Below are 114,618 nucleotides of genomic sequence, written 5' to 3'. Positions count from 1 at the left end.
TCATCTGACGTTTCTGACGTCATCACTCTCTTGTACGTTTTGATTGTTGACGTCGTTCCCGCGTCATTGTCTCTCCTCGTTTGTTAGTATTGCTGAATCGATCTCAAGTCATCATTACAATTATAATATTTGTTAGTGTACATAGAGTGAGTTAGATTATTATGTAGTCTCAACATATAATGCGTTCTGTGATATAAGTGTTATTTAGTATCTATATCATTGCATGTAAATCATAAATTTTAAAATATAAATCTTTGTCCATTTTTGTACAAAATGAAGTATTATATGAAACAACAATGTCTTCTTTTTTCCTATATCCATATTCTAGATTATAACAGGTCTACCTCATTTGCTCTGCCTCCTTGTAAGCTAGGTATGCCATGGCATAGACCTTCACCTGAGACAGAAATTCGAAACTTAGTCATTGTAAATAAGATTAAAGTCATATGCTGTCCCATGTACTAGGCTGTTGCTGAAATTGAGGTTTTATACAGTATATGGGAAGGGAAGTAATAAAAAGTATTTATCAACTCCTCCAGACGTCGGTTCAGGTGTGCTGAAATGTTACATATACATGTATGAAATTTTTATCATTAATTTGTACTACAATACTTTTTATTTGTTATTTGTGTTGTGAATGGATGAAAGTTCAATAAATAATGTGGCTTCTATAACTTTTCCCAAAAAAGACTTCTTTCACGCCATCATTGGCTATTCTGTGGAATTTTGATTTCGCTTATTGGGTCTTGCTTGACTAATGATCGAGAGAAAAGTTTTGTCAATGACGGAAAATCTCAGAAGAAAATGTAACGTGTAGATTAACCTAGAGACATTCCGATGTAGCATTGATAAAGACGACCCCGTCACGATTTCATATCGTATATGCAAAACTGTAAGAGTTATCCCCCTTTAACTAGAATGGAATCAATCATCGATAATATACTTTTACTAAATGAATAGCTTTGAAATTAAATATTTCAGAAAAAAAAAAAAAAATCAAAAAATGAAAGAACCCCTGGATAAGTTGCTTATTCTGTGAAAGTGTAAGACTTGGTGAATGCAATGCCATAAAGTCAAATGCTGAAAATCATTTCACTGCGTGTCGTCTTCTTTTTTAACAAATTGAAATTCGTCAGCTATTATTCTATACTTATTACAATAAAATCTGTTTTCCTGGTCCATAAAGCTAACATTCCGACCGTCATTATCCAGTACTGTTGGACATGTTTAAGTCCCTCTTGTGTATGACCTGTGAAAATCCTGACGTACGTTATCCAAACTATGTGTACAATTGTCATCTTCTGGCATAGCTCAGACGGAATTTAAAATCTTTAAAAGAGATTCTCTCTCCTGTTTTTAGATATCCTGTAATGGACTCTATAAATTATCACAACAATATGAATACAGCATTTAATAGTTAATTTATTTGTTAATAAAAACTTATGATATAAAAAGTATTTCGCCTGCGAAATACACAACATGCCAATATATAAAAAATTAAATATAGAAACGATATATCTGATGCATTAAACTCTCGTATTTTAGTCGGGGGAATCATTTAAATCTTAATGTACTGCATATTCATTGTTATTCATATAGGACACATCCATTACACCTGAAGACAAATTTGGAGAAAGGTATTCCAGGAATGTCCTAGGTACATTGTAGTCTTTGATTATTCTTGTTTTTATTCTTAGCTAACCTCTTGTTACACACTTAGTGTGGCGGGGAAGAGCTAAGAAATCTTAGAGTCTCCGACAATATATTGTACAAGAAAGTTCTGCATAAATTCATCTGGTACCCGGATGTTATAGTTTGAGTTAAGTTGGCCTTGACAATGTACATCAATCCTAAATATCAAGGACACTTCAGAAGACAAGTGACAATATCTATTCTAGACTATGAATGGACTGACAAAACACAAAGAAAGAATGTTAAAAAACGATAAATGATCACACAGATAATGAAGAGCCTAATGATAACTTAGACTGCATCGTACATCTTAAAATTTTAAATTTAGGAAGCGATTAAGGAAAATCGAAATCGATCGAAAGAATTGTCAAAATCTAGATCGGAGGTGCACTAGCTCCATCATTAAATAAATTTTGTATTTTTCCTGTATTTGGTTTAATCAGAATGCCATCAAGGACAGGTGTCGATACTGAGCCGTGCCAATATAACGAATTAAAACAGGACCTGTAGGTTACACGAGTATACATGAACTATTGGACGGATTTGAATGCGAAAATAAGGTTCCATATTAACATGGATATAACATTATAATTTCTTATTACATGTACCATTAACAGATTGACACAGTAACAAATATAGTATGATATTATAAAGGACCTACTGATGTTAACAAAACTAATGAAATGAGGTTGATCAACAGTGTTACAACCTCTACATACTCAATAATTCCACAGGACTTCCCTCACACCTTCGATGTACCTGGCTCATTTTTAAACAAAACTTTTTCCTTTGATTCTGTGGGTTTTGAGGTAAGTGAGTCGGTCTTTTTTGTGCTAGATAATTCATCCTCCTCTACCTCGAAATCTTTGTAGGGTTGGGAAGTCGGAGAAGTCGGAGAGCGCACCTCGATGCTCTGATAGCCAGTGTTGGTAAAACCTTGTTTGTAGTATTTTTGGGTCACCGGGTAGTTGCTAGTCGCGTTCCATTTCTTCATTTCCGGGAACGGGTCTTTGAGGAAAAGGCGCCATCTGTATTGTCTATAAATGAAAATGCCAATGACTGCCACCAGCACCAACAGAGCCAGGATACCAAGAGTGAGACCAACAATCAGCGCAATGTTTCCTGCTCCTGGTCCGTAAAGCTCTTCAGCTGGAGGGGGAGAAACAATAGTTAGCACGTGAGGGAAACTGTTAAGGTGTGTGGTTAGCATATCTGATTGATAGAGACAAAACTTACTAAGCTAGTTATCTACCTTGATTTGTTTATCTTAGAAAAACGTTTTAATGTATGCATGTATATAGGTGAAATGTTTCAGGTTTCAGCAAAATATCGTCAACGGTGTGTCATATGTCACGTTTACTGAAAAGTACAGGGAATCTCCGGTATGGTAAACGTGATGTTTTGGTTATCTTCAGTGAAGATTGATTTACACAAATGTTATAGTGACCCACAATATAAAAAAGACCTCAGTGGGGCCTCTAATCTCCTTATTTGTTACCAATGTATCCAGGAGTTCTATCATTTCAATAATAACTTACTAGTGCACGCGTTCTCGTCAGACCCGTCCCCACACTCCTTGTAGTGATTACACCTGAGGTCAGAGTTCACACAGAAGCCATTACTACAGGCGTACTCCGTTGAGGAGCAGGATCCTGGGGATAATGGAAAAAGAAATGTGTCAATACAAAACCATTCAGAGCACCAGCCATTTTTTTCAAGATAAACATTGAAACCGTTTTGTTATGAATTCCCATTTTTTTGTCTAAAATCGGAACACCTCAGGATACATGCATCTCTATGAACGTTATGCCTACTGTACCAATAATGTATCATTTTCATCATGATTTTGGTGGCTGTCTGAAAAATGTAGAATTTTACCATTATACACTTCCGAAAGTATGATCGCGAAACCCATCAGGACAGCACTGGAGTCCGTCACGAATTCAATGGTCATTTGGCTTCCGGTGGAGACCAGGTTGCTAGGTATTGTGGAACCACACAAAGGTTCTGAGTTGAGAACTGTAGCCGACACTGAATTTCCATCGTAAACATTGACATAGTCTAGACACGTACCACTAGACTTCGTCTCCAGGTCGAACCGACTGTGAGAGAAAACGATTACAAACTATAGACCAGAAAAATCTGGAGAAATTCAAAATCAACGAACTAGTTCATGTATTACTCGGAAATTAACTACAACGAACAAATAAACAACGGTATGTTACTGTAGGCTTTCTCTACTGTCCACATGGTTTCGGTTCAAAAATATTCTATATTTATGTCGCTGATGCAATCTTTGGAAAGAAATTGTAATATTGCAGAATTAAATACTCGGTACGTAACATCAACGAATGAAAGCAGACACAAATAAAACCTAGTAATAACAAAATACAAGTTTATACGGGAAACATACAGAAATTATTTTTTATATAAAACTCATCCTAAATCACATACGGAATTATAGAAGATCAAAGAGAACAAATTAAACGTTCTGTTCGGGAAAATCCATACCTAAAAACAGCAAGTAGGTTATAGCGACCGTCGGATACACTGGCGGTGAAAACACAGTTCATATCATTACTGTAGACCAGGGCAGAACTCGACTCCACCATCCTGGATTTCGTCACAGTCACACCCATAGTGGTACAAGAAGCTGACATGTAATCTGCAAATTCAGAAATTATATCAAGATAGCTTGACAGCCAATGGGGCCGAGAATGAAACCAAGGGGCAGCAGAAGACCTGAAGAATATTATTATGTGACTAGTTTGTTGTAATAAAAGACAATATTTGACTGGTTGGTTGGTTGCAAAGACACAACAAAAGTTTCTAACAATAAACATGTGTTTGTTTATATTTACATCAATCGACAAAACCTACTTTCGGAAATAGGTTTTGGCAATATTATAAATAGAGATCGAAATGGTTAGTAGCACTTTTGGACATAAATTTAATGGACTACGTATGGTTTGGACCATCTTGACATAAAATTCATCAAATACAAGGCCTTTAGCCAAACTTTGAAAATCCAGTTTTTGTCATTTTCAATACGTCTTGGTCACACTATGAAAATACTTATTAAAACATACTGAAATTGGTCTGATATAAGGAAATTTAAAGTCAAATTTTGGATGATTTTCTCTTAGAAACTGTATAGTACATTCTTGAACAAATTCTATATCAAGAGAGAATATGCAAGTCTTTAGGATAAATGTTAAAAAATACACTCTCTGGTTTCTTAGTGTAAAATCATGCAAACACTCGACAAAATTAACGAAACGTTCACGAGTGCACATAATTTTATATAGTTATCTCCCTTTTATCGACATCTTCGGATGTCTGATTACTTAGGAGAGAGAAAAACAGTGTACACTGAACAAGAACATTTACTACATATTTCACACATATATCCGTGTGCAATATTTTTGTCCACAAGTCAACTTCACGGAAAAAATCCTTATGACATTTGTTACAGCATAGTGTGGGTAATAAATTAATTGGTAACATAGTCAACGACACACCTAGTCCCTTTCATGGGCATTCATAATTACTTGACCACGAAAGGGGCTGTGTGTAGTTGGCTGTGGTAACCTTTCTTTAAGGAAAGGGGAGATAATCAATATGTTTGTGATGATAATCTAAACGAAATGACTGATTTAACTAATGCACCTGAAACTATTCACTTTAAAATCTACAACTTACAGTTGTTTTCCAATTTTTCTGTACTGACCCCAGACCAGATTTTACCCAATATTTTATTGCTTTGTAACACTGGTTCTTGAGTTATCTCATTACCTAGGCTTTATGTTTCCAAATCATCTTGTTCCTGTCCTAGTATTTTGTGTTTAAATATTAATATTACATTTTGCTGATTTCTAGGCTAAAAATCCACAAGTCATTTTGTAGGAAAATAATCACGTCCTTTTACAATGGATTCTGACCGTTTGATAGCAATACTGAGTCAAGTGTTCCGGTACAGGGAAATTAGACAGAAAACAATGAAGGGTATAGAGGCAGATTTGGTGAATAACTTGGTTTGTTGAAGGTGTGAAATAGGCAGTAAGTCAACTTATTGCATAATGTCTCGTCACTCGGGACTAGCTCAGGTAAAAAAAAAACCCTTGTTACTCGAGAAAGCAAGCAACAATCTATACGTACTGAGTCAGGGTTCCCTGGTATCGAGACAACTCCGTCAGATACAGGTAGATTATAAGGGGGCTGATCATGACAAGATGGAGGTTTTTCACTTCCTCTTACTTTTTGTTCGCGGTGAGAAGTATGCAGTTAGTTATTGTATGATCCCTCATCACTCGAGCGGAAACCCTTGCTACTCGAAAACCACAGAATGATACATCACATATATCGTTATATATAGAAATGTTTAGAGTTAACAACGTGTCCCATTCCACAACACATAGCGGTTACTGGTCTTGTAACCGATCTGTCCTGAGAACTAGGCCAGATGTACAACCGCACACCTGTACAGATTATGGTATGTGCATGTGAGGGTGTTTAACATAGCAACGAAAAAGGAGAAAAATGTAGGACTTTCCTATTGATCTCTATCAGCGATAGTAATACAGAGAGGACAAAGCATTCTGTGACGGGTGTTTATAATTACCTATATCAAGTGCCAGGCCGACTGCGAGCCAAGTAAGCCCTACCAGCGACCGACATATTTCTTTCTTCACATCCATGTGAACACGTTAGATATTCACTGAGAATCCTTGAGCAACATTACTGTCGTCTCGTCTTCTCGGACGCCATGTATAAATCATTGACGATTTACGCTCATTGTTTACAAATGGCGGCCGCTCCTTGGCAACCTGCCACATTACCTGTCGTGTCATGACTCCAGACTGATCTAAAGGTGTGAACAATAAAGAAAGTTATAAACTGATATAAAATCACAAATGGTTGTGTGAATTGTCAAGTTCGCCGGGTACGCCTTGGTCTGTTTGGTACATTATCGATATACTGTCTGTTTAAGAAGAAATAATATATTTTTAGTGTTTATATGCGTAGGTAGGAGAATTAATGTCGCCGTGCTTTCGCAAGCTTGAATTTGACCTAGGTCTGATGTTAGATTGGTCAAAATAAGTTATTTCATTTAACATACATGTGTACTCATTTGAGATACAACAAATACAAGTACTTTTTCAAATTTTAAACAAACCTTTATTTTTTTAAAACAGTACTTTCCATATTAAATAATATATTATACACCCCTTTTTAAACAAGGATATCCATTTCAAACACTTTATATTTTGAATAACAATATCTCACTTTTTCTTTAAATGCTTTTCATTTCAAGCAAAACTTCACATTCTGAATAATTATGCAGATGTAAATATTATTCCGTACATTTGCCCGTGACTGTGCAATTTTATACAAGTATTTCATATCTCTCAATGCAGACAGAAATAGTGGACACAAGTTACTGGCAGCTGGCTATGTGTTTTATTGTAGAAGGTCATGGACATCAGAACCGGGGAACAACTGAGACACATTTTCAATAACGTAATGACGAATTCCATCTCACAGCAATCCGGAAACTACACCACCAAAAATAACAGAACAAAGCTTAAAACAGGGAAATCCGTGTTTATATCGCTGTCTTTAGAGTAACATGTTTATATTATAAAATTTATCTAACATTTTCCAGTTTGTTTTCAGTATGGTGACAACCATGTGTAAATCTGTTGAGTTACACGTGTATATTATAAAACAAGGAGCGCAAAAATAAAATGTCTTATGTCTCGTCTTATAAAAAAAAATCATAAATTGAAAATTCATCATCAGAGGAACTTAATGAACTCATGTGGGAATGGTTTCAACGGATGCGTGCACAGCACATTCCTGTCTCTGGACCAATGTTGTAGGAGAGAATTCTTACCTACGCACAAGAACTTTGAATCACTGACACTAACTTTAAGGCATCTAATGGATGGTTGCAGTGATTTCGGGAGAGACATATAATTTCATTTGCTAACATCTGTGGTGGAAGTGCTATTGTTTCTCCGGATGTGGTGTCAGAATGGAAAGACAAGCTGCCAGACATTATCTGTAGATATGATGCTTGTGACATTTATAATATGGACGAAACTGGCCTTTTCTTCCGGTCCTTACCTGACAAGTCATTATGTGTTCGAGGAGAGGAATGCAAGGAAGGGAAGAAGTCAGAAGGACAGAATCACATTCGTTCTGTGTTGTAACCTAGAAGGCAACTTTGAGAAGCCTCTTATCATTGGAAAGTCCTTAAATCCCCGTTGCTTCAAGAACATTAGGCCTGCTCAACTTCCTGTTACCTGGCGTACAAACAAGAAAGCTTGGATGACCGGTCAGTTATTCAGGGAACGGGTAACAGATTTGGACAGACGTATGAGGCTCGCTCGTCGCCACATCCTGTTATTCTTGGACAACGCCCTCTCTCATCCAAGTTTGAAGCTGACCAACATCAAGCTTGTTTTCTTTCCTGTCAACACGACTTCTGTTCTTCAGCCTCTGGATCAAGGCATTATTCAGACAGTGAAAGTTGTAAACTGTAAAAGGCTGTTCCGTTCTACCATCGCACGTCTAGGTGATGGAAATCATCCTCAGGAAGAGACCTTCGCGAAAGGAATAACTATTCTGGATGCTATACGATTTGTGAGTGGTGTTGTCAATGATGTAAAGAAGGAGACTATAGTGAAATGTTTTGCGAAAGGTGGTATCAGTGTTAGTGATGTTGCTGTTGTTGAGACAGACTGCGACACCCCTCAAATGTGTTGTATTGTGTAATATATTGACTGAAGGGGATTGTGTAATATATTGACTGAAGGAATATGTTTGTAAATTATGTGAAGATTTGAAAAAAAACCCATTAAATTCCTATTGAACTTAAAGTTGATTGTTTTCTTTTATTCATTGTTAACATTAATAAATATACATGTATATTACAATATAGATTAACACAGGTATATATACATAAATAATATTTTGTCAATTCACCAATTTTACCTGTTTAACATTCATTTAATAAATTTCAACATTTTATATACAGTTAATCAAACTTTAAGTTATTATTGTTGAATAATACACATGTAAATTACTTAATGATATATATATAGTCTTTATTTCAAACAGAGTTGCGGTTCTTGGCGGTCAATCTGATCCACCTCACTATTAAGACCACCTCGATATTAAGACCACTTTTGTCCAGGCCCCAAAGCGATCTTAATAGCGAAGTTTCACTGTATATAACTTTGAAAAATCATTTCATACCTTCTGATGCGATAATACAAAATATTTGACCTGAGGTGATGGACGTTAAAACACGTTATCATATGTAATTCTGGACGTAAAACACGTTATCATATGTAATACTGGACGTACAACACAGTATCATATGTAATACTGGACGTACAACACAGTATCATATGTAATACTGGACGGACAACACGTTATCATATGTAATACTGGACGTACAACACAGTATCATATGTAATACTGGACGTACAACACAGTATCATATGTAATGCTGGACGTACAGCACAGTATCATATGTAATGTTGGACGTACAACACAGTATCATATGTAATACTGGACGTACAACACAGTATCATATGTAATACTGGACGTACAACACATTATCATATGTAATACTGGACGTACAACACGTTATCATATGTAATACTGGACGTACAACACATTATCATATGTAATACTGGACGTACAACACATTATCATATGTAATACTGGACGTACAACACAGTATCATATGTAATACTGGACGTACAACACAGTATCATATGTAATACTGGACGTACAACACAGTATCATATGTAATACTGGACGTACAACACAGTATCATATGTAATACTGGACGTACAACACAGTATCATATGTAATACTGGACGTACAACACAGTATCATATGTAATACTGGACGTACAACACAGTATCATATGTAATACTGGACGTACAACACAGTATCATATGTAATAATGGACGTACAACACATTATCATATGTAATACTGGACGTACAACACAGTATCATATGTAATACTGGACGTACAACACAGTATCATATGTAATACTGGACGTACAACACAGTACCATATGTAATACTGGATGTAAAAGATGTATATAATATATGGTATATTTGATTCATAGTACACTGGTTTGTTGGCTGGGTTTGTCATCTTATGAACAATCAGGGTCATCTCCAAGAAGAAGCAGCATGGAGACGTTATCATTGAACAGTATACGAGAGGTTCGTCACAGGATATTCATTGTAATTGGAGTAGTGTCTTCCCCCAAGACACAACCATATCACAGAACGACTCAGCTCCCTTGAAGAACCACACACTGCCGGTAGAGGTTTTGGATACCAGTTAGTGTAATGATCAAATCTACTTTACACATAGTGTAATAATGACCATATACGCCAAAACGACACTCCAAAAAAAGAGCGGATGGTGTTTTATATCATTTCCTCGTTCTAATGCAGTGATAACTCATTTTTCTGTAAATTTCTCAATTTAGGACAGAAAACTTGGTCATTGAGTGAATGTTTGTAATATTCAACATAGAATTATGTAACAAATGTACCCACAAGAAAGGAGGTTATTTGAGAGGTTATCAACTCTGGTCTCCTCCACCACCTTACTCTGGTCACCTCCACCACCTTACTCTGGTCACCTCCACCACAATTCACTGGTCACCCTCATCACCGTACTCTGGTCACCTCCACCACCTTACACTGGTCACCTCCACCACCTTACTCTGGTCACCTCCACCACCTTACACTGGTCACCTCAACCACCTTACTCTGGTCACCTCCACCACCTAACACTGGTCACCTCAACCACTTTACTCTGGTCACTTCCACCACCTTACTCTGGTCACCTCCACAACCTTACTCTGGTCACCTCCACCACCTTACTCTGGTCACCTCCACCACCTTACTCTGGTCACCTCCACCACCTTACAGTGGTCACCTCCACCACCTTACAGTGGTCACCTCCACCACCTTACAGTGGTCACCTCCACCACCTTACATTGGTCACCTCCACCACCTTACTCTGGTCACCTCCACCACCTAACACTGGTCACCTCCACCACCTTACTCTGGTCACCTCCACCACCTTACATTGGTCACCTCCACCACCTTACACTGGTCACCTCCACCACCTTACATTGGTCACCTCCACCACCTTACAGTGGTCACCTCCACCACCTTACACTTGTCACCTCCACCACCTTACTCTGGTCACCTCCACCACCTTACTCTGGTCACCTCCACCACCTAACACTGGTCACCTCCACCACCTTACTCTGGTCACCTCCACCACCTTACATTGGTCACCTCCACCACCTTACACTGGTCACCTCCACCACCTTACATTGGTCACCTCCACCACCTTACAGTGGTCACCTCCACCACCTTACAGTGGTCACCTCCACCACCTTACATTGGTCACCTCCACCACCTTACAGTGGTCACCTCCACCACCTTACACTTGTCACCTCCACCACCTTACTCTGGTCACCTCCACCACCTTACTCTGGTCACCTCCACCACCTTACACTGGTCACCTCCACCACCTTACTCTGGTCACCTCCACCACCTTACTCTGGTCACCTCCACCACCTTACACTGGTCACCTCCACCACCTTACAGTGGTCACCTCCACCACCTTACATTGGTCACCTCCACCACCTTACACTGGTCACCTCCACCACCTTACACCTCCACCACCTTACACTGGTCACCTCCACCACCTTACAGTGGTCACCTCCACCACCTTACAGTGGTCACCTCCACCACCTTACAGGGTCACCTCCACCACCTTACAGTGGTCACCTCCACCACCTTACATTGGTCACCTCCACCACCTTACAGTGGTCACCTCCACCACCTTACACTGGTCACCTCCACCACCTTACTCTGGTCACCTCCACCACCTTACTCTGGTCACCTCCACCACCTTACACTTGTCACCTCCACCACCTTACTCTGGTCACCTCCACCACCTTACTCTGGTCACCTCCACCACCTAACACTGGTCACCTCCACCACTGTACTCTGGTCACCTGACTATATTTTTATTGATATTACCGCATTGAAAGGTTACTACCAACTCCTTTCTCTTTTTGATGATCATTTCCGAGAAAAGTAAAACAATTCACAGTACAATATCATCTGTAATGGTTTTAATGTTCAATGTTTTGAATTTTTTCTTTCTCATATAAATTTGCGTTTCGCCATTGATTTGCCCTGTCTGATATATTGTAGTTAACAGCGTTTGACTAAATATTCTTGTGCCTAATTATAGCCAGGCAGATACATCGTTATCAACATATACCTAATACAAGCAAGAGATTACAAAATCGACTACCATGAAATACACTAAGATATCAGACAGGCAGACGTCTGACGCGCAGCACTAGACAAATTATTATCTCTTCTGGTCACATGGTGTTTCAGAAAAAGTTACAATGTCAGATTCATTTCTGATCGCGGTCTTCATCACTAATGCTGTGGCCTCTTTGTACCTATTTCAATAGGTATTGCTTATGCACTGAGAGTATACTACTTTCCAATGTGCATTTACGCTGCAGACAATTTTTCGTTGTCTGTTGTCTTTTTGAGTCCTTGTGCTTTGACTTTTTGAGTCCTTGTGCTTTGACTTTTTGAGTCCTTGTGCTTTGACTTTTTGAGTCCTTGTGCTTTGACTTTTTGAGTCCTTGTGCTTTGACTTTTTGAGTCCTTGTGCTTTGACTTTTTGAGTCCTTGTGCTTTGACTTTTTGAGTCCTTGTGCTTTGACTTTTTGAGTCCTTGTGCTTTGACTTTTTGAGTCCTTGTGCTTTGACTTTTTGAGTCCTTGTGCTTTGACTTTTTGAGTCATTTTGATTTTACTGTAAATTTGTTATGGTTCTGGACAACAGTATTTGATCTGTAGACAACTGTATTATCTCTATAGACAACTGTAATGGCTCTGTAGACAGCTGTTTTATCTCTGTAGACCACTGTATTGACTCTGTAGACAACTGTATTGGCTCTGTAGACAACTGTATTAACTCTAAAGATAACTGTATTTACTCTACAGACAACTGTATTGGTTCTGTAGACAACTGTATTGACTCTGAAGACAACTGTATTGGTTCTGTAGACAACTGTATTGACTCTGAAGACAACTGTATTGGCTGTGTAGACAACTGTATTATATCTATAGACAACTGTATTAACTCTATAGACCAATGTATTCGCGCTGTAGTTAACTGTGTTGGCTACGTAGACAAAACTGGCTCTGTATACAACTGTATTGGTTCTGTAGACAACTGTATTGACTCTGTAGACAAATGTATTGGTTCTGTAGACAACTGTATTGACTCTGTAGACAACTGTATTATCTCTGTAGACCACCGTGTTAGCTCTGTAGACAACTGTATTGGCTCAGTAGACAACTGCATTAACTGTATAGACAACTGTATTGACTTTGAAGACAACTGTATTAACTTTGTAGACCACTGTAATGGCTCTGTAGACCACTGTATTATCTCTGTAAATCACTTTAATGGCTCTGTAGACCACTGTATTCGCCCTGTAGTTAACTGTGTTGGCTCCGTAGACAACTGTATTGGTTCTGTAGACAACTGTGTTTGCTCTGTAGACAACTTATTGGCTCTGTTGTCCATTGTTTTGGCTCTGCAGACAACTTTAATTGCTCTGTAGACCACTGTAGTACCACTGTAGGCCACTGTTTTGACTCTGTAGACTATATTAGTTCGGTTGATGGTTGTTGAAATATCTTGTTTTGGTATATTTCCTCACATAGGTGTTTCTTTTTGGCCCTTCTTTAGTAAAATTGCATCGCGCTATAAAGTCAGATTTCTGAAAGAAAAGACTTGTTTGTGTCAGGTATCAGTTGAATGTTTAAAAACACATTACCATATCATCATTACCTACATTTTTAAGAGGGTCAGCGTGCCATATTGTAATGGACACAAGGGTTGTTTATTATTCTGAAGTAGAATTCTCAACGTCCCGTAACAAAGACACACTGTAGGAAAGGACAACACCATGTACGCTCCCTTTACTTCTCTCCATGGGTGAATCTTTATGAACGTCAGATAACGATATAAAATTCGTGTAGCCTTGTTGTAAGGTATGGTGGTCAGGTTTCCTTTTCAATCCGTCAACTTATATGTTCATAGAAGTTAGATTTTAAGTTACTATTGTAAATGATAAAAGCTCTGTCAACGATGACCGCTTTCAAAGAAGATAGCTAAAGGAGTTTTACAGAGAAGTTTATTGACGTCAAGTTACATTATTTAACCGATTTACATGGAGGATATAAAGAAATCAATTGCGAGGATCGCATCTATTTGTTTATTTATTAATTCTTTCATTTTCACGGATAAGCAAAAGTCGCAAAAAATGGTACCCCAAAAATATCGTTAACAAGCGTTATATAGAGACTTCTCCAGGAGACACGGTACCTTGGTGTGACCGTTATATACAGACTTCTCAAGGAGATATGATACCTTGGTGTGACCGTTATATACAGACTTATCCAGGAGATACCTTGGTGTGATCGTTATATACAGACTTCTCCAGGAGATACGGTACCTTGGTGTGACCGTTATATACAGACTTCTCAAGGAGATATGGTACCTTGGTGTGACCGTTATATACAGACTTATCCAGGAGATACCTTGGTGTGATCGTTATATACAGACTTCTCCAGGAGATACGGTACCTTGGTGTGACCGTTATATACAGACTTATCCAGGAGATATGGTACCTTGGTGTGACCGTTATATACAGACTTATCAGGAGATACTTATCCAGGAGGTATGGTACTTTGGTGTGACCGTTATATATAGACTTATCCAGGAGATACCTTGGTGTGATCGTTATATACAGACTTCTCCAGGAGATACCTTGGTGTGATCGTTATATACAGACTTCTCCAGGAGATATGGTACCTTGGTGTGACCGTTATATACAGGTACCTTGTGTGACGTTATATACGTTATATATCGTTATATACAGACTTAGGAGGTCCATATACAGGAGATACCTTGGTGTGATCGTTATTATACAGACTTCTCCAGGAGATATTGTACCTTGGTGTGATCGTTATATACAGACTTCTCCAGGAGATATGGTACCTTGGTGTGACCGTTATATACAGACTTCTCCAGGAGATATGGTACTTGGTGTGTGATCGTTATATACAGACTTCTTCCAGGAGAGATATGGTACCTTGGTGTGATCGTTATATACAGACTTATCCAGGAGATACCTTGGTGTGACCGTTATATACAGAAAGATATGGTACCTTGGTGTGACCGTTATATACAGACTTCTCCAGGAGATATAGTACCTTGGTGTGACCGTTATATACAGACTTATCAAGGAGATATGGTACCTTGGTGTGATCGTTATATACAGACTTATCCAGGAGATACCTTGGTGTGATCGTTATATACAGACTTATCCAGGAGATACCTTGGTGTGATCGTTATATACAGACTTCTCCAGGAGGTATGGTACTTTGGTGTGACCGTTATATACAGACTTATCCAGGAGATACCTTGGTGTGATCGTTATATACAGACTTATCCAGGAGATACCTTGGTGTGATCGTTATATACAGACTTCTCCAGGAGATATGGTACCTTGGTGTGACCGTTATATACAGACTTATCCAGGAGATACCTTGGTGTGATCGTTATATACAGACTTATCCAGGAGATACCTTGGTGTGATCGTTATATACAGACTTCTCCAGGAGGTATGGTACTTTGGTGTGACCGTTATATACAGACTTCTCAAGGAGATATGGTACCTTGGTGTGATCGTTATATACAGACTTATCCAGGAGATACCTTGGTGTGACCGTTATATACAGACTTATCCAGGAGATATGGTACCTTGGTGTGACCGTTATATACAGACTTATCCAGGAGATATAGTACCTTGGTGTGATCGTTATATACAGACTTATTCAGGAGATACGGTACCTTGGTGTGACCGTTATATACAGACTTATCCAGGAGATATGGTACCTTGGTGTGATCGTTATATACAGACTTATCCAGGAGATACCTTGGTGTGATCGTTATATACAGACTTATCCAGGAGATACGGTACCTTGGTGTGACCGTTATATACAGACTTCTCAAGGAGATATGATACCTTGGTGTGACCGTTATATACAGACTTATCCAGGAGATACCTTGGTGTGATCGTTATATACAGACTTCTCCAGGAGATATGGTACCTTGGTGTGACCGTTATATACAGACTTCTCAAGGAGATATGGTACCTTGGTGTGACCGTTATATACAGACTTCTCCAGGAGATATGGTACCTTGGTGTGACCGTTATATACAGACTTATCCAGGAGATATGGTACTTTGGTGTGATCGTTATATACAGACTTATCCAGGAGATACGGTGCCTTGGTGTGACCGTTATATACAGACTTCTACAGGAGATACCTTGGTGTGACCGTTATATAGAGACTTCTCCAGGAGATACGGTACCTTGGTGTGACCGTTATATACAGACTTCTCCAGGAGATACGGTACCTTGGTGTGACCGTAATATACAGACTTATCCAGGAGATACTTTGGTGTGACCGTTATATAGAGACTTATCCAGGAGATACGGTACCTTGGTGTGACCGTTATTTAGAGACTTCTCCAGGAGATACGGTACCTTGGTCTGATGTTATATACAGACTTATCCAGGAGATATCTTGGTGTGACCGTTATATAGAGACTTCTCCAGGAGATACGGTACCTTGGTGTGACCGTTATATAGAGACTTATCCAGGAGATACTTTGGTGTGACCGTTATATAGAGACTTATCCAGGAGATACGGTACCTTGGTGTGACCGTTATTTAAAGACTTCTCCAGGAGATACGGTACCTTGGTCTGATGTTATATACAGACTTCTACAGGAGATACCTTGGTGTGACCGTTATATACAGACTTATCCAGGAGATATCTTGGTGTGACCGTTATATAGAGACTTCTCCAGGAGATACGGTACCTTGGTGTGACCGTTATATAGAGACTTCTCCAGGAGATACGGTACCTTGGTGTGACCGTTATATAGAGACTTCTCCAGGAGATACGGTACCTTGGTGTGACCGTTATATACAGACTTCTTCAGGAGATACCTTGGTGTGACCGTTATATACAGATTTATCCAGGAGATATGGTACCTTGGTGTGATCGTTATATACAGACTTCTCCAGGAGATACGGTACCTTGGTGTGACCGTTATATACAGACTTATCCAGGAGATATGATACTTTGGTGTGACCGTTATATACAGATTTAACTAGGGGATTTGCGATATCTTTGTAAGTTGGAAAACTTGTGCCTAGTCCTCATGTATCTATACACTTGGCCTTATGTTAGGGACTGTCAACTTCAGAATGAAAATTTTGATCAAACTTTTTGTCCTTTTGTAGAGATATACTTACCCGTATTCCGTGCAGTGTCTTCTTTTGTGTTTAACGATGTGTGCGACCAAGGGAAACACTCTACTTATCGATAACCTGGATTAAACTGTGGTACTCTGTGCTCTAATACAAAAGTTTACTTTGCCATTTAAAACAGCGTTAGCACGTGTACTGGTGGTAAATCATCAAATTCTACTTAAAAAAAAACACTTTAGAAATTGACAAACACGTCCTAGGTATGACAGACCTCGAAAGACTACAAATAAAGATAAAAGTTCTGTGTAGACGGGCAACACAAGTCCCATTCATTACTGTCAACTGCACAGAGAATAGTGCAACTTCAATGTTCGCGTAAGCCAGTGTACCACCCAACAAACGTTTGAACAATACGCGATACATTATACTCTTCTTCTACATTTGTACATAATTTACATAATATATTGTTAACAGGAAACACGGGTCAGGCATGCCTACCCTTTTTGAATTCAGGAGGCAAGGAACCACATCTAAATTTGAATGATGGTTTTCATTTATATTTAATGTGATCACAAAAAACCTAATCGTTGGTGATGGGATCAACATTCTCAGGTCTGTAGGTAAGTAGTTTGTTTACATTAATATAGATAGCATCCTCCCATAGAGAGCCTAGAGTTTGTCACATATCATTATCTTCTATAATTACAACGTTTAAAAATTCTTTTATACATGGACATCGATAGGGCCATACAATGCACTACATCACTTAATGTTTTTATCTGAAATCAGACACAGGAATCCCAGGAATTTCTAATGTTAAATGGCTGCAATCATATACCATTATCACAGTTTTTAATACGTAGAAATAATAAAAAGAAATTGTCAATTGACTAAGTCCACAAGAATTCCTCGCCATATCGCAATATATCTTGTATGTCTAGATGCTCCAAGGAAATGTTTACAGGTCCCTTCTCTAGATCTATCAAGTCTCCAAATTCCATCACAATAAAACCACACTGGTTCCACCAGAGAAATGTAGATCTTATAACAACAACACATTTCCACCTGAATATAAAGCCGACAGTGCCCTACTGACAGATTAACACCTGAACACTTAACCGTAAATCTAAATACATGTAATTCAATACATCATACATCTCGTAAAGTTATAATTTGACAGACGGGTTTCTAAAATGAACAATTTGAGTTTTCTGTTGCTTAATATAAAATACTACTTTGTGACATCACTTATCAAGTTGTATTATCTATCTTATCTGGTGCAGTTAATGCTGTACCAACTGTATACATGTACATGATAAAAGACACCTCAACGTCATAGACCTTGTCCCCTTTATGTAACCCTTTATATAGTCTATGTCAAGGTAATTCAGAAACGGATAGGATACTCAGGTCACTAGGCCTCCGTCGGATAGAATACTCAGATCACTAGGCCTTCGTCGGATAGGATACTCAGATCACTAGGCCTCCGTCGGATAGAATACTCAGATCACTAGGCCTTCGTCGGATAGGATACTCAGATCACTAGGCATCCGTCGGATAGAATACTCAGATCACTAGGCCTTCGTCGGATAGGATACTCAGATCACTAGGCATCCGTCGGATAGAATACTCAGATCACTAGGACTCCGTCGGATAGAATACTCAGATCACTAGGCATCCGTCGGATAATATACTCAGATCACTAGGACTCCGTCGGATAGAATACTCAGATCACTAGGACTCCGTCGGATAGGATACTCAGATCACTTGGCCTTCGTCAGATAGGATACTCAGGTCACTAGGCCTCCGTCGGATAGAATACTCAGATCACTAGGACTCCGTCGGATAGGATACTCAGATCACTTGGCCTTCGTCAGATAGGATACTCAGGTCACTAGGCCTCCGTCGGATAGGATACTCAGATCACTAGGCCTTCGTCGGATAGGATACTCAGATCACTAGGCCTTCGTCGGATAGGATACTCAGATCACTAGGCATCCGTCGGATAGGATACTCAGATCACTTGGCCTTCGTCGGATAGGATACTCAGATCACTAGGCCTCCGTCGGATAGGATACTCAGATCACTTGGCCTTCGTCGGATAGGATACTCAGGTCACTAGGCCTCCGTCGGATAGGATACTCAGATCACTTGGCCTTCGTCGGATAGGATACTCAGATCACTCAGATCACTTGGCCTTCGTCGGATAGGATACTCAGATCACTAGGCCTTCGTCGGATAGGATACTCAGATCACTAGGCCTTCGTCGGATAGGATACTCAGATCACTAGGAATCCGTCGGATAGGATACTCAGATCACTTGGCCTTCGTCGGATAGGATACTCAGATCACTAGGCCTTCGTCGGATAGGATACCCAGATCACTAGGCCTTTGTCGGATAGGATACTCAGGTCACTAGGCCTCCGTCGGATAGGATACTCAGATCACTAGGCCTTCGTCGGATAGGATACTCAGATCACTAGGCCTTCGTCGGATAGGATACTCAGATCACTAGGCATCCGTCGGATAGAATACTCAGATCACTAGGCCTTTGTCGGATAGGATACTCAGATCACTTGGCCTTCATCAGATAGGATACTCAGATCACTAGGCATCCGTCGGATAGGATACTCAGATCACTAGGCCTTCGTCGGATAGGATACTCAGATCACTAGGCATCCGTCGGATAGGATACTCAGATCACTAGGCCTCCGTCATATCGGATACTCAGATCACTAGGCATTCGTCGGATAGGATACTCAGATCACTAGGCCTTCGTCGGATAGGATACTCAGATCATTTGGCCTTCGTCGGATAGGATACTCAGATCACTAGGCCTTCGTCGGATAGGATACTCAGATCACTTGGCCTTCGTCAGATAGGATACTCAGATCACTAGGCCTTCGTCGGATAGAATACTCAGATCACTAGGCCTTCGTCGGCAACATTCAACAACAAATGAAATAGTTCAAACTGTACATGTTAGTGTACCACTAAGCTATAGATAACTGTAACGGATAGTTTTCACTTCATGTCATCGTCTGAAGTCGAATTTCAACATCCACGAGGAAATTATTAGATACAAGAGGTATTTCATTCAAATGCGTGTCAGTAGGAATAAAATGAAAATATACGGACGTATCCTCTTGGGTCCGTTTACGTATGCCCGCATGATAGTACAAAATGCGTACAGAATGAAGCACTTTGCCAGACCGACGGGGTTTTGGAAGGTAAATATTATAATCTACGTTTCAATTACTTTCATTCGCGGAATTGGACTTGACATGTATACAGTAAATTAAAACGTACATGTTACGTAACATATCACCATGTCATAGTACTAGCCAGCTATTTGTGTATTTTTTTCAGGGGTTTCATGCAATAGCTGTTCACAGGAAGGCCCAATAAAAGAATGGCATGCAATTACGTTGTTGTTATATTTGGCCTGTGACATGCAAGTCTATTTCTCGTTTCATCAGACTTGTGTCATACGATCCCTGTACATTGCATGTTATCTCCACTTTAATATATAAAGTACCCATGTAGACAGTGGATCAAATTTATCAACATTTCACACAAACTGGCCTTTTACAAGATTCGAAAATCTCTGTTTGATACTTTTAAACTGTGATAAATACCAGTAAAATACATAGTGAATCAAACTTGTAATATATTCGGTTGGAGGGTGTCGATCACCACAGGTGGGGTTTTCCTGACTGCATCTATATTTAGAGTGATTGTATCACGTTTAGAAATAGTTTTCAGAGGGATAAAAATGCTGAGAACATTTCAAATGAAAACTAATAATTCCGGTACGAAATTAATTGATATGTGTAAAAGATGATCACTATTTATAGGTAATAGTAAGCTACATAACGGCAAAGGTGTTAGAATGCACTTGTAAAGGAGTGGGCGTGGTATAGTATTAACTGTTCAGTACATATATGGTTAATTCTATCATCAGTTTCGAAATTTATGACTTTAATCAAATGTTCTCTGATGTCCAATCTCGATTGAATTTGTTGAGAAAGAATGGTTTGCTGTGGAATCTAAATCAGTCGGATTCGTTAAACTAAAGCAGACGAATATATTGGAACAGTTAATGAAGATAGATTAAAGAGAATAAGTGACAGGAAGACATCTTGAATGCTCATAACATTGGTGACAGATGTAGTGTTAATCAAGTTGTGTCAGTTTTTGTGATATAGTGTTGAATACAGCACGGGAGACAATGGGTGTTAAAAGTAACGGAAGATCAGATAAGAAAACGAAACTGAAAGTAAAGGCTTAAAAATAAATCCTTGTTTGATAAGAAGTGTGAAGATGCTCGTGCGACATTTAACAACAATAAATCAAAGTACAACAGAACATCAATTAACGAATGTGAAAATTATATGCAATCATGCACCATTTCACAAAGTGCGCATGACTTACACGTATCTGCTAAATTATAAAAAAAAATCAACTAAAACTAAAAATAGCGAACGTAGCTATATTACCATTGATTCACTGTTTATCGTTTTCAAAGAAATGATGATGATGATGATGATGATGATGATGATGAAATAACATTTGATGAATTGAAAAAAGTGTGTTAAGGAACTCAAAGCGTCTAAACATCTGGTATTGATAATATATTAAATGAATATATAAAATACTTTCCCGAGGAGGCACTTATAATTATATGTAAATTGCTTAACTGATATTTGATTCCGGAATAATCTCAAAGTCCTGGATCACAGGTAAAATAAACCCCCTGTATGAAGGCGACCCAGAGGATCCAGTGACATATCATTGATTAGCTGTCTCGGTAAGTTATTTACTACGATGGCCGACAAAATCCTAACAAAATGATAAGAATTTTCATATTTTGTACCAAATAAAAGTGTACCATTGTATAAAAAGATATGCTAATTCTAATCATTTCGTATCATGCGTTGTACAAAAAGATAATAGATCGGGTTGTAAAAAAGTCTTTACTTTCACATGTACATGTACTCATGAATATTACAAATAGATTTGAAAAGTGTAACGATATTTACATGTATTTTGAACAACAGGCTCACCTTGTACTCAAACACTGTATAATTTCTCGTTGCCAAGCACGATTCCGTATAGGTCATTCCACTATTGAGAATATTTGTACTTTATACGTTTATATCAATATCTTTGTCTAAAAATTAAATAAAAACTGTTTTCAACATTTGTTGAGCTAAGAAAAGCCTTTGGTACGATATGGAGAGTGGGACTATGAAAAAAAAATACAAAAAAAAAAAAATAAATAAAGAAAATCAAAGGAAAATGTCTCTGTATCATTATAACTATGTATGATAATATCAAATTACGTGTGGAGTGGAAGAGTACATTGTCATCTTTATTAGGGGTAAGGCAGGGCGGAAATTTATCCCCATTTTTATTCTCTATCTTCTCCAATGATATTGGAGACTTCTTCCTCTGGAACAGTAACAAACCAATTCCAGAATGAACTTAACATTTTGGTGGAACTGTTTGTCCTGCTTTATGCTGACGATACCATAATTCTGCTGTTTACAGAGAGTTTTGGAATTTTTTTATAGATATTGTAAAACGTGGAATCTTGAAGTTAATGTAAAAAAACAAAGGTTGTGAAATTTGTAAGCAAAAGTAAAAAAGTAGCCCTATTTTTAAAATAAACGGTAAAAAATTGAAGACGTGGACTTGTGTAACATTTAATCATAATGGTTATTTCTTTATTTGTAAGTGAAAGCCGTGTAAACAGTCCCAAAAGGCGATTCCCTCAGGTTATCGGAAAATTAAAACTCAACATTTTCCCTTTGACTTACAACACAGATTATTTAATACTGTAGCGAAGTCTATACATATATATATATATATATAAAGTTTGGTGTGGTATTCCTCAACCCTAAAATCCTTTTACAAAATTTCAGGTGAACTTGTTCGACAATTCTGACCCCTATAGTAAAATAGGCATCACTACAGTATTAAATAATCTGTGTTGTAAGTCAAAGGGAAAATGTTGAGTTTTAATTTTATATATATACATATATATGTAAGAATTTTAGGTAGGATAAATACTTCACCAAACTTTGTATATATACAATATTACATCAAACATTGTATATATACATATATGTGTAAGAATTTTAGGTAGGATAAATACTTCACCAAACTTTGTATATATACATATATATGTAAGAATTTTAGGGTTGAGAAATACCACACCAAACTTTGTATATATACATATATATGTAAGAATTTTAGGGTGGAGAAATACCACACCAAATTTTGTATATATACATATATATGTAAGAATTTTAGGGTTGAGAAATACCACACCAAACTTTGTATATATACATATATATGTAAGAATTTTAGGGTGGAGAAATACCACACCAAATTTTGTATATATACATGGGTGGAGAAATACCACACCAAACTTTGTATATATACATATATATGTAAGAATTTTAGGTTGAGAAATACCACACCAAACTTTGTGTATATATATATATGTAAGAATTGAATTGTGGAGAAATACGTCACCAAACTTTACGGTTTATGGTGAACTTGGCCGTTATCATACGGAAGAAGTCGTAAAACTAAGAATGATGAAATTTTACAGTTCACTAATTAGTAATGTGTCTTTACTAAGTAGTTTAGTATAAAGATTGATGTTCCAGTTGTATGTTAGTAATTTGTGTAAGTTCAAATGGATAGAATTTTTTAATTGATGTAGGACAAAGTGTCATTTTCCAGAACCGGTGTAGCTTTACTAAACACTACATTGCAATACTTTTTAACAAAATTAATAGATCAATTTATGCAAAAGTGGAAGTCCGATATTGAAAGTGCTTCTCGTGGTGAGTTTTATGGTAATTTTAAAATTTACATGTTGTAATATGAAATTTACAATCGAAACAGGAAGGTGGCACAATGTCCAATGACAAGACACAAAATGTTCACTTTGTTTTAACTCTATAGGGATAAATTTCACTGTTTATTCCAGTGTCAAGATGTGAGAATGATAGACTTGATATAGAAATGTCTACCATTTTATTATCGTAGTGTTTCTAATTTAGTTAAAATGTACACGATATTATCAAGTTGTCACAAAAAATTATTATATTCTCTTTGTCTTTTATTAAGCAATTTAATCAAACTATTATAATAAAAATTATGTAAACATTATGTAGTATTACTGTATACTTACCATCCATTGTGTCATTTTTCTGTGTTGATATAGTGTTACCATTCGTTAAGCAGTTTAATGTATCTGAGAAAATCAATTTAAATTGAAACTCGAAACTTGGATTCACCAGCAGAGTGGATCAGATAAATATGATAGACACTGTTGAAGGGAATGTGATTTTCCAATTTATTTCAATCCGTAATATTTCATATTAAAACAATGTTTACACAATTTAAAAACGATATCTTCCGTATAGGATGTTATTGTGTTGTAATGTATTGTAAATGAATTTTATCTGAAGACACATTTTAACTATTTATCATCAGATGACGACGGATACCATCAGGTATTGATTTTATAAAGACCAATAGTGATGGTAAGTCTGTCAGAAATGCGAATATATTATACAAAACTAACTTTACTGCTGAAAACCTACTAAAAGTGCTTCATAATTTAGTAACCAAACATTTTCAAAATTCATCCATATCTTATCATTTAAAAGGGATATTCGAAAAAAATATATGTGTGTGTGTGTGTGTGTGTATGGGAGCAATGTAGCAGGTCTGACACAATAATAATTCTTGGAATAATCGACTGCGCGGTCGAACGTAATCAACAAGTAACAAAAATAACCCGGTAACACTTCGAGACCCTGAGAACCAGGCCCCACTTGTATAAAACATCTCAACTTGAGATTTCCTCAAGCCCAGATTTCCCTCAGCTAATATCTCCTTGAAAATATCTTGTATGAAAATTCCTCAAGGAATTTCAAGACATCCTAGCCGAGGACTTCCTCCGGTTCCTTGAGAAAATTTTATACAAGCCGTTTTTGAGGAGATATCAGCTGAGGAAAATCTCGACTTGAGGAAATCTCAAGTTGAGATGTTTTATACAAGTGGGGCCAGATCATAGGAATGAGTAATGTGTCTTTCTAAATATATTATATAGCAACGATATTGTGAAACAAATATTCCAGGATTTTATAAGAAATTATATCCACAAGACATATTGCTGAACGTTTGTTACAGATTCCTTCAGAAAAAACATACTTGGTAGAAAACTTACTTAGTCAGAAAAATACATGAATTTGAATTGACCCAATTATTTAACGCCTTGTATTTACTTTTATAAACCAACACTGTACCCAGTTGTCTAGGATTCCGATGTTATAGTCAACTCTGGCGCGAGATATGCAGGCAACTTGACTTGCTCGTCCCCGATCATTGTTTATTCACTTCAGGTTTTACAGTTTATTGGTAAAAGAGTTAGATACCTAAGAATAGATATGCATGTACATTATAATACTATTATATCACATACTTAATATTAAGATATTAGGGAAAATTAACTTACATGGTACAAGACGAGAAGAAAGAGAAAGGCTGGCGAGCACTTGAGTACGCCTACAAAAGTTATAGGACAATTGTTATTTTAATAGTGCTGGACAATATCATTTTACAGGAGCTAATTGGCATAAGATGCATAATCACACAACATACATTAGGGTTTGTTGGACGTAACGATAAACTCGATTGTAAATATTTGCCAGATTCATTTTCAATTTTATAATTTGTGTATGTGTATGTTGTAAATGAAAATCTGAAAACAAAATATTGTTTAAACCAAATATTTGCAAGAAAACAAAGCTATTTTCTATTACCTACTGTTAGTAATTGTACGTGTTTGTAAGACTACGGACAGTTCCAACAATACAATTTAAGAAACTTTTAAACATAAATTTGCTTCAAATACCCGGATGTTTTGATGGATTTTCATTTTAGATATCACAGTGCATTATCATAATGATTTAGCGTCGCTTTGTCATATATCTTAACACGATCTGTTCTTCAAAAGTTCATGGCTACATAAAAATATATCACACTCCCTTTATTAACGATAAGTTTGTTTGTTAATGCAGCCTGACGAGAAATTTGTTTGTTGATGTCATACATGTACAACGTAATTTCGGACTAGGAGGTCATTGAATTCTCGTGTTCGGACTATCGGACGTACGGACTACATGGTAGTCATCATTGTAACTGAAGAAATGACAAACCCGCCCTAAGAAGTTGTCGCTAGTAGGCCAATATCTATTTTCTTCTTTTGGGAGAATTTCTACTGCAAATCTGTCTTACGTACCCCACTTATAGCCGTGTAACTAAATTCACTTGGAATTCCCACGAATATGTATGTCAAATATTGATCTGGATTTCACTGTCTCTAAATTAAACTTGGCTCAATGAAGATATCAGAAAAAACAACAGTTAGTGAGTCACAAGTCGCTCTTTGCTGTATTGTGTCTAATGTTATTATGAATGTCATCTTTGTAGTGAATATCACGTGCAGTGGAAACATATTCCAAAGATGGACGCGCGAAAGACATACGCTTGAGTGTCACTACATGTGCCACATCGAGAGCAGGATTTCACTTCTTCGTATGTGAAATGGTAATTAAGTGTCCGACAATACAGCGCTCATCCTATTTATAACTGAAATGTTAAAGGGAAACCTAATTCATATATGGTGCTTATTGTGGGTCCTCTTTCTGGTTTCATGTTGGGTGTACACACCCGTCGACAAATGTCAAGACATATATCTATTGATACATACACGTAGAAACAAAAACAATGATTACAACGTATATTTGAATACTTCGTAAATGACAAATAGTATTGATATCTTAATATTCAATTAATGAATTATCTAAACAATCTACATGTCCTTTCTTCAACTCGACCTGTGTTAATGTAACAACACCCCGATAAATATACCCTAAGGGCAAACTTCAGTATATGATGTACAGGTTCCAGAAGGGGACGAAGGACATAGACGTGGGTGTGACTTCTATATGTTCATCGTTAAAATCCATTTGCAAAACAAGAGAAACGTATAAGTTGTAAAGACTGAAAGTGTAATTTAGTAGCTTTGTGTTATTGATAAGGTTTGATTCTTACCTAACACAGGTAGTCATCTCTGTTTACAGGTAAAGACATCAAATAAGCAGATGAAACGAAATGTTTTTTTTTTCTTAAAATGAAATTGTTTCTCCTTTGCCAATAGTTATAGTCCATGCATGTGCTTCTTAAACACATTGAAATCTGAAATTATTTACATTACATAAGAATATATTTTCATATTCAACTGAGCATAAATGTAACCTCTAACTTCGTTGTTGAAAAAAGAGTAGAAATTTGAGATGATAGGGATGCACCTGTAGATTGCTTATCGCCATCAAACCGTTTATACGTCTGTAGAACATACTCAATAATGCAAGCTTCATTATGAATAAACGCATCGCTACATTCCTGTACACGTATATCAGGTTAAAATCGCAGCTGATATAAATGCTTTCATACTCTGTAACGTGCTCGATGTACCGCAAAACATATACATCATCCATACTGGAAGGTGGAAAGACGATAATTAGCAGGGCGACAGGACGATAATTATTGTTTTGTCGCGACGAAAAGACGATAATTAGCAGAGCGACAGGACAAATGATTATTGTTTTGTCGCGACGAAAAGACGGTAGTTCGCGGGGGTGCAAAGACGATGATTATCGTTCTGTCGGTGCGACAAAAAGAAATGACAGAAATCAGCTTCCATACTAATCAGTGACAGGAAACATCTATAAGTAGTATTTCTTTATGTTTGTCTTGGAGTTCAGAGTCAAAAGATGACAACATTTCTCTGATGGTATCGTCATCATCTAAAAAATATCCTCAAGCAGATCACGCGTGTTGTTATAAAATGGGTTTTATCTGGCTTACTGCATAACTACTTTCTAAAACTGGACTTAAAATTCTTACGATGACTGGTCAGACACAATTTTGTTCCCTCTGTCATATCAAATGTTTCCCATTAATTTGACATCAAGTGAACTTTAAAATATTTTATATTGAGGAGCTGTCATTTTTGGAATAGTGATATAGTTCACCGGTAACCTCCTTCTACCAAAATCAAGGATTGGTAAAACATTGATGGTTTTGTCAATAATGTCCCTTTCTCGAGCATCATCAACACCAACAAAAAAACCAGTCAAATCAAAACATCTTGCATTAAAATCACCTATGTAAACATCCGTCCAACATTGTCGTAAAGTTATGCAATCTTAAACAAATTTGAAACAAATCTGCTGTAACATCAATTTCTCCAGTAGAAGAATGACAAGTAACAAACACACAGTACAAATACATGATCTTCTGTGAAGTAACAAACACACAGTACAAATACACGATCTTCTGTAAAGTAACAAAGACACAGTACAAATACATGATCTTCTGTAGAGTAACAAACACACAGTATAAATACATGATCTTCTGTAAAGTAACAAACACACAGTACAAACACATGATCTTCTGTAGAGTAACAAACACACAGTACAAACACATGAACTTCTGTAAAGTAACAAACACAGTACAAATACATGATCTTCTGTAAAGTAACAAACACAGTACAAATACATGATCTTCTGTAAAGTAACAAACACAGTACAAATACATGATCTTCTGTAATGTAACAAACACAGTACAAATACATGATCTTCTGTAAAGTAACAAACACACAGTACAAATACATTATCTTCTGTAGAGTAACAAACACACAGAACAAATACATTATCTTCTGTGAAGTAACAAACACACAGTACAAATACATTATCTTCTGTGAAGTAACAAACACACAGTACAAATACATGAACTTCTGTAAAGTAACAAACTCACAGTACAAATACATGATCTTCTGTAGAGTAACAACACATACAGTACAAATACATGATATTCTGTAGAGTAACAAATACACAGTACAAATACATTATCTTCTGTGAAGTAACAAACACACAGTACAAATACATGAACTTCTGTAAAGTAACAAACTCACAGTACAAATACAATCTTCTGTAGAGTAACAACACATCTTCTGTAGAGTAACAGTACAAATACATGATATTCTGTAGAGTAACAAATACACAGTACAAATACATGATATTCTGTAGAGTAACAAATACACAGTACAAATACATGATCTTTTATAGAGTAACAAACACACAGTACAAATACATTATCTTCTGTGAAGTAACAAACACACAGTACAAATACATGATATTCTGTAGAGTAACAAACTCACAGTACAAATACATGATCTTCTGTAAAGTAACACAGTACAAATACACGATCTTCTGTAAAGTAACAAACACACAGTACAAATACATTATCTTCTGTGAAGTAACAAACACACAGTACAAATACATTATCTTTTGTAAAGTAACACAGTACAAATACATGATCTTCTGTAGAGTAACACTCATGATCTTCTGTAGAGTAACAAACTCACAGTACAAATACACGATCTTCTGTAGAGTAACAAACTCACAAAATACATGATATTCTGTAAAGTAACACAGTACAAATACATGATCTTCTGTAAAATAACACAGTACAAATACATGATCTTCTGTAGAGTAACAAACACACAGTACAAATACATGATCTTCTTTGAAGTAACAAACACACAGTACAAATACATGATCTTCTGTATAGTAACAAACACACAGTACAAATACATTATCTTCTGTAGAGTAACAAACACACAGAACAAATACATTATCTTCTGTGAAGTAACAAACACACAGTACAAATACATTATCTTCTGTGAAGTAACAAACACACAGTACAAATACATGAACTTCTGTAAAGTAACAAACTCACAGTACAAATACATGATCTTCTGTAGAGTAACAACACATACAGTACAAATACATGATATTCTGTAGAGTAACAAATACACAGTACAAATACATGATCTTCTGTAGAGTAACAACACACAGTACAAATACATGATATTCTGTAGAGTAACAAATACACAGTACAAATACATTATCTTCTGTGAAGTAACAAACACACAGTACAAATACATGATATTCTGTAGAGTAACAAACTCACAGTACAAATACATGATCTTCTGTAAAGTAACACAGTACAAATACACGATCTTCTGTAAAGTAACAAACACACAGTACAAATACATTATCTTCTGTAAAGTAACAAACACAGTACAAATACATGATCTTCTGTAAAGTAACAAACACAGTACAAATACATGATCTTCTGTAAAGTAACAAACACAGTACAAATACATGATCTTCTGTAAAGTAACAAACACAGTACAAATACATGATCTTCTGTAAAGTAACAAACACACAGTACAAATACATGATCTTCTGTATAGTAACAAACACACAGTACAAATACATTATCTTCTGTAGAGTAACAAACACACAGAACAAATACATTATCTTCTGTGAAGTAACAAACACACACTACAAATACATTATCTTCTGTGAAGTAACAAACACGCAGTACAAATACATGAACTTCTGTAAAGTAACAAACTCACAGTACAAATACATGATCTTCTGTAGAGTAACAACACATACAGTACAAATACATGATATTCACAAATACACAGTACAAATACATGATCTTCTGTAAAGTAACAAACACAGTACAAATACATGATCTTCTGTAACAAACACACAGTACAAATACATGATCTTCTGTAGAGTAACAAACACACAGTACAAATACATTATCTTCTGTGAAGTAACAAACACACAGTACAAATACATGATCTTCTGTAAGAGTAACAAACACACAGTACAAATACATGATCTTCTGTGAAGTAACAAACACACAGTACAAATACATGATATTCTGTAGAGTAACAAACTCACAGTACAAATACATGATCTTCTGTAAAGTAACACAGTACAAATACATGATCTTCTGTAGAGTAACAAACACACAGTACAAATACATGATCTTCTGTGAAGTAACAAACACACAGTACAAATACATGATCTTCTGTATAGTAACAAACACACAGTACAAATACATTATCTTCTGTAGAGTAACAAACACACAGAACAAATACATTATCTTCTGTGAAGTAACAAACACACAGTACAAATACATTATCTTCTGTGAAGTAACAAACACACAGTACAAATACATGAACTTCTGTAAAGTAACAAACTCACAGTACAAATACATGATCTTCTGTAGAGTAACAACACATACAGTACAAATACATGATATTCTGTAGAGTAACAAATACACAGTACAAATACATGATCTTCTGTAGAGTAACAACACACAGTACAAATACATGATATTCTGAAGAGTAACAAATACACAGTAAAAAAACATGATCTTTTATAGAGTAACAAACACACAGTACAAATACATTATCTTCTGTGAAGTAACAAACACACAGTACAAATACATGATATTCTGTAGAGTAACAAACTCACAGTACAAATACATGATCTTCTGTAAAGTAACACAGTACAAATACACGATCTTCTGTAAAGTAATAAACACACAGTACAAATACATTATCTTCTGTGAAGTAACAAACACACAGTACAAATACATTATCTTTTGTAAAGTAACACAGTACAAATACATGATCTTCTGTAGAGTAACACTCACAGTACAAATACACGATCTTCTGTAGAGTAACAAACTCACAGTACAAATACATGATATTCTGTAACGTAACACAGTACAAATACATGATCTTCTGTAAAGTAACACAGTACAAATACATGATCTTCTGTAGAGTAACAAACACACAGTACAAATACATGATCTTCTGTGAAGTAACAAACACACAGTACAAATACATGATCTTCTGTATAGTAACAAACACACAGTACAAATACATTATCTTCTGTAGAGTAACAAACTCACAGTACAAATACATGATCTTCTGTAGAGTAACAAATACTGTTCTGCCCTTGCCATTTTTTAGTAGTGTTCCACCTTCTGTCCCCTGAATACCTCGCGTTCCGCCCGACGTTGAGACGAATGTTGATATATTTGTCCGAGACAATTAAATGTGGCCCAGATCATGCGATCGTATTATTTTTCATATTTCCCAACCTTCTGTTGAATTAATGCATACGTAGTTTACGCATCTGCATGCACTTATTTTCAATTTTGAGTTTGTTTATGTGACACTCGTTAAGCAGTTTACCAGTTATTCACTGTAGCATAATGCAAAGTTTCATATGCTCGTATTTTAAAAGCTGTGCTAATTGACTCATACCGCTTTCAATCTTTCTAAGTAACTAAACGTGTGGTTTTAAGTGCATCTGCGTGTGCTCATATTTCTTTCATATTTCTGATATTTTTCAATGTGTACATTTTACTCAGAATCAAATAGTAATTTCCAATTTTCTATAATCTTATTAACTTTAATTAAGTGTCAATCAAATTAAAACATAAGTTTAATTAACTGTTTGTATCTCTTCCATCTTTTACTATATATAGATATACAAATATCAGCAGTATCCGGTACGACAATAAAGCCTGACAACTCTACAAATTTGTTGGTTATCATGTCGGAGTCAGCACAGTAAAAGACAGTATTACTACCACAACTAAGAATGGCCGAGACCAAGGACCAAGGTAGTCCTGCCATGCAAGGGGAACCAGGTAGCCCAACCGCTGAAGTTGATGAAGGAAAACGTTTAAGAGCCTTAACCGATCGGGCTGTCGAGCAGTTTGAAGAAAGGGTGTCATTTTATTCGCAAAAATGTGCAAAGCTGGCAAAAGAACTGGATGGTATTCTAAACAGAGACTTTTGCATAATATCTGATATAGAGGATACCATGAAACACATCCAGGAAGTGTATGCAAATTATGTGAAAGAATCCAACATCTTCATAGCTTATCTTGAAAGAGAGAGAACTGACGCAAGCATTAGGGAGATATCTTCCCACAACTTTATACGAAGCAACATAGAGTCAAAGGTGTCGTACACTCTAAAACATTTAGAAAATCTATTATCTCAACCAGAACCTAGCTTTCACAGAACAGAGAGTGTAAAGTCTTCAAATAGCAAGAGATCATCTTCTTCGTCAAAAATTGTACAGCGACGTATGAAGGTCGCAGCAAAAAGGGCACAGCTACATTTTGAACAGAAAGAAGCTGAGTTAAGAAAACAACAGGCTCTTCTTGAGGAGGAAGAAATTAAGTTACGAGCAGCATCAGAGAGAAAGAAGTCAGAGCTTCAAATTGACATAGACATTCTTGCTTATAAACCAAAATAAGATTTTATCAGAGACTCCTGGTAGTCAGCAATCTGTAAACGTTCAAGTTATGAGTCACAGCATGTTGAGCATTATGCTGCAGGTGAAAATGCCCCTCCAATAGACCAAAGTTCTGTGTCACAATATGTTGAGCATAGTCCTGTCAGCAAATGTAATCCTTCCCAAGGTCAAGGTCATGAGTTTCAGTATGCCAGGCACAATGCTGTCAGTCAATATAGCCCTTCTTAAGGTCAAGGTCATATGTCTCAGCGTGTTGAGCATGTCGGTTAATCTAGCCCCTCCCAAGGTCAAGGTTATGTGTATGGCACACAAAATTGTTGTAGATAAGTGTATTCTTTCCCCAGGTCAAGGTCACGAGTCTCAGCATTTTGAGCATAATGTTTGTAAATCTAGCCCTTCCCAAGGTCAAGGTCATGTGTATGCCACACAAAATGTTGTAGGTAAGTGTATCCCTCCCCAAAGTCGTGTGTCACACCATACGAGTTCCATGCAATTAGGCCAAGGTCACATATCACTTGATGCGAACCCTATAGTTAACGCTACATGTCTCGGTACAGGTTATTCACCAGTGAACATGTTCCTCCCGCCATGAATTCTGATGCACCTCCCTTCAAGCCTCAAGGGTTTCAATCACAATGCTTATATTTCAGCAGGTATCTGCTCAGAAAAGATTTGATAATGTCAAGGTTAACGCAATTTGATGACCTCCCTGAAAATTACATTTCTTGGAAAGCAAGTTTTTTCTGGTATCATGAGAGTGGTAGGTGCAAACCCGACGGAAGAACTCGAGCTTCTTGTTAAATGGCTCGGTCCGAAATCGTCGCGTCATGCTAAGAGCATTAAGGCCTCCATAGCCGGCGATCCAATTCGCGGTTGTTCTGAAATTTGGAACCGTTTAGACGAGAAATATGGTAGCCCTGAAGTTGTTGAATCGTCTTTAAAGAAAAGGCTCGATAACTTTCCGCGACTCGCGCAGAGGGATCATGAGAAACTGTATGATTTGGTCGATATAATCTATGAAATCCTAACGGTGAAAAAGAACAGCAAATTCAGTGGTGTCCTTTCTTACTTTGACTTATCGCTCGGTACGAATCGGGTGGTCTCGAAGTTACCGCTTAGACTACAGAATAAGTGGATGGACCGAGCAGCCGCTTATAAGAGATCTCATGATCAAGCCTATCCGCCGTTCGAGTACTTTGCCGCCTTTCTAAAAGAAATGTCGACAGTCATGAATGATCCAGGTTTAATCATAGCGGTACCAGAAAATAACACAAGAGTTTCGCGCCGTCCAAATAATAGTCGTTGTCAAGATGTCATAGTGAACAAAACTGAGTTGAGGTGTGAAGCTGGAACTAAAGTACTGACAGACTTAAAAGTGTATATTCTGCGCTGGTAACCCAAAGCATACGTTGAATGACTGTTGGACATTTAAAGAAAAATCCATGTCACAGCGTAGAGAGATTCTCGTTGAGCATAAAATATGTTACAGATGCTGCAATTCAAACGCACACATATCCAGGGACTGTCATGAGAATGTCAAGTGTAAGATTTGTCAGAGCAAACATCACCCCTCAGCACTCCACCCTAAGCACAAAGGTACTCAAACCGAAGTAAGAGGTAATCAGAGGCCCCAGCCACCTCATGGCGAGGAGAATTCGACATCCTTAAATAATAAAACAGGTAAAAGAAAACTCTCAGAGATCTGCCACAGCCCATTGCACTAAAATATGCGGAAAAGAGTTTGGTGGCCGTTCCTGTGCCAAAACTCTATTTGTAAAGCTTCATCCGGTTGGTGAACCAGAAAAGTCCATACCCGTATATGCCATTTTAGATGAGCAGAGCAACAGGAGTCTTGGTCGCTCAGATGTATTCGACTATTGGAAAATTCCTGAACAGAATTCCGAACCATACGCTATTGTATCATGTGCAGGAAAACAGCTCGTGACAGGCCGTCGTCTGTCTGGGTTTGCAGTGACATCTTATGATGGAAGCCACTCTTTGAACTTACCCACTATCATAGAGTGTGACCAGATCCCAAACAATAGAGAAGAAATTCCTCCACCACAGGTCAGCTCCTCATATCCGCATATGAATGGTGTTCAACTTCCCACAATTAGAGAAGATATTGGGGTTCAATTACTTATTGGACGAGACCTCCCAGAAGCATTCCATGTGACTGAACAACGAATCGGTGGAAGCGACGAACCATTTGCATAGAGGCTTAAATTGGGATGGGTGATTGTGGGTGAAGTCTGCTGTGGTAAAACACACCGGCCGAGCAATGTCAACGTTATGAAGACAAGGGTTCTCGTCGATGGAAGGACAACCATCTTCGATGAATGCACCAGCAAGATACACGTTAAGGACCCACCGGATCTGTGCAAGGACGTATTCTTACGAACCAGCAAGGATGAAAATTCCGGTCTGTCTATAGAGGATGGTAGATTTATGAAAATCATGGATGAGGAATTCACAAGACAACCTGACGGATCTTGGTCGGCGCCCCTTCCCTTTCGTGTACCTCGTTCCCGTTTACCAAATAACCAGCCTCTCGCTCTCAAGAGAGCTCGCATGCTAGACGCTAGTCTCAAGAAGAATCGCATGAAAAGAGACACACGGTAGCCTTCATGAAGGAAATCATAGACAGGGGTCATGCTGAGATCGCATCACCTATATCTATAGATGACGACAGAGAGAGGTGGTACCTCCCGTTGTTTGGGGTATATCACCCTAAAAAGTCTGGGAAGATACGCGGCGTTTTTGATTCCTCTGCCAAGTTTAAAGACGTATCCTTGAAGGAAGTCTTAATGAAGGGCCCTGATCTCACAAACAGCTTGCTCGGAGTTTTACTTCGCTTCCGGAAGGGTAAGGTAGCCGTAACAGCAGACATCCAACAGATGTTTTATTGTTTTTCAGTCACTCCTGAGCACAGAGACTTCCTCAGATTCTACTGGTATGAAGCAAACGATCCATCGCGTCCCATGATAGAGTATAGGATGACCAAGCATGTGTTTGGAAACTGCCCGTCCCCAGCGGTGGCAAGTTATGGACTGCGCAGGACAGCAAAGGAAGGTGAAGGCGACTGTGGAGCCGACGTTTTGGAATTCGTAGAGAACAACTTTTATGTGGATGATGGTCTGATCTCTCTATCCACCCCAGATGAAGCTGTTGATCTATTGAGCCGTACTCAGGCTGCATTGTCTAGTGCAGGTATTAGTCTTCATAAAATCAGTTCAAACTCACAGGATATCATCAACAGTTTCCCGTCAGATGATTTAGCACAGGATCTCAAGGATTTAGATCTAGGATCTGATTCTTCCCTCCCAACGCAGCTTAGGACTATGCTGGAACCTGGAACCCGATACCTTTTCCATCAAGGCGTCTATGGAATCCAAGCCCTACACTCGTAGAGGAGTGTTGTCAACCATAAATAGTCTGTACGATCCTGTAGATTTCTTGGCACCTGTAACTATACAAGGCAAAACACTTCTTCGCAAAATGGTTGAAGAAACAGTCGATTGGGGTGAACCTTTATCAGCAGATCAACATAGCGAATGGGAAGCTTGGGAAAAGTCACTACAGGAGCTGGGGAGCTTACAAATTCCTCGTAGAACTCCGATTTCTGAAGACGACATCACCAATAAGGTTCACATATATGCCGATGCGTCAGAGCGAGCTATAGCAGCAGTGGCATACCTCCAAACAATAGACGTCGAAGGGAATATTCACGTCAGCTTCTTGCTAGGAAAATCTAAAGTGGCTCCTAAACATGGACATTCCATCCCACGACTTGAGCTTTGTGCCGCCTTGCTGGCTGTTGAAATTGTCGAGATCCTTCAAGAACAGATCTATACACCTTCCGAGAACATGATATTCTACTCAGATAGCAAGGTTCTTCTTGGTTACCTGAAGAACCGCACCAGACGATTTTATGTTTATGTTGCTAACAGAGTTAGTAGGATACTGCGTTTCACGAAACCGGTGCAGTGGTTCTATGTTGAGTCTGAAAATAATCCATCAGACCAAGGAACACGATTCCTGTCCGCGTCCATGCTGAGAGATAGCAAATGGTTACTTGGAGCAACACAACTATCCAAACATCTTGAACTGCCAGACGATCGTTTTCCTTTAGCAGAACCTGAAGAGGATAAGGAAATCCGTCCTGAGGCCGTGGTCAAGAAGACGGAGCTGATTCCAGCTCCAGTTACTTACCTGTTTGACAAATTCTTTCGGTGGTCAAAGCTAGTCAAAGTGATATCCCTCGTGATGTAACTTCTGGCCCAACAACTCCTGGATCCATGAGTGCTGCATGACTCCACTTGGACATTCAATCCTCCCCACGCATCTCACTTTAGAGGCGCGTGGGAGCGGATGATCGGAGTCGCACGCCGTATACTCGATGCTATGTTTCTAGAGAACAAGGGAAAAGAGCTCACTCATGAAGTGCTCACTACTTTAATGGCCGAAGTATGTGCCATCTTAAATGCGCGCCCTCTCGTGCCTGTATCATCGGATCCAGAACAGCCGTTTGTCCTGTCTCCCTCGGTTCTGCTTACTCAAAAGACAGAAGATCAAATAGAGTCTTTTGCTCATCTCGACGCGAAGGATATGTACCGAGCACAGTGGAGACATGTCCAAGTCTTGGCTGAGAAGTTCTGGTCACAATGGAGAAGAGAGTACTTGTCGTTGTTACCGCCAAGAAGAAAATGGCAAGAGAAAGAACGTAATGTCAAAGTCGGAGACGTAGTGCTAATGAAAGATACGCAGAGTGCCAGAAACGACTGGATGTTGGGAGTCGTCACACGCGCAATTGCTAGCGAAGATGGCCTAGTGCGAAAGGTTGAGCTCCGCGTCCGACGCAATGGTAAATCTACCTCTTTCCAACGTCCAGTCACAGAACTTGCAGTACTAGTTTCAGACGAATAAACTTTTCAAATGCGAGATTCTAGTCAGAATATCAGTATTAACCATTTTTGCATCGTTAGATCAGTTAAGTTTGATTTTCTGAGGAGGAAGATCCTGTTTTTTCATATGTAGATATTTACTCCATAAGTAGTATAGTATGGGGGTTCTTGTACCTGCCTTTTGATCACGTGCACAACGTGATCGTTTTCGAGTTTGATGTTATAGTTATTCTTCAGATTGTTGTAGGGTGATATGTTTATATCAGGCGAGGAGTGTTCTGCCCTTGCCAGTTTTTAGTAGTGTTCCAACTACTGTTTAGTAAGTGCAGTAGAGTTATCTCCCCCTGAATACCTCGCGTTCCCTCCGACGTTGAGACGAATGTTGATATGTTTGTCCGAGACAATTAAATGTGGCCCATACTGTGTAAGTATTTGTTCAGATCATGCGATCGTATTATTTTTCATATTTCCCAACCTTCTGTTGAATTAATGCGTACGTAGTTTACGCATCTGCATGCACTTATTTTCAATTTTGAGTTTGTTTATGTGACACTCGTTAAGCAGTGTACCAGTTGACCTAGTTATTCACTGTAGCATAATGCAAAGTTCCATATGCTCGTATTTTAAAAGTTGTGCTAGTTGACTCATACCGCTTTCAATCTTTCTAAGTAACTAAACGTGTGGTTTTAAGTGCATCTGCGTGTGCTCATAATTCTTTCATATTTCTGATATTTTTTAATGTTTACATTTTACTCAGAATCAAATAATAATTTCCAATTTTCTAGAATCTTATTAACTTTAATTAAGTGTCAATCAAATTAAAACATAAGTTTAATGAACTGTTTGTATCTGTTCCAGCTTTTACTATATATAGATATATAAATATCAGCAGTATCCGGTACGACAATAAAGCCTGACAACTCTACAAATTTGTTGGTTATCATGTCGGGGTCAGCACAAATACAAAGTACAAATACATGATCTTCTGAAGAGTAACAACACACGGTACAAATACGTGATCGTCTGTAAAGTAACAAACACACAGTACAAATACATTATCTTCTGTAGAGTAACAAACACAGTACAAATATATGATCTTCTGTAAAGTAATACTCAAAGTACAAATACATGGCCTTCTGAAGAGTAACAAACACACAGTACAAATATATGATCTTTTGTAAAGTAACAAATACACAGTACAAATACATGAACTTCTGTAAAGTAACAAACACACAGTGCAAATACATGATCTTCTGTGAAGTAACAAACATAGTACAAATACATGATCTTCTGTATAGTAACAACACATAGTACAAATACATGATCTTCTGTATAGTAACAACACATAGTAGAAATACATGATCTTCTGTGAAGTAACAAAAACACAGTACAAATACATGATCTTCTATGAAGTAACAAACATAGTACAAATACATGATCTTCTGTATAGTAACAAACATACAGTACAAATACATGATCTTCTGTGAAGTAACAAACACACAGTACAAATACATGATCTTCTGTAAAGTAACAAACACACAGTACAAATACATGATATTCTGTAGAGTAACAAACACACAGTACAAATACATGATCTACTGTAAAGTAACAAACACACAGTACAAATACATGATATGCTGTAGAGTAACAAACACACAGTACAAATACATGATCTTCTGTAGAGTAAGAAACACACAGTACAAATACATGATCTTCTGTGAAGTAACAAACATAGTACAAATACATGATCTTCTGTATAGTAACAAACATACAGTACAAATACATGATCTTCTGTGAAGTAACAAACACACAGTACAAATACATGATCTTCTGTATAGTAACAAACACACAGTACAAATACATGATCTTTTATAGAGTAACAAACACACAGTATAAATACATGATCTTCTGTAGAGTAACAACACACAGTACAAATACATGATCTTCTGTGAAGTAACAAACATAGTACAAATACATGATCTTCTGTATAGTAACAAACACACAGTACAAATACATGATCTTCTGTGAAGTAACAAACACACAGTACAAATACATGATCTTCTGTATAGTAACAAACACACAGTACAAATACATGATCTTTTATAGAGTAACAAACACACAGTATAAATACATGATCTTCTGTAGAGTAACAACACACAATACAAATACATGATATTCTGTGAAGTAACAAACACACAGTACAAATACATGATCTTCTGTAAAGTAACAAACACACAGTACAAATACATGATCTTCTGTGAAGTAACAAACACACAGTACAAATACATGATCTACTGTGAAGTAACAAACACACAGTACAAATACATGATCTTCTGTGAAGTAACAAACACACAGTACAAATACATGATCTTTTATAGAGTAACAAACACACAGTACAAATACATGATCTTCTGTGAAGTAACAAACACACAGTACAAATACATGATCTTCTGTGAAGTAACAAACACACAGTACAAATACATGATCTTCTGTAAAGTAACAAACACAGTACAAATACATGATATTCTGTAAAGTAACGACACACAGTATAAATACACGATCTTCTGTAAAGTAACAAACACATAGTATAAATACATTATCTTCTGTAAAGTAACAAACACACAGTACAAATACATGATCTTCTGTATAGTAACAAACACAGTACAAATATATGATCTTCTGTGAAGTAACGACACACAGTACAAATACATGATCATCTGTGAAGTAACGACACACAGTATAAATACATGATCTTCTGTGAAGTAACAACACACGGTACAAATACATGATATTCTGTAGAGTAACAAACACACAGTACAAATACATGATCTTCTGTGAAGTAACAAACTCACAGTACAAATACATGATCTTTTGCACTAAATTTTATCTACAAATGGTCTTGTGCTGAATCATAAAAAAACAAGCGTTAATATTTTGTCTGGTGATTCTTTAGATAGGTTCTGGTCTGACAGACAGCACTGTCCTTGTTTGGAGACTCATAAATAGGACATCCTATCTGGATCACATTTTGGACACAACGACATTAGGTAGTGTTACTGTTACTGTTTGGGGATGATTTTCCCTAAACTGTAAGCTTCGCATGTATGGCCTTGCTAGAAATTTAAATGCGCAGAACTTTAATAAAATTCTTCGACCTCTAGTTGTCCAGCAGAGAGATACCCAACCATTGGCAGACCAGCCTATCCTAATGGACGGCGATGCCGAACCACACCTAGTGTAAACAAGACATGAACACTATTAGGCATGGGTCGCACAAAAATACTAAGCAATGGTAGAAAGACGGAGTGCAATGATTTAGAAATGGCAGAGGGATGAGACGACGGGTACAAGAATTGTACCAGAAGTATGGTGGCTATTCTCGATATCATTTACATTCCCAGCATGTCTTGTTAAGTAGTTACTCTTCTTGATCAAATGATCGTTTTGGAGATGTGATGACGTATCTGTTGATAAAAGACAGTCAAGTAAAACGTTTTTTCTAGATTTTGGGCACGCCTTTAAGGGCACGCAGCTTTAAAATGATACAGCACTTGTTACACAACAAGCTGAACGACAATGGATGGTCTCGTAGTTTTATTGGCAATTCGAGTGTAGATCTGACGCTGAGTCTTGTCCAGTTGAGCTCTCTCCCCCACCCAAAAACTCCCCTCCTTTTATCCCTATTCCCTTAGATCTCGTCATGGTAACGCCACGATCCAAAAGCCCATTGGTTGAATTTTATATCAGGGTGGACTTGTTTGTCAATAGTATAGACTAATAAGATTAGTAGATAGCAGTGTTGACCACTGTAAATACAGTTACAGCATGTAGGTGTGCATTTTCACATCCCGCCCACTAGATATTACGTATTGATAAAATTAATCCCACCAAGATTTCTCGACTTTTGTATCTGGGTTACACTAATATTAAAATCACATTTTGTAAAACAATTTCGGTTATGTAAATTTATTTTTGTAAATTTGTTTTTGTTTTTTTGTTTTTGTTTTACAAATGCCCCAGTTGAAAAGTGTAAAATCAAAACAGACTGAGATGGAAAACATTAATATATATCCAACTTATCCCAACACAGATTACACGTACAGATGTAGATTGCATAAGAAAAAGATATCTCGAACAGATCACAGGTAGATTGTGTAGCACGCTATATCTAACCGAAATGAGACGACCCTGGCTTAGACATTGCCCTAGTGGCAGTGCATTCACGATATAGCAAGTCTGGAATCGGATATACCAACTGTTTAGCTTCCTGAGGACACAAATGTTCATGGTGGGTAATCCTAGAGTTATCTCGGTAAGTGTAATATAAATCTGCCGTATACATGTCTACCGCTTACCGTCCTACTTTATAAACCCTTAACACAACAAAAGACAGTTAGTTAGCTTGTTTTCAAACAAGTTCATGGATCACCCAATTTCACTACAAACATCCACACAGGTGACACACTGAATCAGTCACGGCCATGGATTACAAGCTGGTGGTTATCTGTCTATGCGTGGTGATCGGGATGTGCGAGGGTGTCGAGCCCGAATACGCCCCTCCCGGGATGGGTATCAATGATACAGATACAGAATCCCTTAAAGGGTTTAGTGCCTTTTTTGGAAGCCCTACGGACTATTTTCTTTTTATGGATGAAGTGAAGACTGTTTCTATGTCTTACAGACTTGTCTGTGATAGAGTAACTGAGAAAGTCCTGCTTAACTTCCGCAGTGATAACCCTAATAGGTTCTTCGTCCTCGCTCCGGACCATGTTCTGATTTCATGTGAAAATGCAACAGAAACTGTTGTTAGCCTTGGGAATACGTCCACTACTCCAATGCCACTATTGTCTTCGAAGACGGACCAACCCACTGAGTTTGTCCAATCGGATACGGTCAAGTTACAGCTGTCTGGAGTCCTGCTTGGACGGTCAGATTTGGTCATTACCGTTCGTCGGTCAAGTCCGGAAAATGAATCCATCAGCGAAGATGACATTGCAGGCCAGTTGTCGTTCACATTTGTAATCAATCGAAAGGTGAAAGTTCTTGATCGAGTGGTACAGGTCGTCGTGTATTGTTTCCTCATCTTCATCACATTGGCGTTTGGTTGTAAACTGGACTTAAAAGTGGTCAAGGAATCCATCAAGAAACCAATAGCTGTATGCATTGGACTGGGATGTCAATACTTAGTCATGCCGCTAGTAAGTAGCTTCTCCAGTATGGGATGTTTAAGATGGGTGTAAATAGTACTGATTGTTCCTAAGATGGTATAGATAATACTAATTGTTCCTAAGATGGGTATATATAGTACTGATTGTTCCTAAGATGGTATAAATAGTACTGATTGTTCCTAAGATGGGTATTAATAGTACTGATTGTTCCTAAGATGGTATAGATAGTACTGATTGTTCCTAAGATGGGTATAAATAGTACTGATTGTTCCTCAGATGGTATAAATAATACTGATTGTTCCTAAGATGGTATAGATAGTACTGATTGTTCCTAAGATGGGTATAAATAGTACTGATTGTTCCTAAGATGGGTATAAATAGTACTGATTGTTCCTAAGATGGGTATAAATAGTACTGATTGTACCTAAGATGGGTATAAATAGTACTGATTGTACCTAAGATGGGTATAAATAGTACTGATTGTTCCTAAGATGGGTATAAATAGCACTAATTGTTCCTAAGATGGTATAAATAGACGCAAAGTCGGTTAGGGACACATTAGGCCACCGGAGTCGCCTACAAAATTCTATGTTACCATGCTTAGGTTAGGTGTTAGGTACAGGCGACTCAACCCCCACCCCCACCCCCCCCCCCCCCCCCCCCCCCCCCCCCCTCTCTCTCTCTCTCCTATCTTCCCCTTCCCTTCCTCTCACTACATACTTTCTCCCCTTCTACTCACTCCTATCTTTTCTCGTCCTTTGAAAGGCCTAAAGGCCATAATAGAGGACGTTAATCCCCTAATAATAATGATTATAAATAAACGTTTTTCTGATAGCCCCTCCTCGGCAGCTCCTTTTTGACATCTAGAAAATCTATGAATACTGTATTAGTCAAGTAATCTTATTGTTGACGATTTACACAGGTATAGACATGTTATATTACGAGACACTTTACATCGTTATGGGAAAGTACACATCCCTAATTGACTTACTAACCACATGCCGACACATACAAAAAGACCTACATCTGTGCATGTCTTGCCTAGTTTGTGTTCTACATTATATAGGCGCAACCTCTATCTGACATTAGGTATAATATTTCAATTATTTGTGCAATCGCGGTATCCCGTCGTCCTTTTGTCGACAGGCTCACCTAGATTGTATTTAAGTCTACATAATAGAGTGTCGTACTAATTTATGTAATATGGTGCACGGCATTACAATGTGATTTGTAAACGTAGCTCAAATGTATTTTCGCTGTGAATTATTTGTTACTGTTTTTACACTTTTTTTGTAAGCGTTGCTTATTTTCTCTAAGCGTAGTACATTTGCTGTAACCGTAACTTATTTTCTGTAAGCGTAGTACATTTGCTGTAACCGTAGCTTATTTCCTGGGAGCGTAGCACTTTTGCTGTGATCGTTATTTATTTCCTGGGAGCGTAGCACTTTTGCTGTAACCGTAGCTTATTTCCTGGGAGCGTAGCACTTTTGCCGTAAACGCCACAATTTTGCTTAAGGTGTAATCCTAAAACTCCAAGTGAAGCGCTACAAGCGCTTTACTATCCATATAAATGCAGTATTCTTGTTGTAGGCGTAGCAGATTTGCTCTTAGCGCAATATTACACTTTTCCTGTGAGATTGATAAGTTTGCTCTGTAAGCACTTTAGTTTTTATACGAGTGTTAAACTCAGATTTTAGCCCCATATATTTTTTCAGTTAGCTCAATTACTGTACTGTAAGCTCAGTACTTTTTCTATAACACATTTGCTGTAAAAGCTATTCTAAATGTACCTCATTTACACGTAATACAATTTCTTTATGTACCTCAATTACAGGTAACACAACTTCTAAATGTACCTTAATTACAGGTAACACAACTTCTAAATATACCTTAATTACAGGTAACACAACTTCTACATGTACCTTAATTAAAGATAAAACAACTTCTGAATGTACTGGTCACGTTACTTGTTGAAAAACAAAAATGGCGACAACTCCCAAACTTGACATGACTATCAGACAAACATTGGAAGTGTTGATGTCATAACACAATGTTTACCAACATATTGCTGACCTTGACTAGTACATGTTGATACGATATGCATGTGAAGTACTGACCCATTATAAACACACCATATATCGCTGACCAGGTAGAGCACGTTATATGGGTAATGTGTACATTACACTTTATACACGGGGATCATGTCACGTGTTTACAGAGTGTTTCTGTGATAAACACCAATATCTAACACGAACAAGAGGCATGAAAGTTTGTTTCGTTGATTTGTTTCCTTTATATGGGAGACTGTGGTATGTTTATGTAAACCTAACTGTAATCGTGCTCAACTGATGTCGACTTTCACATCGAAGTATATTGCTGAAGGCCCCCAACAGAACCCCCCATCCGGTCACATTATACTGCAAACGGGTAGACCAATCCTTACATTATTATAAACTACCATTTTTATAGATTCTGGTGTGTCTAAGTCAAGGGACAGAACCCAAAACTTTTCTCACATTACGAAAGTTCAACTAAACAACTTGATTCCAAACATAAAAGTCTTACTGTCATTTAATGGGGACAGCAGGGTCAATTCTTAAGCCCAATCAGCAAAAAAGCAGATATTTTTATACGCTGCTTTCACGCGGGCGGGCGGCCGCACATAGGTTTCCGTTAGATAACTTGAATAATTTTTTACAGATTAATTTGAAACGTCACATGAATGTTTATTACCATAAAAGCCAGGTCAACTTATATAACCAACATTTTTCGCCCATTATTTACAGAGTTATGGCCCTTGGTACATTTGAAAAATAGGTTTCCCCTCAATAACATGAGTAATTTTTCATTTATTAATTTGAAACTTCATAGAAATTCAGAAGATAATCTTGGAAATCAATCTTACAACCTAGAAACCAAAATTATCCACCTGAAATCCATCCAGTTATGGTTGCTCAACTTCGGACGGGCGTATTTTGTAACGCTTGTTTCTATAACATACCGGATATTTCCTCAGTGACATCAAAACCAATGTCTGATGAGAAAGTGGACGTTAATCAAATGCCATTTGATATAAAATACAATTAAGATAAAAATATATAATAAGCGTTGACATACCAGAAACTGCCTATAAAAGTAAACGACATCCAAATGATCTTTCCGTGAATCTGTCGTACGACGCTTAATTTGACTAATGTATCATTGAGATTACATGTTGATCTATCGAAAGTTGATCAAGCTACCATTGACGCGACAAAATTTGACTTTGATATATTCAGATAACTTTCCTTTTTCCTTTTGTCCTATCAACGACTTTTCTGTTGCCATTCCTTCGGAAAGCTGACTTAATGGCATTCAACCCCCACCTCCAACCCCAAACACACAATGAATATGACGTATGTGACTGGAGGTTTTGTTGAGTCAGATGACGTCATGTACTGATTCTTCTCTGGTTAATCAATTGTTGCATCGATTTCACGTAGATTGAACACTAAAAAGCGTTAAACGTTTTTATGTTGGTTAAAAACTTCCCGTATTCCTTGCCGAAGTTTGTATATTTATGTTAGATAATACGGTAGATACGTGCAAAAATCAAAACTTAAAACAGCTCGATCAGCAAATTATTGTACCTTGTCTGTTATATGATTATCTCCCCTTCCTTTTCAGCTGGGGTATGCCATCGCTAAACTTGTTGCGTCCGATCAACCCTCCGTGGCACTTGGAATATTTCTTGCTGGATGTTGTCCTGGAGGAGGAGCAAGCAATATATATTCTCACCTCCTTGATGGTGACCTGTCATTGTCAATCACCATGACCCTCGTCAGCACCATGACCGCAATAGGTATGTCACGTGGTTTTACCTGGTATATATATCACCATGGAAATAAATAATAGTATTAATAAACAATGTAAACATTTTCACTAGATAACTACTCAGCACGTGGCTTCCTGTTCTAGTGCAATATTGACCTTCGGAAATACACAAAACTATCACACACATTCGTCCTAGATGTTCAATTGATAACGGCTAATAATGAACACTTAGAAATGTACATTAAGAACATCTAAGAATTTCAGAACTCAAGCCTCAGTATGATTAGGGCTTTTTATAAAAATTAAATTTCTACATAACCAGGAATTTCCATAGAATTTAACCCTCTTCTATGACCAGGAATTTGTATTTTGAAATATGAACCTCAATATTACCCAGAAATTTTAACGGAATTCAAACTTCAATATGACTTGAATGTTTTCATTATATTACAGTCAAACCGCTATATAACTAGGATCATAGAATTCAAACTTCTCCTTGAACAAGAATATCCATCTTTATTACCAGAAATTTCAATTAGATATATGAAATTTGAGAAATAATGTGTCATTACATTAGACACACAGTCGGCATAATATCAGACACGGTGTCGACATTTTTCTCTCTTCGACGTCAAAAGTAAGAAAACAAATCCAGGGTCAAACAAATGACACATTCATTAGCCAGAAAGAAAACTTAGATATGTAACTTACGTCTATAAAATTAAAGTTTATATCTAGCTTAAAGGCCCAGTTGTTTCCTTTTCCGAAAACGGGCTCCTTCTTCTGGACAACTGTTGTTTTTCAATATCTTGTCTATATCTTGTAGGTTTCCTGCCACTGTGGATTTACACGTTAGGTCAAGAATTCCTTCAAGACGACGAGAAAAAGTTGAACGTGCCATTTTTCAACATCTTCACAACTCTCCTCCTCCTCATCATTCCACTTCTTGTTGGCATCGGCATACAGTTTAAACTTCCGAAGGTCAAGAGATTTATCCTCAAAGTCGTCACACCTGTAACCATAGTAGCCATTATTATTCTTCTCTCGGTTGGAATATATTCAAACTTGTTTATATTCAAACTCTTCAATCCTAAAGTGATTCTCGCGGGCTGTCTTTTACCGTATTTTGGTTATGTAATTGGAGGTATCATCGCATTTGTTCTGAGACAACCTTGGGTAAAAGTCAAGACAATTGCCATAGAAACAGGGATGCAGAATACAGGTCTAGCCTTCATCATTCTGCTGTTTGCGTTCCCCCCACCAGATGGACAACTAGCGGCAGTCGCTCCAGCTGCTTCTGCAGTGATGACGCCACTCCCTCTTTTTGTTATAACCATTATATTTGTTATATACAAAAAATGTAACCCAGAAAAATATCAGAAAGTTACACAGAAAGATGAAGAAACGAACGAGCCAGAACACGAAATCAACGGCAACATCACTCCAGAAGCACTTGAGAAAGCAAAAGAGTCGAACGTTTAGTTTCGCCATAGGAACCTAATTATATATATATATACATAGATATTTTTAATGGGGAATTTAAATCCAGCAGGGTTATATAATGGATGAAGGGCACATTTGTGTTGGTTGGGTAGGTTCTTAATTCAAGGTATTTTGATTAACTTGCTAGAAAAGTTATTTAAAGCAGATACAAGAAGACAGCACACAACATGGCACAACATTATATGGGAATAGCGCAGCGCAGCTGTGACGTCCTGATTTAACTGACGTCATAAGGTGGTGACAATAGCTTTAATTGGGGTGACGTCACAAAGTAGTGTCACAAGGTGAAGTCTATCTCTAAAGGGACGTATTTAAAGATAATGAAACTGCCACTTACTGGAGTGACTTCATATGATGGTGAAACTACCTCTAAAATAACAAGGTCGTAAAATTACTTCTGATTCAAATTTCTTAAAATTACATTTGATTGGAATGACGCCAAAACCTTGTAAAATTTTCTCTGTAGTGACGTTACTAGGTCGTGAAATGATCTCAATATTGACAGACGTCACAGGGTGTTGAAACTACCTCAAGAATGACGTCATTAGGTAATCACTTTCGATTTGAGTGACGTCACATGATCCTGAAATGATGATTGATGTCACAATAATCAAGAAGCTGGTGTGTGTTCTTTAAGGTTTTCCAGTTGGCTAGGTTACGAATTATCAAGTGAAAGAAGTATACGCAGTATGTGTAACGGTTCTTACGAAAAGAACGCTATAACTTAGAGCATATATACTCGGATTGAACAGTGGCAGATTCATACTGTATCATATAATTACTTAATATGTTATAAAAGATATTTAGCTTTCATATTCAGGACAGAAAAAACAATGAAATGTTTTAAAAAAGTATTTTTTTTATGTATATATTTTGTTTATTCTGCTCATTTGCTGTTGAATTATATAATTCGTCTTCTCGCTTTAGTTGATAATACTCGATAGGAGTGCATTGAGTCGGAGCGGGCGGGTTCAGGTGAGTTCGAGTGTAATTCAGAGGGGCTTGTCCAGGTGAGTTCGAGTGTGATATCAGAGGGGGCTTGTCCAGGTGAGTTCGAGTGTGATATCAGAGGGGGCTTGTCCAGGTAAGTTTGAGTGTGATATCAGAGGGGGCTTGTCCAGGTGAGTACGAGTGTGATATCGGAAGGAGCTTGTCCAGGTGAGTTCGAGTGTGATATCAGAAGGAGCTTGTCCAGGTAAGTTTGAGTGTGATATCAGAGGGGGCTTGTCCAGGTGAGTTTGAGTGTGATATCAGAGGGGGCTTGTCCAGGTGAGTACGAGTGTGATATCAGAGGGAGCTTGTCCAGGTGAGTTCGAGTGTGATATCAGAGGGAGCTTGTCCAGGTGTGTTCGGAGGGAATGTGTTCAGACAAGGTCGTGTGATATATCGAAGGGATCGGGTCGTGGTGAGATCGGGAGTGATATCTGACGAATGGTTCCAAGTAAGGTTGTGTTTGATATTTGAGAGGGCAAGTCCACGTGAGGTTTTGTGTGATATCTGTGAGGGATTGGTGTACATGAGGTCAGGTGAGATTCTGAGGAGCGAACCTGGGTAATGTTAGGTGTAATATACGATAGGCGGGTTAAGGTAAGGTCGGATGTGATATCTGACGGAATGATTTCAAGTGAGGTTGGGTTTGATATCTGAGACGGGTCCAGGTAATTTTGGCTGAGCCACCTGAGAGGCGGGACCAGGTGAGGTCGGCTGAGACACCTGAGAGGCGGGACCAGGTGAGGTCGGCTGAGACACCTGAGAGGCGGGTCCAGGTGAGGTCGGCTGAGACACCTGAGAGGCGAACCCAGGTGAGGTCGACTGAGACACCTGAGAGGCGAACCCAGGTGAGGTCGACTGAGACACCTGAGAGGCGAACCCAGGTGAGGTCGACTTTGATATGTGATATTTGAAGAAACCGACGAGTCGAGTTGGATGTCGCGTGAATATATGCAGCTATCATACAGTATATTTTGGTACTTTTTCATAACATGTTAACGTTATACCTTGATTTATGCAATCAAATAAAACTTTCAAAAACCGATTGTGTCATATTTATTTTGTCATATTCATTAATGTGCCTTATTATATGTCGTACACTGTAATTAGTCACAGCTTTTTCTGTTCAAAGTGGAATATCGGTATGATGGGAACGAAAAGACACGTTTTAAACAAAGCAATTTATCATCAGAAAAACATAGATATTCATTTGAACTGCTTTGAAATCTAGTTATAACTGAAAATTAGTACTGGCAGGGACAGTTTGTGTTTTCTGGGAAACTGAGAAACGGACCAATCAGTGTTGTCGTGAGTGTGTACTTATACAAGTTACGTCAGCCTCATTGCTCAGGATACACATCTTGATCATTGAAGTAGCCACTGGCTACTACCACATAAACTCTGTCTCAAAATGATCCTGGTTGTTCACGGGGTGTTAAACTCATGAAACAAATAAACTTCTTTATCACAGGTCAATATAGCGGCAGAAATTCACCGATTCAATGATATGTGGTGTGTTGTGTCTGCGTGGGTGAGTGAACCAGTACTTCTAAGCATTTCTCTCTCTCTTCGTCATATTTTTTTTCTATTTTTCATGAGATGTGGCATATCCTATCAATGTGATTCTGTCATACATTGGTGATACCGGCATTTTCCTTCAAATTTCAAGGCTAAGGTGATTTTATGAAAAGTAAAGATTTTGTTCTCTTTAGGACACACATTTTACTGCAGAACTAGAAGACAGAGTAAGAACTGAATGAGAATACAAATACTGTCTTTTTTAACTTTTATAAATCAAATGCCAGAGGGTTGTCAATTTTTAATAACAGTTCTGAATTTAAATTTAAAAATTCAAGACGGATCCAAGTGGAAATTTACCATCTGTAGAGATAAATATTGATTCTGTGAGTTTGACCATGATAACAAAATATGGTCCAAATAAAGATGATATTTCTGTCTAAGATATTGTAGCAGATACTATCGAGGAGTTTAGTAATAACAGATGCATCATCTGTGGGTATTTTTTATCTTGTTTTTAGTCCAGAGGTTGGTTATGATAAAACATACAAAAGTGTGAATAGCCCAAATGTTCGAGATAAAGTTTAAAATGTTATAAATTAATTTGACATTTTAGAGAATATCGTCCGAATTAAAGTAGATACACCTGGAGGAAAGTAGATTCTCTGAAACAATCTAGGTTAGACTTTTTCTCAATAAATAAAGGTTCATTGCCTTGTTTTAACTTCTTTCCTCATAGAACCCAACTACAAGTCAGGTCATTCATTCCTGAAAATAATTTTGAAATTTAATGCAATTAATAAGGGAAATGGTATCTGGGAGTTTTCTCTTCTTTTAAATTCAGAATATGCTAACTTAGTTAATGATACTATTACCGATACAAAAATACTATATAGTTTACCTGTTTATAATCACAATCAGATAAATTTTAAAGATGATGAAGATATACAGTTTAACATCGATGATCAATTATTTCTTGAAACTCTTTAATTGGAAATTAGAGGTAAAACAATGTCTTACTTTTCTCACAAAAACAGATATATTTGAGAGAAAATGACTTGATCGAGTCCATACAGTATTTAGAAACCCAGGAAAATATTGATGTATAATTGACATTGGTAGGAAAGCACTAGAAACTATTCGTCTTAATAAAAGAAATTATCATGAGATCAATTATTGATAACCAAGACAAAAGTTTAGAGAATATCGGATATAAAAAAACCCTATGTCAAGATAATTAAAACTGAAATGACATTGGCCTTGAAAAGTATCTTCATTTTGATGACGTACCCAAACTCACAGAGTCAGAATCAAAATCTCTAGAAAGTAAAATATCTCTCAAAGAAGCAAGCATGTTTTTGAAAAATATGAAAAATAATAAACGCCCAGTATCTGGTAGATTCACAATGAATTTTTTTTCATTTTTTTCCTGGAATAGAACTGGTAAATTTGTAGTAAGATCACTAAATTTTGACATTTTAAAATGTAAACTACCAGTAACTCAGCGTTAAGGAGTAATAAGATTCATTCCAAAACGTGATAAACCAAGACATTTCTTAAAACACTGGCGTCCAATATCATTCCTGAATATATCATCTAAAATAGCATCAGGGGTTATCTCACACAGAATGGTTCCTAATAAGAGCATTAGTTATGACCAGACTGGGTGTTTATCAGGAAGGTATATTGGGGAGAATACACGCTTGTTATATGATATTATGAAATTTTCTGAAGAAAGTACGGAAGCGTATTCTGGCCAGGTTGTGTTTTATTTTAACTCGAAATTTCGAGTTAGTAATCCGAAATTTTGGGATATTAACCCGAAATTTCGAGATAGAAACTAGAAATTTCGAGTTATGAAGTCGAAATTTCGAGTTGTTATCTCGAAATTTCGAGTTAGTAATCCGAAATTTCGAGTTGTTATCTCGAAATTTCGGGTTCGACTTACCAACTCAAAATTTTTAGTTGCTATCTCGAAATTTCGAGTTACTAACTCAAAATTTTGAGTTACTATCTCGAAATTTAGAGAGAAAATAAAACACAACGTGGCCGGAATACGCTTCCGTTAGAAACTGATATATCTTGGTGATTTTGACGATAGATTTTGGAAAAGCATTCGATATGAATTTTTATTATCTGCTGCTTTGACGATATTGTAAGATGGCTTAATAAGTTTAATAACATAACAATGTTTCATCTACAATTAAATCAAAGAGGGAACTTATCTGCACATTTCAAAATTAAAATATTTTGTCATCAAGGTGACCCAATTGCCCCCCCCCCCCCCCCCCACTCCTCTAACCCTTAACTTATATCTCTATTATATATGCAGAAATTATAGTTTTAAGTTTAAGGAAACAGTCATATTAAACAAATTAAGACATATACTTTTGAAACCCTAATATCTCAATATGCAGACGATACATTTCTTGTGCTAGATGGATCAGAGAAATCACTTCATGAAACTCTCATAACAGATTTGTAAATATCCGACGTCAAAATAAATGTTGATACAACTGAAATAATCTGGACTGTTAACAAGAAATACAGTAAAGGCCAAATGTTCCCGGGTTTAACCTGCTGTGGGACAGAGGAGATACATTTATTCTGCTTGGCATAGAATTTAACGTAAGTTTAAACAACTTTATCAAACTGTTAAAAAATTGTTTTATTGAAAAGTCTAATTTATTAACGGAAAAAGGAAATAAGCTCCTATTGATAAGATTTACATTATTACGTCATTACTGATAGCCCGGTTTTATCAATCAAATCAATCAATATATTTTATTTCAGTGTCACATATCACAGTACATAGTAATAAAAACAATATTGAACAGTTATTAATAAAAGTGATACCCAGCCGATATCGGCTTATGAGACACTATATAGTTAAGCATTAAAGTTATGGTTAAAACAATAAAAGTTACGATTATAATGTCCTGTATTGATAATTACATGTAGACCTAGTCAAAATATACTGATATTTCCTACACAAGTGAGCGCCGGTACTTAAGCATTAAAAAGACTGTTTTGGCTAATAAAAACTGAATATCCGGCATCTCCATTAACCTTACAAATTTTTCACACGAAGTTAATAAAGGAAAGTTTGGTAAAATGGCTGTAGCTTCATTAAATAGCGGATTAATATAAGCGTTTCAACACTTCCGTATCTAATTCATTTGATATGTTTTGATGGCAACTGTACACTGCTTATATAATGAATGAGGTGAATAAAGTTTGTATCAATCATTTATTTATATCCTTCCTGAAAATATCAAACTGACACAAATTTTGTTCGAGCTCATAGATTAATATCTGCAATTATTAAGTTTCTGTCAAACCCGTTACCAAATAGGAAACCAATTATTCGCCCTATTTTACCTCCACGTATAAAAATCTTCTTGCAAAATACTTGTGGATCCATCTGTTTTACAACGTTTTCATTCGAAATGATATGTTAATACTGGTAGAGTAAAATGGCAATTCTTGTTTGATGACAGACAATGGAATGAAATTTATACAATACCTTATAAAGTCACAAAAAATACTAAATTTCAATGGCTTCAATTTCGAATATCACACCATATTCTTACCACAAATTAAAAACTATTCAAAGTAGGTGTAGTTGCTAACTGACTGTTCCTTTTGCTTTTCACAGAAGGAAACTGTAAATCATTGGATGTGGGAATGCCAGGAGGTACAAAATCTGCTACAAAGTCTAGAAACACTCCTACATGCTCTTTATATACCCTTTTCAATCAACAAACAATCCTTCCTCTTCGGGTTTACGACAGAAGCCTTAATTTGAATGCTGATAATATGATAATAAACAATATATCTATAGAAACAAATGCCTTAACAAGTCTGTAAATGTCAACGCTTTGAATGTGAAAGATTACCACAAATTACAGATATATATGATAAATAATAATAATGAATTTTAGAAAGAAAAAATAGAATTTTCTGGAGTAAATGGAAAAAAGATTGTTCACCTTCATCCTAAAACGTTAACACCTGATTATCCTTGAAATTTTTCAAGTTAATAAAACAACCTCTCACAGCTCACATATCCAGCCTTTTCTTCTCATCTCTTATTTCCTCTAGGTTAGCAATGATTAAAAAAAAAATTACCCATTTTTCTGCTCATTTGTATTCACTTTGGCATTTCTCTAAGTGTTAAATTCTGAGAGATCCAAGTATGTAAACGAAGCCAACACATAAAATAGCCTCGTTCCAAAAATAAAATTTCATATTTCTTTACAATTTTATTAATTAAACTATTTTTTTCTCTTAAATATGATAAACTCAGACGACGAGTGAAATTCTCATTATTACAAGCAAACTACATGCTTGATATGCGAAGTGTAAATGTTCATTTATAAAATGTAAATATTGTATCATAAAACCCAGTGAGGGAGTTCTGATTTAGCTTTCATCAATCATTTATAAATATTAATGTTCAAGTGTCAAAGTTTTTAAACATTCTATCTGATACGAAGGTATACTACGTTTTATTAGATAATAACGAAACACTAAGGACGTCATATGGTTGATGAGAAATTGCATTATATCAATGGAGACTTCCGAGACCTTCCGAGTGTCCCCTCCTGAATCCTCCTTGTTTTGTTTACATAAGACCGAGCATATATGTACACACGTGTGTGTGTGCGACCTTCACTTGGTATCCAGGTCACGTAGGGTTTCTGCATCAAATGGCTAGCCAACGTGTTTCAAGTGTGCCATTATGAATTTAGCGATTTTCTTCATCGGTATTTTGATACAGTGTGTCAATGGACAAAACTGGGAACTTGAATTTGTGGAACCACATGGAGATGGAAATCTGTTGTTATCAGAGAGAGAGGAACGGATGATCACGTACAACTTTACTGTGCACAGTTCCGAAAGTGCCAGTATTTATACAACATCAACGGACACAAAAGTCGTTGACTTGATTGGCGAAATAGAACACCGTGTCGTCGGAGGGGTGTCTGTGATACCTAATATAACAGTGAAGGGTATTTTTCTCGGACGTGCTTCCCTAACATTTCAGGTAAACAGAAAACTCAATGGGACCGTCTCGTCGACACAGAGTAAGGGAGGTAACTCGTGGTACGAATTACCGGTGGTTCTGGACGTTGTCGTGAAAAAATATGAGGGTGTTCTCAACAAAATCTTTCAGGCATCCGTGATTGTGCTGGTTTGTGTGGCCAATATCGCCATGGGGTGTAAAACAGATGTTCAGGTGGTGAAGGAAACCCTGCGGACACCGATCGCTCCACTGACGGGCCTTGCATCACAGTTCATCCTTATGCCACTGGTAACGTATATACGTCTTTTTTTTTTAAAAAGTAATAATACATGCACGGCAGTACCTGTTTAATTATATCATCATAGAAATATGATACCTATCTCACTATTTTTTCATTCAGTCATGTGTGCTCGTTAAAGGTGTACACGTGATATGTATCGACATCATAAAAATTGTATAATGAACCTAACCTAAATATATGGCGAGTAAACATCCGGCTCAAATCTCAATCATTAATAAAAATCATGTGTTACGCATTCATCCACGTAAGTCATATATATTAATCATATTGTATTGTCTGGCAGCCATAATGCACATTCACTCATGTCCTGTTATAGAAATAGTATGATACATATTCAGTCATATCCTGTTATAGAAATAGTATGATACATATTCAGTCATATCCTGTTATAGAAATAGTATGATACATATTCAGTCATATCCTGTTTGTCAAAATAGTATGAAGCATACAGAGTTATATACTGTTTATAGACATAATATATATATATATACAGGACTCTCACACCCAATTTTGGGACTGGAGCCCAGAGCCCTTAGAATTGGTAAAAATAATGGTGTTTTCCTTAGAATTGGGAAAACTTGGGGTCTAAATTAGGAAAAAAAGATACTATTTTGCATTGGGATATTCGGCCCCAAATCTGGCAGATCGAGAGCCCTGATATATATCAACAAATATTCATCCATACCCTACATATATGTATATTCAGTCCTGTTTTGTAAAAGCTTTGACACGTGTCTAGTCTTTCTTTAAACATATTTTATTATCAATATTAATTTTATACAGAAAATCTACACAGAAAGAAAACCATATCATAAAAAATATTTCTCAACTTGTCTACTGTCTACACACAAATTAGTGTAGATCTTTAACTCCATGTTAAATGCATTCAGATTTTGAACCATAATTCGACAAGACCTGAAAAGGACACGTTTAAGATTATTGAAACTTGTGCCTCATTTATATAAACTTTTATTCTTCAAAACTCAATTAGATAGGTAAGGATGGTTTTACATGTAACCTTAATGAGATTTTAACCAAATCTATGGAAGGCGGCGATTGTAGGGATAGATCTTGCAAGTTTCAGAATTGGAGAGTGGGAGGTACGAAGACAAAAATTGGAATAGACAGCCCTAATGAATGAGCTCTATTATCACTGTTATTTCTGCAATTGTATCTGTTACCTTCGGGGAAAAGTAGATGGTCAGATATCGTTTAGGTAATCTGGAGTGAATTTGTGCAATTTATATAAAAGTTGCAGTTTTCTAAGCTATCAAGGATTTGACAGGGTATCCCAACCTGATTCAAACTGAATGTACATCTTTTGATATGCGCAAATTTAGTACAACCATCCCATAGTTCACAAGTTTATTCTTAAACTGTCAAAATGAAATATATAGAGTTTTAAAAATACTATTCATACTTTGGAAATATTTTCAGTTTTCGTAAGACATTTTTTTCCTCTTCACAATAGAACAATATATGGTATCGGTATGACCCCCAACTTCGTCAGCATGTGAATTAAAAACTACTCCTAGATGCTCACGATAGCTGTAAAATTTAAATCTGTTCCATTAAAGTTCACGTCTAAATGTTCATTTATGTCAATGAAATAAGAAATAAATATTACCTCCGTTTTGTCTGGTTTAAATGGATCTAGTTGGCTGAGATAGAGTAGGATCAGGTGTCACTGAACCTGTGACATTAGTGATACTAACAAAAATATATTAAAAAGAGCATATGATTAGAAGCACTAAGTAAGTCGACATTTAAATCACTGGTTGATTTTATATATGGTGTGATATCAAGATCATTGTTAATAGACGTACGCGAGTTTCCACAGAGTGTTATGGTCTGTGGGCAGTACCATTAATGAAGAAAGGATTTGTGAGTATGACATTTATCCAAATTATCTCATTATCAGTTTCGACCAAAACGACCTCCATCAGCAAAGTTCCTATAAAGTCGAAAAGGTTCGTGAAATCCAGCAGTATGTAAACCATTTGTAGGTACCTGATCATCTAAATGAGTTTCTGATAAACACATAATGTTATATTTCACCGGCTATATCTTCTACATAATCCAATTTATTCCCAACACTTCATTTGTTAACGCGAAATATCAAGAGCTCGTCAGGCCTTGGGCCATGGTTAGACTCGTACCATATGCCGTAATGAAAGTAGCAACACATTCATGGAAAAATCAAAATTTTAAAACGTGAAAATATTGATACATTTGATAGTTTGATTAACAATACAGTCAAACCTTACTATCTTGAAGTCGACGCGACTGTGGCAAATCTTCGAACTATCCTAATATTCGATATCTCGGAGTCAACGCGATCCGGCAAATCTTCGAACTATCCGAATATTCGATATCTCGAAGTTAACACGACCGTGGCAATTCTTCGAACTGTTCGAATATTCGATTAATATAAGCTCGAATGTTTAGCGTTAAATTTTGTCAAGACCACTGACTACTTCGGATTAAAAGGGGTATTCTAATTATCTGTCTCGATACTCCAGGGGTTTCGACCACTTTGTAGAGAGCGAAAGTGATTAATGAAACTTTTGAAGAAATGACACAACTGAAAACAGGAATATATTACCAATGTATAAACTGAACATGACTGAGTATACATAGATATCTGTTTATAAACATTACACGTCTGACATTGTTGTAAATATTCCATGATGGTGATTCGTACATACGTCACATAATTACATCATTCAAGTGTTTACCGTAGATTTGTGATAAAATCATTTAGTTCTGATTATTCTGATGGGTTCTTGACCGAGGTCATTTAGCTGTTAGCCGAACCTCGTTATCTCGAACTCATATAAATAGACATCCTCGATACTCCAGGGGTTATGATTAATAATTATGTCAAGTCATGTCGTTTTGTAAAACACTATCAAAATAGTAGGGCCATGTGATGTCAGTTTAAGGTAGAGGTAATGCTATTGAATCATACACCAAGAAAGATTAGAGAAAACCGGGGTAACAGTGACTATAACAGGGATTGTTATGTAAGAGGTTGTTAGGCGTGGAGGAACAGGCATCACACCATGTTTGTATACCAGTGTCTGGAAGCTACTCTTTTAAAACACTAGTTCTTTGTACGTTTGCCAAATACTTCACGTGAAAAAATCTTACATCCTGTATCATATGGGTAAGCACACATTTAAAGTGTCAAGTTTGCACTAATAAATGTAATCGAAATTACAAACACACATACACACACATACACCACATACTTTTTTATGATAGTCATCAAGCCTTACTCATGTGATTTCAAAATATCCTTGATATGTTTCCGATCTACTGACTTCTCAAAGTCTCGGCTTCTTGATTCTCGGATAAACACATTGTACTACCCTCATGACGTGAACCTCTACCAAGGTTCCATTTACTTACAAACACATCAAGATGTTTGTTTTTCTTTGTTTACATTATTTAATCCACAGTGACCGTAACATCAAACAAACAAACAAAAACAAAATACTGACATATCAACATTATTTCAAACAATGACACGAAGGGAATCGGGAACATGATAGGATGAAACAGCAGGTCATTGACACCTACCATCTATCAAATTATGTAATTTCATGTTCTTTACTGATAACCAAGTTAAAACAATCAGAATCCAACAGATTATAGAACATCATTCAGACAAGGAAATACAACAATTAGAACCAACCAGACTATAGTACATCATTCAGACAGAGAAATACTACAATCAGAACCCAACAGACTATAGTACATCATTCAGACAGAGAAATACTACAATCAGAACCCAACAGACTATAGTACATCATTCAGACAGAGAAATACGACAATCAGAACCCAACAGACTATAGTACATCATTCAGACAGACAGAGAAATACTACAATCAGAACCCAACAGACTATAGTACATCATTCAGACAGAGAAATACGACAATCAGAACCCAACAGACTATAGTACATCATTCAGACAGAGAAATACGACAATCAGAACCCAACAGACTATAGTACATCATTCAGACAGACAGAGAAATACTACAATCAGAACCCAACAGACTATAGTACATCATTCGTACTACACTTATCAGTTAGAATGATATATTACATTTTATTGATAACTATACATTCATGATCAGGGAGAATAGTTTTAAATCGTCACACATGAAAGTTATGAAATTAAAGAATTAGATGTACTATGATACATGTAAATACTTTTAAAACAGCAGATCTTTTTTGATATGTCGTTTTCACCCACGTTTATCAACTATTGATCTCTAACATCAGTAGTCAACTATAATGGAAATATGATATTAATGCGTCAACGAATTTCGACTCGATCATTAAATATAGAAAGCAATCTATTTGTTTAGCTGTCACATAAAACTACCTGTTAAGATATTATTTTTACCGTCAAAGAACCCAACAGACTATAGTACATCATTCAGACAGAGAAATACTACAATCAGAACCCAACAGACTGCTTCCTGTTCGGATATTATTTTCACTGTGTGTCAACAACACTACATGTTAGGGTGTTATTTTCACTGCCAACAACGCTACATGTTAGGGTGTTATTTTTACTGCCAACAACACTACATGTTAGGGTGTTATTTTCACTGCCAACAACGCTACATGTTAGGGTGTTATTTTTACTGTCAACGACACTACATGTTGGGGTATTATTTTCACTGTCAACAACGCTACATGTTAGGGTGTTATTTTTACTGTCAACAACACTACATGTTAGGATATTATTTTTACTGTCAACAACACTACATGTTTGGGTATTATTTTCACTGTCAACAACGCTACATGTTAGGGTGTTATTTTTACTGTCAACAACACTACATGTTAGGATATTATTTTTACTGTCAACAACACTACATGTTGGGGTATTATTTTCACTGCCAACAACGCTACATGTTAGGGTGTTATTTTCACTGTCAACAACACTACATGTAAGGGTATTATTTTCACTGTCAACAACACTACATATTAGAGTATTATTTTTACTGTCGACAACGCCAAAATTTTGAATAAATATTTATAGGTAATCTCTTTGTATCATATTTTCTAGGATAGCTTATTTTGAACCGCTGTCACTTTTATTCTTCTCAGATATCGTTCACAGTGGGATACCTCCTACAGCTGACCCCGCCCATGGCGTTCGGTCTGTTTGCTATGGGGTGCTCCCCAGGGGGAGCGGCCAGTAACGTCTACACATACTTTCTCGACGGAAACGTTTCATTGAGTGTCACCATGACCTTCGTCAGCACCATTGCGTCACTAGGTAAGTGAACACCTGTTCATTACAGGATAAGTGAAAAAAATTGGGCGAGAACGTTTTAGCATCTTTGCATTACAGGATAAGTAAACACAAATGGGTGAGTACTGTCAATCATTGGGTAAATGAACGCCATCAGCGAAAATGATTGTGTCAATGAGTAAATGAAAGCCATCAGTGAACAACTCCATCGTGCCATTGGTAAAGCGAATATCATAACATCATCGGAAGAGTGAATATCATTGTGTCACTGGGTAAATGAACACAGTTGCGTCATCTGGATAATGTTATCATCCATTATTGGGTATGAACGCTGTCAACGAACAGCATTGCGCCATCTGGTAAAGGAATACCATAATTGAACACCATCCGTGAATACTATCAGTGAACACTTTCAGTGAACACCATCAGTGAAAACCTATCAGAGAACACCAACCATAAACACCATCAGTGAACACCATCAGTGAACACCATCAGTGAAAACTTTCAGTAAACACCATCAGTGAACACTATCAGTGAACACCATCAGTGAACACTATCAGTGAACACCATAAGTAAACACCATATCAGTGAACACCATAAGTAAAGACCATTAGTGAAAACCATAAGTAAACACCATCAGTGAAAACTTTCAGTGAACACCATCAGTGAACAGTATCAGTGAACACCATAAGTAAATACCATCAGTGAACACCATCAGTGAACACCATCAGTGGACACTATCAGGGAACACCATCATTGAACACTATCAGTGAACACCATCAGTGAACACCATCAGTGAACACCATAAGTAAACACCATCAGTGAACACTATCAGTGAACACCACAAGTAAATACCATCAGTTAACACCACCAGTGGACATTATCAGGGAACACCATCATTGAACACTATCCGTGATCACCATCAGTGAACACCATCAGTGGACACTATCAGTGAACAAGAACCATAAACACCATCAGTGAATGCTATCATTGAACACTATCAGTGAACACCATAAGTAAACATCAGTGAACACTATCAATGAACACTATCAATGAACACCATAAGTAAACACCATAAGTAAACACCATCGGTGAACACTATAAGTGAACACTATTATTGAACACCATAAGTAAACACCATCAGTGAACACTATCAGTGAACAATATCAATAAACACCATAAGTAAACACCATCAGTGAAAACTATCAATAAAGACCATAAATAAATACCATAAGTAAACACTATCAGTGAACACTATAAGTGAACACTATCATTGAACACCATAAGTACATACCATCAGTGAACACCATCAGTGAACACTATCAGTGAACACCATCAGTGAACACCATCATTGAACACTATCATTGAACACTATCAGTGAACACTATCATGGAACACCATCAGTGAACACCATCAGTGAACACTATCAGGGAACACTATCAGTGATCACTATCAGGGAACATCATCAGTGAACACTATCAGGGAACACCATCAGTGAACACTATCAGGGAACACCATCATTGAACACTATCAGTGAACACTATCATTGGACACAATCATGGAACACCATAAGTGAACACTATCATGGAACACCATCAGTGAACACCATCAGTGATCACTATCAGGGAACATCATCAGTGAACACTATCAGGGAACACCATCAGTAAACACTATCAGGGAACACCATCATTGAACACTATCAGTGAACACTATCATTGGACACAATCATGGAACACCATAAGTGAACACTATCATGGAACACCATCAGTGAACACCATCATTGAACACTATCAGGGAACACCATCAGGGAACACCATTGTTATCGTTATTCCTTAATTATGTCACGAACACAAAAGTAGAGAAGAATGTACTTAGTGTTATTTTTTGTGGTAGTCTTTTCCTTTGACTTTATTTGAAAGTCTGCGCCTCATGAAAAGACACCATAGGAGAAGCTAGATACACAACCCTTCTTGTATTGGCCTCGTAAACAGGGCCGTGTTTGTCAGTTTACATTTCAATCAATTAACTGTTGGCATTTATAAGAGCTGTGAAAACGTGGGAATGCAAAATTACGAAACATTAATGTCAGTGAAATGGTCAAAATGAAAATAAAAATTGTTTTGAAATGTCAGCAACAAAATATTATCCAAAATAACGTTTAACCTTTTGGGCGACACGTTGTTAACGCACACACACCTGTTCTCGACTAGTATGCTGTTAAAGTAAACGCGATTTTTTTTTCTACACGTGTACGATACAGTGACACTTTCACAGGCCTCGTGATATACATGGGGATCTTGCACAGTAAATACTTCTACCATCGGAATCTGTTTGTAAAACGTTGTCAACACATTGAAATGTTTGTACCGTGTGTAATCGACGGCTTCGTGACCGTCTGGGATAGGTGGCCTGAGGCGTTGTCAAAACGATTAGTGACTGCCGGACGTGACATGTCAGTTTAGTAATGTAAATTTCGGACGATTTTATTGCACAGATGTACCATTCGGCACCTCTCTATCATTTTACTCTGTCCATTTACTTATATCTAGCACACGTGATGGCGGACTTCTCTATAATGAACGCTATTTTGTTGGCTGTAAATAATTCAGTGTGTTTACCTTGAAGCCTATCATATCCTAAAAAGCTTAGTTTACAAATAAAGATGTGTCATACAATTAGAGATTTATTCTTTTGTCAGTTTCTACCCAGAATCGTTTCGAAGTGATTGTAAAAAGCGGAATTCTTCGATAGAGCATATAATGTTATGTATTTAAATGTATTTGATTTCTACTTACGCTTGCTTGGCAAGGGCATTACCGATGATAAGTATTGCACTCCATCGCGATATTGAGGTAGAACGAAACATATTAAGATAAAGAAGTAAAATTTGGGATACTAACGTAATATTTCTGTGAGAAACACAAATTGCGGAACTGGTCGCAAATGAACATTCACGGATGACAATTGCATGAGCTACTGGGAGAGAATAGATGAGTAATCATGGTGGGTTATATTATTGTAAGTGCACCTGAAGCATAGGGATAGTGGTCATTCCAAAGTCCTTATATAGCAATCAGTTTTCACTTCAAAACTTTATTTTCTGAAAAGATTTTCAGGGGAAAACGTACAAGGTGGCAGGGCAATGGGTATATTTTGTAATGCGAAATGCGACATATAATATGAAGTGAATACAGAATCAAGAAATGTCATTTATATATTTGATTAAGCTGTGTCCTTAGTGACGGAATATGATGAACTGACCTTGATTTTATTCTTATTTTAGCCCTCATCCCTCTTTGGCTGTTCACCCTTGGCATCCACGTCATCTACCGGACAGAATCCGTCACGATCCCTTTCGCCAATATTGTCATTTCACTCATCGGTCTCATCATTCCGGTTGGTATTGGCATCGTCATAAAGAAAAAGCTACCAAAGGTGGCAAAGTTTCTCCTCAAGCTTCTGCGACTAGTTGCTGTGCTTTTCTGTATCCTAGTCTTTACGATTGGCATTTATGCAAACCTCTATATATTTAGACTGATGACACCATTAAATCTACTTGCGGGCGCTTTGTTACCGTACATAGGGTTCGTGTTCGGTGCCATCATGGCGTTCGCAACGAGACGCAACAATAGCGATATTTTGACAATTGCGATAGAAACAGGGATACAAAATTCTGGAGTGGCTATAGTGTTGCTACAACTGTCCCTCCCCCATCCAGACTCTGACATTGCGATTGTCTCCCCTGTCAACTGTTCCCTGTTCACACCCATTCCCGTTATCATAGCAATAATCATTCACATCGTCAGGAAGAAATGGTGCCGGAAGGACGAGCTCAAGGACACAAAACAACAAGGTCGAGTCGAGAACGAAGATGGTGATGAAAACGTTTCGGTCACTTACCATTACAAAGTAAAAGAGCCTGGAGAAGGAGGAGAAGCTGGCGATGGAGTCCATGGTCACCATTTACTTAAGAGATGAACGACGGTTGTTTGAAAAGGTTGATAGTTCAAACTATGGAAACAGTGCTCATCACCGAAATGATTTTTGCGTTGGACCTGACAAAGTTTCGACAGTATAAATAAAGCGACGACAGACAGACACTATATATATATATCACAATATCTCGGACGGAGGAGGGGAGGAGATTTCGACTATCGTTGGAATATTTCCATGATGTTGCGATTTGCTCTTACAAACACAAACAAACAGTTGTCGTTCCTTGCATTAACTAGCACAGTGAGGTGTCGCTCTAAGCACTTACTTTCACATTGGTTTTAAGTTACGACAACCCCATTAAAATCGACCATTCTTTGGCATAAATACCGTACTTAATTTAGGGACGATAATACCGCCATTTTCCTGTAGTTCACTCAAAGAAATATGTAACATGTACACTTACACGGGTTTGATAGACAGCAAAGTTCAGATCACGTAATACAGTGTAATCTCGAAAACTCCCACGAGTTTTACTGATAAGACTTACAGGTCATCTGATCCAAAGGGTCCGCCGTTCGGCGTCCGTAAACTTTTGTTTAAAACACCACTCCTGCTTAACCCCTTGGCGGATTTCAACCAAATTTGACCTGAGATGTCATTGGAGGTGGAGGATCATTCCTTACATTCAAAAAATTGATTCGACCCCTAGGGACCTGGGATGGGGCCCCAAAAGGTTAGTTAGGCAATACTTTGCTTCAAAACGCTACTCTTTCATAGTACTTGAAAGGATTTCATTCAGATTTTGTCTGTAACATCAGTAGGGTATGGCGGCAAATAATTATTCAATTCATAAAGTTGATTCGGCCTCGAGGGACTTGGGGGCGGGGCCCACAAAGGGGAAATTAGGCAATATTTTGTTTAGAAACGCTACTCTTTCTTAATGCCTGGGTAGTTCCCAACCAATTTTGGTGTGAAACATTATTGTAGGTGAGTTATCTCTTAAATTCAGAAAGTTTATTTGATTCATAAGGACGTGGGAGTGGGGCCCCAAAGTGGAAAATTAATCAATGATTTTACTACAAAATGCTATTCTTCCTTAAAGCTTGAATGGATTTATATAAAATGTGGTCTGAAATATCAGTTTGAGAATTCATCTGATATGTAAGACCATTATCTGCGATTATGTGTTCTCTCCATCCTTTATATCTTACCCGGACATATTCCTTACACTGTTTCTCCCCGCCTTTATATCTTACCCGGACATATTTCTTGCACTGTTTCTCCCCGCCTTTATATCTTACCCGGACATATTTCTTGCACTGTTTCTCCCCGCCTTTATATCTTACCCGGACATATTTCTTACACTGTTTCTCCCCGCCTTTATATCTTACCCGGACATATTTCTTATTTCTCCATCCTTTATATCTTACCCGGACATATTTCTTGCACTGTTTCTCCCCGCCTTTATATCTTACCCGGACATATTTCTTGCACTGTTTCTCCCCGCCTTTATATCTTACCCGGACATATTTCTTACACTGTTTCTCCCCGCCTTTATATCTTACCCGGACATATTTCTTACACTGTTTCTCCCCACCTTTATATCTTACCTGGACATACCACAAGGAATGCATTTAACACAATGAAATGACACTTATCAATCACTTATCATAACCAAGCTTCCGGTGGGGTGTGTGTTATTTATCACAAGCATTCGTACCATACCAGAAACTCGGAGACATATTTATGTAAATTAGAGTCTTTAGTTGGTGGACCAAAGCATGACCCCGCTTGTGACATGTAGTAATTTCAACCCTCGTGTTTAGTTTCTAAAAAGCTAAATAATTATATATTGATTGTTTTGTGATCAACATATGTTTGCCTGGATGTTTTGACGGCAGCTTCGTCAATATCTACTAATGCCAAATTTATGTGTTCTGTGGATTTTTTTTTTATTTATTTTTTGGTACGTCAGACGAAAGACGTTAACAGTCGCATTTCACGAGAATATTACGAATTTAGGTCATTGTTATCGATATTGAAATGATATTCCCTCAGGTAAAGACGTCGAAAAGAGGCACACAGAAATGGAATGACTGTCGGTTAATGGACAATCATCCAGGTCAGTAAAGGGAATTTCCAGAATACATGAAACACAAATGTTCAAAGTTTATCATAGCGTCCCGTTATAATATTGTTGACATTTTGGCCAAAGTTAAACTGTATTTGTTCTTAGCTTTCTTTATCTTACTGTAACTGTTCGGACATTTAATTTTTTTTGTATCTTTTATGTGTTTTATGAGACTGAATGTCATTGTAAGATACTGTATGTTTGTGTAACTGTTTGGACGTTTGAATTTTTCTGTGACCTTGAAGGACTTTGTCCTGATGTTGATACTGTATGTTTGTGTAACTGTTTGGACGTTTGAATTTTTCTGTGACTTTGAAGGACTTTGTCCTGATGTTGATAGTGTATGTTTGTGTAACTGTTTGGACGTTTGAATTTTTCTGTGACTTTGAAGGACTTTGTCCTGATGTTGATAGTGTATTTTTGTGTAACTGTTTGGACGTTTGAATTTTTCTGTGACTTTGAAGGACTTTGTCCTGATGTTGATAGTGTATGTTTGTGTAACTGTTTGGACGTTTGAATTTTTCTGTAACTTTGAAGGACTTTGTCCTGACGTTGATAGTGTATGTTTGTGTAACTGTTTGGACGTTTGAATTTTTCTGTGACTTTGAAGGACTTTGTCCTGATGTTGATAGTGTATGTTTGTGTAACTGTTTGGACGTTTGAATTTTTCTGTGACTTTGAAGGACTTTGTCCTGATGTTGATAGTGTATGTTTGTGTAACTGTTTGGACGTTTGAATTTTTCTGTGACTTTGAAGGACTTTGTCCTGACGTTGATAGTGTATGTTGCTGTAACTGTTTGGACGTTTGAATTTTTCTGTGACTTTGAAGGACTTTGTCCTGATGTTGATAGTGTATGTTTGTGTAACTGTTTGGACGTTTGAATTTTTCTGTGACTTTGAAGGACTTTGTCCTGACGTTGATAGTGTATGTTTGTGTAACTGTTTGGACGTTTGAATTTTTCTGTGACTTTGAAGGACTTTGTCCTGACGTTGATAGTGTATGTTGCTGTAACTGTTTGGACGTTTGAATTTTTCTGTGACTTTGAAGGACTTTGTCCTGACGTTGTTAGTATATGTTGCTGTAACTGTTTGGACGTTTGAATTTCTCTGTGACTTTGAAGGACTTTGTCCTGATGTTGATAGTGTATGTTTGTGTAACTGTTTGGACGTTTGAATTTTTCTGTAACTGAAGGACTTTGTCCTGATGTTGATAGTGTATGTTTGTGTAACTGTTTGGACGTTTGAATTTTTCTGTGACTTTGAAGGACTTTGTCCTGACGTTGTTAGTATATGTTGCTGTAACTGTTTGGACGTTTGAATTTCTCTGTGACTTTGAAGGACTTTGTCCTGATGTTGATAGTGTATGTTTGTGTAACTGTTTGGACGTTTGAATTTTTCTGTGACTTTGAAGGACTTTGTCCTGATGTTGATAGTGTATGTTTGTGTAACTGTTTGGACGTTTGAATTTTTCTGTAACTGAAGGACTTTGTCCTGATGTTGATAGTGTATGTTTGTGTAACTGTTTGGACGTTTGAATTTTTCTGTGACTTTGAAGGACTTTGTCCTGACGTTGTTAGTATATGTTTGTGTAACTGTTTTGACGTTTGAATTTTTCTGTGACTTTGAAGGACTTTGTCCTGATGTTGATAGTGTATGTTTGTGTAACTGTTTGGACGTTTGAATTTTTCTGTGACTTTGAAGGACTTTGTCCTGATGTTGATAGTGTATGTTTGTGTAACTGTTTGGACGTTTGAATTTTTCTGTGACTTTGAAGGACTTTGTCCTGACGTTGTTAGTATATGTTGCTGTAACTGTTTGGACGTTTGAATTTTTCTGTGACTTTGAAGGACTTTGTCCTGATGTTGATAGTGTATGTTTGTGTAACTGTTTGGAGGTATGAATTTTTCTGTAACTTTGAAGGACTTTGTCCTGACGTTGTTAGTATATGTTGCTGTAACTGTTTTGACGTTTGAATTTTTCTGTAACTGAAGGACTTTGTCCTGACGTTGATAGTGTATGTTGCTGTAACTGTTTGGAGGTTTGAATTTTTCTGTAACTGAAGGACTTTGTCCTGACGTTGTTAGTATATGTTGCTGTAACTGTTTGGACGTTTGAATTTTTCTGTGACTTTGAAGGACTTTGTCCTGACGTTGATACTGTATGTTGCTGTAACTGTTTGGAGGTTTGAATTTTTCTGTAACTTTGAAGGACTTTGTCCTGACGTTGATAGTGTATGTTTGTGTAACTGTTTGGACGTTTGAATTTCTCTGTAATTTTGAAGGACTTTTTCCTGACGTTGATAGTGTATGTTTGTGTAACTGTTTGGACGTTTGAATTTTTCTGTGACTTTGAAGGACTTTGTCCTGACGTTGTTAGTATATGTTTGTGTAACTGTTTGGACGTTTGAATTTCTCTGCAACTTTGAAGGACTTTGTCCTGACGTTGATAGTGTATGCTGCTATAACTGGTTAGACGTTCTGTATGTTGCTATAACTGGTTAGACGTTCTGTATGTTGCTATAACTGGTTAGACGTTCTGTATGTTGCTATAACTGGTTAGACGTTCTGTATGTTGCCATAACTGGTTAGACGTTCTGTATGTTGCCGTAACTGGTTAGACGTTCTGTATGTTGCCATAACTGGTTAGACGTTCTGTATGTTGCCATAACTGGTTAGACGTTCTGTATGTTGCCATAACTGGTTAGACGTTCTGTATGTTGCCATAACTGGTTAGACGTTCTGTATGTTGCTATAACTGGTTAGACGTTCTGTATGTTGCTATAAGTGGTTAGACGTTCTAACGTTAAGACCATGTCAGGTTGAATGTTGTTATATTTGTATTTCTAATGATGCAGCATGTTTGTCATGCCAGAGAAAATTGATCTATTTTGTTGTACTAGTAGTTATATTGAAGGGATATTGATGAAATTTAGAAAGTTGACTTTGTCCCGGGAAAGGACAAATATAATACCACTGTATTTTGTTTGTTGTATATATACAATGTATTCTGATACTGTGATAACATCATGCTTAATAGTATATTTTTGTAGCCTGGAATGCATTGAATATTATTCCTATAACGCCACCATTTATAGTATCGTGAAAATTTCAGTCATATGTAAAATAACATTTTTAACGCTGGCTGGTCTATCGCAGACATATTACGGAAACAGCCATAGATCATAAGTGTTACATTGTACCGAGGTCAACAGAACATTTTATATTCGCTCGAGTTACACAGCAGTAGTTCAATTTAATTTGGAAAAGATATTATTCTTTATATTTCAAGTTATGAATTATTTAAATATCACTTAATCACGGTAAATATAACACGAGAAGTTAAACAACGAGCGTTAGTAAACGTCACAGTAAACATAACACACGTTAGTAAACGTCACAGTAAACAAAACACGCGTTAGTAAACGTCATAGTAAACAAAACACGCGTTAGTAAACGTCATAGTAAACAAAACACGCTTTAGTAAACGTCACAGTAAACAAAACACGCGTTAGTAAACGTCATAGTAAACAAAACACGCGTTAGTAAACGTCATAGTAAACAAAACACGCTTTAGTAAACGTCACAGTAAACATAACACGCGTTAGTAAACGTCACAGTAAACAAAACACGCGTTAGTAAACGTCACAGTAAACAAAACACGCGTTAGTAAACGTCATAGTAAACATAACACACGTTAGTAAACGTCACAGTAAACAAAACACGCGTTAGTAAACGTCACAGTAAACAAAACACGCGTTAGTAAACGTCACAGTAAACAAAACACGCGTTAGTAAACGTCACAGTAAACATAACACACGTTAGTAAACGTCACAGTAAACAAAACACGCGTTAGTAAACGTCATAGTAAACAAAACACGCGTTAGTAAACGTCATAGTAAACATAACACGCGTTAGTAAACGTCACAGTAAACATAACACGCGTTAGTAAACGTCACAGTAAACAAAACACGCGTTAGTTAACGTCACGATGAACGTTACACGCGCCATCAAACGTCACTTCAACGTAACACGCGTCATCAAACGTCACGGTAAACGTAACACACGCCATCAAACGTCACGGTGAACGTAACACGCGCCATCAAACGTCGTGGTAAATGTAAAACGCCTATTTTAAACTTTAATTCAATTGTCCTATTTCAGTTACTATTGTTTCAGTTCTGTGATATTATCTTTTTTTCGCTGAAGATCATTACAGCGCGTGGATAATATATATTTATATGCATATATATTGTTTAAGATAGTGTTAACAATACATTTTAGTATGATACTTTTGTCTGTAGAATGTAATATTTGTACTGTTCACTGTAATAAAAAATGTATGAGTACTACTCGTTACACGCCACTTCTAATTGTCACAATAACACTTGTTGTTAATGGATGTAATGCATTTAAGTAATAATATGTCAATATATGTACATCTGGGTACTGTAATTGTGTAATCATATTAATGAACGATAAGTTTGACTGTTTGATTTTGTCAAAATGTTGTATAACACAATCATAAGTTGGAAATCGGCCCGATTCTTGTAGAAAACTGTGCGTTAAAGATGCCCGATTCTCCAAAACAGTTACCCACATGGACATGTGGATAAGCCATGGTGAATAGGTCCCTGTGTTGAAACCTTTATATTATGGAAGGTCGAGTTGTATTATTTTGCGTTTTAGTTAACGAGCGTTTTGTTGAGACGTTTGGAATAACGATTACGAATAGAGTTCCTGTTGTTTAAAGTGTAATACTACAATAAATCGGCTGAGATTTATGTATTTAGAGATTTATATGAAGTCTGTTGGTGACATGTATTTTATATACAGGAGTATTTACATATTTTGGTTGACTAAAATAAAATGTATAACTTGCTTAGATCCGTTTTTATTTGTCATTTTGTATAAGTAAAACATATCAATGTATGTTTACTCCATTTACTGATGTACACAGTCAGTACTTCCCGCCCCTTGTGTTTCTAAAAGGACACATTTTTTCTCAGATAGTACTGAAAAGTCCATAAAATCACACATTTGTTTCCACTGGTTTGTATGTTCGTGGAAGCAATCGCCAGAATGAAAATGTACCGAGACTTGCGATCATGTTACCATAAAGAAACGTTATTACTGATATAACGAAGAATACCACAGCTTTACGAGGAATGAACAACTATTCATTACAGGGAAGATAAATTTCTAGACTTAGAAATCGTGGCATCTTCAGTGAATCATCGAGAAAAAAAAGCAATTTATCATAATGGTCACTTTGAGTTTTCTATCGATTTTTAGAAATGAATATAGTACTTAAATGTCTCCATCAGGTTCACGAAGACAAACCTAAATAAGGCTAAAATATGCCGGTACTGCTCACAGAATACTACTTTATTGAGACTAAACCGATAAATAGCCTGCAAATATATAGTACATGTGGTTTTATAACATCGCTGGGGAATTGAGGTAGTGTGTTGCCATGATACAATAAAAGAAGGCAGCGTCTGCTGAGACTTGCATCAACTTAGACCATCAGCTTCTCAGAATGGTGATAAATTATCACATTTATCTAAAATTTGGGATTTACATCAATATTTGTTTTATATAAGAAGTGTAGGAGTTGTGGGTTTGATAATGACTGTTAATGCCAGGCGTCATCAACATATGATCTGGGACTTAGATCAAAGTGAGTTCTGTCTACACGTCATTATCACTTCAAATGAAGTTTCATTACTCGGGGATGATGTTTGTCATTTTATCAGCTAAGACTATCAAATCACTGACATTGTACTGTCCATGGGCTCATTCTCAGTCTCAGGAGCAGCTCAAAAACACGCGAAGGTTTCAACTGACAGAAGATTGGGATCATGTAATGAAATATTGCAATCAGTATTGCCTCGTTCTAAATAATAAAATCTATTTTTTGTAAAAATACGTTTGGTATATGACGTCGATTTCATTATGTTAAAGTCCTTCATTGAGATATAATGATCAAGTGATTAATTATGTCTCTATATCAAATATCGTACTGTTTCTCTATAGGGGAATCTTATCTTTTCATTTTGTTTACATATCGTCTCATCTTAAGCTTCCCGACTTTATCCAAAGGTATTTGAAATACACAATGATGCTGTAGCTGTAACCTAATGTAAATTTCCGATCAGAGTTAATTATCTGACCTACAGGTAGTTTTATCAGTCATCGAACTCACAGTTATGTTGTTCATGTGGCAATATTTACCATTATATGACATTGCTACATACAGATTATTGAACATTCTATAAAACACTAACCAAGCTTGTAACAGGGCGTGTTATTCGGAATGTTCTTTAATGTCAGTTGTGTAAAGTAACTTGTTGAACAGGGCGTGTTTTCGGAATGTTCTTTAGAGAACTAAACTCAGCTTGAAACAGGGCGTGTTTTCGGACTGTTCTATAAAACACTAACCACAGCTTGGAACAGGGCGTGTTTTCGGAATGTTCTTTAGAGAACTAAAGTCAGCTTGAACAGGGCGTGTTTTCGGAATGTTCTTTAGAGAACTAAAGTCAACTTGTAACAGGGCGTGTTTTCGGAATGTTCTATAAAACACTAACCACAGCTTGTAACAGGGCGTGTTTTCGGAATGTTCTTTAGAAAACTAAAGTCAGCTTGAACAGGGCGTGTTTTCGGAATGTTCTTTAAAGAACTAAAGTCAGCTTGTAACAGGGCGTGTTTTCGGAATGTTCTTTAAAGAACTAAAGTCAGCTTGTAACAGGGCGTGTTTTCGGAATGTTCTTTAAAGAACTAAAGTCAACTTGAAACAGGGCGTGTTTTCGGAATGTTCTTTAAAGAACTAAAGTCAACTTGTAACAGGGCGTGTTTTCGGAATGTTCTTTAGAGAACTAAAGTCAGCTTGTAACAGGGCGTGTTTTCGGAATGTTCTTTAGAGAACTAAAGTCAGCTTGTAACAGGGCGTGTTTTCGGAATGTTCTTTAAAGAACGTGTTTTCAATGTTCTTGTAACAGGGCGTGTTTTCGGAATGTTCTTTAGAGAACTAAACTCAACTTGTAACAGGGCGTGTTTTCGGAATGTTCTTTAGAGAACTAAACTCAGCTTGTAACAGGGCGTGTTTTCGGAATGTTCTTTAGAAAACTAAAGTCAGCTTGTAACAGGGCGTGTTTTCGGAATGTTCTTTAAGAACTAAAGTCAACTTGTAACAGGGCGTGTTTTCGGAATGTTCTTTAGAGAACTAAACTCAGCTTGAAACAGGGCGTGTTTTCGGAATGTTCTTTTTCGGAATGAGAACTAAAGTCAGGGCTTTTTCGGAATGTTCTTTACAGGGCGTGTTTTCGGAATGTTCTTTAGAGAACTAAACTCAGCTTGTAACAGGGCGTGTTTTCGGAATGTTCTTTAGAGAACTAAAGTCAGCTTGTAACAGGGCGTGTTTTCGGAATGTTCTTTAAAGAACTAAACTCAACTTGTAACAGGGCGTGTTTTCGGAATGTTCTTTAGAGAACTAAAGTCAGCTTGTAACAGGGCGTGTTTTCGGAATGTTCTTTAGAGAACTAAAGTCAACTTGTAACAGGGCGTGTTTTCGGAATGTTCTTTAAAGAACTAAACTCAACTTGTAACAGGGCGTGTTTTCGGAATGTTCTTTAGAGTTCTTTAGAAACTAAAGTCAGCTTGTAACAGGGCGTGTTTTCGGAATGTAACAGGGCGTGTTTTCGGAATGTTCTTTAAAGAACTAAAGTCAGCTTGTAACAGGGCGTGTTTTCGGAATGTTCTTTAGAAAACTAAAGTCAGCTTGTAACAGGGCGTGTTTTCGGAATGTTCTTTAAAGAACTAAACTCAACTTGTAACAGGGCGTGTTTTCGGAATGTTCTTTAGAGAACTAAACTCAGCTTGAACAGGGCGTGTTTTCGGAATGTTCTATAAAACACTAACCACAGCTTGTAACAGGGCGTGTTTTCGGAATGTTCTTTAAAGAACTAAACTTAACTTGTAACAGGGCGTGTTTTCGGAATGTTCTTTAGGAACTTGTTGTAACAGGGCGTGTTTTCGGAATGTTCTTTAGAGAACTAAAGTCAACTTGTAACAGGGCGTGTTTTCGGAATGTTCTTTAGAGAACTATAAGTCAGCTTGTACAGGGCGTGTTTTCGGAATGTTCTTTAAAGAACTAAACTCAGCTTGTAACAGGGCGTGTTTTCGGACTGTTCTATAAAACACTAAACTCAACTTGTAACAGGGCGTGTTTTCGGAATGTTTTCGGAATGTTCTTTAGAGAACTAAAGTCAGCTTGTAACAGGGCGTGTTTTCGGAATGTTCTTTAGAGAACTAAAGTCAGCTTGTAACAGGGCGTGTTTTCGGAATGTTCTTTAGAGAACTAAAGTCAACTTGTAACAGGGCGTGTTTTCGGAATGTTCTTTAGAAAACTAAACTCAACTTGTAACAGGGCGTGTTTTCGGAATGTTCTTTAGAGAACTAAAGTCAACTTGTAACAGGGCGTGTTTTCGGAATGTTCTTTAAAGAACTAAAGTCAACTTGTAACAGGGCGTGTTTTCGGAATGTTCTTTAGAAAACTAAAGTCAACTTGTAACAGGGCGTGTTTTCGGAATGTTCTTTAAAGAACTAAACTCAACTTGTAACAGGGCGTGTTTTCGGAATGTTCTTTAAAGAACTAAAGTCAGCTTGTAACAGGGCGTGTTTTCGGAATGTTCTTTAGAGAAAAGTCAGCTTGTAAAGTCAGCTTGTAACAGGGCGTGTTTTCGGAATGTTCTTTAAAGAACTAAAGTCAGCTTGTAACAGGGCGTGTTTTCGTTCTTTAAAGAACTAATGTTCTGTTTTCGGAATGTTCTTTAAAACTAAAGTCAGCTTGTAACAGGGCGTGTTTTCGGAATGTTCTTTAAAGAACTAAATGTTCTTTAAAGAACTAAAGTCAGCTTGTAACAGGGCGTGTTTTCGGAATGTTCTTTTAGTCAACTTGGAACAGGGCGTGTTTTAGAACTAAAGTCAGCTTGTAACAGGGCGTGTTTTCGGAATGTTCTAAAGTCAGCTTGTAACAGGGCGTGTTTTCGGAATGTTCTTTAAAGAACTAAAGTCAGCTTGTAACAGGGCGTGTTTTCGGAATGTTCTTTAGAGAACTAAAGTCAGCTTGTAACAGGGCGTGTTTTCGGAATGTTCTTTAAAGAACTAAAGTCAGCTTGTAACAGGGCGTGTTTTCGGAATGTTCTTTAGAGAACTAAAGTTCTTAAAACACTAAAGTCACAGCTTGTAACAGGGCGTGTTTTCGGAATGTTCTTGTAACAGAGGGCGTGTTTTCGGAATGTTCTTTAGAGAACTAAAGTCAGCTTGTAACAGGGCGTGTTTTCGGAATGTTCTTTAGAGAACTAAAGTCAGCTTGTAACAGGGCGTGTTTTCGGAATGTTCTTTAGAGAACTAAAGTCAGCTTGTAACAGGGCGTGTTTTCGGAATGTTCTTTAGAGAACTAAAGTCAGCTTGTAACAGGGCGTGTTTTCGGAATGTTCTTTAGAGAACTAAACTCAGCTTGAAACAGGGCGTGTTTTCGGACTGTTCTATAAAACACTAACCACAGCTTGGAACAGGGCGTGTTTTCGGAATGTTCTTTAGAGAACTAAAGTCAACTTGTAACAGGGCGTGTTTTCGGAATGTTCTTTAAAGAACTAAACTGCAGCTTGGAAATGTGTTTCGGAATGTTCTTTAAAACTGTTGTGTCAACAGAGAGATGTATCATTTGGCATGAATCTTTTGTTCTTTTTGTCGGAATGTTCTTACCAGTGTATAGTATACTTTGTAGACTGGGAATTAAAATAATAAACTAAATGTTTTATGGTGTTTGGGTCACTTTATTAAACTATCCTTCAGAATCACATGGTCTTCCTCATCCAATCCAATTGAATTGTTTCTCATTAAGATACAAGTTATGATTATCAGAAACAATAGAATTATCACAAAATTGCAATGTTAAAACAATGACATACATATATTGATTTTTGTGCTTTATGGTATTGACCTATCAATTATGACACCAAAAATCTATACAGACGCCGCTCACTGGCTTACAAGTTTGATAATGTAATTAAATAAGGGAACAAATCTTTTGACACCAGACATCAAGTGTTCAGTTTAGGCACGTCAGGTGTGGAGCTATTTCTTTCATGGAACTCATCTTTTGACACTAGGCATAAAGTGTTCAGTTTAGGCACGTCAGGTGTGGAGTTATTTCATTCATGGAACTCATCTTTCGACACTAGACATAAAGTGTTCAGTTTAACACACCAGGGATTGAGTTAATCCATTTATCTTATAGTAAATTATAAATAACATATATCTATATAAACTATAAAATGGACGATCACGCCGATCAGAACATATAAAAGGTATGACGAAAATGAGGACATCACCGGGTTGTCGGAATTTCTTAGCAATATTTTCCGTTATCCACAGTTACATATGTATATGTACTTCAGATAAGGATTGATTGAAACAGAAAGCGGACAGCTTTTACGTGTACTCGTGGTCCTATTGAAAAATGTATGGAGTAGAGCAATTGTTAGGTATGATGGTTTTAAAACAAATATTTATATATTTCGTTGTTTTTGCTATCAATTCTATAATTAGACTGTTAAGTCTATAGCGTCTCAAATAACTAATGACAGTGAAGTCGCGTGCAGCCAGAGACCAATTAGTAATAGAATCTATTCCGGTGTAAGCCTCCTGCAATTGAAAAGCTTCTTAAGGGCTTAATCATGGTCACACAGTAACTTATCTCACACATTACAGTTCACACCCTTAAGTATAGTATTTAAACCAAGGCAGTGTCAACTATTGTCATTTTATCTGGAATAATTCTAGGACACGTTTTCACTTTCAGGTATGTATTTAGCAACAATGAATCTGTGTAATTTCATGGAAATAAGGAATTCAATGATCTCTAGGTTCATTTGCTTAATTACTGGTTATTTTACCGAAAACTTCGTTAAAAATATAAACACAAGATCGTTGATCTTTTTTATTTCCATGAACCCCTGGTTCAAAATATCATCAAACGATCGTTGATGTTTTTTTTATTGCAATGAACCCCTGGTTCAAAATATTGTCACACGATCGTTGATTCTATGTTTCACTGGACAGCTGGTTCAAAACAATATATACTCATACGATCGTTGAATCTTTATCTCAATGAATCACAGATTCAGAATATAATCATATGATCGTTTATTCTTGAATCTAATGAACTCGTGGTTCAGAACATAATTCTCAATGAAACACTGATTTAAAAATCACATATATGTTGGTTATTTCCATGAAACCCAGGTGCAGAATATTCTCAGAGTGACTCAGGTCAGTTTGGTCATCAATTCTAAATATGAAAGCGCAAATTTTCGATAAATGTTCTTTGATCTAAGACTGATATAGAGTGCCGACATATTTTACAAAACTGCCGATCCTTTATCAAGTCAATCGTAAAATATTTCCATAAGATTAAGGAATATATAATATAATTGTATATATAAACTTACTTTAGGAAATTTAATGTTCCTCAGTTGCCTCCTTAGTTCCAATATTTAGGCTCAGTAACACTGACGAGTCATAGAAGGATGAAACAGCTGTATAGTGCTATTTAATACATTGTTAGGCTCTACTGTGTCAAACTCTGAATTTGCATTCAAAGGAGCTATCCACTTATTTGTCTTTGTACAATCTTAAGAGAATGGTTAGTTGTGTTATTTATTTGAACAGAATCTTGTCAGCAAACACTTAAAACAAATATAGATTGTTTCTGTGCGATCGTCGATATAACACTGAAATAATTTTAATTTAACATTATAGACGGTTTGTCAGGAAGCATTAGTTCTGTCAGTATACAGTTTGTCAGGAAACATTAGTTCTGTCAGTATACAGTTCACGAGGAAACATTGGTTCTGTCAGTATACAGTTTTTAAGGAAACATTAGTTCTGTCAGTAAACAGTTTGTCAGGAAACATTAGTTCTGTAAGTATACAGTTTTTAAGGAAGCTTTAGTTCTGTCAGCATCAAGTTCGCGAGGAAACATTGGTTCTGTCAGTATACAGTTTGTCAGGAAGCTTTAGTTCTGTCAGCATCCAGTTCGCGAGGAAACATTGGTTCTGTCAGTAAACAGTTTGTCAGGAAACATTAGTTCTGTCAGTATACAGTTTGTCAGGAAGCTTTAGTTCTGTCAGCATCCAGTTCGCGAGGAAACATTGGTTCTGTCAGTAAACAGTTTGTCAGGAAACATTAGTTCTGTCAGTATACAGTTTGTCAGGAAGCTTTAGTTCTGTCAGCATCCAGTTCGCGAGGAAACATTGGTTCTGTCAGTAAACAGTTTGTCAGGAAACATTAGTTCTGTCAGTATACAGTTTGTCAGGAAGCTTTAGTTCTGTCAGCATCAAGTTCGCGAGGAAACATTGGTTCTGTCAGTATACAGTTTGTCAGGAAGCTTTAGTTCTATCAGCATCCAGTTCGCGAGGAAACATTGGTTCTGTCAGTATACAGTTTGTAAGGAAACATTGGTTCTGTCAGTGTACAGTTCGCGAGGAAACAGTGGTTCTGTCAGTATACAGTTTGGCAGGAAGCTTTAGTTCTGTCAGCATCAAGTTCGCGAGGAAACATTGGTTCTGTTAGTATACAGTTTTTAAGGAACCATTAGTTCTGTCAGTGTACAGTTTTTAAGGAACCATTAGTTCTGTCAGCATCAAGTTCGCGAGGAAACATTGGTTCTGTCAGTAAACATTTGTCAGGAAACATTAGTTCTGTCAGTATATTGGTTCTGTCAGTAAACATTTGTCAGGAAACAGTTTTTAAGGAAGGAAACTTTAGTTCTAGTATACAGTTTGTAAGGAAGCTTTAGCATCCAGTTCGCGAGGAAACATTGGTTCTGTCAGTAAACATTTGTCAGGAAACATTAGTTCTGTCAGTATACAGTTTGTCAGGAATCTTTAGTTCTGTCAGCATCAAGTTCGCGAGGAAACATTGGTTCTGTCAGTATACAGTTTGTCAGGAATCTTTAGTTCTGTCAGCATCAAGTTCGCGAGGAAACATTGGTTCTGTCAGTATACAGTTTTTAAGGAACCATTAGTTCTCTCAGTGTACAGTTTGTGAGGAAACATTGGCTCTGTCAGTAAAAGAGTTCGCGAGGAAACATTGGTTCTGTCAGTAAAAGAGTTCGCGAGGAAATATTAGTTCTGTCAGTAAAAGAGTTCGCGAGGAAACATTGGTTCTGTCAGTAAAAGAGTTCGCGAGGAAATATTGGTTCTGTCAGTAAAAGAGTTCGCGAGGAAATATTAGTTCTGTCAGTAAAAGAGTTCGCGAGGAAACATTAGTTCTGTCAGTAAAAGAGTTCGCGAGGAAACATTGGTTCTGTCAGTAAAAGAGTTCGCGAGGAAATATTAGTTCTGTCAGTAAAAGAGTTCGCGAGGAAACATTGGTTCTGTCAGTAAAAGAGTTCGCGAGGAAACATTGGTTCTGTCAGTAAAAGATTTCGGAGGAAACATTGGTTCTGTCAGTAAAAGAGTTCGCGAGGAAACATTGGTTCTGTCAGTAAAAGAGTTCGCGAGGAAACATTGGTTCTGTCAGTAAAAGAGTTCGCGAGGAAACATTGGTTCTGTCAGTAAAAGAGTTCGCGAGGAAACATTGGTTCTGTCAGTAAAAGAGTTCGCGAGGAAACATTGGTTCTGTCAGTAAAAGAGTTCGCGAGGAAACATTGGTTCTGTCAGTAAAAGAGTTCGCGAGGAAACATTGGTTCTGTCAGTAAAAGAGTTCGCGAGGAAACATTGGTTCTGTCAGTAAAAGAGTTCGCGAGGAAACATTGGTTCTGTCAGTAAAAGAGTTCGCGAGGAAACATTGGTTCTGTCAGTAAAAGAGTTCGCGAGGAAACATTGGTTCTGTCAGTAAAAGAGTTCGCGAGGAAACATTGGTTCTGTCAGTAAAAGAGTTCGCGAGGAAACATTGGTTCTGTCAGTAAAAGAGTTCGCGAGGAAACATTGGTTCTGTCAGTAAAAGAGTTCGCGAGGAAACATTGGTTCTGTCAGTAAAAGAGTTCGCGAGGAAACATTGGTTCTGTCAGTAAAAGAGTTCGCGAGGAAATATTAGTTCTGTCAGTAAAAGAGTTGATCTGATCTTAAGCAAAATTATAATCCTCTTACAAGAATCACCGGGAATGATGCTAGTTAAGTTATCCCGTATATTGAACAATGATGAAGATCGTGTCAACATGAAAAGCTTTCCTTTAAATCGATATGAAGCATCTTACGTAGAAGCAGACATCAGTTTTCGCTTAAAAAGAAAGAAAACAATAGGAGAAAGCTACTACAATAGTAAATAAAACACATTTCTATTGAATTGTCATACGTTTGGATGGCATTTATCTACTACAATAGTAAATAAAACACATTACTATTGAATTGTCATATGTTTTAATGTCCTATATCTAGTTGTGTTTACACATACCTTATGAAACTTTTTTATACATGAAAAGAGAGTAAACATATTCTTCCTACACCGTCAACGACATCTACCCACATTGGCCCAGATGAGCAGAACTTTGAGCGATGTATGATATGAGGACACGTCGTCATATTGTTTTGTGAAAATGTATGATTGAAATTACAAAGTAAATGTCTTAATGTTAAAACACATTTTCTTCATAAATCAAAACAATTAGATACCGAAAAATCTGTTTAAGTATAACTTTGTTTTCCAAGTAAAATATAATAATGTGAGATTGTTTTGGATTTGTAACGTTCAAAACTAGTGAAAAAAAGACGCAATATATGCATCGTACACCTTCCATGACGTAAGACGTGTCCGACGCCAAGCAATATTTGGTTACTAATATGTCTCTGACTCGTTATAGCTCATGTTATTGTTATTAAGTTTGCTGATTGGTGCCGAACTGTGCTCGTGTAACAGTCATCAACACCGTTTGTGAAGAAAAGTATTAATGATCGTATGAAAAAGCAAACTCTTTCTACGTTTGCATTTCTGCTTAACATTTTCGTATGACAAGCATAAATTTTAAACGCTATACTATGCTACCTGCATTTACAATATTTTTCTGACATGTTGATATTAATAAGATTGTAGAATATTCCGCAATAAAGATAAGATTTATTCTTGGGCATAATTGGTATCATTTATCTGCAACATGTTACAGGGAGTTGACCCTCTCTATTAAATACTATTTATAGACCAGGTTTTATCGTCAATAACGTAAGTCAATAAATTGTTATTCATTTTCAAAACATAATGGCATAGTTATTATAAAGATATATTTACAAAACCAATGTTGTGGGAAAATGTCATCAAGTATTTATTTTAAAAAAACCAGCAATATATGCAGCGATTTAAAATGCCACAATATACCCACTAACAACAATATAATATGGTCATAAATATATTACGCAGTCTTATATATGGTACCACCAACATGGTCTTTTAGTAGTAACTAGCGATTGTCTTTCATACCCATTGCCGAAAAAATATGCATTAGACTTTTTTTGTGAATCAATTTCATCCTTTTCACTATCAGTATTCTACGAAAGTAGTAATTGTTTGTTGTAATTTGAGTTTTTTTAATCCCCGACTGATACCTCAACATGAATGTGTGGTATACAGCTGTCACCATTAGACGGATTACAGTTCAGTTCTAATCAGGTTTGGATAAAACCTTTGCCGCGGCGTTCTATGTTATTATGGTGATATTCAGTCAATACCAACACAGATATTCCACCTTCATCGTCTCCACTGCCAAATATTGTTTTATGGAGGCCGGTTTTTGTTTCTTTTTCATAACAATTTTCATTCTAGCAAAATAATATATTTTATAATATTCAGCGAGTCAATTGGAATCGATGAGACAATTGGGAAATATATAAAACGCCAACTGGGAATTAATTCAAACATTAGATATTAAAAATTATGATGTATACAATTCACTCCTTATCGATGTTTCGCCATCTTTAACACTGAACGTGTGTTGTCAATCGTCTTTCTCGATTCCAAAATATGTTGACATTTACACGAGAAGATGTTTACGGTGCCAATCTAATGTAACGGTACATACTACGTTATGCCTCGTATCAAACAAACATACTGAGTATTGCTGCAACAATACATGTCCCGTACAAGCTACTACACCCTAATGATATCTATATATTTTCAATGGATCTTGACCTTGGGTAAACGACCCTGAAACTAGCATGTGAAGTTTGATGAGAATTCCTCAGAGAATGAAGCCGATATAGCACTGAAAAATTTCAGGGACTGACGGACGAAAGGACGGACAGCAAACTATAGATTCTCTATCTCCCAAATGTTTGCAAAAATGAATATAAGAATGAAAAAGCTATGCATGTTGTTTTGACACCGGTTCAGTAAATGACAATTATTAGTAAGTACATGACGTGACCATGCGCATTTAATGTTTCGTGTTATCATCAGCGGTAAGTATGGAGATTTATATGAAAATCTGTCAGGCAATATATGTATTGGTGTCCCCAACGCATATAAGTAGCAGATAGTGCGTGCTAAACACATATTGACGAACAAAATTTCTTACATAGTGAGTTCTCCAAGAGCCACACCTTACACTGATCTGTAATCTGGTTATCCTTAATAATATCAGATGATTAAAACGCTTCATGCTGTGCCGTGGTTGACTATTATCATCAGAATAAATAATACTTTAATATCTGTTTGCAGAAAAAAATGGCGAATTACATGTTTTTAATGGAATGGGAGAATAACACGGTAAGTGAACAGGTGGTGTACAGTGTCCATGTACCTTACATCTCATGACATTACCACTGTTTAAGTTATCTCGACATAACATATCCATGACATTGTCTCCAATTACATCATCATTTTGTTTACACCGGACATTATAACTATTTACTAACGACATCATCACTCTGTTTACACCTGACATTATAACTATTTACTAACGACATCATCACTTTGTTTACACCTGACATTATAACTGATTTACACTTGACATTATAACTATTTACTAACGACATCATCACTTTGTTTACACCTGATATTATAACTATTTACTAACGACATCATCACTTTGTTTACACCTGACATTATAACTGATTTACACCTGACATTATACACCTGACATTATACTATTTACGACATCATCACTCAGTTTACACCTGACATTATAACTATTTACACCTGACATTATAACTATTTACTAACGGCATCATCACTTTGTATACACCTGACATTATAACTATTTACACCTGACATTATAACTATTTACTAACGACATCATCACTTTGTTTACACCTGACATTATAACTATTTACACCTGACATTATAACTATTTACTAACGACATCATCACTTTGTTTACACCTGACATTATAACTATTTACACCTGACATTATAACTATTTACTAACGGCATCATCACTCAGTTTACACCTGACATTATAACTATTTACACCTGATATTATAACTATTTACTAACGGCATCATCACTTGGTTTACACCGGACATTAGAACTGATTTACACCTGACATTATAACAGATTTATATCTGACATTATAACTATTTACTAACGAAATCATCACTCTGTTTACACCTGACATTATAACTATTTACTAATGACATCATCACTTTGTTTACACCTGACATTATAACAGATTTATACCTGACATTATAACTATTTACTAACGACATCATCACTCTGTTTTCAACTGACATTATAACTGATTTACACCTGACATTGTTACTATTTCCTAATGACATTGTCTGCAGTGTTGCAGTAAGTTAATTATTTGGCATCACTTAAATGTATTCTGGATTTCTATGAAAGTTTGCTATTGACATGTGTGTATTTTGTACAATCTTAGACATTTTACAATAACATCTGGTTTCTATCCCTGATTTCTACTGTTACCACCATTAGCTTATGATATTGATATATATCGACGCCATATCCGCCATTCAATGACGTTAGTACACTGTAAACGTATACCATTATTAGTATTAGTCAATATGTTGTTGTTCACAACACGCAAATTATCAGGCATGACAAAAGGAAACATTTTCTCGATTACCTCTACAACGCCTGTCTCTTAACAGATGAATCAATATTTCATGATGAGAACCATCCTTATTTTATTTACAACCACAATTTTTTGCATGATGTACCAAAAAGGTAATTTTATTTTACAGTTAACTGAATGGGATGAACACAACATGGTCAAGATGACTGTGACTGGGTGTGGTTTCTCCTTTGTTGGCCTCATGCTCACACTCTGTCTCCTCTGCTTTCTCCCGTAAGTTTCTTTTCTAGCTCGTCCTACATTTCAATAAAGAGTACCAAAATTTGACAAACTATAATGAATTCAAGGCCCGTATCCATGGCAATGGAAAACACATATGTATGTATGCAAATTCTAACAGTGAGAGAGAAAATGGTTTATTTACCTCACATAAAAAATATATATATTTGCTCAGAAAATGTGGCGAGTTCAGTGAGTATAGCTATATTTAACGCCGTTGATATCAGATTAAAATGATCAGATTAATAATTTGAGGTTTCTTTTCTGTCCATTTTTCAGTCTTGCCAATGACGGACTCTACATTATAACCAACATGTGCATATCAATGGTAGCTGCACAGTTAGCCTTTATAGGGTCGGAAAACACCTACCCGGAGAAGGTAAGCAATTAAAATCAGTCAGACAAACAGCCTTTATAGGGTCGGGAAAAAACCTACCCGGAGAAGGCAAGTGATTAAATCAGTGAGACAAACAGCCTTTATAGGGTCGGAAAACACCTACCCGGAGAAGGTAAGTGATTAAAATCAGTCAGACAAACAGCCTTTATAGGGTCGGAAAAAAAACCTACCCGGAGAAGGTAAGTGGTTAAAATCAGTCAGACAAACAGCCTTTATAGGGTCGGAAAAAAACCTACCAGGAGAAGGTAAGTGATAAAAATCAGTCAGGCAAACAGCCTTTATAGGGTCGGAGGACACCTACCCGGAGACGGTAAGTGATTAAAATCAGTGAGACAAACAGCCTTTATAGGGTCGGATAACACCTACCCGGAGAAGGCAAGTGATTAAATCAGTGAGACAAACAGCCTTTATAGGGTCGGAAAACACCTACCCGGAGAAGGTAAGTGATTAAATCAGTCAGACAAACAGCCTTTATAGGGTCGGAGGACACCTATCCGGAGAAGGAAGTGATTAAAATCAGTCAGGCAAACAGCCTTTATAGGGTCGGAGGACACCTATCCGGAGAAGGAAGTGATTAAAATCAGTGAGACAAACAGCCTCTATAGGGTCGGAAAACACCTACCCGGAGAAGGAAGTGATTAAATCAGTTAGGCAAACAGCCTTTATAGGGTCGGAGGACACCTATCCGGAGAAGGCAAGTGATTTATTTTAAACATATAAACAGCATTCGGAGAGTCTGAGAACCACATACCAAGAAAAGGTTAGTAAATGTAATAAACATTACTGCTCTAAACATGACAGTTAACAATTTCAGCAAGACAATTTTAAATTTCAAAAGTGTTCCGTCCATCACAAGTAAAGAGTCCCTTATGTTTCACACATTGAAATTTCACTTGTGTGCTATACATTATAATTAAAGAGCCCCTAGTGTTCCATACCTTGTAATTTCAATTTTGTTCAGTATTTTAAAATTAAAGAACCCCCAGAATTCCTTACATAGTGAATTTCATAAATGATCTCGATACGGTTTATTGGAAATATAATTTGTTGACGTGGAAACACACAATTATTATAAAGTGTATTATATAGATGTTCGTGAATTTCGTCTCTCAAACTGACGTATCCTTTACAGCTACTTTGTAAGACAGCGACGTCACTGCTCCACTACCTCTTCCTGTGTGTTCACTTCTCCTCTTTGTGTTTCGGGATACACCTGATGACAAAGGTATACATTTCTTATTTATGTCAAGTATACACATGAACTCCAATTACAGATTAAATTAACTGATGAATTGCTTTCTTTTCCATCTTCGTTCGATATTTTGTTTTGATATTTCAAACACAGCGTTAGTGTAGTTAACTTGAACAGTGATGAAGAATTTATTTCATATTGATTTCATCAAGACTGTATGTCAAAATTTAGCCTAACATGATGTCAAAATACTATGTTTCTTTAGTTGAAGGCAGAACACATGATGAATAAGTCTCTCAAGCGTACGTGGATACTACTCACGTGCTGGGGAGTGCCTGGTATTATTGTTGCTATCACGTCAGTCATACGAGGGGACACATATGGAACCAACAAACTGTAAGTTTTGCCTAAGACTATAAAAACAAACGGTACAAATGCGGTCGATGAGGAACACACATTCTAGAAATATCACATATGGCCCAAACAAACTGTCAGATTAGCCACACAAGAAACAAAACACCAGTCATCACGTCCTTCAAAGATTTATAATATACATAAGTCTACAAACAAACTAAAAAGCAAAAGCAAAAAAATTATTTTTGTCATCAGCGTAAAAGATGACAGTATTATTATGATATACACAATAACGTAAAAGAACCTGATTGGTTGATGGTCTGAGTAAATGACCTGTATACACTGTTACAGATGTTGGTTGGCAACAGCGTATGGTACCAAATGGGCGTTTCTGGGACCGGTGATGATAATACAGCTGGTAAGTTTTAAAGTATAAAAATGACAATTTTAAACCATGAAAAACATTAAATCCATTTATATATTTTCGGAACTATTCTTGAAACAAAAAACGGAAAAAAATGAAATAATATCCTTGCATTATAGTAAACATGACAACCCTTCTGAGTGATTGGAAAATCATTTTAACGAAAAACGCGACATGCGTCAATACGATTCCAGTTATGCTAAGATAATTTACTCATGAGAAAGATTAATGATAATCAAGTGGACAATACTGTCGCAGGTAAATGGTGCCATCTTCGTTATTATGATGTTAACAAGGATGGGTGCCGATTCAAAGAAAGGATGCTCTCCTCTCGAAGTACTCAAGTAAGTCATTTACTGAAACCCTTAGGATCAATTAAGGTATTAAGCCATAATATCAAAACGTTAGCGATCAAAAGCATCACCTGGCTAAGTCTGTTGCTTAAACTTTGTGTACTGTAGTTTAAAGACCGAATCGTATTTTTCTTCTGCATTGAAAAGGTGAAACTAATTTGTGTGAAATGTATCTGTGAAATATATCCATTTACTTTCATCAATAGACAGCAGGTGATGACGGCAATCTCCCTGATTCCATGCCTAGGTTTGATGTGGTCGCTTGGATTTGCCGTGACGTTCGGGACTTCTAAAACAGCACAATATCTGTTTGTAGTGTTGGCGGCGTTACAGGTACACGACAACAATTTTTGAGTTTATGTTAAAAAACAAAAAATGACACCATATTTTCATAATTCCCAATAGAATTCTAGATCAAATTTCTGAAATCACCGAATTAATAAAAATGACTATTCATGCAAAACCTAACGTTTAAAAATATTATGATGGTATTGAGTGTTTTTTTAAAGTATTGGTGGGTCTTTACTGATATCATGATTTAATTGGTAGGATATTTTGGAGCCTGCGGCGGATATTCTGAGTTACAGATGGTATCAACTTAAATGCTCCTCTTCACGAAACTGAGAAAACATTTATTATACTACTACTTTTCAAGATATCCCTATGAAGCATGTGGTGAGATGTTTATTGCATTTTTTGAATAGGGACTGTTAATATTCCTGGGACATATAATGACTCATAAGCAAGTCCGCAAGTCTCTGTGCGTGAAGATGAACCCAAGTGATTACGACATGTCAGAGAAGTATAGTGACGACTACACCAGGTCCTCAAATATCGTCGAAGCTAAACGAGGGTAGGTAGGTATCAATCATATTAGAAGATAACACTGTCCCTTCTATAGTCTTGTCTGAATCTCGGACACATTTAGTAACATATTTTCGTGCGTCTTATAGTCTCGAGTTGTTTTAATATATCGCACAGAAAACGCGTCAAAATTAGATTAGGGATACTGTTAATTGCTTGTAAAAGATTTCTTTCTTTGAATTATAACTTATTCGGAAATTGACTCGACCTATAAGTTTTGACATGGACAATACTTAGCCATGCTGACTGTTCTATGTAATTTTCAATATAAAACTCCTTTGTTTGCAGTATCTAGATTCTGTCTCTCTTTTAAATTTATGAAAATCATACCTAACTGGCATACTTTTCTTCGACAAGGAATCAAAATATGAATATACGAGCCAATAATATGCATATCTTTAAAGAGCTTGTGGCCTAAGTAACCAGGTGCATTGTTTTCGTGTTATCTGATCGTGAACACCTGTTAATTCATATGGTTGTTTACATTGAACAGGAGTTGTGACTCTTCGGTGTCTCTTACCGAGAGACGCCATTCTGACCACTGTCTGGGTACAAACAGAAACCAACTCGTTGTTCCTCCAGCCGCGCAATGCCGACACCGATCGCCCCGAAAAAGTACATGATGTGACGTCATCAATCATGGCAGCTCCATATAATGATCTAAAATATCTGCTTGCTTTTGTGATGAAACATTAAGAAAAACGGATCTATGATAAAACCAATGGATATCGTCATTGTACGAGTGTTGTCCCTAAGTTTGAGTGTTCATATCTGTTGTAGGTATATATTTATCGTTTCTAGAAACATTCTATGAAAAAAACTGCCATTAGAGAACTTATTTCTTGTCAATGAGAATTGCATCCCTCGCGAGATCTTTCTATTATAATCATGAAATATACATCAAAGAAATATACTTCACTACATATATAGTTTATTCGATCATAACACGCCTTTATCTGAGTACCTGTCCATTGTATAGACAAACATTCACTTCTCAATTAACTTATCCATTGACTCCAAAGACACGCATTCAGAATTGTTTGCAAATAACAATCAATATAAGTATTTTTGTCCACGAAATTGAATTATTCTTCTCGATATGCAAGTGTGTATATTTATAACATTCTCTAGGTTGCTTTTTTAGAAATTGCACGCGAGAATTGCATTGTGTCTATAATCAAAATAAAAGGTGATATTTCTAGCGGAAAACAATTACACGACAAGGGTAATTAAGCAATCCTAACAACCAAAGAGCTCACTTGCCAAATATTTCATCGAAATTGTGTCGTCCAATCAAAATGGCCGAGCCCACTTGGACGGAACTAATTTTTCACCTTGACCTTGACCCTTTTTCAACCACTTTGTTTGGTATCGATCAAAAAAGCACAGTAGACGACATGAAAAGCATGATATATGGCTTTCGATAGATTTTCGGAATTGGTGGTTAGGAATATTGCTTTTAAATAATGTTAAGAGTTCATAGCGATACAACATAAGTTACGATTTGTCGGTCAAGGACAACTGTTGACAAGCTATGGAGAAGGTCATCATAATCATCATTAAGTTCACCCTGTCTCATGTATCAGGAAGCAGTTACTTAATGAACACTCTGGTAAAAGTCATATTATTGTCATTTAGTAAAGCCGAAGGTATATGATAGGAATACATTTGCCTTTCAGGGACAATTAAAGGACTATTTCCTTAGTGTTCATGATATGACTATTTAATTTGCTTATAATTATTTAGTTTTATTTGATCACAGCTGTGTTATGATATTTGATTTGATGATCGTCACAATAACAACCATTCTATAGGTATAATGGATACAATACCTATATTGTAATCGAGTCGGTATCACAAGACTACCATCACATAATCACATGAATATTACAATCTGTGATTTTACGAATATGTTTTATGTATTAATAGTATACTGTTTTAAACCTCGAAATACTTAGATAGTTGATTTGTGATTTTCAAATGATAACAATGATTTTTGAAGTGATGTTTATTGACAATAAGAAGGATCCTAGGTGGCATGACGCCATGGTTGCTGAGTACCAGGGTTCTTTTTTCCTCTTGGTAGATGTATAAAATCCCATTGATATCATCAGGTATGACAAACCATACTTATCTCTGTCCGCTTAACCTGCCTGAGAAGCCGAAGTATTTTAGTATTTTGAAACATAAATGGTGTTGTGGTTTGATGTCTGTTGATATTTTGGAATTTACATCGAATGATGATATAATATAGTTACGATGTTCTTGGTAATTAAGTTATTAATACGAATCAGTTCGCATTAGAGAGTTGTTAAGTGAGTTATAAATGTCGATATGTTAAAAAGCATTTTACATATTAATTTTGCATTAATATGCCACTGAGCTTATCACGCTGTGAAAGCCGCGCCACTAAGTAAAAGATGTTGTTACTTGTGTAGGGAGTAAGTAACAAAACGCTGAAGTTTGCTATGATTATGCACAAAATGCTGGGAGCAAATTGTTGACGCTGTTTAGTAACTTGCCTGTATATATTTATGAATGTTTTATAAAAATGTATTTTTATTAAAAATTGATGTTATTTAAAGTGTCTTGTATTTGTATGTCAAACTTACAAAAAACTTAAACATCATAAACGATGTATACCTCCAATATCTAGACTACTGTAAAAATGTTAGTGTTTATTGTGGTTCATATTTTCGTTGATATCGTGAATATTCTTTACCAATAAATAATGATTAATAAGTGCGAACGAAAAACACCTTTCTTGTATAACCATGATAATAAGCCAAACGAACACTTTCTACATTTTAAAGGAGCGAGATGAGAACGGTGTAATAGCGAGCGATATAAAGAAAGATAACTCTTTTTAGACTAGGCGTTGGTGGTGGTGAATAAACTCAGCTTTACTGTTGCTAGGTTCGTTGGCAATACATTGTGAAATATATAGCTGTACAGATGTTGAAATATCTATAGTTTTCTGTGTTTAAATTTAGAACTAGGATTAAAATATATGTAAATATTTGAATTTGAGAACCAGAACCACAATGACTACAAGACCATATGACTGGTAAAGTAATTGTTCATTTTGCCTACATCATCTTACCATAGTATAAAACAAACGATGACCATTTCACAAAAGCAGGATTTGAAGATGTATATAATCCAAATGTTCCTCGCAAACTTATTACATGTTTAAGATATAACTGACAAAAGTACCAACATGTCAACATGTTCATAATCCAAACTCATTTTCAATAAAAGCAACGCAAAATGTTAACCAAAAAAAAAAAAAGTTTACGCAGAGACTGCCAAACTGCACATGGAGAATAAGACCAAGACCAGGTATTTCGGAAGATTAATCGTCGGCTCAATCAAGTAATTTCACGTTCTGAAATGAGAATAATGTATACAACAACGGAACCAACAGATGATCTAACGAGCGTTAAACACATCCAGCTTCATATTGCACAAAAAAATTCTCAATGAGATCACTTTGACGACCGTAAATCTTCCACATATTTTCCATCAACCAGCACTTTTGAAATCCTGTGTTTGGAGTTTGTCCGTCAGTTGACGAATCTTGCACGAAAATCGTGATAATGGATACAGGCCCTTAAATATCGAATCAACAGCAACATGTTAACATCCTAGAATGGGGATGCAGGGATGTTGCTATCTAAAAATAGAAAATTAACAATAGGGAAATAGAAATCATCACGTTTATCATACAGCTTGGCGGAAAGCTGCCAATGTCGTTTTCGTCCGTTTATATACTTTTTATACAAGTAACGAATATCAGACCCCTTTTAAACCCGTTTGGCATAGCTTGCAATATACAGTAACTAAAAGTACCTTGGTATTATAAATGTAAGTTAGACACAATGCTTTCCTAATCAGATAAGTTAACAATCCGGAAAATCCTGTAAAAGAAAGCTTCTTAAAGATTCATATTGAAAATAAGACTCAAAACAATAGCACTCTTCTTTTTCCTAGATATTCAGCCTTATACAGGTTTATTTAATTTTTTTCAACATAAAAAATAGCATCGGCGTAAAAGAACATAAAGTTATGCTTCCAGTGATAAATTTTCTCTTTTACTATAAATGACGATAATCCATGAAGAACTACTTTAACAAAAATCTTCGCGAAAATAAGAGTTTGTAGTTTTTATAGATTTTAGATGTTAATACGCATGTAGAATTTCACAAATAAGAACGGAATTAAAATTGCCTTTCATATTTTAAAGGAAATATAATTATATGTAATTTATCGTGGTACGTACATCAACTTTGACCCTAAACATTGAGAAAAAATACTGACCTCATGAAATATCCACTGAATATTTCATGTGACTTAACTTAATCATATGTGTAAAGTACACTTCATTTAAATATTCCCAAAAATAGACAAGATACGTATCACTTACAAAACTGAAGGATGTTTTCAACATTTACTAAGAGTCCACTTGTGTTATTGTCTAGTCATTAATTGGTCTGACATCAAATTACGGTGGTTATAGTGGTATATTGTAAATGTATATAACATTTGGTTTAATATGGATTATGGATTTGAAATCTACAGGTTTTAGAAATAATGTATACTTAGTTTAATGCACATTTACACTACAAGATATAAAGTTGAAAGTATCATTACTTTACAAGAAGTACGGAAACCAAACATATGCTAGAAAACGAAAGTACATTTAGTTAACAATTTTGTTGTGTTTGATAGACTTGTTTGTATTTACTGTTGGTAATTCTCCAACTAGTCACATGTTCCTGAAAACTATAAAACATTTTAATTTATCACCTTTATATCTTATCATGATACACATAGACTTCTCCGTAATGCGTTGTATTTTTAGCATATAAAGATATTACAAAAATCTACTCTCTGAAATCCACAATCCATCGTTTTTGAAACAAATCAATGTTTGCCATCCGTGCAAATTCACAAAACACATGGACACTGGTCATGACGTGCAAGTGCACCTAACAACACCAAGATGCTATAGCATTATGTACACCATTGACGTCGGTGTGTGATAGTTGACTTGAGAATCAATCGACCTTTTCCAGTCTGGCTCAGCAAATGAAGGTACTCGTATCGAATTAAAATTTATTGCCTCCTTGCGCTAACAACCATTTTGGAACATAAACAAATCCCGGAGTCCAATTAGCCATCCATGCAGTTTTGGGATTCTGACCCAGCAGAAAACTAAGCTGGCGAATTGAAGGTGGCTGACGGCCTATATAAATAAACAAAAGTATGTAGAATTACGTCATCTCTTGAAGATAAATTCAAACGCACAGATAGTTTTAACAAGCTTAGTGCAGTAATGGAAAGCATTCTTACTATAGACGGGGATTGTAAACATTACAAGACACAACCAATTTTGTTAGAGTTTCTTTGAAAAGTCGGTCTGACCTTTACTTTCAACCACCTGGTTCCTCTGTGTTTTCTTCATAGAGAACCCCCAGTATCACTTGCATAATTAAATGATATCCAATGTAAAGAATCATAATAAACCGAAGAAATAAAACAGAAAATGAAAAGAAATCGGAGAAAACATTCCGATTCCCCAAAAACAAACACAAGACGACATAGGGACATAATTATAGATGCTCATGATATTTCCTACTGTTTTTAATTATCTAAAGCAGAGTACCATTGTGGAAATAAGCTCGTGGCAACCATCTAACCAATCCTTCACCCAATTTACGAAATGTTGCAATCAAGGGACATGACGAAGCGACATGTAAAAATGTAATTACATTGCCGAAACCGTGAAGGCAAAACCTGGCAAAAAAGACGTTTTCATGAAATAAATTTGAGTTTAAAAACTCAAAGAATGTTTATAACGTCATAAAAAGATATCCCCCTCAATCTGTACGATGGACGGATTTTTTGTTTTCGTTTATATATATAGTAACATTTCTAGCAAACGGGAGGACTGATGGGTTTGTTGAAATTAGATTCATGTTCAACAATGAAATGATTTGGTTTTAATCAGACGTATATAGCATTATATATTATGAAATATTCATGAAATTAAGAAGACAGATATGTTGCTCCAGGAGAAAAGATAGATCAGGTTACAGAGGTCATTGTTTTTTTTTGTTATTTTTGTTTTCTTTGAGGTTATGGATTATATACAGTAATTTAGTTTACAAAAGGTGTGTTTCGTATATATAAAGAATCAATATCTCATTGCAATTTCTATAACTAAGACAAATGATAATATTTTGATTCTGGAAGAGGATTCGGAATCTTATCTCGTTACCATTTACTTAGGATTAAACATATGCTTTAAACTAATAAGATTCCGTGCACTTTAATCCCACGTTCCTTTGAAGATGTTATGAATTTTCCCAGCAGCATGTACAAAAATGATGTTTTCTTGGTATTGAACATTTATTAGGTTTCATAAATGTTTAGCTCTAATCTAGGGCGACAACCCGCCGTTAAATCATCAAGTTGTTTCAAAATATCAGAACATACAAACCAGAATTTGAATATTGCAGCTACCCCCTTCCATAATAGACAGCGTTATCCGTATACAATTGTATATTTTGGCAATGAACGCCCCATACAGTTAATGTAACATGATGATGATCTTTACCGTCAATGTCTTTAAATCCGTACTCGTAAGCCAAGTCACTTGTCAGAAGGATTTTACCTGACTTCTTGTTCACAAGGTTTTTATCTGAAGAAGAAAATCAAACTTGTTAGACAGAAACAACTTCCCTTACAGACCACCTATGCAGTAGCCTGTAACTTTCAATATAAGTTTCATTGAAATCTACGTGTTTTTATGAAAGTTATCTACAAATATCCTCTGTCTATACTACCTCTCCTATATGATAAGGCCACTCCACAAAAACTGCTGTATATACCGCAACTATCCTACATGCTTTATCTTTTCTCTTTTTCTCTTCTTATGTCACGTTTGAGTTCATTCAAGTAGTGACATGGTTAAGAATACACATATGTACTAGATGGTCTTCATCAGACAAAAAAAAAACCCATTACTTTTACTATTTTTAAATGATGGGGCTAATGCACCTCTCTGTCTATATTTTTACATCTTTTCGATTTTCCCTCAGTTGCCTCCTAGGTTTCAGAAATTATGTCTTAATATCACTGAAGATTTATAGAGGAACGAAATAACAGTTCAATTTATTATTTGGCATTACTGTATTCTATTTTAAAATTGTGTTTAAATAAGTATTCCTTTTTGTTTTTTTTATAATCTTTTCACTCGGAGGTGTAATTTTCAGCATCTTAGACATAGAAATACTTCGTACATGTATATGTTTCATGATATAGATAACAGGCACCTGAACATATAAAATATCTATGAATAGACTTACGTTAGAACATGTAATATTAATTCATTGTTTGTTTATAGCCTAATTTATAATAGAGATAAAAAACAACGAAGTGAGCAGGGGACTCCCGTAAATACACCCCTCCCTCACAATCTTATATAGCTTGTTAGGTTTGTATTGTGTGAATGTTCCGTATGCAAAATTATATCCCTGAGTAATACAAGACACCTTATAAGTTGTACGTGATAGAGTATACAAGGTCCATGTCGCTCAAACAAGAACATATTGTTGATATCTAAACATCAATATCTTGTTTAACTTATTTATCAGATCATTTAAGCGATGAATGAGCCGTTTCCTCTTATCAAATTAACTAAATGTTCCGTGTGTAGCTTCACTGTAATCACTTGAAAAAAAAACATAAACAAACTCAGAGATTGATTATCTACGTAATGACTGTTTAACACACGCCCACTTAAAGATGTGCGCCCTATGCTGGGTATAACATAGCTCGAATCCATCACATGTGTATATTATTCAGGTACATTTCAATATACAACTACGGATTATTCATTAAGTAAAAACGCATCATTACATAATGACAACAGCAATGTTTACCAGGTACATGTAATCTCTTTGCATCTCATTTCATGTACCGCGTCTACGAAAACGCTGTATTTGATGGATGTATTTTAAGCCTTTTAGCATATTGCGCTTAAAATGCTGCATAATACATTTCATCGATGCCCATCGTAAACGAAAGTACGTGGATGTGTAAAGTCAACCAGTGTAAGGTATATTTAGAATAGACGTTGCATTGTTATTCAATGAAAACCTAGTGTTTGAAAGTGTATAATGAATATAGGTATTTGCATTTTTTATTATTCTATAAAAGACAGAAAAATATTGTAAAATCGTATATTTTTATACGGTTTATATTTTCACGGTTTTCCAAATAAAAATACCATTTAGTGGACACTTTATTTTGCCGAAATAATAGCGATGTAAATCTACATAAGGGTATATTCTTTTGACATTTGACATGAAGTAAGACATAATTCAATACAAACGAAGTCCTACATAATACATTGGGCTATTGTGTTGTTAAACGCTTTGTTATCTTTAGTTATACTTATAAACTCCGAAGGGGCGATTTTTTGAGCTATATTTCGCTTGTGGACGACTTCTTTGACGGCGTAGGTAACGGTGTTATTCGCATTATAGCGTTAACAATTTCAACGTTTACTGATTGCTAAGCTTCTTCAGTTGTGTAAACTGCATAAAACGTTTGCATAAATAATCACCACAAATAATTGATTTCAAATTCGTGAATTCTGACTTGTTTCTTGATCTTCGAAAACCTGGCTGTTTCAGTGAAGATTGCAAAAATTTGAAAGAATTGGTACCCCGTTTTTTTATTGGTGAAAAATGTCCTCGAAAATTGCTCTATCCAAAGATAAAATCTTTGAAAAATAACTAATACTAGAAGATGGTCAAAAACATTCGTCATTTTTGAACATTTTTCATATCTTGTTTGCTATGCAGAACTTCGCATTTTCACATTATTTTTCTTGATATCTAAGTATCATACCCCTACCTTGTAATGAAAGGCGAAAAATTCTTATTTGAAAAAAAGTTTCCGGGAAAATAACAGAAAATGTTTGTAATTCTGGAAAACTAAGAATAATATGTAAATATATTTTTCCTGATACACATATTCTGACAACTCCTGTATGGCTGAAACATGCAAATTAACTTCACAATTCAATTAAATAACATCTAAATGTGCGATCAAGTTAAAGAGAGTGAAGTTTTTTTCTTTTATCCTTGCTAGCGGGTTTTTTATTACTTTAATTGATTTAATAAGTATATTTGAGATAAACACTTTACCTGTTAATAAATTGACAATGGCTTTGCCGGCGTATTCAGTGGTTTCACCTTCATCGAAGTTAATTCCAGAGTCCTTTCCCTATCAAATTATAAATAGGAAATATCAAAAACACCACGACATCGGTAAGTTAATATGCTAAACTACAATACATAGGTAATATCTATATGTAGCTTATGTCTGCTTCTAAATGTTCAAAACGAAAAGAGACAATTCCAGTCTCCCGTCATCGTAAAGTAATATATTTCATTAGTTTGAATCATTTTGTTAGTGGTGTCTTCTGTTCAGAATATCATTTTCAAGATTCCTCGTAATAAGCATGGTATCAAAATGATGTTGACTAGAGACATAAAAACATTTCATTTTTTTCATGTTTGCTGTGGGACCATTCAGTCTACATATTATTCTAATCATTAATAAAGACGATGTTACGACATTAAAAAGTAGGAAATAACGATGAAGTACAACTACTCTACATAACTTATTCACATTCTAGGACTAAATCTCACCAGTGATTGTACAAATGAGGTACTCGTCAATACTATATTAGAATACGATAAGGTATGCCGGTATGTATTATATTGAAATTTGAACAATGTCGTACCTTGTCTCGATTGCGTGATTGAGACAGTTGGTTGATAACCTCTGTACGCACAGCTCCCGGCCACACACTCACAAAAGCCACATTATGACGCTTCAACTCAACAGCACAGTCCGCTGCCATTCTGTCACACTGTAAATAAGCGTCAAGAACCCATCCAAGGTCGGTTGGAATCATCAGCAATATCAACACCTTTGCTCTATTTGGTAATCTAGTCATTTATTATACAACCACTTTTGTTCTGGTGATTGTTTGAGCCAACAGTTATATTGATATAAGGTCCCTCGTTAGGGTTTGAGCCTTTGGTATTAAACTGACCCTGTTCCTTTTCAACTCCGATCAAGGAATCGAACCCCGGTCGCTTAAGTAAACTACAAGAACGTTACCACTCGATTATTCTTTTGCATTTTTGGAATTATCGTTAAAGTTTATTAGTCATTGGTATGTATTGTTGTATATATCTTATGATGTCTCACGAGGCTTGGTATCAACGGTAACCTGTGCAATTCGGTCCGAATTGATCATGATTTGCTGTTGTTTAGTGGAATATAAAGTTATTCTGCCATTGTTCCGGGAATTAAATGGGCATTGTCTTTGTAGATAGGTATACATATAATTTTGTAGGCTGAACAAGATGGCGATCTAACTAGTGGTTTTAGTAAAATCTGTCATGAGATTTGGCTTGATTGTAGTGAATTTGAAGATAAGATTGGCTGATTTAGGTTAATTGATTGACGTGGTGTAGTTCACGAAAGGTTTAGCTGAGAATAAGGCACATTTTGGTAAAGTTTAAGTTTTGTGGTAAATACTTACAGCCTCTTTACCCACACCATAAGGTATGTTAAACAGGTATCTAAGTCCACCCCCAGACGATATATTGACTATCAGTCCAGATCGACGAGGTACCATCATTCGGGCTGCATGGATAGAACATATGTAGTGATTCCTGTAAGAGGTAGATCAAATGTTGCTGATACTGAATCAAACATGATGACCCTGATATTAGAACGAATTGTTTATAGAACCATACCTCATAAACAGGTATCTTATAATTTGATGTACTAACAGTTCCTTTCTGGAGAATGACATTCCAATATAATAATTTTCTTAATGTTGGTAAAACATTTAAATGTTATTTTCCTAATCAATTAAGTTTATTTAATTAAATCTAAATAGCTAATAAATTCGTGTATCAAGCTCACTTATACTGGTTGTTATCAATAAGTGTATATAGCCAATACAAATGACCTCTCTACATTAAATTATTTTAAGAGTTCAAAAATAATTAATGAGAACTGCTTTGGTTTTTCAGAAATGAATAAAAATGCAACCTATTTATAAAGTTAAGGTAAATTCTTTGTATAAGCATCAGACATTTTTAAACTCACAAAAAAATCGTTATTTTTAGAATATTTGACGTTAACACGTTCCCTTCTTGTTTTGTACGTGAATGCCACTCTGTGTGAAAAAACTTAGTTACCCTAGGGTTTTTGCAAACTTATCAGTAAAGACTCCAAACCATTCAACACTTTTAAGACGTTCTAGAGCGTGAAAAGCTCGTAAAATCTGGACCGTTGCGTTTTTTTTGTTGAACAATCTGTCAAATTTGGACATATACTACGAGTTTTAGTGTTGAGATGCACAGACTACACATAACACCTAATATTTATCACCAACTTATCAGCTTTAAATGTAAAATATCGAATCCTCGGATTACATAAAGAGTAACACGCGTTTTACTTGTACCATTACGGCCTCGAGTCAGTGAAATGTTCACGTACAAACACGGCACTAGTTTCAAAATCGCTTTCTGAAAAAACTTACTTGAAAAACCGCAAATTTAAAGTGGGATGAGATCTTGCATTTACCCCTTTATCAGATTATATCAGCTGAGATTTTTTTTGAAGCAATGTGACATATTTGTTGTTAATTTCATTGTTTTTTTTTTATTTTATCTTACACGACATTAAAGGCTTATGTATTCTACTTTTCTTCTGGGTTGATATTCTATAGAATCAGCCTTCATGGGTACCAAGCTACCACCCAATGTAGGTAGGGAGGATTACTAGTTGTACCGGGTTTCACTATAAACTACGTTCCATCTCTGTGTTCTTAAGGTTATACTACAGCCTTTATTGTCATCTCGTACATTTTATACCTCTGTGGATATACACATAGATATATTCAATTTTCCGATGAAGGTGACAGTGTAGTACTCGAAACGTTCAACATGTTTTGAACTAGTTTGATATAAGACTTTCAAATTAATCAAATGAGGTGGTAAAAAAACTGGTGTGAGAGTGAAATTATTTACCTCAGTCCGACATCATTAACAGTGTCCCACATTGTCATGGGTTGTTCCCAGAACGGTGTGCCCCTGTTTTCAGATATCATCTAGTAATGAAGATGGAGAAGAATAAATTGAGGGATTGAGGCTAGAATTTCCTCAGAAAAATACTAATGGATGCGTTTAGCGTAGGCAACACGAAATTTTATTTACTTTACCAAAATGAGACCCAAAATAAAAAAAAAACAACAAATATATATATAAAAAAAACCCATTAAGACAATACAGTGACTGTAGACACCCATGTTTGATCAGATAAAACATTTTTCGTGATTAAGATTAAAGGGGAAAGATGTCTGTTTTGCATATAAACATACACACATGTATATATAAATATCGGTAGAGCAATATTTTAAATAAGTTTTTTTTTTTTATATCTACAGAGCTCTATTATTCAAAACGTACATCCTAGTAGGTATAAAAGATGGATGATTAATCCCGACCGTCACCAGTTAGAAATGTAAATTATCCAACGATAACCTTGACTCAATCTTACATCAAATCTAAAATTCCACTTATCCTACCTTCACTGCGGAGTATGCGTTGTTGACCAGAAGGTCCAACTGACCATCCTGTTGTTTATCAATTGTCTGGAACAGCTTTTTAATATCTTCATCATTGGAGTGGTCACACTGGAGAGGGATACACTGACCTCCTCGTTCTTCTACCTGTATATGACTCGATTTTTTCAATCACATGTAATAAAAAAACTTTATATCCTCCTTCCCTACCTACGCAAAGCTTCGGAGAGGAAGTAAATTAAATACCCCTTTCCTCTGCCTCAAACAAAAATCCAGAGAAGAAGTAAATGAAATCCCCCTTCGTCCACCTACACAAATGTGCAGGTAAGAAGAACAATTTATTCCACTTTCTCTGCCCACATCAAGTTCCAGATAGGATGTAAATCACACCCCACTTCCTCTACCTAAACAGGGTCTCGGATAAGAAGTACATCTTACCTCGCTTCCTCTACCTAAACAGGGTCTCGGATAAGAAGTACATCTTACTCCGATTCCTCTACCTAAACAGGGTCTCGGATAAGAAGTACATCTTACTCCGATTCCTCTACATAAACAGGGTCTCGGATAAGAAGTACATCTTACTCCGATTCCTCTACCTAAACAAAGCCTCAGATGAGAAGTAAATTCAACCTCCTTCCTCTACCTAAACAAGACCTCAGATAAGAAGTACATTATAACCCCTACATCTACCTAAACAAGGGCTCAGATAAGAAGTACATCTTACCCCCTACCTCTACCTAAGCAAGGCCTCAGATAAGAAGTACATCTTGCCCCTTACTTCTACATACATATATCATCAGAAGAACACACAGTTCTCTCTTAATCTTAACTCAAAGACAAATTCCATGAAACAAGGTCGAAATATGAGGAATATTTACACGGAGACGCCTGAAAAAATACAAAGAATATGACAAGGTGTTCAGGAAGGATAAGCGTTTTTTACTTTACTGATCGCACCTGTCATGTCAATCTTGGTCAAGTAAAGGCGCCCATAAGAAAACAAAGTAAACAACAATCCAGACATGCATGTAGTATTGCGCATGTCCAAATTAATATCAGACAACAAAGTAGAATAACTTTCATAATCATCATCAATTTCTATCTCTAGAAACTCTGTGTTTGTGAGTTTATCTGTCAGGTGTCGTCATCTTACGCGAAAATCGTAATGTTGAGAACAAATCCATGAACATGGAACCAACTGCGGTACGTAAACACAATAGATGCAGGAATGTTACTTTTAAGAAATGGAAATTCAGCAATAGGAAATTTAAATCATCACTGTTATCATAGTACTTGGTGAAAGTCTATCTCTGTCGGTTTCGTCGTAAGAAAAGATCGAAGTAAGGGGTTAGTGTAGCAAAGTCTTTGGTGTCCTTGATTTCTAACACTTGTGGTGATATATGATGGACATGGTCAATCAACTGCTGGGTATTAAAAACAATACGCAATCAATTTATCTTAAAATTGAAATTAAAGGACTGGCAGGCCTCCTTCTACTCACATTAGGTCTGGGATAGCAATAACATTATATCTCATAACGATATTTCAGTAATTAAGATACCGTAACGGTAGTGATGTGACTGTTATGATCAGTATACAATCATAAACAAACACCTGTCAATACTGCTATTGTAAGTATAAATCAAAAGTAAAAGTGGTTACAAAACCAAGGTGTAAACAAACATATGTAGTAAAATAATCCTGTATATTGTGTAGTTTAATTCTTGTTTACCTCTCGGGCCGTATCTGTTAGTGAGCCTATGACGTCACCGGAACTTTGGAGAGTTCTACCTGTTGGATCGATATGAACAGATTAAAACCTTTGTCACCTAATCAATTACATGCTTATAGATATAAACAGCATCTAATTTTCAATTATTGCCAAACAAGTGTTTCGTCATATACTAATCACTCTCGTTGGCTAGGATGGAAGTGCGCGAGGAGTCTTACAGTCGGATAGGTGAACAATACCTCTTCACGTCCGCTCGGGAAACTGAATACCGAATGTTTAGGTCAAATGTATGTATGTTACTACTACGTCACCCGACCATAGATATTTACTATACAATAACATTCAACATCAATGAGATGAACTTTAACCGGTGTTTATCATTATTCCTTACTTTTTCCTCCATATCATAAATAAAATCAAAATCCTGCGACTGACTAGCAGCAACAATAAATACAGCAAACAGATTTAAAAGTAAAAATACGTAAAAATAGAAATATGCAAATACAGAGAAGGTAGTGCACCCTGTTCCAGCAGGAAACTTACCCGTGATATATACTGTAGCCCCAGCTTGGCCCAATTGTAGCGCGATACCTCTCCCGATCCCACGACTAGCTCCCGTCACCACACAAACTTTCCCTTTTAAGGACATGATTGAACTTAGTGTCCCTTTACCTCACCTTGGACTGTGTAGACAGAAGGAGCTAGTATTGATACGAGATCGATTCTTGAGAGTATCATTTGAGTATTGTTGACACCTTACATTACATAGCTATGATGGTGTTTTATTTACTTATTCGTTATGCAGGTCACGTGTTACTAGCAAACCGGAACAAACAGATAAATCTTTAGTATCCTATATCGCTAGGACCTGCATATGACACGGTATTCTAGATTAACGAAAAGGACGAATAAGTTAGGTGTTAGCAGCAAACTCAGCATTAACATATGTATCATTTTATGATGGATATTCTTGTTGTTCTTAACGTGTTACGTTGTTATGTACATCTAAACAATAAAAGAAAATATCATTTGAGTGTATGCGTCAAGATTGTAGTCTATTTTCGCGTCAAGGTTAGTTTTAGACATATACCTGTCAGTATGGCAATATTTATACAACCATTTTATATACATCTTAACCAGGAAATGTGAAAAAGTGTCTTATGCATAGGGTTCTATGTTATCACAACACTTCGTGATATTTAATATTACGACACCAAGGTAATTTAAATAAACGTAGATAGCTTACCTTTTAAAAACACGTGATCTACCTCCTATGCATCACACTTCTCCAAACTGATCAATCACATGTACAGTGTTATTGAAAGGAGAGTATTCCGTCAATAAATTAGAATAAGAAAGTTGGCACAATAGATCACAAGTTATAACCTCCAAACTTCTCTCTGTTCATATACATGGTGTGTTTAGGAAGAGACTGTCTTACGTTCACAGGAAAACCCCTTCACCGCTTATCTTCGTTGTAAATAGGTGTGTCTTGTGGTAACGCGTGTATGGGATAAGTAGCGTTATTTAGCTTGTCACTATGAATGTTTAATCGTACTTCAGTGGAAATACTCAATCATATTACAGATTCTGTAAAGGATGATCACGGTGTACTATAATTTAACCACGACACTGTGTTATTACATATTACACTTAATATATTTAACGATGTTTGTTGTGTTATTTTATATGAAGTCATCTTCGGTTGTCACTTTGATGTCTGTATATTTTGATACTATCTTTGTAATTATCATACGTGCAGTTCCGTTTTGTTGCTAGAGACTTTATGTCAGTTGATAGATCACCTGGCTGTGTTTCTGTAATGAATATTAGCTGTGTTAGGTAAGACTCCACCAGGTAAGTTTAACAACCATACGACGTGGCTATAGTTTTGTACTATAATAAGGTTTTACAATAAAATGATGTTTCTATAGCATATATTAGTTGTCAGTAATTTAACATCGTTTAAATATAATATACGGTGTCATCTACATGATGATAATTATACCTTATATAGAAAATAAGAATAAGAAACCTCCAGACAATGTGTGGCTAAACGATTAGTCGTGTGTAAAACTGATGCTGCTTTAGGACAGCTTTATCTTTAAGACAGCAGGTGGGAGACATTGCTGGTGGTCTTTACGTGCCCAAAGTTTGCCGTTACTTATATACAAAGTTTAAATTCATTCGAATAGTGGCACGGTTCAGAATATACACGTGTACTTGACTCTGTTCTAAAATTATCTGATATATGAAATTACGAAATTTATTTAATGATGGGACTGCTGCACCTCCCCGTTCAGATTTTGACTTTTCTTTTAATCACTTCGGATTTTCCTAAGTCGCCTCCAAGGCTTCAAAATTTAGGCCCTTAACAACACTGACGATTCCTTGGAGGATATAACAGCTGTATGATGTAGTTTAATTCATTGTTTGGCTCTAACTGTATCTCACTCTAAATTATGGAAAGGTGTTATTCACTTGCGTGTCTTTTGTACAATCCTTAGTTAAGGTAGTAGTGGTGTTAATAGCATCTTCCGGTCAAAATCCGTATGTTTACATATGTTTCCGACCTCGGCAAGTTTCCGGTTTAAGTTAAGAACATAAAAATGCGTCAAATATTGTCACTAGCCATTCCAGGCAGAACGAAAAGGAATGTTAAAAAAGAAACAAAGATGGAAATTTATACCATAAGGTCATCAGGCTGTTAAGGATCTTCAGATGTGATTATAAATATTCAACAGTTATGGTAGCTTTATCAAGAGAAAACGTTTTAATGATTCAGTCAGGTGTGCATGAGTCTAAAAAGGTCCGTTTGAAAGAAAATCTTTTTATTAAATTTCAAGATGACAACGTGCACATGAAATACCAATTCAGAGTAAAAGTTCTTTATACAACTATTTTGAAGATAAAAACAATGTGAAATTGCCAAACTTTGAAGAGCCAATGTTGGTCGGAACATAAAACAGCTTTGTGAATTCCTACACCTCAATGGTAAAGGAGATGGGAGTGCCACTATTCTGTCCTTTATTTCCTCCGATTATGAAGAGTTACATAACAACATGGGCAATGAACATAATTACATTTCAAACAAATTGAAACCGAAATACGCACACATGTAGCAACTAGAAGTTGATATAAGGTAACATAAAAAGTACACGTTCTTTCATACCCACATCAACATTATATCCTATAATAATTATACGATTCAGTCATTTGAAATAATCACAAAACATTATTCAGGTCTATATAATGATCATGATATTATGTAATAGATATAGACCTCTACAGAAACATGAAATGCCGTTTGAAACGCATCACGCTGCAAAGGAGGATTAAATAGCAAAACACGCAGTAACCACGTTATCAATATTTAGTTATCCTTCCATAATTCAACATAAAGATAAATATTTGGAAGAACCACGGTAGAGAAAACGAATTACTAAATAAATTTGTAAAAAGAGATAGCAATATGTGGTAAACGTAATGGTTGACAGAGGGAAGCGTGTGCATTATTTTAATGACTTGTAATATCAGAGATATCCGGTTTCATATCAAATGGTAGTTTTCATAAAGCCAAACGAATATCTCTGCTCAGAATCGCTTAGCTTAGAAGACGTATATTTTGACCATAAACAGTTACTGAAGACTGTATTTTAGAGAGTTTTCGCTGTTTCCTCTCGCAAGTCTCGACAACAGTTCACTAATCGGCCACTGGACGAACGTGTACTTAGAGACACAATATGAAAAGTTCAACCGTACATAAGAAAACATCCTTTGTATATAATAATGGAAAGCATTGTGTTTCGGCGTACACTATCATCGTTTGCTGTAACACAATATTATTCACTAATCGGGTTATATAGGATACAGTGTATTAAGATGCCTAGCGGACATGTTGTGACCTCTGGTGGGAAAAACCGGTATCACACGAAAAACTCTAAACGACGTAGTTTCTGATTTGGTTGACAACTTTGTATAGGAAGACGACGTTTTGAACACGTCTCGTGTTTCAATGAAGTAAGATCAACATTGAAAGACTTAAGTAAGACAATAGAGAAATCATCATTTCGGTAGACATCATTCAGTTGTCCGGATTAATTCTTAACACCACATACTCTGCCTTCGGGTGTGTCATTTACCAATAAATACATAGAGCAACATCCTTGTTGTGTCGTTCCTAGGGAAAAGGGATTGTGGTGATACAATGCATATTGAAAGTGGTTCAGAAAGTGGCGTTCATTTCTCATCAGAACATTTGTATCAGAAGAGACAGAAGATTCCCTTCCTGGATGACCGTCTCTTCAAGGGTTCGATGCCTCCCTCAGATTACTGGTATACAGAAAAAAACACATAGACTAGTACTAGAAAGGCAAGCATGCATTATTAGAGCGTTATTTGGACGAAATTGTGTCATGACAACTGACAGCTGACTTTAAACTTTCGTTCAATTATCGAATAATGAACTGTCGTTAAGACACAATCAATCGTTAACGAAAGCTCACAAATATAGAGTTTTCAATCGGTGTTTGTATTCAGGATAAACATCTTCCAAATATATCTATACATATAAATGTACCTGTTTAAATGACATTGAAAGTACAATTTGAATCACAAACTTCACTATCGTATTCCCGCCCTAAGACTCGTGACATATGAAATTATTGAACTTATTTGATAAATTCCGTATCACATTGACACTTATGTTAGATAATACTTAATCTTTCACAAAACATATTGTAGGTTATGATAAAGGGGAGGGCACTCTTGCTTGTCTGTAGATCTTGTTGATCTTGTCGTATACTCCTCCAAGACAACACATGGACCTACTTAAGATGCCATGATACATTTTTTCAGCAAGAGAAATGCCTTCCACACAAGAAAAAAATACACTCTGCTTTCAATTACACCAATACTGGGAAATACAAGTCCATATAAACCGATGTATCAACTGATACAAGTCCATATAAACTGATGTATCAACTGATACAAGTCCATATAAACTGATGTATCAACTGATACAAGTCCATATACACTGATACATCAACTGATAGAGGTCCATATAAACTGATGTATCAACTGATACAAGTCCATATAAACTGATACATCAACTGATAGAGGTCCATATAAACTGATGTATCAACTGATACAAGTCCATATAAACTGATGTATCAACTGATAGAAGTCCATACAAACTGATACATCAACTGATAGAAGTCCATATAAACTGATGTATCAACTGATACAAGTCCATATCAACTGATACATCAACTGATAGAGGTCCATATAAACTGATGTATCAACTGATACAAGTCCATATAAACTGATGTATCAACTGATACAAGTCCATATACACTGATACATCAGGCGATACAAGTCCATACAAACTGATACATCAGGCGATACAAGTCCATACAAACTGATACATCAACTGATACAAGTCCATATAAACTGATGTATCAACTGATACAAGTCCATACAAACCGATACTTCAACTGATACAAGTCCATATAAACTGATGTATCAACTGATAAAAGTCCATACAAACTGATGTATCAACTGATACAAGTCCATATCAACTGATACATCAACTGATACAAGTCCATATAAAGTTATACATCAACTGATACAAGTCCATATAAACTGATGTATCAACTGATACAATGCCATATAAACTGATACATCAACTGATACAAGTCCATATAAACTGATACATCAGGCGATACAAGTCTATATCAACTGATACATTAACTGATACAAGTCCATATAAACTGATGTATCAACTGATACAAGTCCATATACACTGATACATCAACTGATACAAGTCCATATAAACTGATGCATCAACTGATACAAGTCCATATAAACCGATACATCAACTGATACAAGTCCATACAAACCGATACATCAACAGATACAAGTCCATATAAACTGATACATCAACTGATACAAGTCCATATAAACTGATGTATCAACTGATACAAGTCAATACAAACCGATACATCAACTGATAGTAGTCCATATAAACTGATGTATCAACTGATACAAGTCTATATAAACTGATATATCAACTGATACAAGTCCATATAAACTGATACATCAACTGATACAAGTCCATATAAACTGATACATCAACTGATAGAAGTCCATATAAACTGATACATCAACTGATACAAGTCCATACAAACTGATACATCAACTGATACAAGTCTATACAATCTGATACATCAACTGATACAAGTCCATATAAACTGATGTATCAACTGATACAAGTCCATACAAACCGATACATCAACTGATAGTAGTCCATATAAACTGATGTATCAACTGATACAAGTCTATATAAACTGATATATCAACTGATACAAGTCCATATAAACTGATACATCAACTGATACAAGTCCATATAAACTGATACATCAACTGATACAAGTCTATACATGATACAAGTCTATAAACTGATACATCAACTGATACAAGTCTATATAATCTGATACATCAACTGATACAAGTCCATATAATCAATCTGATACATCAACTGATACAAGTCCATACAAACTGATACATCAACTGATACAAGTCCATACAAACTGATACATCAACTGATACAAGTCCATACAAACTGATACATCAACTGATACAAGTCCATACAAACTGATACATCAACTGATACAAGTCTATATAAACTGATACATCAACTGATACAAGTCCATATAAACTGATACATCAACTGATACAAGTCCATATCAACTGATGTATCAACTGATACAAGTCCATACAAACCAATACATCAACTGATAGTAGTCCATATAACCTGATGTATCAACTGATACAAGTCCATGCAAACCGATACATCAACTGATACAAGTCCATACAAAACGATACATCAACTGATACAAGTCCATATAAACTGATGCATCAACTGATACAAGTCTATATAAACTGATACATCAACTGATACAAGTCCATATAAACTGATACATCAACTGATACAAGTCCATATAAACTGATGTATCAACTGATACAAGTCCATACAAACTGATACATCAACTGATACAAGTCCATATAAACTGATACATCAACTGATACAAGTCTATATAAACTGATACATCAACTGATAGAAGTCCATATAAACTGATGTATCAGCTGATAGAAGTCCATACAAACTGATACATCAACTGATAGAAGTCCATATAAACTGATGTATCAGCTTATACAAGTCCATATAAACTGATACATCAGGCTATACAAGTCCATATCAACTGATACATTAACTGATACAAGTCCATATAAACTGATGTATCAACTGATACAAGTCCATATACACTGATACATCATGCGATACAAGTCTATATAAACTGATGCATCAACTGATACAAGTCCATATAAACCGATACATCAACTGATACAAGTCCATACAAACCGATACATCAACTGATAGAAGTCCATATAAACTGATGTATCAACTGATACAAGTCTATATAAACTGATGCATCAACTGATACAAGTCCATATAAACTGATACATCAACTGATACAAGTCCATATAAACTGATGTATCAACAGATACAAGTCCATTAAAACTGATGTATCAACTGATACAAGTCCATACAAACCGATACATCAGCTGATAGAAGTCCATACAAACTGATACATCAACTGATAGAAGTCCATATAAACTGATGTATCAACTGATACAAGTCCATACAAACTGATGTATCAACTGAGTCAAGTCCATATCAACTGATACATCAACTGATACAAGTCCATATAAACTGATGTATCAACTGATACAAGTCCATACAAACTGATATATCGACTGATACAAGTCTATATAAACTGATGTATCAACTAATACAAGTCCATACAAACTGATATATCGACTGATACAAGTCCATATAAACTGATACATCAACTGATAGAAGTCCATATAAACTGATGTATCAACTGATACAAGTCTATATAAACTGATGTATCGACTGATACAAGTCTATACAAACTGATACATCAACTGATACAAGTCCATATAAACTGATGTATCAACTGATACAAGTCCATATACACTGATACATCAGGCGATACAAGTCCATATCAACTGATACATCAACAGATACAAGTCCATTAAAACTGATGTATCAACTGATACAAGTCCATACAAACCGATAGATCAACTGATACAAGTCCATTTAAACTGATGCATCAGCTGATACAAGTCCATATAAACTGATACATCAACTGATACAAGTCCATATAATCTGATACATCAACTGATACAAGTCTATATCAACTGATACATCAACTGATACAAGTCTACATCAACTGATACAAGTCCATATAAACTGATGTATCTACTGATACAAGTCTATATAAACTGATGTATCAACTTATACAAGTCCATATAAACTGATACATCAACTGATACAAGTCCATATAAACTGATGTATCAACTGATACAAGTCCATATCAACTGATACATCAACTGATAGAGGTCCATATAAACTGATGTATCAACTGTTACAAGTCCATATAAACTGATGTACCAACTGATACAAGTCCATACAAACCGATACTTCAACTGATACAAGTCCATATAAACTGATACATCAACTGATACAAGTCCATACCAACTGATACATCAACTGATACAAGTCTATATAAACTGATGTATCAACTGATACAAGTCCATATCAACTGATACATCAACTGATACAAGTCCATATAAAGTTATACATCAACTATAAACTGATACATCAACTGATACAAGTCTATATAAACTGATACATCAACTGATACAAGTCCATATAACCTGATGTATCAACTGATACAAGTCCATATAATCTGATACATCAACTGATACAGGTCCATATAAACTGATACATCAACTGATACAAGTCTATATAAACTGATACATCAACTGATACAAGTCCATATAAACTGATACATCAACTGATACAAGTCCATATAAACTGATACATCAGGCGATACAAGTCTATATCAACTGATACATTAACTGATACAAGTCCATATAAACTGATGTATCAACTGATACAAGTCCATATAAACTGATACATCAGGCGATACAAGTCTATATCAACTGATACATTAACTGATACAAGTCCATATAAACTGATACATCAACTGATACAAGTCCATATCAACTGATGTATCAACTGATACAACTCCATATCAACTGATACATCAACTGATACAAGTCCATATAAACTGATACATTAACTGATACAAGTCTATATAAACTGATACATCAACTGATACAAGTCCATATCAACTGATACATCAACTGATACAAGTCTATATAAACTGATACATCAACTGATACAAGTCCATATACTGATACTATTACCGACTTAAATAGTGTAAAAATAAGGGCCATTTTTTCACCTGTTTGACAATACCACCCTTGCCAGATTTTCCTAACTGTTGGCAAAACAGCCCTAACCAAGATTCTTGTCTGTCTGATATGACCACCCAACAGGGTTTCCTGTGTGCCTGCTTTGAAAAAAACGCTTCTTCCCCAGTTGTCTATCATGCTGTCTGCTTGACAAAACACTACTCATTGTTAGATAAACCACAGAAGTGACTTTTGGTAGATCAAATTTAATCATAAGGACCTCAAACTGATGTCTGTGTCCAGTTTGATTGTCAATACATTTGTGTGTGTCTACTGGCACTCTTCATACTTCATCTCTTACTTCTTCAAGACATGCCATAATGCATGCAACGATAACTAGTGTATTAGGTGTTGGCACTGTGGTAAAATTTAACTTTTGGTATTAATGTTATTGTACCTGTATGTTTACGCTGGGATACACTAAAACATACCTTACATCGTGCTAAGCTTTCTCTTTATTGATAAGTCTTACAGTGAGTTTTGCTTTGTACAAAGCGCTTCGATCAAGACGCTGTGATAACTTGGCTATTGTGTTTTAGATATGAAGGTACATTATGTCATCTTCATTTATTTTCATAAAATACTTCTTAACAGTTTCATAGAAATCACCCACTGCATTATTTCAAATACATTAATCAGAATGTCGACGGGACTTCGGTAGTGACACAATCAGCCTTTCATTGTCAGCAAACAACAGCGAGATGATTGTGTTACCGTTATATTTATACTGAACAACAAAAGACAGAGCAGGTTCCAAACATTTATTCATAACCAACTAAGTGGATATCCGCTTGGGTTTGATTTACAGTGTTTTATTCCTATTGAATGTCAGTAAGGCCTCTCCTTCAATATACCGCGTGATACACCTGTGTACGGATCGACGCCATG

General features: G+C 36.3%; 8 protein-coding genes across 8 annotated transcripts; 6 read left to right on the top strand and 2 right to left on the bottom strand.

Annotated features, from left to right (window-relative positions):
• Nucleotides 1–2,434: 2,434 nt before the first annotated feature.
• Nucleotides 2,435–6,389, bottom strand: LOC132559842 (neuropilin and tolloid-like protein 2). Its single transcript, XM_060224474.1, has 5 exons — nt 6,314–6,389; nt 4,204–4,357; nt 3,571–3,794; nt 3,231–3,344; nt 2,435–2,841 (listed from the first exon to the last, which is right to left on the bottom strand). Exons 1-5 carry the CDS (start codon nt 6,387–6,389, stop codon nt 2,435–2,437), a joined length of 975 nt encoding a protein of 324 aa, XP_060080457.1.
• A 1,327-nt stretch (nt 6,390–7,716) lies between these two features.
• LOC132559940 (tigger transposable element-derived protein 6-like) lies at nt 7,717–8,472 on the top strand. The gene has a single exon (XM_060224579.1). It carries the CDS (start codon nt 7,717–7,719, stop codon nt 8,470–8,472), a length of 756 nt encoding a protein of 251 aa, XP_060080562.1.
• Nucleotides 8,473–10,278: 1,806 nt separating this feature from the next.
• Nucleotides 10,279–11,736, top strand: LOC132559930 (mucin-2-like). Its single transcript, XM_060224568.1, has one exon. It carries the CDS (start codon nt 10,279–10,281, stop codon nt 11,734–11,736), a length of 1,458 nt encoding a protein of 485 aa, XP_060080551.1.
• A 25,207-nt stretch (nt 11,737–36,943) lies between these two features.
• On the top strand, nt 36,944–37,717 carry LOC132559922 (uncharacterized). Its single transcript, XM_060224557.1, has one exon. It carries the CDS (start codon nt 36,944–36,946, stop codon nt 37,715–37,717), a length of 774 nt encoding a protein of 257 aa, XP_060080540.1.
• A 5,113-nt stretch (nt 37,718–42,830) lies between these two features.
• On the top strand, nt 42,831–48,917 carry LOC132559911 (ileal sodium/bile acid cotransporter-like). The gene is made up of 3 exons (XM_060224545.1): nt 42,831–43,547; nt 47,184–47,358; nt 48,157–48,917. The coding sequence occupies exons 1-3, from the start codon at nt 42,831–42,833 to the stop codon at nt 48,810–48,812; spliced, it is 1,548 nt and encodes a 515-aa protein (XP_060080528.1). The 3' UTR covers nt 48,813–48,917.
• Nucleotides 48,918–56,067: 7,150 nt separating this feature from the next.
• On the top strand, nt 56,068–72,891 carry LOC132559851 (ileal sodium/bile acid cotransporter-like). The gene is made up of 3 exons (XM_060224484.1): nt 56,068–56,658; nt 61,796–61,967; nt 65,227–72,891. Exons 1-3 carry the CDS (start codon nt 56,086–56,088, stop codon nt 65,919–65,921), a joined length of 1,440 nt encoding a protein of 479 aa, XP_060080467.1. The 5' UTR covers nt 56,068–56,085; the 3' UTR covers nt 65,922–72,891.
• Nucleotides 72,892–84,728: 11,837 nt separating this feature from the next.
• On the top strand, nt 84,729–90,599 carry LOC132559902 (adhesion G protein-coupled receptor E4-like). The gene is made up of 10 exons (XM_060224536.1): nt 84,729–84,770; nt 86,209–86,312; nt 86,598–86,697; nt 87,848–87,940; nt 88,173–88,303; nt 88,613–88,679; nt 88,944–89,029; nt 89,245–89,371; nt 89,743–89,891; nt 90,396–90,599. The coding sequence occupies exons 1-10, from the start codon at nt 84,729–84,731 to the stop codon at nt 90,523–90,525; spliced, it is 1,029 nt and encodes a 342-aa protein (XP_060080519.1). The 3' UTR covers nt 90,526–90,599.
• Nucleotides 90,600–94,714: 4,115 nt separating this feature from the next.
• LOC132559781 (dehydrogenase/reductase SDR family member 1-like) lies at nt 94,715–105,716 on the bottom strand. Its single transcript, XM_060224411.1, has 10 exons — nt 105,569–105,716; nt 104,866–105,005; nt 104,323–104,381; nt 102,594–102,737; nt 102,037–102,116; nt 100,536–100,668; nt 99,726–99,854; nt 99,124–99,202; nt 96,525–96,608; nt 94,715–95,150 (listed from the first exon to the last, which is right to left on the bottom strand). The coding sequence occupies exons 2-10, from the start codon at nt 104,969–104,971 to the stop codon at nt 95,014–95,016; spliced, it is 951 nt and encodes a 316-aa protein (XP_060080394.1). The 5' UTR covers nt 104,972–105,005; nt 105,569–105,716; the 3' UTR covers nt 94,715–95,013.
• Between the last annotated feature and the right edge of the window lie 8,902 nt (nt 105,717–114,618).

The sequence above is a fragment of the Ylistrum balloti genome, unplaced genomic scaffold, assembly GCF_031769215.1.
Source record: "Ylistrum balloti isolate Yb309-2 unplaced genomic scaffold, AGI_CSIRO_Ybal_v1 Utg369664, whole genome shotgun sequence".
In the NCBI taxonomy this organism is placed as follows: domain Eukaryota; kingdom Metazoa; phylum Mollusca; class Bivalvia; order Pectinida; family Pectinidae; genus Ylistrum; species Ylistrum balloti.
Note: the sequence above shows the minus strand (reverse complement) of the source record. Positions and strands in the feature narration are given on the sequence as shown.

Bases quoted from the DNA above. Each gene is read 5' to 3' on its own strand.
- LOC132559842 (XM_060224474.1), bottom strand. From the start codon at position 6,389: ATGGATGTGAAGAAAGAAATATGTCGGTCGCTGGTAGGGCTTACTTGG. The intron at 3,795-4,203 runs GTATGGATTTTC...TTTCTCTCACAG, and splicing joins AACCTACTTGCTGTTTTTAG to TCGGTTCGACCTGGAGACGA. The intron at 2,842-3,230 runs GTAAGTTATTAT...CTCCCCCTCCAG, and splicing joins TGACGAGAACGCGTGCACTA to CTGAAGAGCTTTACGGACCA.
- LOC132559940 (XM_060224579.1), top strand. From the start codon at position 7,717: ATGTGGTGTCAGAATGGAAAGACAAGCTGCCAGACATTATCTGTAGAT.
- LOC132559930 (XM_060224568.1), top strand. From the start codon at position 10,279: ATGTACCCACAAGAAAGGAGGTTATTTGAGAGGTTATCAACTCTGGTC.
- LOC132559922 (XM_060224557.1), top strand. From the start codon at position 36,944: ATGGTTGAAGAAACAGTCGATTGGGGTGAACCTTTATCAGCAGATCAA.
- LOC132559911 (XM_060224545.1), top strand. From the start codon at position 42,831: ATGGATTACAAGCTGGTGGTTATCTGTCTATGCGTGGTGATCGGGATG. The intron at 43,548-47,183 runs GTAAGTAGCTTC...CTTCCTTTTCAG, and splicing joins AATACTTAGTCATGCCGCTA to CTGGGGTATGCCATCGCTAA. The intron at 47,359-48,156 runs GTATGTCACGTG...TATATCTTGTAG, and splicing joins CAGCACCATGACCGCAATAG to GTTTCCTGCCACTGTGGATT.
- LOC132559851 (XM_060224484.1), top strand. From the start codon at position 56,086: ATGAATTTAGCGATTTTCTTCATCGGTATTTTGATACAGTGTGTCAAT. The intron at 56,659-61,795 runs GTAACGTATATA...TATTCTTCTCAG, and splicing joins AGTTCATCCTTATGCCACTG to ATATCGTTCACAGTGGGATA. The intron at 61,968-65,226 runs GTAAGTGAACAC...TTCTTATTTTAG, and splicing joins CAGCACCATTGCGTCACTAG to CCCTCATCCCTCTTTGGCTG.
- LOC132559902 (XM_060224536.1), top strand. From the start codon at position 84,729: ATGGCGAATTACATGTTTTTAATGGAATGGGAGAATAACACG. The intron at 86,313-86,597 runs GTAAGTTTCTTT...TCCATTTTTCAG, and splicing joins TGTCTCCTCTGCTTTCTCCC to TCTTGCCAATGACGGACTCT. The intron at 89,030-89,244 runs GTAAGTCATTTA...TTTCATCAATAG, and splicing joins TCTCCTCTCGAAGTACTCAA to ACAGCAGGTGATGACGGCAA.
- LOC132559781 (XM_060224411.1), bottom strand. From the start codon at position 104,971: ATGTCCTTAAAAGGGAAAGTTTGTGTGGTGACGGGAGCTAGTCGTGGG. The intron at 99,855-100,535 runs GTAAGTATTTAC...GCTTATTTACAG, and splicing joins ATGGTGTGGGTAAAGAGGCT to TGTGACAGAATGGCAGCGGA. The intron at 99,203-99,725 runs GTACGACATTGT...ATAATTTGATAG, and splicing joins AATCACGCAATCGAGACAAG to GGAAAGGACTCTGGAATTAA.